This window comes from Monodelphis domestica, chromosome 1 (assembly GCF_027887165.1).
Source record: "Monodelphis domestica isolate mMonDom1 chromosome 1, mMonDom1.pri, whole genome shotgun sequence".
NCBI classification, from domain to species: Eukaryota; Metazoa; Chordata; class Mammalia; order Didelphimorphia; family Didelphidae; genus Monodelphis; species Monodelphis domestica.
The window spans coordinates 364346466-364490644 of record NC_077227.1 but is presented as its reverse complement, the minus strand read 5'-3'; the positions used below and the strand labels follow the sequence as shown (position 1 = coordinate 364490644).

Sequence of the window (144179 nt, the reverse complement as noted above, 5' to 3'; positions counted from 1 at the left end):
AATCCACAGGGCTACCTTTTGATACATTAACAGGTTTTTGTGAAAATGTGTGGCTGGGAAAAAAATCAGTGGTGGTCAAGTCACCACATATAAAGGAAAAGCCTTTCCAATTTAATGAAAAATGGTAAAAAAATTATCTATAAACATAGCCCTTAAGAATTAAAAGTCATTTTTATAATACAATTTTGGTGGGAAATGTTAGTAGGAGCTTAAAAATGATAAATTTGTCAAAAGAAATAAAGACTTCAAAATTGAGAATTATGCAGTTATATTTTTTGTTCAATGAGGGCCACGTGTCACATTTTGCATCCTTCTTTGAGAATTTTGGAAAATCTATTGAGCTTTGCTAGTGTGAGCAAAGATAAAGCATGTGGCATGCCTCACAGGAACTGCTTTTAGTATGCTGTGACTTTAAATGGAATAAACCCTTCAGAAACTGAGGTGTTAAATTCACACATTTTCTCCTGAATATACTTTAGAAGACTTAGGGCCACACAAAAGACCCAATTAGGAAAGTGTCAGAATCTTGATTGCTATTCAGTTGAGAGAAATACCTCGTGGCTACGCATGATTTTTTGTGATCTTAAAAATAAGTGCAATTCTGGTTGTGAGGACTAAATATAGTAATGACTATCCTCCTTAAGTAAATGTATATAATTTAATTCAATATTGATTAAAATACTCACAGGATAACAGAACTTTACAAGTCACAATTGAAATTCAATGTATCTATAAAAATAAGATAGCCAGTATAAAAAAGAATACCTATTTGTTACATATACAAAATTCAAAATAAATTATATATGTATACAACTATGTAGAAACACATATATGTGCATGTATATATAAATATACATTTTCATATATAATGCAATAAATTGAATACTACTGATCATTTTATCTTTATGTTCTCAGTAGCAAATTACTTGCACATAGTAGGTGCTTAATAAATGCATATAGTTAATATGTATATTAATGTATGGGTATGAGTTCATATTATATGTATTTATAATTATATAATTTTATAAATAGTAATCTCATTTCATCCCAGGTGTTCTGTTCATTGAAGACACAGATTATGCTTTCTACTTCTCTGCAATTTTCTACTGACTATTATAATTTAGATCAATTCAATTTAGTTCAACAACCATATATTACAAGACTACTTTGTGACATAAATTTAACCAACAGATGTTATTATTAGTCATTTGCCTATTCCTATGCATCAGCCAGAAAGGTCCTGGACTTAGGAATGTTCATACTCACCTTGGTTATAATATTTTACTTTGGGAGTGGGAGTTTGAATGAAACTCACTTTCCTAATTGTCAGATTGGGAACTTCAATCCTAGAATGCCACCTCTTATTTATCTATTCATTCATTATTTCTGTTCTTTTTTTTTATTCATTCATTTGTTTAATCATTCATTCATTCATCTATCTGTTTCTTTATTTTGTGGTTAAACCCCTTTTCTTAGTCTAACTAACATGGCAAATAAGAATTTTCTGAGTCTAGCCCTGAGCCCCCACATGACACTATCACTTGCTGTTATATTTCACCAGGATTTTGGTGCAATGGGTATAGCATGTGACATAAAATCAAGAGGACCTGAACTCAAACCTGGCCTCAAATTCTAATGATTTTACATTGACCAAGTCATTTAATCTCTCTGTCGCAATTCCCTTATCTGTAAAATGGAAATTATAATAATAATAATAATACCTATCTCCCAGTGTTTTGGTGAGGGTAAAAATGATGTAATGTTTCTATGGTAGAGTATTATATAATTTTTATTATTATCATTATCTTTATAATTGTAATGGAGTCAGGATCTTGAGTGAACATATATACTTAGATACTATGCAAAATTTCAAAATTAAAAATTTTATCCATCTGTTTTATTTTTGCATTTCAGATTACTCTCACCTTGTAAAAAAGAAAAAGTTAATAAATAATCAGGGAACAATTGGGTAGCTCAGTGGATTGAAAGCCAGGCCTAGAGACAGAAAGTCCTAGGTTCAAATCTAGCCTCATATACTTCCTAGCTGTTGACCCTGGACAAGTCACTTAACTGCCATTGCCTAGCCCTTACCACTCTTCTGCCTTGGAATCAAAACATAGTATTGATTTTAAGGCCAAAGATTAGGATTTAAAAAAAAGACATAATACCAAATAATAAAGTTAATGTGAAATGCATGGAGTATTTTATTTCTGTAGCACCTATCCCCTCTTTGTCTTTGAATTAATAAGAATATATTTTATTTTCCTTCTCACCCTTTACCTCATGAGTTGGGGGGAAGAAAAGAAATTCAGATATTTTCTGATATGCATTGCCAAGCAAAACAAATTCATTCAGTTATTATATCAGAAGGATAAAAAAAGATAGATAGAGAGATATATCCATCCATGAGATGTAATATCTACATCTAAATATATCTATAGCTACATATCATTCTACACAATAAACTCACAATTTCTCTGCCATGGATAATATTTCATCATCAGTATCCCAGAATCATAAATGGTTATTTTATCAATCAAAATTTTTACAACTGTCAAAGGGTTTTTTAAATAATGCTTTGTTATTGTGTAAATATTTCTCATTTCTGCTTATTTCAGTCTTCATAAGTTTATAAAAAACTCTAATTTGTTTACTTTTAGAAGAAAAGCTCAAATATCTTTAATCCAAATTTATGTTCTTCAGCAAAGCAGAAATTCAAAATTGCTTCTTGGTGAAGACATATAATATGATTGGTGCTTTTTAATTTAAAATATTTTAAGAAGCAGGGATCTCTGAGAACTTGTCAATTATATCATTGCTTAATATGTATTGGTTATAAACTGAAAGATATATCTGAAAAGCCTGCTTACATTTAACTCTAGACTTTCTATCTGGAAACCTTTAGTTCATTTTTTCTGATAATAGAAAAATCCATCATATTTTTTTCTGTGACTGCTATATCTTGGCTTTCATCTTCATAGGTGGTGATCCATCTGACACACAACTGTGGTCATCATTTGGGGAACAGGCTTTATTCATGATTATAGAAAATAATAGTTGTCTTTACTTAATTAACAATGTACTAGAATACTAAAAGAATATTAGAAAATACTTCAAAGAATATAATACAGAATATAGTATTATAATGAAGATAAAGAATGTGTTTAGAACACTAGAGAAATGCAAAATAAAATATCTTGTAAAATCTGAGGGAAAAATTATCATGTACCAGGTAATCTGTGAATATTTCATGTAGGAGATACCAGTTGAGTTGAGATTTAACAGATAATTAGGAATTTAGCCAGAAATAAAAAGGAAGAAAGGAATTCCAAACATAAACAATAATGTGGATATAATAGAACACAATTCATGTCTGGAGAGGGCAGATAATACTTTAGTTTAACTGAGAAGCAGAGTTTGTGAAGGAAATATAAATTATTTCCAGAGAAATGGAGTGGAATCCTCTGAAAAGGAGTAGCTCATTATACTTTAAGGAAGGAAGACCAGTAAATGTGTAGGTATCCTTAGGTATGAAGTCATTCAGGTAGTATCAATATACAAAGTAAGGAATAATACTGGATGATAACTCCCTGCTGAGTGGTTTGCAACTACTTGTTTACCTGACATGAAAAAGAGAGAAACTAACTCTACAAAGATTGATAGGGATTGGTCATCCAAAGAATGGATCATACCACCTTGACTTTGATGGAATGAACTGTGGCTATCACATAATGGTAATATATAAGTTACTTGTCCTAGAAATAATATGGTTTTATATAAACATCAGAGGGCCTATCCAAATCCCTCAACTGAATCAAATCATCATTATCATTATCATCCTATTATCTATGGCAGAAAAATGAAAATTCTACAAGGAACATTGATAACAAGAAAAGCAAATTGCACTGGCTAACACTATTTCTCTCTAGTATTCCAATTTAATCTTCAAAATTGATTCTATTAAAGATGAAAACTACAAATGGTATTGCTATTAAAAATTGGTGCCTAATGTAGTGTTATATCCTCATAAAATGTTTTGATTGATTGACTCAATAGATCATCAGTCATTATTTAACAGAATACTAACACAAACAAAATCTTAAATATTTAATAATAATCACTGATCCATATGCTTGGGTAAAATCAATATAAAATTCTATAGTGTAAACCTTAAAATTTCCCAGACCCTACTTTGTAAGATTGGATTAAGACCATTCCCCATTTGGGCAGTGAACTCTACTTAAAGCAGGAATGTGAGAATTCTACTTTACCTACTTGGGTCTGCCCTAAGGGAAGATAAAGTTGTAAACTCTTTTCTGAACAATGAAAAGTACTTAAACCCATACTTTTCTTAAGCTAAGTACCTATAAAGGTCAAGCAACTTGTGAATTTACAAGGAACAAAGAACTGGAAAACTTACTCAGCTTTCCTGGTGTGAATTACTCAAAAATCCACACCTTCTTAGGTGTGGACTAAGAATGGGCGGTCCTTTAGAAACATCTACAGTGATTGGTAGATGTAAGGACTTAGGGGAGGTGACAGAGAAGATTTTGTCCTTAAAAATAAGAGCTCAGGGAAGAGCTGGGAAGTCATTCTGAAACATTCAGATGGAGGAGGGAGCTGGTGAAAGCAGCTGAGATGCTACTGGCCTGGTGTCATTAGAAATCCTTACAGATCTTATGGTGAGTGTTAAAAAACTGACTGATTTCTCTCTTAAGGCTCAGGTCTAGGCCATATTGGCTTGAGGCCCTTCATACTTAATCCTTTCTTACTCTCTCTCTCTTTCTTTGATTACTCATTGTATTATTAATTAAAATCTCTATAAAACCCAATTGACTTGGGTATTTGAATAATTGGGAATATTTCCCTGGGGACCACCTTATATTTGATTTTAAAACCCAAGACACTGTAGTGAAACATATTTCTGCAGTCAAATTTACTCACCCTCTCTTATATCTATCACAATTTATATCTTCCACTATTTTAATCACTACAGTTAAAGACCTCAACCATTTGGATAAATATGCTTTAGTACTTAGCATCTAGAAAGGGGAGATTTACATCATTCCTTTAATTGCTTTCCTACTCTTACAAATTTCTGTTAATAATCTAAATATGTAGTAAAGTATTCCTTCATAAAGATAGGGGAAGACAATCGGGAGATCTTTTGAATTCTGTTTTGTAACAAAAAGACATATTTATTGTTACATTATTAGCTGAAATATAGAGAAAATATGTTACTATTTTGCTTATTTGTTTACTTTAAAAATATTTTTTCTAATGCAAAACTCCCTCATAGGCTCACTCTTGCAATGTGTATACTGTTCATATTTTGAAATTTTGCAATATTTCTTAAAAGATGCAACAAAGGGGGTTCAGTGGATTGGGCTGTCTCAGATTCAAATTTGGCCTCAGATACTTCCTAGCTGTGTGATCCTAGGGAAGTCACTTAACTCCTATTGCCTAACCGTGCCTGCTCTTCTGCCTTGGAACCAATAAACAATGTTAATTCTAAGACTGATTGTAAGTGCTTTAAAAATGATGCAACACATAGATATCCTTACCTAATGACCTTCTGATTATTACTTTCCTTGACAATATAGAACAAGAATGTTTATATTAATCAACATATTTCTTACTATTTTAGTAACTATGCAATGCAGAGTCTGAATAGAATTCCTCATAGATGATGTGATTCTCTAGATGCTCCTATTTGTGGATGACATTGCACTGATTGTATAAAACCCTAGAACATTTCAGAGATCCATAAGTACTCAAGACTTCAACCCCCTCTGCACACATAGGAAAAACCAAGTGGATAAAAGATGCCTATAATTTGGATAATATGTCTCATGGGACAGCATTTCGTTTGGTCTATCAGTAGATATGTGTATGTATATATAATTTTGTATGCATTTATCTACATTTATACTTATACCTATACCTAAGTCTACATTTACATCATATATATATATATATATACACACATATGCATATATGAGAATACACATATTTGTGTGCATCATGTACATATGCATATTATACACACATTTATATTTACATATTTTTATATATCAAGCTGTAGTTGAACAATTAAATGACCCCATGTTTGAATAAGAAGAGAGAAGACTAAATAGTCTTTGCCAAATTGACAAGTGGTTTTAATAGCCCCAAAGTTCTCCCAGAAATAAAGAACTGTGAAAGGGAATTTTTTTTAATCATAAATTAATCAAGTACTTGGAGTGCTCCTCCCTTTTAACTTAATCAGTCAGGAACTTGAGAATCCTTTTGATAAAAGTTCACATCCTCAGAGGACAGGAGGTAGATCCCATAGGCACTGCTTGAGGGGGGTGGGGACAGTGCCAGGCAAATTAAGAAACTTTGATTGATTCTTAAGATATGATAGACCAGTTCACAGTGAAAGACAGGAGAAACTAGAGAAACAGGAAGTGACATGGAGAAGATTGTTTGTGAAAAAGTTAGCATTCTGATTCATTCTTCTGCCTTGGTGACTCTAGCTGGGGGAGGACTTTTGCATTAGTGTCTGTGTTGGATTGCGGCTGCCTTGGTGGCTCTTGGCTGAAAGAGGGATTATTCTGCATAGCACTTCTTCTGCCTTGGACTTATGTATTGGAAATTGATTCTGTGCTGATAAGACTCTTGTTGAAGAGAGTACCATTACTCCAGGTTGGAGATCAGGACCTGAGCCTTTGTCAGAGTTGAGATGGATTTCATTAAATTGATAATTATAGGATATTTATCTAGACAATATTTTCTACCTCCTCCCTACATTTCCCTCTTTACTAACTCTACCCTGCTGTAATAAAACTACTAAATCTACTAATATACTCATAGTTTAATTTTTAATTTTTAAACAGTAATCATAAAAATTCTTTTTACCCATTATTATTGTTGTCAAAATAAATTTTTAGCTATTACATTTGGCCAACCTATTTAAATTATTGCAGGACCATCAGTATTCTTTTGCTGATATTTCAAGACTAAGCATATCATTATGTCAGAGTTATCAAAGAACTAAAGGTTAAAAATTTGGGGTCACCCAAATGGCAATTGAGAAGTCCTTGGTCTTTATTAGGCTGAAATACATTAGAGAAAAAATATGTCAACTAAGTGTCACAAAAGGCATCATCAGAGAGAGGTATGACCAAAACAGAAGACTCTTTCATGTAATGAGTCACAGATAATCTAGTAGAAAATTGAGATTTTCAACTGATGTTTTTTCAATGAGGAGAACATTTTTGAGCAGCCTCCAGCTTGTTAGAGTTTATGGAAGAGCATCATCAAGAATTATACAAGACAAGATAACACAAAATAAGATTATATATATACATATATATATATATATATATATATCACACAATCAATTAACCTGCTAAAAAGTACTCAATAACTCAACTAAGGTTGTCTAATAACTATTTTACCAGAGTATAAATATTAGACTGGATTTTCAGGACCATTGAGATGGCAAGATTTTGATCATGGATGGGTAATAGAATCTATGTCTACCATCTGAATGTCTCATTACCAGGTTGCCTACAAGATGATTAATTTTTCAGCCCATGTAGTTCTTGAAAATTTATACTTACATTTTCAATGTCTAGGCCCTGTCTTCTGCTTACAAGGCCTTCTTGAAAGATGAACTGAAAGCATGATGATGTGAAAGATCATCTGGTCCAACTATCTCTCCTCAAAATATTTGGTCAAAAGTTCAGATAAAAAGACAGATATAAGAAAGAATAGTAGCAAGTTTCTATGTGGAAACTTTGAAAAGTCAACTATTTGTAATAATCACTGACAGGCTTACAGTATTCGATGGCAAAGAATCCCTTCACTAGTTTTGATGGCAAAGGATCTGATGACCCACTGGATTACAGAAGAGAATAAACTCTCTTTTAATTCTTTTGGATAGCATATTGTAACAGAATGTTTAGAGTTAAACCTGAAAGTTAGGTCAGAGAAGGACAACCCCTACATTGGGAAAGGAGAGAGATAAAAAGAGAGAAAATAAAGTAATTAATTGAAAGAGAAAAGTAAAAAAAAAATCATTTACCTTGTAAATAAATATATTTTATGCCCAGAAATGAATTTCTAATTTTTGGATTGCCCTCTAACACTCATAGTAATTTTGCACTCCCTTTCTTCTTTCCTATTCCAGGTGTCTGTCTGTCAATCTATCTATCATCTATCTATCTATCTATCTATCTATCTATCTATCTATCTATCTATCTGTCTGTCTGTCTGTCTGTCTCTCTATTTATCTATCTTTCAATAAATGCAAATATCATAGCTATCTTCTGTAACATGAAAAAAGTGGATGATTTCATCAAGTAGTCAGTAGGTAAGCTTTAGATTTCTCTAATGTAAAAAATATCTTATTAACACATATACAGAGTAAATGTTAATTAAATAATCATTTTATTTAATTCTATTGCTTTGGTGCTCTACCCAAGGACCTACAGTGGGACTGCATACAAGGTTGAAAGCTGGCTGGCATTTTTTGTATGTTTTATCACAGAAGCTTTGCTTGCTTATTTAGTCAAATCAGTTTCAGTGTTACTATTTCAAACTCACCATTTCAATAAGTCTTGGCACTTTAGACTTGAAGCCTAAGCATCTTGGCTCTAAATAAGTTCTCTTTGTCTATTGAAAGGAAATTTGATTCCTTAAATTTATTGCCATTAGGAAAAAGGAATTATGTTCCTGAACTGGAGAGTTTATTTATTTTGATGTATTCTCAATTCTGTTCTATGAATGGGTAGCTCAGAAGTCTTGAGGAAATTTCCTTCTCTTGGCATAGTTCAGCAAAAATAAAGTTCTATCCTCTTATAAACCTTATAAAATGGATAAATATTTTTGTCTACTTTGATGTAATAAAGCTACTAACGCTACTAGCAGCCTCATAATTTATTTTTAATTATTACAATTTGGTAGACCAGAAAGATTTGACGAGAACACTCTTCTTTTTCCATTTTCTTCAGTTTTTACTCTCTCTAAACTATCCTTAAGTCAGTTTGTTAGTTGCTAAGTCTAGAGTTCAGAACTCTCACTTCTCTCTAACTTTGTAGAGCAATTTGATATAGACAAAAGGGAAGATTAGTTAATGGCCACAATCATTGCTCTAATACTGTAAAGATATTTAGACACTTCTTGCTTCTACTGATAAACTCCACAACTCTTCTGCTTACTCCTGACCACTGCGGATTTCCCAAGAGTCTTGCTTGGAGAGGTGAGAAATTAATCCCCTTTCCCTTTAACCAACTCAGGTTTGAGTAAAAACTGAGAACAGCTGAGTAGCAGGCCATTGCTTACTGCTGCCTAGTAAGCTGTTTTTTGTTCTTTTGTTGTTGTTTTTGTTTTTGTTTTCTTTTGCAACAATCAGCCAGCCCTCATAGGACTCCACCTGGTGAGTCTCTCCCCTTCCCTTCTCTGGCTCCCTGCCTCCTCATGAGGTTACCCCTTCCCCCCAGCTCCTACAACCTCATGGTCCAGAACTCTGGATTGTTGAGAAAGGGTTAAGTATTGGGGGGGGGGAGATTAACAAGGTTAGATTTTAGCTTTCTTCTTTCCCAAATAGAGCCAGGTTTTAGGAATCAAGCTCTGATTTTCTGACCCCCAAACCAGGTATAACCCAAATCTTCACAGTTTCTAATGCTTTAAAGAAGAGTATCTTGCTCGCGGGAGTCCATTTTTTTTCCTTTTTTTTAATACCCTTGCTGAGCCCATATGTGCCTCCAGCATTAGTTTAAGTGGGAAGTAGAGTATTAGAGAAAGCAGCAGCAAGCTTGCTAGCTGCTCCCTTAACCCTGAGAAGTATTTCAGGTCCTAATAAGGGGAAAATCCCAGTAACAAACCCTGGTCACAGCCTGAGGTCTTCACCCAAGCTTAAATAGGTTACTGAGGATGGTGCTGGAGAAAATGGCCACATTGTGAAAGTGCAGCTTCCTGCCTGCAGCTACAAGTCCTGGAGAGCATTACTGGGTTCACATGGCTGATAGTTTCAGATTGTCTTTTTAGTACCATTTAGTACCATTCCTGGGTGTACAGGTATTAATAGGATACCTTGCAGAATCCCCATTCCTCCCCCCCCCCCGAGGGGGGAGGGGGAACAAACTTACAGATAGCTTGATTAATCTCAAGACTTAGAAGGAAAATCTACCTCCCTACCCCCCTTTACCATCTAAGCCTACCCAGTCTCTGCCTCACCCTGCCCACTCTTGCTCTTGCCCTGGCCACCTTCTTTCTTGCCTTACTCAGCTTTGCTCTGCCCACTGTCCAAACCCACCATTTCCTCCCCCTAGCTCAATGTCTCCCCCTGCCTCTCCAGCCCCTTTCCCTTTTCCTATTGACCCATCCCCTGCCCCCCCTTCTCCCCACCCTTACACTCCCTGATTGCCTCCTCCCTGCTTCTTCCTCCCCTTGCCCTTACCCCTGTCTCCTCTGCCCCTACCACTCCTGCCCCTACCTCCACCCACTCCATTGCAACCCAAACAACAAGCCAAATAGCAGTAATCACAGACAATTCAATTTAAGGTCTATTCCGTCTAATGGTTGTTCCGAATTATAATAACTGAGGGAACTTAGTAAACATTAGACATCATATTCCTTTTTCTCCAGAAGACATTGAGAGCTTCAAAGAAAAAATCCTTCCTTTGAAGATGATCCCATTGGAGTCATAAGTATATTTGAAAGCATTTACCACACTTATAATCCCATGTTGTTTGATGTGGAAAGTTTGCTCTGCTCCTTGCTAACAAAAAGAGAAAGAAATAAGATTCTTTTTCTTTTTAATCAGAACTGGGGAGAGGGGGTGATTCATTGGCCAAATGAAGATTCTGAATTGGACCCTAGATTACTTACTGCTATGTCAGTCAAGGAATGCTTTACAATAAAAGCCATGAAAACTTGCTCTGATAGGCCTGGTACATGAACTAAATTTGAAAATTTAAAGCAGAAAGATGATGAAAACCCCTCTCAGTCTATAGATAGGTTTATTGAACTGGGATGCAGATATGTAGACCTAGATTTTTCTAGGGAAAGAGATGTTAGACAAATCAGGAGACAATTTGTAAAAAAAGAGTTCTAAGGTGGTTAAGAACTAGGCAAAGGTTCAGTGGTGCCTCCCCAAAGCTGAATATTAGGGTTTGTTTTAACAGCTGGTTCCCACTCAATTTTCCCTAAGCGCATTGAAGATATTCAGAAATTGACTGCCCTCTCCACTAAGAAACAGTTGAGGGCAGTTTTAGGAACAACAGGGTTTTATAGGCGGTGGATCCCTTGCTATGGGGAAATCACTAAATCCCTGATAGTGCTGACAAAAAAAAAATCAGTCCCTGAACTACTTAGATTAGAAGCAGAACACCTGTCAGTGCTTTCAGAATTAAAACAGATTCTCTTGTCTGCCCCTGCTTTAGGTATTACAGATTACAAAAAGCCTTTTACCTTGTATGTACATGAACAAAGACAGGGTAGCTTCAGTTGTTTTAACTTAATCTTTAGGGCCTGTTCATTATCCATTTGCTTATTATTGAGCCCAGTTGGATCCAGCAGCTTCAGGATCCCCACCATGTCTTAGAAGCATAGTTGCCACAGCTTTGTTAGTAACTAGATCTCCTGATTTGGTATTGGGGTGCCCAAACTTGCTAGGTATGAGGTAACCTTGTTGGATAATGAAAATATTACCTTGAAACACTTAATCCTTAATCTTGCCAACTTGCTTCCAGTTTCAGGAGATCTATTGCACAATTGTGAACCTTTAGTATCTGTGGCTGAAAAGCCTCAACACAATCTCCTGAATGATCCTTTAGACAACACAGACTTAGTCCTATTAACTGATCACTCTTCTTTCATGAGGGATGGCATATGCTACACTGCAGCTGCTATAGTCACAGAATGTACCACTGTGTGGTCAGCTTCACTGTGTAATAATGGTACTTTCCACTATATTTGATAACACTTTAGAGGAGTTCTAAAGGGAAATAGTTGAGGAGGTAATGGTTGGAAGAGATAGGAACCTAGATTAGATGGCTTCTACTCTCTTCTCACCTCCCCTCAGCAAGGCTGTTGAGAAGTGCCACTTAGGTAAAAGGGAGATTCCCTGATGTGAAATGGTGATGAAGTGTTGCAGGAAAACCTCTCCTATCAAATAGACCTGGGGGTAACCCCAGATTCCCTGGCATGGAGAGGATGTGGAGACAAGCCTCTCTGGTGACCTTACCTGAGTGAGGGAGGGTTTTTATTGCTCCCTGTTAAAGTTGGTTTCAGATACCTTTTCAAAGGTTCTCAAACTAAGTCACTTGATGGAAAATCAGACTGTAAAACAAAGTTTAATGACTTAAATAAGAGGCAGGTAGGGGAGATTGAAAGAGGGTCTTGGTGTGCCTAATTTATTTTCTTACCACAGTCTCTCAGGTAGCTGTAGCTGACCAAAGTATCACCATCCTGAAACCAACTAAAATTTCCCAAACTCTCTATTATGTATTTAGCCTAGGAAATGACAGAACAGGTGCAAGAGGGCTGCAAGGGGGAGCCAGGCTCTCCCTGACAGTGAGTCCATGACTCCCTTGCTTGGAGGGGTTTGATCCTCTTTTGTGATGTTCCTTGAGATATCATATGGGTTCTGTCATTAGACAGAAGAAACTTTGAATGCTGAACAGCTAAGTCTCCTTATGGTTCTCGGTGAGGTCCTCAGCAAGGAAATCACAGCCTGCAAAATTGAGGTCCCAGCTGAAAAGGCCCAGAATTCCATACATATGTCTCCCAGGTTTCTCCTCCTCCCCCAGGATGCCTTGCTTTCCAACCGACGTTGTTGTCACTCAAGGTCTTCTTGCAAAATTTTATCTTTCCCTCTTGCACCATTGCTTACAACTGCCCTCAAATATAAATGCTCAAGGTGCAGAACTGATAGATCTAAAATGTGCCTGTATACTGTATATTTTCCAAGGATAAGAAAGCAACAATTTACACAGACTCTAACTATGCCTTTGGAATATGTCATGTAGTGGGCATGCTATGGCTCCAAAGGGGATTTTTAACATCTGCTGGAAAGTATATCTCAAATGCAGAGATCATTAATAAATTGCTTTCTGCTCTTCAGCTACCCAAAGCTCTAGCTGTAGTTTATTGCTCTGCCCATATATGTGGTACTGACCCTGTCTCTAGAGAGAACCACCAGGCAGATGCTACAGCAAAGCTTGATGCTTTAGAAGGACCTAAATTGATTTTTAACTTTGGCAACTAGTAACAACTCAAGCTTATCCATCTCTTCCAATGAACAGAAAGTGGGAAAATGGAAAGAAAATTTTAAAGCAAAACAACAATGGGGTATGGGTTTATCTGAAGGAAAACCACTACTCCCTAGAAGTTTTTAATCACCAAATATGCTCATCCATTCACAAGAAAGGTCATTTTAGCACTCAGGATATTGTAGACTCTGTTAAAAAGATATGGATAGCCCTTGTATAACTACCATAGCCTCTAAAGTGTGTGCAGCCTTTCCTACTTGCCAGGCATAAAAATCAACATGCTTTTTGTGACAAAGCTTTCAGTGGGCATCTTCTGACTTGCACACCTTTTGAGAATTTACAAATTGATTGTATTACTATGCCCAAGGCAGGAAATTTTAAAGTTTTCTCATCATAGTGGATCAACTGACCAGATGGCTGCAAATTTTTCCTAGCACCCGAGCCACAGTGGCTTTTGTTGCCAAGGTTCTCTTAAGAGAGATCATCCATCACTTTGGCCTGCCAGCACAAATTGATTCAGACAGGAGAACTCATTTTATTGATTCTGTTTTATCTCAAATTTATTCTTGTTTGGGGATCACTCACCAGTTCCGTGCACCATATCACCCTCAGAGCACAGGCCAAGTAAACAGAATGACTAGAGATCTTAAAATATGATTGGAAAATTGTGCGCTGAGACTCACTTGAAATGGCCTGAGATTCTCCCCTTAATTCTATCTTTGAAGCAGGACCAGGGGAGATGTATACATGTCACCATTTGAGATGCTTTTTGGTCTTACCCCCATATAGGCAGAGCTTTTTTTCTCCTGCATACACATCATTCGTAGGGGGAGACACTTCTATTGCTTTTTATATACAGGACTTACAGGTCAAATTGTGAGAACTTCATGAATCTGGAGCTGCAGTATAAGCAGGACCTCTAGACTTCTCATTCCATGACCTACATCCAGGAGACATGGTGTACAAAAGAACTTCCAGAATACTGGAGGAACTCAGCCTGTCTGGGAAGGTCTGTTTCAAGAACTGTTAACCCCTCCAATATCTATCAAAATTGGAGAAAAGGACTCTTGCATTCATTTCTCATATGTAAAATGGATTCCTTGACACTGATTGACTGTATTCTGTCATAGGCAATTGTCTTTATTTGTACCCTCCTCCTATGACTGGACTGGAGATAATACCATTATAAAAATCCATAGACAAGTTGGACAATATTTTGACTAAAACATTGAATTCCAAATTTAAAAAATACATTATTATTATTAATAGAATATTTAAATTTTTTCTTCTTATTTTTCTACTTGAAGAACATGGAATCTGTATTAATGTTTTTTATTTTGAAGGGTAAGTTTACAATATCTATTATCTCTAATATCAATGCATATCCAATAGCTTTAGACTATGGAAACCTGTCATTGATTGTTAAGTATTATGGGACTTTTACTAATAATGGTGTCTGATTTCAGAAGAAGGTATCACAAAAGTACCACTGCACAATGCCAAAAAGCACAAGGTCAAGGAGACCCCCAATCTCAGAGGGATTGATGAGATTCTGTGTCAAGACAGAGGACATTTTGTGATCTTCAAGGAAGCAATTGCTTGACAACTTAAGATGCAGAACTCTCTCATGCCAGATTTCCTATAAGTACCTTAATTTGGCTTTCAGTTTGGTTCCCCTATTACTGAGATTGAAGGTAAAATCAGACCAGGGAGTCATACATTCCTTGTACCTCAGAATCTAGTCCTTTCTCTTTTTTAGTGTGGCAAATTTCTGTAGTCTTGGTTGCCAATGGGTAGTGCAATATTGTTGTATTTGTCCTGTCTACATATAGGACAGAAATTACTTTAAGTGGGCCTTACTGCTGATTCAAGGATCTGTTACAGATTTATTCTTTTATACTCATAATTTTATACACATAAGGTTTTGATATATCTATTTCCCCCAGAATTTAATTTTTTCTCTTTTTTATGTTTTTGGTTTTCTTTTGACAATTGATTCATATACCCCATAACTTAACCATGTATCCCAGGTTGATTCTGGTGTTGATCAAACCCTCCTTAGGGAGAATTGCATAATGATCCTAAAATCTAAGATTTCAAATCTTTTGTAGAAATTTCAGGAAAGGAAACTTACCAACACCCCAAATCAAGAAAGTGGATCATTTGATGAAGGTATCATAAGGATGCCAATGGAAACCACACACTGAATCAAAAGATCCAGAGTGAACTTTGGGAGATAATGAACTGATCTAAAGGAGGTTGAACATACCATTTATTCTGAATGTAAAATCATATGCCAAAGGAGAATGTCCCCTAATTGGCTTTTTGTCAATGCATCTATCAATTGTTTTTTTTTTCCTTTTATTTCCCTCTTATCCCCAATTTATTGTAATTCCCTCTAGTAAAGTGTAATATTATATGCACCTCTAGTAAGAGAATCCTTAGAGGCATAAGCTGGTTATTTGAAATGATTAATTGGGTAGACTAGGCATGTTAATCTTCCCAAACCCTCAATTGGGGAGATTTCAACATGTTCATCTCCCAATGGAATCACAGGGGAGATTGTGAGAAGGGAATTCCCCTCCCTTTGTTTTGATGTAATCAATCAGTGTTTATCATTGAAATATGCAGGGATAGACAGACCCTCAAAGAAAGGAATTTGTAACCAACTGACAGGAAACTGATTCTACAGACACTGCCACCCTGAGCATTGCCAGGCTAATTAAGGAACTATGATTTGTTCCTGAGATGTGATGTGGAAGTGCTAGTGGGTGGAGAAAACTACTCAGAAGCTAAGCTAAGACACTCTCACACACTTCTAACTTGAAATTGGACTCAAAGAAGCTTTTGTCTGTGATGAGCTTCAATCCATCAGAATGGAAATTAGGGTATTTACCTAAGCAACTTTTTACCTCTTTCCTACATTTCCTTCTCTTTACTATCATTACTTTGATATAATAAAGTTACTAAATCTACTAGCAGCCTCATAATTTTATTTTAATTATTATAATGAGTAGGTTGATACAATTATACATATATACATTTTGATTGTGAAAAGCCCAAGGATATGATGATTTACTGTTGCATGTTGAGGGCCTAATCAGTTCCATTGATCTATCACTCTTTTTCTTAGCTAATACCAAATTGTTTTGAAAGTTACCACTGTTTAATATAGTTTGAGATTTTGTTCAACTAAGCCATCTTCATTTTTTTTTATTAATTCCCGTGATGTACTAGGTCATTTGTTCTTTCTGATGATTATTTTAATTTTTTTCTAGTTCAACGACATAACTATAGATAGTTTGGTATGACACTGATTAAGACAATTAATTTAGGAAGAATTGTCATTTTTATTATATTGCTTCAGCCTTCCTATGACCAATAAATGTTTTGCCAGATGTTTAGATCAAAATTTGTTTGAAAAGTATATTGTATTTGTGATCATATAGTTCCTGGGTTTGTCTTAGAAGTAGACTCTCAGATTTTCTACAGTTATTTTAAATGGGATTCCTCTTTTTATCTCTTGCTGTTAGGTTTTATTGGGAGTATAAAGAAATGCTAATTATTTATGTGGGTTTAATTTACATCTTGAAAATTTGCTAAAGTTGTTCATTGTTTCTATTAGATTTTTAGTTGATTCTCAAAGATTATCTAGGTACACCATCACATCATTGGTAAAAATCAATAACTTTTTACCTATTCTATTTACCTATTTAGCTCATTACCTATTCTAATTACTTGAGTTTATATTTCTTTTATTGCTATAGTTACCATGTGTAGTAGAATTTTAAATAGTAGTGATTATAATGAAAATCTTTGTTTTATTTCCATTTTTAATTAGGAAGTCTAGCATATCCTGATTACAGATCATTTTAATAAATGATTTTAGATAGATTTCTTATCCTTTTGAGGAAGTTCATTAACTTTAATGTCCTGTGTTTTTTAGAGGAATGGGTATAATATTTTCTTAAAATATTTTTCTGCATCTATTGAAATAAAAATGTTTTTGTCAGTTTTATTTTTGATATGGCAATTTATACTGATAATTTCCTAGTATCAAACCATCCCTGCATTCCTGGTATAAAATGTACCTGGTTATAATGTGTGATTTTTGCTATAAATATTCTTGCTAGAATTTTGTATAAAAGTTTTATATTCATTAAGAATGTTCTATCATTTTCTTTCTACATTTTTGTTCTTGTTTTATATATCAATATATTTGCTTCATAAAATAAATTTAGTAGTTCCTTCCTCAGCTATTTTTTCTGAGTACTTTATGTAGTATTGGAATTAATTGTTCTTTTAATATTCATTAGACATCAATTTTCAAAGCCTCTGACACAGGAGCTTTTTTATTTAGGAATTTCATTGAGAGCTTGCTCAAATTATTTTTTTCTGAGAGAGGATTGTTTATTCTATTTCCTCCTCTGTTAATCTCAGGGATACATATTTCTTTAAATACTCATGTATTTCATTTTGATTATCAATTTTATTGGCATATAATTGGACAAAATAATTCCAAATAATTATATTGTATTAATTTTCATTTCTTTGGTTGTAATTTTGCCCTTTTCATTTTTAATACTAGTAATATTTTCTTTTTTGCTCAAATTATTCCATAATTTATTTTACCAATATTTTCTAATAAAACCAACTCCTTGCTCATAATGTCAGTGGTTTTATTGTTCTAAATTTTATTAATCCCTCCTTTCAGATTCAACTTATAATTTAGTATTTAATTGTGGAGAATTTAAATTTTTTCTAGTTTTTTTTTTAATTTGCATTTCCAAAAATAAATAAATAAATCTGCATATCCAATTCTTTGTTCAGATTTTTTCTGTTTTGTTTAGGTATTTATATGTGTGTGTGTGTGTGTGTGTGTGTGTGTGTGTGTGCATATTTCCCTCTATGTGAAACCTTGACTTCATCCTAAAAATGTTTGTATTTTATTCCCTTTATATTTTCTCTGAAGAAATTATTGATTATTTCTGATTTGTTTATTGTTTCCTTCAGTCAAATTATCCAATTTGAATTTTCAGTCAGCCATTTTCTTCTTTGCATATTTGTATTCTTTTCTAAGGAAGTTATTTTCTATTTGAGGTATTATATTTCCATTCTTAAGGCACTTTCTTCATTAAGTTTTTGTTTTAAGCTGTAAATATTTTCTATCATTTCTTTTCTATTTTTCTTATGATTCTCTTATTATTTGTTTATTGTTCCTACTTAGGAGCTCTACCAGGAACTCATTTAGAGCTTGACATCTTTTCATATTTTCCTTTGAGGTCTCACATGTTTTTCGCACTGCCATCTCTTCTGTTTTATATTGATTTCTCCTCTTCCCCTGCTGAGACTGGGCCAGTCTGGCTTTATTCTTTCCATTTTCACTTGTGCTGAATCAATTTCAAGTTCCTCTATGTCTTGTTTATTGCTCTCTTCTCATAATTCCATGAGTCCTCCTTGCTCTCTCTCCAGATTGTTCTGGGCTGGAGCACTGCTTCACCTCTTATTCTGTTGGTTCTGATCCTCCATGATTATTTTTCAAGTAATTTTATTCTGTGTTGTTTGGAAGATGTTTGGTGGGATTTGAATGTTTCTTACTCTGATATCTTGGGAACTTGAAATCAACTTCTAGAATCATAGCTATTAAAGAAACTATAGGAAGGAAAATAAATAGCTTTGAAGATGAGATGGACAGTTTTAATGATGTGTTAAAGAGCTGAATGGAGCATATGGAAATTAATGATACCATGATACACTAAGAAAACTGAAAATAGTAAAACCATGACAAAAGAATAAAGAATTAGAAAAATAACATATGAAATACTGACTATCAAAATTTCTAATATGGAAAATATTTTAAAATAGAACAATGTACATGAAAACTTAAATATTTTTAAAACTGTAGAAATTACAAATCTCTGGCAATTACTGAAAATTATGAGCATGTAAAATATATGGACACCTGGTTTCCAGCACTCATGAGAGAAATCAATGAAATTCAGTTAGAACTATAGAGCAAAGTAAAAAAAAAGTTTCATCATTCAAGTCCTGAAAGTAATCCTTAAGTAAAAAAAAAACAAACTACAAAAGTCATACAAATTAATATAATCTTATCAAATAAATAAAATATGACAAGTCCACAAAAATTAATGTACTAAGCAAACACAGAAGAGACCACATAAGATTTTTTTCTGTAACAATATAAATGAGGTAAATACTTTAATTATGACATCCCAAAAGACAAGGAAACAAATAATTTATCCTGTAAATCTGATGATAATCCTTAAGGAAAAAAAATGCATATTAATAGAATAGGGGAAGAAAAGGTAACAAAGGAAAGAAGGAAGAAAGTATATAAAAGAAAGAGGAAGAAAGGAAAATGACAGATCTAATAGTCAAGGTCTGAGATAGTGAAGAGAAGAAAAATTCAAGAGTGAAACCAGTTTATTTTCAATTATAAATTAATTATCTACTAATAAAGATCAAATTTATTGTCTTTCTTTATTTTCTTCCACTGTGTAAAGAGAGGATGAGAGGAAAAAGGAGGAAAATGTATGAATAGAAAATATAGGGGGGAAAATTAACAATCACCAGCATAAATAAGGCAGATAAACTTACTTTAAAATAAAAGATGTTAGCAGAATGGATTGGGAAGCAGAATTCAGCATTATATTCTTCACTTGAAATCTACATCAACCAAAAAGATTCATAAAAGAATTAAAATGAGAGACAGTACAGGATTCATTGGCTGGCATTTTTAAAATCAAGAATTGAAAGCATGATCAGAGAAAAGACAGAAATGAGCATAGATATAGTTTAAAAAATGAGCTGACTTAAAAGCATCATGGATCATGATATAATATCAAGTTATGTAAAACCCCTCACTTTGCTTCAACAAAAAGAATTGCTAAACATATCTTGGTACAGATATGTCATTTTTCCTTATCTTCAATATCTTTGTGATATAGACCTAGTAGTAGTGTTGCTGATTCAAAAGGTATGTTTTGTGGCTCTTTGAGCCTACTTCCATATTACTCTTGAAAATGATTATATCAGTTCACAGTTCTACCAGTGGTATATTAATGTCCCACTGTTCGCCCAGATCCTCCAACATTATCCTCCAACATTTTGGACATGTTACCCAATCTGGTAAATGTGAGGTGATATTGAATAGTTGTTGTAATTTTAATTTCTCTAAACAATAGTGATTTGGAGCATTTTTTAAATGACTATGGATAATTTTAGTTTCTTCCTCTTTTAACTGCTTGTTCATATCCTTTGACCATTTCTTGTTTGTGGCTGTATTCGTATAAGTTCAATTCAGTTCTCTATTGTATTTTAATTTAAAATCTAAGAATTTTTTTTGAGATTGTATTTTTATAAAAATCCAAGAATTTTAAATTTTGTTTAAGATTTTACTGTTATAAAAAATCAAAGATTTTGATTCTGTTTGAGAAAAGATCTTCAAGAAAGAAGCTTGAAACTTTTATATCCAGAGAATGAACTGTTGCAGAAAGATGCCAAAAACCTACACTTCATCAAGAAGATCAAGAATGAACTTTGGATATGATTGATTGGACTGAACTTTTGATAGAACATTTATTGTAATTGTACACATTTAGGTCAAAAGGGACTGCCCCTAATTTGGCTTTCTGTCAATGTGCCTAGCAAAACATTAGTTTTGCTTTCTTTTCTTTTCTATTTCCTCTCTCACTATTCTAATTTCTCTTAGAAAATTGAATATTGTGTATATCTATACTTAGAAGTGCATTTAGAACTACAAAATGATTATGTTAAATGATCAATGGGGAGACTAGTCTCCCAATGATCATCAGGGGGGATTGTAAACCTTAAAATTTCTTAGACTTATGAATGTTGGAAATTTCTGAAGGAAAAGAACTGAATTGGAATGTAGTCTTAGGTAGGGAGGAGAAGGATCCTCCCATGCCAAGGGGTTTCACATTCCAATAGAGTTCTTACTATCAGTAGGAAATTGTTTCCAGTATGAGATTTCCCAATGGGGAAATTTCCAACATTCATAAGTCTAAGAAATTTTAAGGTTTACACTATATATTTGAGAACTGAGGCTTTTGACAGAGATACTTGCAGCAATCCCCCCCAATGTCTTGTTTCTCTTCTAATCTTGGTTATTATATTATTATTGTTAGTGCAAAAACTTTTGAAATTTAATATACTAAAATTATTTATTGTTTTTTAATGTTTTCTATGTCTTGTTTGGTCATATAGTCTTTCCTTATCTGTAAGTCTGACAAGTAAACTTTTCCATGCACTTCTAATTTGTTTATGATGTCACCCCTATTTCTAAATTATGAATCTATTTTGAATTCATTTTGGTGTAAATTGTGAGATGTTGGTCAATGCCTTATCTCTGCCACACAGCTTTCCAGTTTTTCTATCACTTTTTGCCAATCATGAATTTTCCATTATTATTGGATATTTCCAATATCCAATCCAAATTAGTTGGATATTAGGATTTATCAAACCCAACTAAGTTTCTTATGGACAATAAGTGTCATGTGTTGATTACCATTTTTCCCCTCTGAACCACCACACTATTTCTTAGCAAATAACAGGTTGTTTTGTTTTGTTTTGTTTTGTTTTGATGATTACTGCTTCATAGCATAGTTTGATATCTAATACAACCAGGCCCATTTTTCTTTTGTTGTTGGTTTGGGTTTGGGCTGTTTGTTTGTTTTTTCCACCCTTAACCTTATCTATCAAGGTAATTCTTTCTTCCTGTGACAGATAATGAAATTCTCCAAGCTTTCAGAGTGTTCTTCTCTTATACTTGGTGTAATATTGGCTACTGTGAATTTTAAAACTACTCCACCTACTCAGAACATACTTTAGAAGATTTGATTTAGCTATTTCCTGATTTGTAACAATGGAGATACTTGGTCTAACAGAATTAGGTCTTGGGAACTCTACATTGCTCCACCCTACTTAGTTTAACATGGTCAGGAATGTCTGCATCCATACTCAAGGATTAAGTATCTCAGATGATGGCCTTCAACAGGCATGTGCAAAAACAACTGACAGATCCCTGGGCTATCCTAAGTCAAGGTAAGCTATCATTGGTACAGATGAAATGCAGGAATGTGATGTAAAACCATCTATACAGGGCACATAACTTCCTCTCTTCTCCCTCTTTCTCCAGAGAGGTGGCTCTGGCTGGCAGCGTGCTAAGCATTTTGGATTTGGGTGGTGAATTTGCCCTTGAGCTGATTCAGGTTCAGGAATCTTGGCTGAGACCTCTTGGAGTTCAGGCTGATTCCTTCCTCCTTTACTCTCCAAAACCCTACCTTCCTAGAGCCTCTGGTCTTCCTCCTGGCACAAGTCAGGCAGGAGAAATCCTACACCCATTCCTTCTTCCTTCTTCTCAATTTCTTTCCACTATATTAATTAAATCACCATACATTTCCAGCTGACTTGGATATTTGTTTTTATATTTGGGATATCCATGGAGACCAAATAATTAATATAGTTTAGGTCACAATGCTAAAATTATTCTTTACGCTACCCTTGTTTCTGATTGTGGATCTGTCAAAGAGGTGACCTTGTTGGCTTGCTCTGAAGAGATTTGCTGCTGTTTTGATCAGCTATATTAGGAAACTCATTGATACCAGTTCCCTGGATTTCTTATGGGCGAGGCTAGTCTTCATTCCACTGCTTCATTGCCCCTACCAATTTCTCTGGGCTGTGCAGGGTCCCCATCTTGGGCTCTGCCATTCAAACCTCTCTCCCACTATGTGGGAGTAAGCAAATTACTTCACTGTAATTCCAATTACCCCCTCTACTCCCTTGTAGCCCAGGGCTCTGCTGTGACTTGAATGTGAATAGGTCACTTTGGTTTCAGTACCCCTTACCCCATGTGACCTACTAGCCCCAGGGTTCCATGTGAGAGTTAGTAAGTTTGATTTTCAACCTTCTCTACTGATATGGAATGGCTCTTGCTAGGTTGATTTCTATTTTGCAGCTTTGATGCCTTCAGCAGAGTTTTGGACTGCTCCAAGATCTGTCAGTTCTTTCAGATGTGCTGACTGGGCTACTCTCTCCTCTTCCCTCAATGAAATATGTTTTCCAAGTTTTCCTTTGTTTTGAGGCAATTTCTTTTCTTTCTTTTTCTTTTTCTTGAATATATAGAGGGATTAGGGGAGTGGATCATACTTAGTTTACTTTCTTAATTCCCAGCATAGGAACTGTTTTTTATATATAAACAAATTGATTGCTAATTTGTTTTAATAGGAGAGAAAAACAAAATTATCATACTCAAAAATAAAAAAAATAATTCACAATAATGAAACATAATAAGATTATTAGAAAAAATTTTGGTCATTTTATGTCACCAAAATGGATAACAATCTTAAAGAATGAATAATTTAATAAACATTAAAATATCCATATTTACAGATTAAGAAAAACATCATTTATGTAATACAATAATGTAAAATGAAATTAATTTGTAAATTAGATTAAAAATATAAAAATAAGATCATTTGAATATTTAAGTGAATTCCATCAAACATATAAAGAACAATTAACTCATACACTAGGGCATAAGTTCTTTATCAAAAAAAGAAAAGAAGAGAAATGGAAGTCATTTTAACAAACATCTCTGATATGAATTTGGTCTTATTGCCTAAAGTAAAGAACTAATGGAAATCATAGACTATTATTTTCAAAGAATATGGATACAAAAATCAGCAAGAAATATTAGCAAAGAGGCTACAGTAACATATTAAAAATACTGTACAGTTTGATCAAGTAAGATTAATAAAGAATATATTTAGTGCTTACTTCAGCACTTACTCCATGCCAAACACTATGTTAATGGTGGAAATATAAATATAAGTAAAAGAGAGAGAGTCTCTGCTTTCAAGGAGTTTACATTCTAGTGGAGTAAAAATCTCTCTTAAAAAGGAGCTGGCAAGTAGCAGAATTATGAAGATACTTTGATTGGGTGCTGAGTAGGTGTTGAGATGGCCTAGCCCTAGATTATAATGTGATTTTATGGTTTTGAAGAGTGTATGATGACTGCAGTGTTTCCTCAAATGGTAGTTCAGAGAGTAACTGGCTAAGCAGAATGGTAGGCTATTGATGGAGATTTTTCACCTATGAGAAAGTCACTGGAGAAGAGATAGATAGATGAATTACTCTGATTTTATGCCAGTGAGTGCAATATTATGAAAAGTACAAATAAATTTGGCCACATTACAAAAAAACAAAAATTAAATAATTATCCCAATATACAAAATAACAAAATGTATGTTTAAAAATATTAAAGAGCATTGAAATAAATGGATAAAAAATGTCAAAGCATGCTTTTCCTGCTTTATACAAACATGTCTATATCTTCTAGAGGAAAGAAATTTAAATAAATTTAACTTCATAGTTTTAAAAATATAATTTCCATTTCTAAAATTCATTCAAGGATTATCTTTGGTTTGTGTTTTCTGGATATACTGTTATTTTAAGACTTTCTTAAAATCTCATGGTTGACTCTGAAGGAAAAAAAAAGACTCTTTTGAATATTAACCCTTGAATTTTGGGTATTTTTCTCCTTCATAACATCCTTATCCTTATGTACCTCTATTCCCAGTTCTTCAATGAGTACTTCATGAAAATTCTATTTAAACCATGACCATCAATCTCTATCATTCTTTTGCAAGTATAGTGTGCTATCAAACTTTTCCCACACTTAAGGAATAGAGATGCAATTGAAAAGTGAATAACTACATTAGTATCTTCCAAGATAACTACAAGGACATACTCAGGCAACTTAAAAAATGAAAGGTGAATTAGAAATAAAAAGATCTTCTCTCCCTCCCCTTCAAAAGACAAGGTGATTATTTTTGTCCAGAACCAAAGCTTAAAGAAATATTTGCTAAGTTTTATATCCATGATCTCTGTCATTTCTGTACAACTCATCAAATTACTTCAAGTATAAAAGAAAGAATGGATTAAAGCTTTTTCAATCTGTCAAAATAATTTAGGTTTTTTTTTTCTTCAGGAAATGAGTATTTGTAAATAATACATTTGAAAGTATTTTCTTATATTTCAAAATGTATCATCTTAATCTAGAATCAAAGGTCCAAGATTGTTATCTATTTAAATTCATGAGATTACTGTTACACCTAGAATCTTTGTTTCCTCAATAATTGCTAAGTCGTATTATTATATGCTATGAAAGAGTAGATATTTGACATTAATTATGGAATTAAAGAAGAGTACATCATTCTTGAACTAGTAAGCAAAGAAAAATAAGAGAGGAAGGGGATAAATATTTATATAGTGCCTATGATGTACCAAGCACTTTGGATTTTCTATTAATATGGATACTAAACTAAGTAAATCATTTGGCTGCTTTGTATTTCTAACTTCCTTATACATATAAAGGGTTAAGATTATTTCACCTTATCTCACAGGACTGGGTGTTTTTCTTTTGTTTTGTTTTTAAAGATCAAGTGAAACAGTGCATGCTGATGCACTCTAAAAAGTATAAATGACAATACAAGAGGATGTGTTTTTTTTAACATTACTTGGCATTGTTGGTGTCTATAAATACTGTATTCACTCTTTATATTTAAAAATCTAAATTAAAATATTTTACATTAATTGTTAGATTATATAGTAAGAAAATCTGATAGCTTCAAGTAATATTCTAATGTATGTTTTTTTTTTTCATAAGTAGTTTTATGTTTGTAGAGGATAAGTACTGGAATTAAAAATTTAAACCCAAAACTATGCATTAAAGTATTTATATGGGTCATTCCCTTTTTCTCTCCCCAAACTGAGATTATTATTATTGCTGTTATCCTTCTCTTCACTTTAGATTCATTTAAGCGAGGTGTCTCAGTGAATAGAGCATCAAATCTTGATTCAAAATACAGGGTTTAAATATCACCTTAGAAAATAGTTTTATAGAAAAGTTAGTTTCCTCATTACCTACTTCAATTTCTTTCTTCTCTAATTGCTAAAGCTAGCATTTCTACTTCAATATTAAATAATAGTAGTGATAATGGGCATCCTTACTTCACTCCTTGTGTGAAGGAAGTTAATGAAGGGACCTTGATCATGAGGGTAGAATCTAAATGTTGGTGTCCCCTGAGATCAGTAGGAAAGCCAGGAATTAAGATAAAGGATAATGCTGTAGGACAAATGTCCTCTTGAGTAGTCTGAGTGAAGAAGAAGGGCAACAGTTGGGCTACAAAGTATAAGCTTTCAGGATCAGTGGGATGAGAGAAAGTTAGAAAAGCCAAAACTGGAGGTGATTGAGGTCTCATAACTTCCACTCTTGAACAGACTGACTGTCTGCACTTCTGCAGAAAAATCAACTTCTCCTTCCCTTATATTATTATCCTTCTCATCAACTCCTTTCTTATTTCCTTTCTACTTCTCTATAGGGTAAAAAAAGGATACCCCCAATGAATATGACTGATCTTCCCTCTCTCAACCAATTCCAGTGATAGTAAGGTTTGAATATTACCTGTCACCACCCTCATCCTTCCCTCCATCATAATAGTATTCCCCCACCCTTCACCTTTTTATGTTATATAACTTATCCCATTTTACTTCTCTTCTCATTTCTCTTAGTATAATCCTTTTTTTAACCCCTAGGTTTTTTTTTTACATATCATGCTAAACAATTTACCACCATAACCTCTGTCTATGTATATATCTTCTAACTGGATGATGATAACAATTTGTAATAGTTACAGATATCATTTTTCCTTATAGGAATATAAACAATTTGACCTCAATGAAATACTTGCATTTTTTTCCCTTTCTTATTTACCTTGCTATGCATCATTTGAATTTTTTATCTGGGTATCAGCTTTTTTGTTTAAGTCTGGTCTTTATTTTCAGAATGCTTAGAAATCTATTTTATTTCATTACCATACTTTTCCCTGAAAGAATATGGTCAGTTTTGATGGGTAGGTGATTTTCTATTGTAAATCCAGTTCTCTTGCCTTCTGGAATATCATATTCCAAATCTTGTGGTCCTTCAACATGGAAGATGCCAGATCCTTTATAATCCTGCCTAGATCTCCATGGTATTTGAATTTTTTTTTCTTTCTGATTGTTTATAGTATTTTCTCCTTGGTCTGGGAGTTCTTGAATTTGTCTATAACATTCCTGGGAGTTGTCATTTGGAGATTTATTGCAAGAGTTGATCTGTGAATTCCTTCAGTTTCTACTTTACCCTCTTGTTCAAGAATATCAAGGCAATTTTCTTGGGTAATTTCTTGTAACATGACGTGTAGGTTCTTTTTTTTTATCATGACTTTCAGATAGTCAGGTAATTTTTAAATTGTCTCTCCCGGAGCTATTTTTCAGATCAGTTGTTTTTTTCAATTAGATATTTCATATTTTCTTTTATTTTTTCATTCTTTGGATTCTTGTTTTATTGTTTCTTGATGTAAAATAATGTCTTGAAGACATTAACTTCCATTTGCCCAATTCTACTTTTTAAAGAATGAATTACTTTGATGACCTTTTGATCCTCCTTTTTCATTTTGTCCATTCTACTTTTCATGGAACTCTTTTCCTCATTGGATATTTTTGCCATTTTTTTGCCAGTTGACCAATTTTGCCTTTTAATCTGTTATTTTGTTTTTGCATTTGAGCTTTTATTTCTCTTCCCCATTTTTTCAACCAGTCTCATTTGATTTTTTAATTCCTTTTTTAGTTCTTCCAGTGCTTGATATCAATTTCCATTTTTCTTTGAAGTTTTGGATATGTTTGCTTAGAGCTCACAGTCCCCTATTGACTCTGTGCTTTGTTCTTTGTCTACCCAGAAATATTCTATGGTTACGTGTTTCTTATGTTGTTTTCTCCTTTTAAAACCTTTTTTTTTTACCCCCTGTCGACTTGGAATTCTGAAAGGTGCTGATTCTGTCTCCTATGCTGATAGCAGGATTCAGTACTCTGAGTGATTTTACCCTGGATCTAGGTCTTCATCCCAGTATAGTTTTGAAAGGGTCAAACACTATGGACCTCCAGGCCTCACTGAGGGTTGCTTCCAGGACCTGGAAATTCAAGGGATGTGTCTTTTTTTCTTACATATCATCTTAAGTCAATTAGTACCCCCACCTCTACCTATAAATAATTCTTCTAACTACTATGACAGTGAATACAGTTTTGAGAGTTACAAATATTACTTTTCCATATAGGAATATAAACAATTTGACCTTACTGAAGCCCTTAAATTTTTCCCCCTTTTTCTTGTTTACGTTTTCATGTTTCTCTTGAGTTTTTGTATTTGGATATCAAAATTTTCGTTTAGTTCTGGTCTTTTCTTTACAAATACTTGGAAATGTTCTATTTTGTTAAATGCCCATACTTTCCCCTGGAAGTACATAGGAAGTTTTGAGGGGTAGGTGATGCTTGGTTGTAGATCCAATTCTCTTGCCTCTCTGAATATCATATTCCAAGCCTTGCAGTCCTTTAGTATGGAGGCTGCCAGATCCTGTGTAATCCTGATTGGTCATCCTTGATACCTTAATAGTCCCTTTCTGGCTTCTTGCAGTATTTTCTCCTTAACTTGGAAGCTTTTGAATTTGGCAGTTACATCCCTGGGGGTTGTCTTTTGAGAATTTAGTGTAGAGAGCGATCTATAGGATCTTTCAATATCTATGTTGCCCTCTTTTTCATGAACATCAGAGGAATTGTGTTGGATAATTTCTTGTAGTATGATGTCAACGTTTCTGTTGATTTCTGGGTTTTCAGGTAGACCTATGATTCCCAATTTGTCTTTTCTCAATCTGTTTTCCAAATCATTCATAATGGCAAGCCCCCTAAAATAAAAAGAAACTATAACCATTATAAATCTTAAGTAACCCAGGAGTCAAGAAATATCTGAAGACATCTGCAACTTATTCCTGCAAGGGAAAGGGAATTTTACACATGTCATATACATTGTGCATGTTTTGGGACTTTTAAAAGGTGTCAGTCAGTTGACCTAACTTTTTTCTCCCTTTCTAAAAAGTACCATTGTCATTTGGGATGAATACTATGGTGGTATAAGAAACAAAATATATTTTAAAAGTTATTTTTTCAGTTTTTTTGTCCTTCATTTATTTTTTTATATTATCTTTATAAATAATTTTGAACAATTGTTTTCTGAAAATTTATTGTTTACATTTTCTCTCTCTCCTTACAGTACTCAACAGTTGGTGTTTCCATGCAATAAATATTTCCCCATTGTTCATGTCATGACAGAATATAGATATCACACATTATAAAAACTCATGAAGGAAATAAAGAATATGGAATGCTTTGATCTGCAAAAAGACTCCAACACTTCCTTCTTTGGCTGAAGATAGAATTTTTCATCATAAGTGCCTTATGAACCTTGCTTACTTAGGTGATTATATTTTACACCTTCATAAATGATCATTATAATTTTTTTATTACTTTATGTGCTATCTTCCTGTTTCTGCTCTCTTCACATTGTATCAGTTCATATAAGTCTTAACAAATTTTTCTGAATTCACCTTGCTCATAAATTCACCTTGCTCATAATTTCTAATGGTGCAACAGTTTTCCATTACAACCATATACCACAACTTATTTATCCATTCCCCAAATGATGGACATACCTTCAATTTCCAATTCACTGCCAATACAAATAGCTGATAAAATATTTTTGTACATATTATTTTTCCCTTAACTATTATCTCTTTAGGATATATGTTGACATTGCTGAGTTAATGGGTATGCATAATACAATGGCCCTTTGAAAATGATTCTACAGTCATCTCTAGGACAATTTTATCATTTCATAATTCCATCAAGAGTATATGAGTTGCCCAGTTTTCCCACATCCCCTCCAAAACTTATCATTGTCCATTTGTTTATATTAGCTAATCTGATAGGTGTGAGGTAGTATTTCAGAGCTGTTTTAATTTAGGTTTCTCTAATCAATAGAAATTTCTAGCCATTTTAATATGACTATACATAGTTTTAATTTCTTCCTCTGAAAAATATTGGTTCATATCCTTTGACAATTTATCTATTGTGAAAAAGCTTTCCATTCTGAAGAATTTGAGTCAGTTTTCTACATATATATGTGAGAGATTAGGCCTTTGTTAGAGACATTTGCTATGATTTTTCCCCAATTTGTTGTTTCCCTTATAATTGTGGTTGCATAGATTTTGTTCATATAGAAACTTTTAAAATTTAATGTACAAAATAATCCATTTGATTTTTTATAATGTACTTATGATTTATTTGGTCATATATTTTCCCCTGATACATAGATCTGACAGGTAAACTTTTATGTGTTCCCCTAATATATTTACAGAGTCACCCTTTATTTTTATGGTGTGAGATGATGATCTAAGCCTAGTTGCTGCCATACTATTTTCTTGTTTTCCTAGTAGTTTTTCCCAAATGGCAATTTTTTCTCTAAGAAGTTTGGATCAGGGAAGGGAAATTATCAAACACTAAATTGCTACGATCGTTAACTATTATGTGTTGAATTCCTAACCTATTCCATTGATCCACTACTCTATTTCTTAGCCATTAACAGATTTTTTTTTTGATGATTATACTTTATAGTATAATCAGAGATCTTATACAGGTAAAACTTCCTTCTTTCACTTTTTTCCCTTAACTCCCTTAATATTCTTGACCAATTTTCTTGCCAGATGAAATTTGTTAATTTTTCTAGTTGTGTGAAAAGATTTCTGAGTAATTTGATTGGTGTGACATTGAAAAGGTAAGTTAATTTAAATAGAATTGTCATTTTCATTATATTGGTTCAGCCTATCCATTTGTAATTAATTTTTTTTCAGATTGTTTATGTCTGACTCTATTTGTATGAAAAATGTTTTTTGATAGTGTCCATATAGTTTCTGGGTTTTGTGAAGATAGGATTAACTTTCCCTTTGCCTACTTTTAAATTTAATCAACCAAAAACAAGACACCCATATTTAATATTAAGTAGGGGAGGTTCACAAACCACTTACTAAAGTAGTTTACACTTCCAGAAGCTACTGTCTGACCCCCAGGCAATATTAAGCAAATTTAAAGACTATAGTTGGTACCCATAAAGTGGAAGAAGGGACAGGAAGTGATGTAAAAAAGGTCTTTAAAAAGAACCTAAACTTCTTGTGAGGAAGTCTTTTAGTAAAGTCTTTGAGCTCTTGAAGGGGACAGCAAAGTGGAACTATGACTTGGGTGATTGAAAAGCTTACTCCTTTCCCAGTTCCTGGAGAGATTAGTTTCCAGAGAGGCCTACCCATCTTGGAGGATTCCACTTGGGTGGAACCCTTGTTATATTCACCACTGGGCTCTCCAGCTGAGGGTCCTCAGGCTGAGGATCCTCTAATTGAGGAACCATGGAAAAATATTCAAAATAATTAATTCTTGAAATTCTTCTTAATTGGTTATGATCTTGCCTTTTCTATTTTTATACAAGTATTTTTTTCTTTTTTTATAATCAAATTCACCAATGGCTTATCTATTTTATTAATTAAAACAGTTCTTTGTCATATTTATTAGCTCATTGATCTTTCAATTTTATTTATTTCTACTTTGATATTCAGAATATGCAAGTTAGTGTTTAATTGGTTATTTTATTCATTTTTCTTTTCTAGTTTCTTTTTTAGTTGCATGCCTAATTCATTGATCTGTTCTTTCTCTATTTTATTGATATAAACATTTTGAAATATATAACATTTCCCCCAGGTAGAGCTTTGACTGCAATTTAGAAATTTTCGCATTTTGTCTCATTTTCTTTCAATTTAATTAAATTTTTGGTGGTTTCTATGAGTTGTTCTTTGACTCATTCATTTATTACAATATTATTTTTTAGTTTAAAATTAATTTTTAGTCTTTTCTTCACTTTGTTGAATGTATGCTTTTTTACATTATGGTCTGAAAAGTAGACACTTAATATTTCTGCTCTATAAATTTGGTTGTGAGGTGCCCAAGTATAAGTCATTAAAAAAAAAAGCTTTCCATCCATCTTAGAATAAATACTGTGTATCGATTCTGTAATGGTTACTCCTATGATCTATAATGGATAGGTTTAATAGGTGACTTTTATTGCCCTTCAAGTGAGTATAAGAGAGGAGCCATGATAGATTGACTGGCAGACTTATATGACTGTGTGCCCAGAGTTCTCCTTGTCTCACTCCAGAGCTGGGACAACTGAGTATATCTCAGGAAAGATGGGGCTTCCAGGGAATGGGCCAGTGATGATATGTTGAGTGGGAATCTTCCCTATTGAATGGAGGTGACGATACCCCAGGTTGGATGAGCACAAATTACCCCCCTCCCACTGGACAAAAACCTCCCCCTAATTTACCGACACAGCAGGGGGACAGTCCAGCCCAGATTCTTTTCCTACGTTTTGCCCAGTTGCTCACTCTCCCCACTATTTTTAGCCAGGGGACTCTGGGCGAAGTAAAGATAAACTGCTTCTCTCACCCAACTGCTTGAGTCCTTGTTTCTCATTCCTCCTTGCTCCTCCTTTGTTCTTTGTTGCTTGCTGCTGACTCTGATGTTGCTGATACTGCTTCCTCCTGACATTCTCAACCCAGATTGCTCACCATGCCTGGCTCTAGCCACCGGCCCCAGAAATCCACTACTAAAATGGTCTCCACCCCTACCCAAACCTGACCACTGTTGCTGTCCCTGCTGGGTTGATTACTGCCTTAGGGAAGCTAGGAGTCCTTGGTGCTGCTCCTCAGGGAAGATGATTAAAAAAAAAAAAACCCTCAGTGTCTTTTTTTTCCCTTAGGCAATGATTAGCCTCCTAACTCCCTCTGGGGAAACTAGTGTTTTACCTCAAAGGGGAAGAGGAGAAGAGACTCTTTCAAACAGGAAATTGGTTACAAGCATGGCATATTCTATGAAAGAGCAGTGCATTACCTATTTCAAACAACTTTCAGCTTTAGGAAGCTTATTCTGTCTACCACTGATCCTTTCACTTATCTTTTCCCTCAAATAATGATTTATCTTATTTCCTTCTTTCTATATTTTTCCTGATTAATAGACATTCATTCTTTATTTCTCTTTGTCTTTCAATTTTCAATTGAACAATAAAGAATATAAAAGAAAATTATAACAAATATGCATTATCAAACAAAACAAATTCTGATAATGGCCCTATCTAGAAATATGTCTTTTCTGAATTTCAGTTCCATTACCACTCTGGCAAAGATTTGTTAGTGTTAAATTTAAATTTTTGTTGAACTCCAATATATTATTAATTAGGTGGCCACCAGGGATTTAATTTCTAAATCCCAAAATGAATTACTAAAGTAAATGGAATTTTTGGTAGTTTATATACAATATTTACAATAGAAGGAAGAAATTAAGGAATGAGAGAGAGAGCGCAAAAAATACTCTGGCTTCATCTGATATCAGTTAGAAGTTCTAAGCCCCAGCCAGGGGAAGAGAAAAGCAAGTCCACTAAGTCAGCCTTTCTCTCATCGATGGTGACAAACTAAAAAAGAAATCTGGGTGTCAGTCTTACAGTTGCTCTTATCCTTCACTCCAAGCCCGGGTGACTGACTGTCCTATTCAGTCTTCCCCTCCCCCCTCTATTTAAGGACCTTTTTCTCTTCTGTCACCTCCTCTAAATTTTCACGTCTACCAATCACAGCAGATGCTTTTCTCTAGGACTGCCCATTTTTTAGTTCTCACTTTCTTTAGTTAAATTTTCTCCAGGACTGTCCATTCTTTAGTTCTCCCATTCTTTGTTTAGCTTTTATCTTTTTGGGTTACTTACATCCTCTTTTGTTAAGTTCACCTTTTGTAGTTACTTAACACCTTTTTGTAGTTAAAATCTAAAAATAGATTGTAGCTTACAATTTTATCTTCACGATAAAGAAAGAGCTAAGTATCTACATTGTTACAATCAGGGGATAGCTAAATCCAATCTTCACATTGGGTAATATGCTTTATTATTCTCTTATTTTTAAAGATGGAATGGAAAGTCATAGAAACAGAAGGAACTTCAGTCTAAAAGTAGTTTATACTTGAACAGGCAATCTCCCCCTATGGTATTCATGAATGGCCAACTAAAATATGTTTTATAAGGTTCATTGATCAGAAATATTATGCCTCCATAATAAGCCCATTCCATTTTTAAACAAGTTCTCATGAAATATTTGAAAAATTGCAATGATATCCTCCCTAAATTTTTTCTTTACCAGATTAAATAATAACATTTTCTTCAATAAATCCTCATATGGTATATTTTCAGATTCTTCCAATATCCTAACTGCTTTTATTTGTAAACCCCTCAAATTCAAGAATTGTACATGGATTTTCAAACATTCAATAATGTATATTGTGTATGAATAGGAATTGTTTGTTTTTGTTCATTCTTTTTTCAGTCATGTCCAACCCTTTGTGATCCTATTTACAGCTGCCTTGTGATAGAGTGAGAATAGATGGTATGATAGAGTGGTTTGTCATTGATTTCTTCAGTTCATTTTACATATGAAGAGACAAACCAACAGGAGTTAGTGACTTGCCATGAGTGTTATACCAAGTAAGTATTTGAGTTCATATTTGAATTCAAGAAGATGAGTCTTCTTGATCCCAGGCTAGCCACTCTACTGTGCCATCTAGTTCTACCTACAATGAATTCCCTCTACAGTGTCACTAAAAATGATCATCTAGATTTTACTTAAAGAGCCCCTAGTGTAAGGAATCTACTGTGTACTAAAGTGACCCCTTCAAATTTGGGATACTATTAATGCCTAGAATTTTTTTTCTTTATGTCTCTCTCTCTCTCTCTCTCTCTCTCTCTCTCTCTCTCTCTCTTTCTCTCTCTCTCTCTCTTTCTCTCTCTCTCTCTCTCTCTCTCTTTTTTCCTTCTTATTATCACAAACTCAACAATCCTCAATATTAACAATACACAAAAAGAACAAGAAATGGGATTGCATATGATATTGTCATGCCCAATATTTTTTTAAAAATATTCATATGCATATGCATATATAGAGAAAATTTAATGATATAAAATGAATATCTATGTCTTTTACTTTTATTTTTAAAGGTTTTATTGACACTCATTTTTGCATGTTTGTCACAACAAACAAGAACTCTCCCTTCATCCAGTAGAAACATATAACAAAAATAATGTACATATAAAATACATGTGTTTGCATGTATATAAACACACACATATATAATTTTCTAATGCAACATTTCAAATAATATGAGATATTTTCTTGCCTCCTAAATCACTCTGTTGATTTATATCAAGCTTGCTAAACCCTTGGATCAGATCATCACATATCCTAGAAAGCAGAATTTTCCCTGTCTTCACTATATATAATTAATCAGCAGCTTGATATTTATCATCTTCTCAGCCAGATATTAATTTCTCATATCATTCTTTCTCTTAACAATGTCCCTTACTTCAATTGACAAAAAGAGAAGGAAATGAGATGTGTGCAAGTAATTTTTTTAACTTCCTGACAAAGACTTCATTAAAACTAGAGATAAATTTGACAGCTTCCTTCTGATGATACAATCACAATGGTCATCAGATATAATGTCTCCCATTTTGTATCTTTCTCCAGAAGATTTTATATCTTTCTCAAGTGTGCCTCCTGACTGGTCAGATTAAGTAAAAATATTGCCACTTGAGATTGCTCAGCAGCAAGATATCAACAAAAACATATATTTTTAAAATTCTCTATGGCCAAGTGGTAGATTTCCTTATCATCGGTGATTTTTACTATTCATAAAACAAAACCAAACAACTAAGCTTTTTCCCATCCATTTTCTTCTCTTTTGCTTTGCTTTATTGTATCAGACATAATATGTCTAATTCATGTCTTTATTTTGGACAAATTTTAAGATCAAATCATATATATATCTATATATATGATTAATGCTTTTGTTTTTCATTTACACTCACTCCTTAAACAAATGAGTCTGTACTTTTAACTATGCATTTTTACAAGTATTTAAAAAGTCTCTCACTATCCTCCCTCATGAATATTTTTAAATGAAAAACAATGTCCTCATGAGAAATATTCATAGCCACATTGACAAGGTTCAAATTTTTATTACTCATTCTAAATTTTAAGTCTATTCCCTTCCTAGTTGGAATTAAATATCAAATTTCCTGAACTCTTCATTTATCATTGCATTACATGATTAGAGTTCTTAAATATTTCAAAATTGTTTCTTCTCTAAGACTATTGTCATCATGTGTACTAGTTCTACTCTGATAATTGTCTTTCCAAATTCCTCAAAAACTGTAGATAACATCATTTCTTATGCATAATAAAGGAAAAGAAGAAAGAAAATAAATATCTTCTTCTTCCTCCTCCTCCTCCTCCTTATCCTAATGTCCCCTAGACTAATAATATTTAATGAAATAGATAGATGTACTTCTAGTTCAGTGCCTCCTCTCTCTGAGGAGATAAGAGACATGTCAAGTATTTTGTCCCTATCTCTTGCTTCTTTTTTTGATAGGAACCATACTACTTTAGAGAAAGGGGAGGGGAAGATTCTGGACATATAGCTATTCTTTTAATCATACTGAGACAGCCTTGTTACATGTGAAGTTTTTTTTTTTCTATTTCAATTTCTTAGTTGTCTACATATGAATCATTTTTCCTTAATTTTTATTTTATATATAGCATAATATGGATAACAATAATATGATACATTGTTTGTTATTAATATGTAGTTATAAAATAAATTGCTTATCTAAGAGAAAAAAGTTCTCATATTAGTTATGGTTAAAAATGTCTTATTCTTTTTTTTTCCTCTTCTTCCTTTCCCAATGCCATTCCCTAAGCAGACAGGTAATGTAATATAGGTTAAACATAAATTATCATATAATACATATTTCCCTGTTCATCATATTATAAAACAAAACATATTGCTTACACTAGAAAAAAATTCATGAAAATAAAGTGAAGAATGATATATTTTAATCTGTATTCAGATTCTATCTGTCCCATCAATGGAAGTTTATATCCTTTATACATCATGAGTCCTTAGGAGTTGTCCTGTATCATTGTCATGTTAATAATATTTAAAAAGTTACAGTTGATCATCATACTTTATTTTTGTTACATTCTTCTGATTCTGCAAATTTCACTTTGTATTACTTTATAGAAGTCTTTCCAGATTTCATTGTGATCATTTTGCATATAATTTTATTGCACAATAGTATTCTATTTGTGAAGATTAAATTTAACTCTCCCCTGATTGTGAAAATGAAAATACTTAACTCTCCCCTGACTGTGATCCTCCCTCTTTTTTGTATTTTTATCACCAAAAGTGTAAACACTCTACTTAAAAGTTCATATGGAGATCTTCCCATTTTTAGATCTAATCATCAAAAGTGTAAACATTCCACTTAATAATGAAATGGGGTGTCTGTGAACCATGTGTGTGATAGTGGGTGATGAATCAGAATTGACTGACTGCCTCCTTGGCAGTCCTAAAGCAGGACTTCCACTGTGACTGGTAGATGTAGAATTAAGGGAAGGCACAGGAAGTGACACAAGAGAAAGTGTCTTTTAAAAAGGGAGTTACAACTTCTTGAATGCAGTTCTGCTGGCAGTTCTTCATTCTTTGGAAGTGGAGACTGGAGGCAATTCTTCATTCTTTGAAGTGGAGGTTGGATCCAAGACCCTGTTCCTGGTGAGACTGTTCTAAAATCTCTTCCTTTGAATTAACACATGGTGGGTGAAAAGCTAATTCTTCACTGCTCGATTTTCTGAAAAAAAGTAACATCAGGAGAGAGACTTACCCTATCCTCTCTCTGATTTTCTTATTTCATTCTTTCTACGTCTTGTAAATAAATAGCTTTGGAATAAATTAAATTCCTGATGACCACACTATTAAATAATTCAATCCAACCCTTTTAAAATTAATTCCTTTTACCCCTTACATTTTAATTGTCTGGCCACAAAGGTTGTGACCCTCAATCTTTCCTCTTTTCTTAACTTTTTCTTTACTTTTGTGACTATCCATAAGATAGCTTTTAATAGCTTATTTTGAGTCTATACAAATCAGCTGCTGAGGTAAGTTCAATTTTCCCCCCTTTTCCCCTTAAAAATAAGTAGAGCACAGCTGTTTTTTTTATTGGTTGGACCCTGAGGCCTCACCTGGAAAAACTGTTCCCAACCCCACCCCATCCCGCTCTCACAAACAGATTAGCAGACCCTCTATGTTTTAGCTACATTGCCTTGTATCTTAATTAGCTATGAGAGCAAATACCTGGGGAAATTTGTCCTCCAACTGCACCAACAGAAAATCTACTTTATTTTTTCTAAACCCCACCATCTCTAAAGTTAAAATTAAGTGAGAAGTAAAACCTGGAGACATCAGTCAGGAAGAGTAGTGTTAAAGTAACAAAAACAACAACAACAAAAAAACTGGTCCTCTTTAACCTAAGAGGCTTTTACTGCCCCAGTTGGATAAAAAATAATTTATAAAAGCCTTTTTGACACATAGACAATTCAAGAAAACAGTCTGGAAACTGGTCCCTGGAAGAATGTGATAGAAACAAATGGCTCTGGTGTTTTCACACTGAGGGGTGTATAATTGAAAATCTGTTACCCTAAAAATGAACTACATTTCCTTGGAGCTCACTGACTTCCTGTTGTTATGTTCTTCCTGTAGACAGGGGATGTTAGGCAGGGACATGGAGAGTCCTGCCTCTTTCCTTCCTGTTCCAAGTTTGATGGTGGTAAGGTTGGCATTTGAACTGGATGATCAGCCATGGGCACATGGTCTTTATTTTGTATCCTCTTTATTCCTTGATTTCTAATGATCATTAATAAGTCCCTTAAAATATAATATTTTCATTATTTGATATTAATTTAAAATTTTATATTTTTGGCAACCACTAGTTGGAGAAGAACCTCTCAATTTTTTAAGATAGACTAGATAATTTTTTTAAGCCACATTTCTCCTGCCAAGGCTTTTTGCCTACTCCACACAACTACCCACCCTCACAAACTCTGAGAGAACTCCAAACTCTCTTTGGAGATACTGCCTTTTTCTTTCCCCACTTTTTGCCTGGTTGCTCTCCCTACCCACTAGGCTATTTTTAGCTGGGAGATTCTTAGAGAAGGAGAGATAAGTCACTTCTCTTGCCCATCTGCTTGAGCCCATGTTCCTCACTGTTGCCTTGGCCATTGCTGATAATGTTTCCTCCTGAACTCTGGCTCTAGAGCTAGCCCTGGGTCACAGACTGCTGGTAACTGCTGTTGTATCTTTGGAACTCACAAACTTTGAGCCACTCTCCTGGCAACTGGGAAAAACTGGGGTGTATTTTCCTTAGGAAACAATTAGTCTCCTAACTCCCTTACCACATGGCTGGGAAAACTAGCATTTTACTTTGGGGGAAGGAAAGAGGAAGTTACTTTTCCAAACAGGAAATAAATTATAAGCATGGTGTATTCTATGAAAGAGCAGTACCTTACCTATTTCAAACAGTTTCTACCATTCTGAGTGTCCTGATCCTTTCATTTGTCTTGCCTGAGATTCGGGGAAGAAATTAATCTCCCTACAACCTTTTGCCTTTTGGAGCTACCCAGTCTCTAAGATTCATCCAGTTTGAGATTCCTCAACCCAATTTTTTCCCTCGCTATGGGAAACCCCACAGTTCTGACAAAAAGAATCTAAATGGATAGAGAAAGGAACTTTAAAGAGATTGGAGGTGAAAATTATAAGCCTCTTCAGACTCCATTGTTTTATTAAAGTCTCTATATTTTATTGAATTTTGTTGATTGTTTTAAGATTAAATTTTGTTGTTTTTAGTTCATTTATTAGTGTATTCAATACTATTCTGTTATGCTGAATCAGTTTAATCTACTGTGTTGTAACTATAATATATATATATATGTATATATATATATATATTCTGTTACCTTTCCCATATAACTACACTGAATAAAATATTATAAAGCCCATAAACAGCTTTTTCTTCCATTTTGCATTTGTTAAGTGTCACATAGATGATGAATGAACTCAACCAGGCTAACAACTTTTAGAGAATTTAATGAGCTAAGATTTTAAGTGGTAATTCTAAGGGGTCTTCAGAAATAATTTTAATTAACTAGTGGTTTCTGAATGGATGATTTTTTTTTACATTTATATTATAAAGAATGTTGTAGTAAAGGTAGAGAAACAAAGAAATGTTCCTACCAAGGTAATTCTATGAAACAGGAAGCCAAAAAGATCTCCTGTAAAACTCTTCAGTTTAATTTACTTCCACCAGAAAAATCTAGATTTCTTAGTGATGTTCTAGACCCAAATACGTTTTACTTTGTTTAAAAATATATTTGCCAAAGTTGAAATATTTGCTATGTCTGTAAAATTGTGACAAATATCCATCAGTTCATAGTTTTTTGTTTGTTTGTTTGTTTGTTTTGTCATTCAGCAACTTATATGAAACATGATAGTGGTTTTGTTTGCTATTGTAATTAACTGGGCTATTGTGAATTTTTGGTACATTGGTACTTCTTTGAATGTGCATTATCTACTGTATTACTGTTTCATTCTGAAAATCATTTGTACTCACATAGTGGTTAAGTTAAAAAGGAAATGGATCTCACTTTTTTGTCAGAAACCTTTGTATTCTACCACTCTTTGTCTGACACAATGTGTCATTGATTGTAAGACATGCATTTTTATTTAAAACTCTTTTTTATTATTGTTTTCCCTTGCATGTGCAAAATAGTACCTGTTTTATTTTTCCCTCCTTTTTGTATTTGAAGAACGTGTCAACAGTATTGAGAAGATTTTTCTTTATTTTTTAAAATTTTGTAGTAATATAAGTTCAAAATACATTTGTTCTAATATTAATGCATACCCCAAAAGCATTAGACTATAAAAATGATGCCATTGATTGTTTAAAAAACTTATGGAACGTTGCTTAATGATTTTGTCTGATTCTAGGAGAAAGGAATATCAAAAGAACCATTTCACAGTGCTAAAGAAGCACAAAGCTAAACTGCATAGTGCCAAATTGAGAACAAGATCAAAGAGACCAACAAATCCCCATGGGATTGATGTAATTTTTAGCCAAAACAAGAGAACTTGAACTTGTTTGGTGTTTGAGGTTGGAGCTGTTTTGACATATGTCAAAGGCATGTCTTTCTTGTCCCACATTCTATCAAGTATCTCAAAATTGGCTCCTACCTGGCTCCTATAATCTAGTCCCTATTCTCTCTTTCAAATTTTCTGTAGTCCTGACTGCTGATTGGGTAAATGCATAATTGCTTAAATCACTTTAATTGGGTCTTGATTCAAAAACCTGTTATAGGTTTATTTTCCTTTACTGAAAATTATTTTCCTTTTATATTTGAATTTTTTAAATGTTTTTGATTTCTCTTGTCAGTTAATTGATATATCTCATAACTCATCCATGCACCCCTAAGTGATCCCTATGTTTTTAAACACCCTTTTCAGGGGGTAAATATTATTATTCTAAAATACAAAGTTTAAATTGTTTTTGAGAGTAGTTTTAGGCTAAGAAACATGCTGCCTCTCCAAATCCAGAAAGTGAACTGTTTGGAGAAGGTACTGTTGAGATGCTTGCACAGACCACATGCTATTGCAGAAGATCCAGAGTAAGCTTTGGGATGTGCTAATTTGAACTGTGTGGGGTTGGATGCATTTGTTTTGTATGTATACTCTCATGCTGAAGGGGAATGCCCCCTAAATGGCTTTTTGTCAATGTGCCTAGCTAATATTGGTTTTGTTATCTTTTCCTTTTATCCCCAAATTACTGTAATTTCAAAGTTGGTTATGCTTACAAGATCCATTGGAGAGACTAATCTTCCAATGATCTTGGGGTATGGGGGGATGTATAATTGAAAAACTGTTACCCTAAAAAAAGAACTACATTTCCCAGAAGCCCACTGACTTCCTTCATTATGTACTTCCTGTAGACAGGGGATATTAGGCTAGATCATCAAGAGTCCCACTTCTTTACTTCCTGTCCTGAAATTGGTGATGATAAGGCTGGCATTTGAACTGGCTGATCAGAAATGGGCACCTGGTTTTTTTTTGTCTTTTTTTTGTAACCTCTTTATTCCTTGATTTCTAATGATCATTAATAAATCCCTTAAACTATGATATTTTCATTATGTGAGATTAATTTTACATTTTACCAGGGGAAATCAGATGCTTCCTGTTGCCCCTCCAATACTTAGCCTACAAGAAAAGGAGTTAATCCTCTCCTAATCTCCAACCAAGGAGTTAATCAAATCAAGGTGTGACATCCTTAAAGGGACTACGCCCTTACCTTTAATTTTCACACCCTGACTTTAACCCCTAGCCAGTAGAGCCATCTACTGACTAAAACCAGAATTATAAGCAATTTAACAAATTATATATATATATATATATATATATATATATATATATATATATATATATATATATATAATAAAATAATGAATGCTACTATACATGAAAGTTTTCTAACTTTTGCACAATTAGGAATATTAAAGATTTCAGAGTGCCCCCTATTCCTTATGTTCTTAGGTAATTTTATTATTCTATTCCTAAATATTGTGACAAGAAATGCTATGATATGAAAAATTAAAGCTGAAATTTAGTCAGACACACTAATCCAATTGGACAATTTCAAATACTTCTAACGTGGTCAAATGGCAGATACTGACCCCATCTAAGACAGGTATGATTTTTACAAGCCTATTACTGAACCTTTAAGTGAGGAAAATACTTCCCCCCCAAAAAAAAAAAGAAATGGAAGACCCCTCTCCTATATCTCAGCTGCACAACTAACTCTCTCATGCTGTGGACTGACCTTAATTCCCCTGACCTTTCTCCTGAAATCTCATCTTCTCCTGTTCCTTCTCCCACCCTACAACCAATTCCAAACCCGAGGAAATCTTATCCTTTACAAAACTGTTCCTCCCCAAGATGACTCACCATTACCTAATTCAAATAAAAACATTTTCCCCTTAAGGGAAGTACCTGAAATACGATGCAATGGAGTTGTGGTGACCCTAAGACACCATATACCTTTTACTCCACAAGACATGGAGTATCATGGAGAATCAACTAACTGCTTCCTGGACAATCCTAAAGCAGGACTTCAACTATGACAGGTAGATGTAGAATTAGGGGAAGGCACAGGAAGCGACACAAGAGAAAGTGTCTTTAAAAAAGGGAGTTACAACTTCTTGAATGCAGTTCTGCTGGCAGTTCTTCATTCTTTGGAAGTGGATACTGGAGACAATTCTTCATTCTTTGGAATGGAGGCTAGACCTGAGACCCTGTTCCTGGTGAGGCTTTTCTAAAATATCTTCCTTTGAACTGACACCTGGTGAATGAAAAGCTGACTCTTCACTGCTGAATTTTCTGAAAAAAAAATAACCACAGGAGAGACTTACCTTATCCTCTTTCTGATTTTCTTATTTCATTCTTTTACATGTTGTAAATAAATTGTAAATAAATCTCTTTTGAATAAATTAAATTCCTGGAGACCACCCTCTTAAATAATCCAGTCCAACCCTTTTAAAATTAACCCCTTTTCCCCCTTACATATTTGAATTTTTATATTATAATTCTGCCATTTGGTAATGTTTCTTTCTGTCTTAGTTCCATGGAAGCACTTATATTTCTACTTTTACATCTTTTTCTAACAATTCTGGTTAATCTCCTTATATTATGTAATATTTATGTACATACACATGCCCCATACATATGTAATACATTGTTATGTATTCCTTTCCTCGTTGTCTTCCCAATTAGATTATGAAAGTCTTAAGGACAGAAACATTTTTTGCCTATTTTTACATGCTAAGGGCAGAGCACAAAATAGGAACATAATAAAATTTTATTTATAAAAATGTACAGAAGAGAAATAATTAATGTACATGATGAATAGATGATAACTAAAAGAAATGAAACATTAAAATTTGGGGAATGGAAAAGATATCCTATAAATGATGATATTTTAGTTGAAATGTTACTTTCCCTTATTTACTTCTATCATTTCTTATTAACCCAGTCATCCTACTCCTAAGAAAAATCATTCCTTGTAACATTTGAACAAACACAAATACACAAATTCATTAACCATATAGGAAAATCAGTTTCATATTGATTCCTTAGTTGATTACTCATCTGGAAATAAGTATGAGGAATGTTTCATAACAGGTCTTTCAAAGTTTTGATGAGATCTTCCTTTGTCTAATGCTTTGACATTCTTCAAACTTGATTTTCATTCAATTTTTATTATTGTTTTGGTATAAAGTATTATTTAAATTCATTAACTCTCCATTAGTACATGTAAATTCTTCCATGTTTCTCTGAATCATTCATGTTCATAATTTTGTATAAGGTAATATCACTTGGTTCCATTTTTATATGAAAATATATTCATCTGTTTCTAAATTGATGGGCTAATGCTCTAACACTTTGATAAAAAATATTTTAATTAAAGGTATTCTTAACATATCTGTGTTCATTTCCTCTAGATTTTTTGTAAGTTTGTTTGTTTTTTACCTTTTGTTAAATAACTAATTGTAATATCACTGCATAAAGGATATGTACACTTTAATGACTTTGGTAGGTATAATTGTTCCCCATGTAGATGAAAAAAATTCACAACTGAACTATTAATACATTAGTTTACCTGTCCTACAAAAAACTATCATCCAAAAACTCTTTTCTCTTTCATCTGTTATGTATCTAAAATGTATGAATTGAAATTTCACAGTTGTTTTACTTTTAATTATCACTTTTATTAAAGAATCTGAGCATTTTCATATAATTTCTGATAATTTACATTTCTTTATCTCATAATTTTGTTTATATCTTGAGGTTCTTATATCACATATTTATATTTGATGGCTATACAATTTCTATAAGAAGCATAATGTGATTTTTTCATACTGATTTCCTTCTTTTCAAGATATATTTATTTTGCTTGGTCACAGGCATTTTTTCTTTAATAATTTAGATAAAATTGCACATATTAAGATAATTTTCAGTGGCTTTTGGTATAATGCATAATTTTAGGAATATGATTCTATAACATATTCTTAATATTTTATCCATTATTTTATCATAATATTTATTGGTTAATAGTTTTATTTCACTACTTTATGTATCTTATCTTAGGTATGAGGGCAGCTAGATGTATAGAGTGCTGGATCTAAAGTGAAGAAGACCTAAGATCAAATCTTGAATCAGACACTTACTAACTATTGACCTTGGGCAGTCAGTTATCCTATTTGTCTCAGTCCACTGGAGAAGAAATGGGCAAATTCTTTTTTGTACCCTTGCCAAGAAAATTCCCAAAAGTGTTATGAAGCATTAGACATAATGGAACAGCAACAATCTTAGGAAATTCTTGGTTCTCTTTGTCTATTCTGAGTTTGCACTTGTGAAAAGTGAATCTTTTGTTCTCTTTACCTAGTTGGAGTTAACACTTTGGAATAATAATAAATTAAGTATCCTTACTTAGTACCTTACTAGACTTAAGACAGGATTCACTCTCTTTTGTCTACTTTTGAATTAGTCAACAAAAGTGACTACACTCATACTTAATCCTAAAGTAAGGGAAGTTCACAAACTCTTACTCCTAGAAGGAAAATTAACACCCTTAGAGATGTTAGAGATGCCATCAAGATGCTTGGAAGAGCTCCACATTTTTTTTTTCTAATTCAAATAGCCAGAAACATTTGAATTCTTTTAAGAGTTCACACACTCAGAAATGTGTGAATCCATAGGTGTGAATCCTAGGAGGAGGGTTGCTACCTTCAGAGGATGAGAGGTGAGACAACTTTGGAAAATGTGATTAGCCCCTGTGAAGAGGAGTGGGGATAGGAAACCACCATAAAAGCCACAGAATCCTTCAGCTAGCAGTCTGATAAAGTGAAATCTTATGGAGAGTGTCTCCTGGAGAGAGTCATAGAGAGAAACTCATTGGAGACTGCAGCATGCATCCTGACTTCAACTTAGACTCTGACTCCTGGGCTACTTAGTTGGGTGAGTGAGTGAAAAGGCTGACTCCCTTCTTAGTTTCCTAAGAGACTAGCTTCCATCTTGGGGGAGACTATGTGATTACTCACTAGCAGCCCTCCTAGGTGAGGACTAGTATAGGTATATTTTTTTCTAAACTCTTTCACATTTGTCTACTTTATTGTTTTCCCTCTATTTTGGTAAATAAACTATCAAACCATTAAATTTAACCTTTACAGGTATCAGGGCCGTATTTCTTTTTAAGAAAGAAGTTAGTATGAACTTTTCTAGCTTATTCCCATTAGAACTAAAACTTGCTATTGGTTTTAGGTAATTCTTTATATCATTATAAAACTAAGCTCAAAGTACTTTATTTTGTCAGACCTTTATTTTATATTTGTTGATATAACAATATGATTTGTGTTACTTTTGTTATTAATATATAATATAATAAATAGTAATATAATAAATTGTTATAGTTTTCCTTATATTAAACCTTCCCTGCATTTTTAATATAAATTCCATTTAGTCTTATTATACTCCAATCTTAGTGCTATGTTGTTGTATGTAGTTCTCCTAGCTAGTATTTTATTTAGGATTTTTATATTCATGTTTGTTAATGAAGTCAGTCAATAAATTTTTGTTTTTATTCTTCCACTTTAGGTATCAGCAATTTATTTGTTTCATCAAAATAATTTGATAAAAGTCCTACTTTATTTATCATTTCATGTAATTTACTCAACATTAGAATTAGTTGTTCTTTAAGTCTTTGGTAAAATACACTTGTAAATCTGTCTGGCCCTCATGCTGTTTTAGGAAATTTAGTTATGGCGTGTTCAATATATTTTTTAAAATAAATTTATTGAAATAGTTTATTTCCTTCTCTGATAATCTAATTTTAATATATTTATAGTTATTAAATTTGTTGGCATATAATTTAGAAAAATAACTTCCAATTATTGCTTTAATTTCATATTCCTTGGTTCAAAGTAATTTCAATATTTTTAATGTTCCCCTTTTATTTTATAACTCCTCTTTTTTCAATTTTTATTTTCATAGTTTGCTTGCTTTCTTTGTTATCAAATTAGCTAATACAGTGTATTTTTAATTATACAACTGATCTAATTCTGTTAATTTGAAACTTTCTTTTCAGGTTTTTGTCCTTTTATGTCTTTTTGTGTTTATTTTGTTTTTAATTTATTTTTCCTTTTTCTAGTTTATTGCTAGTTTTTTAACCTGATAGTTCAAATTTTTGGTCTTTTATTTCTCTTCTTTTTAGTGAAGATTTTTAGAAACAAAAATTACCCCCTAAAAAAAACTTTTACTATGTCCCTCCCATTCTGGTATATTGTCTCATTGTTATAGTTTTCTTTGCTGAAATTATCTATAGTTTCTTTGAATTGTGTTTGAATTTTTCCCCATTCTTCAAGATAATATTTTAAAATTGAATCATTTTTATCATATTTACATTATTGATGATAATTTTCTCAAGTTTAATTCTAGTACATATTTAATATTCTCCTTTTATAAATTTTATATATAATTAATGCTCAAGAACACAGTGTTTTTGCAGTTTTTTTTTGATGTTATACAAATCTGAGTAATACACATACATATACAATTTACCATTCTCATCCAGGAATTTCCATTATTCTAATTTACCTGTTTTTAAATTAACTTTTCTTTATCTACTTTGGTAAATGTGGGTTAATATTTTTTATTCACTTGACAGAAGAAACAAAAGTAATTGGCAAATGTCAAGACCAAAATCTAAGTCTTTGGTTACTATGGAAGACTGAGGTTCCATAAGCTTAAAACTGAAATTATTTAACATCTGAATTTAGTATGGTTCAAGTAATGGAAGATCATAGAAGAATGTCAGAGCTAAAGAGAGCCATCTATTCTGCACACATACCCCTCATTTTCTTATTAGGAAGCCAAGTCTTGGAGAATAAAATGCCTAAGATCATAGAGGTAATAAAAATTGGAGCTAAAGGTTGATTTTGATCCAGGTCTTCTGAATCTAAATTCAATCTATTTTTAGTACATTGCAAGTAGAGAGTGCCTCCTAATAACTGGTGGAATAATTTATTCACTAATAATGTGACTCAAATTATTTTTCATTACCAACTATAAGTGGCATTTATATATAACCTTATACTCTAGGACTTACTTCTTCCAATGCCCCATTCTCCTAAGCTAAATAACGATCTAGATCAATATGTAAACGACTTGTGCCTGGATATGCTTTTTTTTGGGGGGGAGTGGCAGAGAGTCTTGTTGAAATGGTATCTTTTATATCCCCAAATGATTTCTCATTATTAAGTAGGTGCTTGATAAATGCATGTTAATTTGAATTCTCTTGCCTTAAAGGTCATTCTGCTTTATCATTTTACTAGAAGTGTAACAAATTAAGAGTAGTTTTATTTTAACATTTTTTGAAACAAAAAGAAGATAAAAAGAGACCTTTATAAGCAAAATATAAACCTTTAATAATTTCATTCTTATCACTATCACCTCAATAATTGTAGGACATAGTGCGGAGCATATTTTCTTAAGGATAATTTAGTAGTATACAGCTGCATTCTTCTTTTGAATGATGTTTAAGTTATGTACATATACATACATATTTTATATTGCATGAATAATTCATATATATATATATACAAATGCCAGACTTTATTGAGGTAAAAGAGCACAACAAAGTTAAAAACTAATGATTGGTCTGAATGCCGACTTCACAATTCAAGAGAAAGCCATTCTTAGCCAAAATAAAGGTCACCTCCGTGCTGATCTTACATATCGATAAATACTTAGAAATTATTTATCATTTTGTTCTTTTAAAGGAATTACCCAAACTAACACATTTAAGGGAAAATTTGGAGCTGTTAATATTTCCATACTTTTTATTTTGTTATTAACAGTGAAAATTTGTCATTAATGATAAACAAAATGTTGCTTTAAATGTCTTTTTTCTGCACTTCAGTATCATTCCAATCCTCTATTTCTACTGGAAAGGTTAATTTTTCTTCATTCTTCACATTTTGCTAGCAATATTAATTAATATATAATTATTCTATGCTACCCAAATTATATTTTTTATTTAATATGATTTTTAAAATTTTAGTTCCTATGCTCTATTCAATATAAATTATATATACACTAAATGTAGATACCAGCTGTGGAAGTTATTTTGTCTGACAGTCATTCAATGCTACTCACTTCCATAGTGTCTTTAGAAAGGTAAACAATCCAGTATACCAAGTTGAATCCTGCAAATGCTACAGGAAAGAGGATTCTGGAATACTGATCTATTTTACTAGTACCACCAATGGCTGCTGGTGGTGGCAGTGGTGGTGGTATAGCAGACATCAGTTGTGAGTTAGGTGCTCTGGCAAGAACATTTTTGACTTCTTGTGACTGAAGTTTTGGCAGGGTCAGTGAGTTCACTCGTTTCTTCAGATTAAAATTGGACTCAGGATGCTGTGGAAAGAATACTCAGTGGCTAGTGAAATACTTATCAACATTGGTGAAAATCTAATTATTCACTAGACATTATGTAATGCATTCTGTTTATTTTGAAGGCATGGGGTTATGCTAAGATCTTTCCTATAACAATCAAAACAGACAATTGAAGCAAGTTATCCAAGACAAATATTTCTTCTATTCTTCTCTAGAAAAATAACTGACTGCTTACTATTCAGTTTTTATCATGTCAAGTTGTGATGATTTAAATCTGAGGATTGCTCTCCTGATTGGTAAGTCCTTGACTGGGACTGTCATGTTCTGAGGAGCCTCCAACATGATATTTGCTTCTTTCCTACTTCAATACAATTTCTGGAATGTTTCATCTCCCCATCAGCTGTTGTGAACCACTAACCCCCACTTGCTTATGTACCTGATATTCTTTATATGTTGTCTTCCCCTACTATAATATAAACTCAAAGAGAGACCACTTTTTTCCTAATTTTTCTATCCATTGTACTTAGCACATAGTAAGTTATTAATAAATTATCATTTATTATAACTGAATCATTCAATCAACCCACAAATATTTATTGAGAGAATCTTACATGAAAAGTCTAGGCCCAGTGAACTGGTAACTATAAATAAGTTGGTGTCTGATTCCAAAAAACACTAGGAACTTTGAGATTTTGATATTTTTGTCACTTATACCTATATGTATCTAGTTAGGGTTTAAGAGATACAATGCTGAATTGACTGTATGAAAAGTTAGATTTAGGGCAACTTCCTAAATGTAGATTTTTAGTTTTCTTTTATAGTAAAATAAAGTATACCCCTCTACTTCCATGTTCTGATGGCAGACAGAGAACCTCAGAACTCCAAACACTATTTATCCATGAAAATGACTCTCATCTCTTGTATGATTTAAGGATAACTTGAGAAACCTTTTAATTTGTTCTCATTTTCTCAAACAAAACTTGTCAGAAGAATGAAGGTGTACTAGTATAGTGATTCTTTAAGCTAAATATTTAATAAATATCTTCCTCCTAAAGTCCTCCTAAACTCATGGTCTGATAAGGTTCTCTCAACAGCCTCTTTTGTGTCCATGATAACATCCTGGAATCATATCCTTGAAGAGGACACATTTATATAATCTATAAAATTACATATTTAGGGCTGGAAGGAATATAAAAAGCCAACTAGTCTAATTCTTTTATTTTACAGAGTTGGAAATTAAGTTCCAGAAAAGTCTAGTGATCTGTTTAAGATTACAAAGAAATTAAATGGCAAAGCCATGATTGTAACTGATATTGATTGATTCTGAATTAAGTATACTTTCCATTGTACCATGTTTCCTCATTGTCAAACCATTAGAAGAATCTGAGAAATAACTGGGATCACAGAGTAAGAGTATTCTTTAAATAAGAATAGAATATAGAGAAATGAAGATATAGAAGAAAGACTGAATTTGAGGAATTAGAGAATATTCTGCTTATTTTCAGGTCATCTTTTAACTGCATCTTAACACAAAATATACCCACTTTCAATAAAAAAGGGGGGGGGGGAACAGCCACAAAGGAAAATGCCTTTAAGTGGATTTTTCAATCTATTTGGTTAAGAAAATAATATTTTCTGTCTCTTTCTCAAGTGTCATAGCCTTCCACTTTCAACCCATTTCTTAATACTATTGAATTAATGGTAACATGTTTAGCTTAATACGCTATTGTGGACCCCTTCCTGACCAGTAGTGGGAGTTTTAATTTGTGTGTATGTTTCATAGAGAGAGAAATACAGGCAGCTCATTTGGGGAAGGGTATCATCGGTCAAAAATTGGGTCTAGGAGGAGAAAGAGGTTAAAAATAGGAAATTATCCACCAATATTTCTGAGTAAGAGAATAAAGTTTGGCCATTCTCCTTCTGATGTTAATAGCCATGAGATAATGACTATTATCTTTTCTCTAAAATGTACTTATGTCCAAACTGGTGTTTATTTGATTCTCTTACTGTATAATTATTAAATTCACCCTTTTTTCCTTTTCTTCTAACTATAAGAGCTAAAATTGCTGAGCAAAAATTGGGTCTTTATTCAATTCAAAGCAAGTTCAGGACTATACTATGTTTCTCCTCTGTTTGGAATCTTTGCCACTGAAGCACATGTCCTCACACTAATAACAAGCATACTACTATACTACCATATAATATACATTTCAGTGAATTATCTAATTTTATCTTCACTGTATTTTAAGTGCTTATAGAAGATCATTGTCTCAACTAAATATATACTAGTACTCTCACAAGGTCTCCACATCATTTATTTCCCTTGATAAATGTAACTCAAGATGAATGGGAATCATTTACATAGAGCTTTGAGATAAAAATTCCAATAGAACAAAATCTTTGCCTCACCCATTTCCTGCATTGTATAGACTGAATTCTATACACTGGCATTCAAGGTCTTCTACAATTTAGGTTATCCTTATCAATTTCTTACCTATTTCTTCCTAAATATATGTACTCATGTTCCCAGAAAATGATAAGCATAATCCATCTCTATATATTTTAGTGAAATGACTTAAATATCCTTAAATGTTGACAAGAAAGACTTATTAAAAAAAAAAAACCTACCCAAATATTTCCTTTTCTCTTTTAGGATGGACAAAGGAAATCTGTTCATCACTTGACCCTAAATAGTATTTTCTGCCTAAATCAATCAATGCCAGAACAAGAATTTTAGAAAACTTCTTTGCTAACATTGTCATTTCATAGATGAAGAAACCAAGCCCTTGAGAAGTTAAATGAATTGCCTTAGTTGAACCTTGCTCTCCTCATGACCAGTCTAGGTTACTCCCCAAGATGCCCAATTCCATATTTGCTTTGTGAGGAATTTGAATGCTGAAGGCTTTTTTTCACAATATGAGTGGCATGGACTAACAATCTGATTCTTTGTGGTTTGGACATTTTCCCACCCATGCTGTGAAAATCTCTGTGGTGTGCTTGTAATTTAGTGCCCATTTCTCAGCACGCTACTTGAGGCTGAGTTTACCTTTCAGCAGGTCTCTCTCACAACACATGTTATACATTATCCTCACTCTCATAAAAAAGACTTATTTACACACTGGCAGCAGAATTGGCACTTTGTTGACTGTGGGGTGTATTTCTCATGTGGCTAGGCCCCATGTCACTCTGGCCTGAAACTCAGCTGCCACTGGATAAGTCGGGCACCTCCCTGAGTGTTGGTTGGTCTATAATAGCAGAAGGTCCTGTAGATTTGGTGACATTTGGACTATAGGTAACAACAGCTATTACAGTTTTTCTCTCTGGACTTTCTTCCTCCTGATGTTTGTCACTTAATTTACTAAAGAGGCTTGGCTGCAATTATGAAAATAGGCTTCCTTGTGAAAGTCGAGATTCTCTTTTCAGGGAAATAACATTTCTCTCTGTAGGTGAGCCTCTGTTCTAAGCATTCTAGTTCACTTTCTTATAACCATTTCCTACACTGCTGACTCTTTTTAAGTTATTCTATCTTTTTCTGCTGTAGTTGGCGAGTCAAATCTTCAGACTTTCCTGGGTGAACTGACTCACACCATTAAGTCTAGACCTTGAAGAAACCAGCTCACATCCTAAAGTTTTTCTTGTAGATCTCCTATATAATTAAAAATATATGGGCACCTTATCTCAATAAGTGAAGGAAAGACTGAAAGTGTCTTGAGGTCAATTACAATTTCATTCTGCTTTTGTATTTCCAGCAGTTAGCAAAATGCTGGAATTTATAAAGAATTTAAGAAATGATTGATTGACTTAAGACCCACATGTTTTGTAGCTAGAGAAACCTTCAAGAAATAAAAACTATGAGAAATGGGTTCAAGTTGCAAAGAGGCAAAATTGGGCTTGATATAAGTATAAGATATTGTCCCTTTGATGTTGGACATTTTGGTTTCTGATAGGGGAAGACGAGACTATTTCTTGAGATAAAATTGATAAAAATCAGATGAGAAGAAACACGGCCTTTTAGATACAATATTGAGAAACAGATTTTCCTTGAGAGTTGATAGAGAAATGTCACTCAGTTAATGTACTGAAAGTAATCACAGAAGAGTAATGACATCAGTTTTGATTGCTACAGGATGTGGTGGCTTATCACCTAATTTTCATGTAACTATTTTTAGATTTTTAAAGGTTTGAAGTGAAAACTGCACATGAAATAACTGTTTTGGTATCATGGTGAGATGATATAAGAACTCCAGCCTTCATACCTAACATTAAGGTAGAATTGCTGAGTTTTCACATCATCAGTGGTAGATGGTGAGTGTTGATTAAGATCCATTCAAGTGTAGCATTAGAAGTTAGAGAAGAAATTATAGGGAAAAAAAAAACATAAAGAGCAAAAAAGAAAAAAAAACAGATAGTTAATACAAACTTAGTCATTTGAGAAAGGTTCTATGAGTCATAGTTTCTGTAGCTCCTGGAAGCTCATTAGAAGAGATCTGAATCCTGCTTTTATAGGAAAAACTATCTGGTCTTAGAGCTATCTAGAAGCTGAGAAAAGGAGAGACTCTCAGGGGTTGCCTCTGTTGTCTTTAGTGTCTTCCCTTCTTTGATAAAGTGAAATAGAATGGAAACAATAGGCTTTAAATTTGTTTTGCTGTTGGAAGGGGCTTGGATTTCCTGAAAGACACGTGGAAAAAGCCGAATCCCCTACTATATACAGATCTGAGGAGTGTGGATGTTGCCTGGCTTGAGAAAATGCTTTGTCACTGAAAAAGCATAACTTTTTTTAGCACACAACCAAGGGTGATTATGTGGCAAAAGGATCTGTCATTTCTTAAATGTCTAAGTCTATGAAAAACAAACAAACAGCTTTGCCCATTGAATGCTTTGACAGTCATATAAAAAAGCATAAAGAAGAAAAGATTTTAGCTAGCATGTAATTAATATTGAGCACTAATCTCTAAAAAGACCAAAATCTTCAAGCTTGCTTTGCAGCAGTATGAATTAACCTAAGTTCAAGAATTTTCCTAGCCATGCATACCTGTCAAGTTTTGGCAAGTGTGTGCATAGTCTCTCCCACTACACTTCACATAGGTAAAATGTCATTTTTTTTATAATTCCTGTTCTTGTCTTCTAATAACTAAATATCATGATTTTTTCCTGCTTCTGCCTTCTATTGATTTTTTTCAAGATTATTCCTTTTTTTCCTCATATGTAAATAAATGTTTTATATTTAAAAGTCAGTGATGTAAGAGTGACTGAGCAAATGGGAAGCACACTGCTGGAGGTTAAGGAGATGCAGTAATAAGAAGGATCAGTAGAACTTAATACACACAGACACACACACACAAACACACACACACACATGTTATCACTAGTACCCTGAAAGAAAGTTTTAATTGTAGTCTTGTAGTTATGACCAGACCTAAAGGTATTAGGATTTATTCAGGTAAGTAAGCCAACATATCTGGAGGTGTTTTGTTAGGTATCATAATGGTGAGCTACCCTTCTAAATGGGTAGGTTTGGCAGTATACAGGTAAAAAAAGGGGAGAAAATTCCTTAAAATTAAAACTCTTTAATAAAAATAGACAGACCTTGAATATAATAGGATTCTTTCCATGTAAATATCCATTAAAGGGCTCCTAAAATATATTGTAAAGGCAATTCTTTTTGAAGTATTTGTGGGAATATATAGTCACTGGGGTCCAATGCTTCTACAATAATTTGGTCAAAACCCTACTTCTGGATAAAGAAACCACTGTTATCATTTAATAGCTAATATGAGATTTTAATAAATTTGACCAAGCTTACATTGTTTTCTGCATAGAGAGCCCAGAGTTCCATGACAGATAAGAATACCAAACTACAGTGAGATTTATTTGACCTAATACTACTACTGCAATAACTGGGGTAGAATGACAGAAATGCTAACAAGTGCTTCTGAGAATAACAAAATGTTAGACTAAGCATAGTTATAAGTTTAACTACTGTCTCTTTCCATATAGAACATCTGTATAAAAGCCAATAAGTTGATACAAAATTGAAGAAACTCTGCTATTCCCATTTGTACATTGTTTTTCTTTATATTAAGTCATTCAGTTATATCCAACTTTTCATGATACCATTGACAATAGCATGCTAATATTGCTCATGAGTTTTCTTGGTAAAGTTATTGGAGTGGTTTGCCATTTCCTTCTCAAGTGGATTAAGGCAAACAGAGGTGAAGTGACTTATCCTGGATCATACAACTAAGGCAAAATTTTAAATCAGATCTTCCTAACTCTAGGCTTAGAATTCTGTCCCATGTGTTACCTAGTTATTACTACATGTGTGAAAATAACAGAAATAAAGAAGGCATATACTGTGGGCTCAAATTTTTCATTTGATCATACATGTAAAACCCAGTGGAATTGCTCATAGGCTATAGGAGTGGGAGGGAGGAGGAGAGGGAAGAAAGAACATGAATCATGTAACTGGAAAAATATTTTAAATAAAATAAAGTTAAAAAATAAAAAATTATAATTTTTATTTGAGAGTTGAGAAAATAAATTGTTTCAAGTGAGTTCACAATATTTTAAGAGCTACAAGAAACATTAGTGCCTGGGAAATATGACTGTCTATCTTCCAGTGTCCCTGATGAACATAAATAGACAAAGATGATATCTATGATTTATATGCCTTATTAACATTAAAAATCATTCTAGATTCAATAAGCTTGAATTTAAAAATTCTAAGATATTATCTGTGTAATCTTGGATGATTCTTTGCCTTTCATTTACTTCATCTCTAAAATAATAGGACCAAGACTATGAAATCTATAAAGTCCTTTTCAAAGCTAGACCTTTGATAGTATTCTCTCACATAAAGAAGTAGAAAATTGAGTAAAATTCTCCAAATTAAGTTGAATATATTTCTAGCACATGGCTAATCTATCTGAGATGGAGTCCTTCAATAAGGAGCATTTGGAAACCTGCTTCTATGATACTAAGGAACTGCTTTAGGCTAGGTGCATAGATGAACATTCAGTACTTTGGGTTCATGGAGCATTCAAAAATGTATTTCAGATTTGACTATTTCTTCTTTCCAATTCTTCACATAATTGTCTTCAGTTTGCTCTGGTGGTGAAATAATATCAAAAGATAATGGAATCTTGGAGTTAGGATCCACTAAATATGGTGTTACAAAAGTTAGGTCAATATTGATGTCCCAAGGAATAAGAAATAATATTTAAGAAGTATCTTGGAGACTCCAGAAAAAAATTTTATTGGACAGCTTTGCTGAATCTGAACATGGTATTGGTTTGACCAGTTTTATATAGAATTTGAGACAAAGTATGAAGGTATAGAGGAGAATATGATTTAAAGGTAATGGGGAGGTGGTAAATACTTATTGCTGTTTGTTTTTATTATATTTTTGATTTTTAAAAAAATTTCCTTTGCAAAAATGAATTGATTTTAAAAGTCATTAAAGGGAAATAAATTGATCTAGTTACTGATTTCCTAATGAATGGGAAAAGAACAATCAGGGTCTTGAATGATTGGCATTAAACAGACAAGATCTCTCTACCTTTAACTTCTCAGATAAGCAACCCAGATCCTGGAAAAGTGGGGTCAGAGTATACACATTAAAAAAGTAAGCATAATAATTTATACTCTATGATTTCCTTTCAGAGGAAACAAGTGCTTTTTTTTCTTTTTAAGCATCATAAATTTAGTTAACTGTTAAAAAGAGCCCAAGAATTATATACTACTCAGAAGTCTTATGCCTGCATGTTTTAGAATCAAATCTGAGTATTTCCAAGGCAGAAGAACAGCAATGGCTTGGAAATTGCAGCTGAGTGACTTGCCCAGGGTCATACAACTAGAAAGTGTTTGAATTCAGATTGGAACCCAGGACCTCACATTTCCCCTGAACCATTTAGGTGTTCCCTATTTTATTTTTTGAATGCTCTCTTAAGGAGGGTAATCTAGAAAACACTGGAAGTTATAAGTATCAAAAGACAAATAAATCACAAAAATTTGATTTGACTTAATAGACAGGAAAATATGGTTATTATTATGGAAGGTACATGATCATCTATTTTTTCAGATAATCAACTCATTTGAACAAAGATTAAAAGAAATATATTAAAAAGAGACATAGTCCATGATAACAGCATCTATAACCAATCTTTTTAGCTAAGCTACCAGCTTTGAAAAGTAGAAATACATTGATTCTGATTAATACCAATTTTAGCCAAGTTTAAGCAATGAAGAACATTCACTATAATAAAGAAGCAGAAGAAACTAGAAAGTACTTCAGTTATCAAACACTCTATCTCCTTACCAAATGGAGAAACAAGAGTATTAGACCTTACCAACTAATGTACAAAAGATTCCTGAGGGAATCCAGATGATGAAGAAGGTACACAGACCCATCTGATTTCTTCCAAATTACTCTCCAAAAAGCTGTAATATATTACCTCAAAATGAATTCTGGAGCAGCATAACTCACAAAAAAAAGGTGAAGTATTTTTTCAACTCAAAAGAACTTAGAAAGTCAGCAGGAGAGTTGTAGTACACTAGGGTTAAGAAGGTACTAAGCACAGCAAAATGGTAAGGGAATTAATACAACTGCACAGAAAGAGATTAGAGGGATCCCTTTGCTAGTTCCAGGTCCAAGATACTTGATGCATTTCCCAAATGCAAGGTGTATCCCTGCAGCACAGCAGGGTGAGAAGGAAAAGCAGAATATACCAGCACTTGAAGCCAGAAGCTAGTGGGAAACCTTGCTCTGAGTTCCAAGAGCTTAAAGAGTGCCTGAGGTTACTCAAAGATCAAAGCACAGGCCTGGAGAGTATTAAAAACATATCTCCTTATATCATATAACTTTGGATGAAAGTAGATAGATCCCTCATGCCAGCTCTACAGGCAGTTGCACAAAGAAGCCACAGTTCCAGAGCCCAACTTTTAACAGTATTTTTAAAACTAAACTAAAATAAAAAACAACAAATTTAGCAAACAACAAAAAAGGAAAATAAAAAGTTGTTTTGATGATAGGATAGGCTCAAACTCAGAAGACAACAAAGTCAGTAGTGATGAATCAAAATCCTCCAAGAAAAATATGAATTAATCTCAAGTCCAGAAAGAATTAATGGAGGAATTCAAAGAGCATTTTAAAAATCAAATAAGAGAGGTAAAAGAGAAATTAGGGAAAAAAGAGAATAATACAGGAAAATGATGAAAAAATAGCCAACTGCTTGGTAAAGGAGGCATGAAAAAAGAATGATGAAATTAATACTTTGAAAAACAGAATAGGCCAATTGGCAAAAGTGGCATAAACATCCAAAGAGAAGAACTCTTTTAAAAATCAGAATTGGCCAAATGGCAAAAGATATACAAAAATGTACTAAAGAGAAAAACTTCTTTGAAAGACAGAACAGGTCTTTTGGAAAAGGAGCTACAAAAATTCAATGCAGAAAGGAAATCTTTACAAAATAAAATTGACCAAAGGGGAAAGAAAATACAAAAACTCACTCAAAAGAAATCATGCCTTCAAAATTATAATCATGCAAGTAGAAGCTCATGACTGCAGAAGTCTTCGAGAAATAATCAAAGTCAAAAGAATGAAAAAATAGAAGAACATGTGAAATAACTTATGGAAAAATTAGCTTACCTGAGAAGTAAATATAGGAGATATCTTCTAAGAATTATTGGACTACCAGAAAGTCATGATCAAAAAAAGAGATTAGACATCATCTTTCAAGAAATTATCAAGGGAAATTAATGTGATATTGTAGAAGTACAAAAATAGAAACTGAAAGAATTCATCCACCAACTCCTGAAAGAGATCCCAAAAGGATAACTCATAGAAATAAATATTTAACCAAATTCCAAAACTCCTAGGTGAAAGAAAAAAATACTGAAAGGAGTAATAAATTAACAATTCAAATATCATGGAGTTCTAGTTAGGACAACACAAGATTTAGCAGCTTCTACATGAAGGTATTGAAAGATCTAGAATATAATATTTCAGAGTGTAAAGGAAGTAGAATTTCAATATAGAATAACTTAGCCATCAAAACTGAGCATAATCCTTCATGGAAAAATATGGGCATTCAATGAAATGGAGGACTTTTAAACTTTAATAATGAAAAGACAAGTGCTGAACAGAAAATTTGACTCTCAAATATAAGACTCAAGAGAATCATAAAAAGGTAAACAGGAAGAAGAAATCAAAAGATATTCAATAAGGTTAAACTATGTACATCCCTACATTGAAAGATGATTTTTGTGACACCAAAATAGCCTTGTCATTATTAGGGCAGTAAGCAATAGACATAGTCTGAGAATGAAAGTGTGAATTGAATATTATGCAATGATATAAAAAATAAAATTAAGGCATGAGAAAGAGAAATTAATTTGGGAGGACAGGGAAAGGAAAAATAGCATGGGATAAATTATTGTATGAAAAACAAGGTATGAAAGAGCATTCACAGTTGAAGGAAAAATGGGGGGGTGAAGGGAGGAGAGCATGTGAACCTTACACTCATCAGAATTGACTCAATGAAGGAAGAATATATACAATAAATTAGGTATAGAAGGCTATCTTACTCTACAGTAAAGTAGGAGGGGATGGGGATAAGAGAATGAGGATGTGGCTGATAGAAAAGAGAGCGAATTTGGGGAAATTGTCAGAAGCTAAACAGGAGCAAATAGGATGGAAAGTTATATATAGTAAGCCCAATAGTGAAAAAATACTAGTTTCTATAATAAAAACTTCATTTCTCAAACAGAGAAATAGATATATATGGTCAGAGGATATGAACAGGCAGTTCCCAGACAAAATAATTAAATCTCTCTATAGTCTTGCAAAAGTATTCTGTCACTATATTATATAGAGAAATACAAATAACAACAAATTAAAACAAAAATTGGAGGGGATGTGGAAATCTGGGACATGAATTGTGAAAAGATTCATTCAGGAGAGCAATTTGGACTTTTGTCCAAATGACTACAAAAGAGCACATACCCTTTGACCTAGTAACACCATCATTAGTTTTATATTCCAAGAGATTAAAAAATTAATATAGGGAGAGGAACTTTTATGCACCAAAATATTTAAGGCAACTCTTTTTAGGAAGGCAATGATTTGGAAAGCAATGGGATACCCATCAACTGGGTTATGGCTAATAAGTTATAGTATTTGATTATAATGAAATTCTATTGTGCTATAAGAAATGACAAGTTCAGAATAACCTGTAAAGATATGAACTGAAACAGAGTGAAGTAAGCAAAACAAGGGGAACATTGCCCAGTGACATAAACATTTTACAATGAATAACTGTGAATAACAGCTATTCTCAGCAATACAATGATCCAAAACTATCCGAAAGCACTCATGATTAAAAAAAAATGCAATCTACTTCTGAGAGAAAAAAAAAAAACTGAGCCTGAATCTAGACCAAAGCAAACTTTTTTCACACTCAACTTTATTTGCTTTCTGTGTTTTCTTCCACAAAAGGATTAATATGAAAAAAAAAATGTTTTATACGATTGCCCCATGTAAAATCTCTATATGAGATTGCTTATGATTTTCAAGAGGGGAAGGATTTAGAGAATTTGAGACTCAATATTCTTGAAAAAAAGGTTGGAAACTGTTTTTAAATGTGATTGGAGGAAAATAAAATGAAAAATCAATCCAAAAATTCCAGAAGATAATTTAAAAAATTAAAATATTACCTCACAAAATAGAAAAAAAAAACAATGGAGGCAAAAAAACCCCAATTATTTAAAATACTTCATTTAAGGTCCAACTAAATCAAATCATTCTAAGAGTAATAGAAATGAAAGGCAACTAATGAGCATAAAATGTAAATTTAAAAAACAGTTCTTTGAAAGTTTCTTTTGGAATTACATTCTCATTAATAATATCATTAAGAGCTTTGCATTTGGCTTTTTAACCACCTTATTTACCATATGAGAGAGTGACATGACTTTCAAATATATCAACTCCAGTCGATGGAAAAGAAGCTCCTTGAGGAAAGAGGTTGTATGTTTTTCTTTGTATGCCCATTATTGAGTATCTAGTATGAAGTTAATAAATATTTGTTGAAATAGGAGAGAAACCTGAATTTGACCAAATATACACAGATAAACTTCTGTTATAAAAATACAAAATTTTATAGTCACCTAAAGCTAGATTTTCAAGATATCTTAAAGAATTATTATAAAAATCACAAATGTTATTGTTACCAAATAAAGGTCACTGAGATAGCAGTATCTATTTACATGAACCAGGACAGACTGGAAGTGCTTAGGTCAAAGGGCAAAATAGGGAAACCAAGTCTCTCTATATTGTAGTTTAGAAGTTTCCCTTTTATAGGTAGGTCCTCAATAATATGGACTACACTTTCATTTTCAACAGCCAAGATAAGAAAGAAAACAGAAAACTGGGTTGTTGTTGCTTTAGGGAGGGGTTATTTTTTGTTTTTTTACAGTAAGCATCTCTAACAAAGACAACATTTCTCAAGTATAGAAAGAATTGAGTTAAATGTATAAGAATATAAATCTATCAAGAAGTTGCATACTGGGAGCTAAGATGAAGGAGTAATGAAGCCTCTGCTCTCCTGACCCCTCTACACTTGCAGGAAAAGGAAATTAATTGACTCAAGCCAAAGGAAACTAGGAGGAATACATCTCAATAGTATGAGAAGAGAAAGTGGCCCAGGTAATACAGAATTTTTGGGAACTAACAAAAAGTGGACTAGTCAAATGTGCTGCTACATGTTGCCAGAGGCAACAAAGTTTGAGCATGAAAGAGCCTAGTCTGAGGTACTCGTCAAGGGTAAGGAAGGCAGAAAGGGCACAGAACCAAAACACTTCCACAAGGCCTAAGAAAATGAAACAGCAGAATTGGGGACCAGCTCATCCTGTGAATCTTGAAATTTCTCAGACTTGTGAATGTTAAAAATTTCCACATTGGGGAATTCTCAATTGGAACAATTCCCTACTGGGAACATTCCACATTTTGAATGTGAGAATTCTACTTGGATCAGAAATGGGAGGACCCCTACTCCACCCTTACTTAAAGACTGCTTTAGGGGAAAAAACTCCTTGCTAAACAATGAGGGTACTTGGGCCCATACTTATAGAGAGGCAAAAAGTTCTTTAAGCCATGCCTACTTTTAGAAGTAATACAAAGGGGTGCTAAGTACCTATTAAAGGTCAGGCAACTTGTAAACTTGCCAGGAGCAAAGAGGTGAAAACTTATTCAGAAGTTTTTTTCTGGTTCAAACTTACTAAAGGGATTAGTCGACCCAGCAGTGTTTTTAGATTGGGTTGTCCTTTGGAAAACGTCTATTATGATTGGTAGATGGAAGAACTTAGGGGAGTTGACATAGGAGAAAACCCCCTATATAAGAAAAAGCAGAATCTCTTAAGAGGATTGCTTGAGAAAATCCTTTTGGAGAGAAGATCTCTTGAGAGAGGCTCTGGAGAAGAGAAGCTCTTGGAGGACAATCGCTAAGGAGGTCTCACTGGAGCTCCTCTGAGGGGACTCTGTCCCTCTGGAGGCTCTGGAGAGAAGCCCTTTGAAACAGTCTCTGGCTGGATCTCTCTTTGAGGAGGACTCTGGCTGGAACTCTCTCTGGTGAAGTCAGCTGAGGTGGAGCTGGCCTGGTGTCACTAGAATCCTTGCTTAGACAGACCTTGTGTTGAGTGATAAAAGACTGACTGATTCTCTCTCTCTTAAGATTCAGGTCTAGGCCATGTTGGCTTAAGGCCCTTCATACTTATACTTTTTTTTCTCTCTCTCTCTTTTTCTTTGATTACTCATTGTATTATTAATTAAATTCACTATAAAAACCAGTTGATTTGGGCATATTTATGATTGGGAATATATTCCCTGGCGACCAACTTATATTTGATTTAAAAAGCCAAGACACTGTAGTGAAACATATTTTCTGTGGTCAAATTTACTCACCCAGTCTTATATCTAATTCAATTTATATCTTTCACTATTTTAACTCTTACAGCTTATGACCCCAACTCTTTTAACTGCCACAGTTTATGGCAGACAACTATTTTAAATATAAGAGTTTAAAACATCAATGATTTTAATTATTACAGTTTATGGCAATCAACTATTTTAAATGTTACAATCCTACACCATTTACCATGGGTAATAAATGTGGAGAGGGCATGAAACCAATGTACTTCCATGTGACCTGAGGGAAAGAACAGGGGCAGAACAGGGGCCTGACACAGTCTAACCCACTAAATAAGCATAATGAAGGCAGAAAGTGCTCAAAACCAATGCATTCCCACATATCCTGTTGCAGGGAAGTGGTAATGTACCTGAGATAATGAAGCAAGAAAATGGAAGACCAGCTCAGCCTAAACAACATGATAGCAAAAGTGGAGTGGTCAGTGAAACCAACACACCCTCTTGTGGTGTATGACATAAATGTTGGAGAGTGTCTGAGGCAAGGAAGCAGCAGTGTGAAGACCAGAGCAGACCATGAGACAACAGGGGAACTGTCAGTATAGGGAGTGGAATCTAGCTGGACAAAATATCTATAAGCCTCCACATATAAGCCAGCAGGGTCACCCCCTCAATAAACACATTGTATAAAATAAAGCAAGCCAGGCCTACCCTAAACAATAGAGAAAAGTTCTCTGAAATCTTGAAATAGTGCTCCCTCTATCACAGGAGAAGAGAAGAACTTTAATAGCTAGACATCACAATGGGGAAAAAAATAACTAGGAAAAGTGAGTTAAAGACAAAGAAAAATCTTGACCTCAAGAAGTTATTTTAGTGACAGAGAAGACCAAAATTCAAAATCAGAAGTGGATAAGTATACCAAAAAGGAAGTATGGGAAGCCTCAAAAGAGAGTCCAGCCCCAAAAGAAACCCTGGAAGAAATTGAAAAGAAGTTAAAAAATTAAATAATAAGAGCATTGACAGAAAACCTCAACAGCTGATGGGTGGTGGTGGTGAATTAGTGAAGAAATTAACTCTAGAGGTGGAGTTAAGATGGCAGCCTAGAAGGAGAATTTCAGACCTCTGAATACCCTTCCTTACTGATCACAAGCTGAATGATCCCAGGGGACTGAAAATCAAACCTAACAACAAGACAGAGCCAAGGACCCTCCTGCTGGACTCAATTCAAAAGGTACACCCCTCCCCCCAAAGCCAGAAACTGAGAACACTCAGGTTAAAGGGGAAGGCAGAAGGAAGGTCCCAGGACCCCTCCCTTTGCCCACCCAGAGCACTGAGACTTCAGTGGCATGGGGAACCTCAGGGTGGGAAAAGGTGCTCGTCTGGAGGGTATACCTTGCAGGAAGGGCTGTGCCAAGCTCAGAGCATCGAATATAGATGGAGCGGAAGGAGCTAGAGAGGGAGCATAGAGCTGTCAGCCTGGCCAGAGCTGTGGAGATCCCCCATTTTTGCTCTAGTCTTCTAGGAGGTTTTGGCTTCAGAGCACATCCAGACCAACCCAGCTGAACTTAATCCCATCAAAAGTTTTCAGAACTCAGAGAAGCCCAGGATCCACACCCATCCCTCATTGACTGTTGGACTTTAATCCAATCAAAAGCCCCCAGAGGACAGGGTAGCTCAGCCTTCAACAGCAGCAGGAAACTGTGGATGGGCAAAGGTGCTGATCTGGAAGGTGTACCTTGTGGGCAGGACTGTGCCAAGCTCAGAGCATCAAATACAGATGGCAGGGAAGGAGCTAGAGAGGGAGCATAAACCTGGCAGCCTGGCCAGAGCTGTGGAGATCCTCCATATTTGCTCCAGCCTTCCAAGAGGTGTTGGCCTCAGAGCACACCCAGACCAACTCAGCTGAACTTAACCACATCAAAAGTCTCCAGAACAAAGGGAAGCCCAGGCTCCACACTCCTCCCTCATTGACTGCTGGACTTTAATCCAATCAAAAGCCTCCAGAGTACAGGGAAGCTCAAACCCCCAACAACCCTCCCCCAGAGACTTCACCTAGAGATCTTCTATTAAAGCTCCAAGAGGGGAGACTGACAGAAGCCCCAAAAACCAAAAAAAATGAGAGGAGCAAGAGAACAGACAAATACTGTGAGAAAAGAAGGGGGTGAATATGAATCAACAATAGAAAATGAAAGAATTAGAATAGACAGCTTCTATACAGTGAATGGAATAAAGGGGAAGGAATCAGCAAAAGATAAATAAGAAATCCCAGCAAATTGGATACAGGCTGTGGAAGAACTCAAAATGCAATTCAAAACACAATTAAGAGAGGCTGAAGACAATTGGGAAAAGAATCTAACTAATATAAGTCATCTGGAAACAGAAAATAGTGTCTTGAAAGCCAAAATCAACCAGCTTGAAAATAAGGCAAAGGAGATGAAACATGAGGCAAAGAAGATGAAAGATGACCTCCATAGAAAATCAGACCAGAAAGAGAAGGATGACCAAAAAGTCAGGGATGAAATCCAGTCTTTAAGAATCATCATACAACAACTAGAATTAAGTGACCTCACAAGGCAGCAGGACACACACACACACACACACACACACACACACACAAAAGAATGAAAAAATGAGGAAAATATGAAGCATCTCATTCACAACACAGAGGATTTAGAAAATCTTTCAAGGAGAGACTATTTAAGAATCATTGGTCTACCAAAAGACCATGACAAAAGAAAAAGCCTGGACACAATACTACAGGAAATTATTCAAGAAAACTGCCCCAATATTCTAGAACAAGAGGGAAAAGTGGAGATTGAAAGAATCCACAGACCACCTCCTGTACTTAATCCCCAAATGACAAGACCCAGGAATGTTATAGTCAAATTCAAGAACTATCAGACCAAAGAAAAGATATTACAAGCTGCCAAGGAGAAGTTATTCAGATACCATGGAACCACAATGAGTATAATAGAGGATCTGGCTGCATCCACACTGAAGGACTGAAAGGCATGGAATATGATATTCTGGAAAGCAAGGGAAATAGGTTTACATCCAAGAATCAACTACCCAGCAAGACTGATAATATTCTTATAGAGGAAATATGGCCATTCAACAAAATAGAATAATTCCAAATATTTGCAAAGAAAATTCTAGAACTGAACAGATAATTTGCTGTCCAAGCATAAAACTCAAGAGAATCATCAAAAGGTAATTAAAAAAGAGGGGAAAAAGAAAAACAAAACAAAACAAAAGTTTAAGATACTCAATAAGTTAAAATGATATGTATTCCTATAAGAAAACAGGTCATTTGTAACTCTTAAAAACTTTTTCTATCACCTGGGCAGCTAGAAGAATTACACTTAGAGGGAACAGTGACAAACTGTATAGGATGAAAGGAAAAGGCAGAAATGGGTATATAGATATATGCAGGCATAAATATATGTATATATGTATATATATATATACATGTGTACGAATATACATATATATATATATACAACTAGAGCTAAAAAAGAGATTAATACTAAAAATGGGAAAAGAAACAAAAGGGGGTAAATTTGTATGTCACAAAGAAGCTCAAGGTGGGAGAGGGGAGAACATCAATGCACTGTAAGGGTAAAGAGTCTGGAGATAGGAACTACTCAACTCTTCGGTGCTTTGAAATTGACCCAAAGAGGGAAGAACAATCCAATCCATTGTGGTAGAGAATAGATTTGTGCCTTATAGGGGAGAAGAAGGGTAATAAACAGACTTGTGGGGAAGGAAGCAGTACAAGGGAGTGAGAGAGTGGGGGGGTAAGTAATTTTAGAAAGATTACAAGGAAAATAAGGAGGGTAATAAGAAGGGAGGGGTAGAAAGAGAAGTAAAATAAGGGTTGGATCTAGGGGAATTGATTGAAAACAAACATTGGTATAGAATGAAATAGTGAAAGAAGAAAAGGCAGGACCAGGAGTAGAAATCAAAATGCTGGGAAATACACAGGTAGTAATCATAACTCTGAATGTGAATGGAATGAACTCCCCAATAAAATGCAAGCAGATGGCACAGTGGATTAGAATCCAAAACCCTACCATATGCTATTTACAAGAAATACACATGCAGAAGGTAGATACTCATAGGGTGAAAGTAAGAGGATGGAGCCAAATCTATTCGGCATCCACTGATAAAAAGAAGGCAGGAGTCACAATCATGATATCAGACAAAGCCAAAGTAAAAATAAATCTAGTTAAAAGAAATATGGAAGGTAATTAAATCCTGATAAAAGGCAGTATAGACAACGAGGAAATATCCATAATTAACGTGTATGCACCAAATGGTATAGCATCCAAATTTCTATAGGAGAAACTAGTGGAGCTCAAGGATGAAATAGATAGAAAAACTAAACTAGTGGGTGAACATTCCTCTATCAGAACCAGATAAATGAAACAAAAAATAAATCAGAAGGAGATAAGAGAAGTAAATGAAATCTTGGAAAAATTAGAGTTAGTAGACATGTGGAGAAAAATAAATAGGGACAAAAAGGAATATACCTTTTTTTCAGCAGCATATGGTACAGTCACAAAAGTTGACCATGTATTAAGGCATAAAAACAAGGCAAACAAGTGAAAAAGAGAAGAAGTAATAAATGCAAACTTCTCAGATCACAATGAAATGAAAATAATAATTAGTAAGGGTACATGAAAAGTTAAATAAAAAATTAATTGGAAATTAAACAATATGATTCTCCAAAACTGGTTAGTTAAAGAACAAATCATAGAAACAATTAATACTGTCATTGAAGAAAATGACAATGATGAGACATCCTTTCAAAACTTATGGGATGCAGCCAAAGCAGTACTCAGGGGGAAATTAATATCCTTGAGTTCATATATTAACAAATTAATAAGGGCAGAGGTCAATAAATTGGGCATGCAAATTAAAAACCTAAAAAGCTAACAAATTAAAAATCCTCAGATGAAGAATAAATTAGAGATCCAAAAAAAGGAGATATTAATAAAATTGAAAGTCGAAGAACTATTGATTTATTAATTAAGCCTAAAAGCTGGTACTTTGAAAAAACAAATAAAATAGACAAAGTACAAATCAGTCTAATTAAAAAAAAGGAAAAAAAAATAACAAATTGACAGTATCCAAGATGAAAAGGGAGACCTCACCTCAAAGGAAGAGGAAATTAAGGCAATAATTAAAAACTACTTTGATCAATTATATGGCAACAAATATGGCAATATAGGTGATATGGATGAATACTTACAAAAATATAAATCACCTAGACCAAGAGAGGAAGAAATAGATTATCTAAACAACCCCATATCAGAAATAAAAATTGAAAAAGCCATCAAAGAACTACCTAAGAAAAAATCCCCAGGACCAGATGGATTCACAAATGAATTCTATCAAACATTCAAAGAACAACTAATCCCAATACTATACAAACTATTTGAAAGAATAATAAAAGAAGAGTTCTACCATATTCATTTCATGACACAAACATAGTACTGATCCTAAAGCCAGGAAGGTAAAAAACAGAGAAAGAAAACTATATACCAATCTGCTTATATAGATGCAAAATTCTTAAGTAGTATACTAGCAAAAAGACTCCAGCAAGTGATCATGAGGGTTATTCACTATGACCAGGTAGGATTCATATCAGGAATGCAAGGATGGTTCAATATTAGGAAAACCATCCATATAATTGACCATATTAACAAGGAAACTGACAAAAATCATATTATTATCTCAATAGATGCAGAAAAAGCCTTTGATAAAATACAACACCCATTCCTATTGAAAACACTAGAAAGTATAGGAATATAAGGACCTTTCCTAAAAACAATAAACAGTATATATCTGAAAACACTAGAAAGTATAGGAATATAAGGGCCTTTCCTAAAAACAATAAACAGTATATATCTAAAACCATTAGAAAACATCATCTGCAATGGGGATAAACTAGAAGCCTTCCCAATAAGATCAGTAGTGAAACAAGGATGCCCATTATCACCTCTATTATTTAACATTGTACTAGAAACAATAGCAGTAGCAATTAGAGAAGAAAAAGAAATTGAAGGTATTAAAATTGGCAGTGAGGAGACCAAGCTAGCACTCTTTGGGGATGATATGATGGTATACTTAAAGAATCCTATAGAATCAGCTAAAAAGCTAGTTGAAATAATCAACAACTTTAGCAAAGTTGCAGGATATAAAATAAACCAGCATAAGTCATCAGCAGTCCAATTTATATCTCCAATCCATTTCATCATCAAGAATTAGAAAGAGAAATTCCATTTAAAATCAAATCACCTTAGAAAAAATAAAATGCTTAGGAATCTATCTGCCGAGACAAACACAGGAACTATATGAACACAACTACAAAACACTCTCCACAAAATTAAAACTAGATCTAAACAATTGGAAAAACATTGATTGCTCATGGGTGGGACAAGCTAACATAATAAAAATGACACTCCTACCCAAATTAATTTACTTATTTAGTGCCATACCCATTGAACTACTAAAAAAACTTTTTTACTAAATTAGGAAAACAAACATAAGAAAGTTCATTTGGAAGAACAAAAGATCAAGAATATCCAGGGAAATTATGAAAAATAATACAAAAGAAGGAGGACTTGCATTCCCAGATCTCAAACTCTACTATAAAAAAGTAGTTATCAAAACAATTTGATACTCGCTAAGAGACAGAAAAGAGCATCAGTGGAATAGACTTCAGATAAATGACCTTAGCAAGAAAGTCTATAATAAACCCAAAGATCCCAGTTTTGGGGACCAAAACCCACTTTTTGATAAAAACTCCTGGGAATTTGGAAGACAGTATTGGAGAGTTTAGGTTTGGATCAACATCTCACACACTACACCAAGATAACCTCAGAATGAGTGAATGACCTGAATATAAAGAAGGAAATTATAAGCAAATTAGGCAAACACAGAATAGTATACTTGTCAGATCTTTGGAAAAGGAAAGACTTTAAAACCAAGTAAGAGCTAGAAAAAACCACAAAATGTAAAATCAATAATTTTGATTACATCAAATTAAAAAGTTTTTGTACTAACAAAATTAATGCATCCAAAATTAGAAGGGAAGCCACAAATAGGGAAACAATTTTCATAACAAAAACCTCTGAAAAAGTCTAATTACTCAAATTAATAAAGAGCTAAACCAGTTGCACAAAAAATCAGGCCATTCTCCAATTGAAAAATTGGCAAGTGACATGAATAGGCAATTTTCATTTAACAAAATCAAAACTATTAAGAAGCACATGAAAAAAAAATTCTAAATCTCCTATAATCAGAGAAATGCAAATCAAAACAACTCTGAGGTATCACCTCACACCTAGCAGATTGGCTTACATGACAGCCATGGAAAGTAATGAGTGCTGGAAGGGATGTGGCAAAGTTGGGACATTAATATATTGCTGGTGGAGTTGTGAATTGATCCAACCATTTGGAAGGGCAATTTGGAACTATGCCCAAAGGGTGCTAAATAAATTTGATCCAGCCATAGCACTGCTGGATTTGTACCCCAAAGAGATAATAAGGAAAAAGACATATACAAAAATATTCATTGCTGTGCTCTTTGTGGTGGCAAAATTTTGGAAAATGAGGGGATGCCCTTCAATTGGGGAATGACTGAACAAATTGTAGCATATGTTGGTGATGGAATACTATTGTGCTCAAAGGAATTATAAAGTGGAGGAATTCCATGGGAACTGGAAAAACCTCCAGGAATTGATGCAGAGTAAGAGGAGCAGAACCAGGAAAACATTGTACAATGAGACTAATATACTGTGATACAATCGATCATAATGGACTTCTCCATTAGTGGCAATGCAATGACCCTGAACAACTTGGAGGAACTTATGATAAAAACCACTATACTCATCCAGAGGAAACACTGTGGGAGTAAAAACACTGAAGAAAAACAAATGCTTGAATACATGGGTCAAAGGGATAAGGTTGGGGATGTAGACTCTAAATTAACATCCTAGTGTAAACAACAACACAGAAATAGGTCCTGATCAAGGACACAAGAAATACCCAATGAAATTGTGCATTGGCTGAGGGAAGAGTCAGTGGGGGGGAGGGAGGGAAATAATGTGGTTATTGTAACCAAGGACTAATGTTCTAAATTGACTAAATAAACTTATTCAAATAAAAAAAAAAAGAATACTCAAATAAAAAAAGAAATTAACTCTCTAAAGACAGAATAGCCAAAAGAAAATGAATGCACAAAAATGCACTAAAGAAAACAGCTTCCTAAAGACTGGTATTGACCAAATGGAAAGGGAAAGAAAACAATAACAACTTAAGGAAGAAAATACCTGCCTAAAATTAGAATTGGGCAAATAGAAGTTGGTGAATTCACAAAACATCAGGAAACAATAAGACAAAATCAAAAGAATGGGAGAATAAAAAATATGAAATCTTTCATTGTTTTCTAGCAATTGATAGGGAAAATATATACAAGAGAGTTATTCAAAGAAACATTGAAATACTTAAAATCCGTATTCAACAAAAGACTCTGCATATGACATTACAGGAAATAATTGGGGGAAATCCTTGAACAAGAGGTAAAAATGGAAATTGAAAGTATTTATCCATAACTTTCTGAAAGAGGTGAAACAAAATATCCCAGGATATTCCGTAATTCTAGAACTCCCATAGCAAGGAAAGAGTATGATAAGCAGCCAAAAGGAAACAACTCTCATATCATGTAGCTACAGTCAAGATCACAAAGGACAAAACAGATTCTCTAATAAAGGACTGGAAGACAATAATCAAATATGATATTGTGAAAGGGAATGAATCTAGAACTCCCTGTAAGAATCATATACTGAGTAAAACTAAGCATAATATTCCAGAGGCAGGGTAGAAATTCAATTTGATGAAGTAGAGGACATCCAGAACATGCTGCCCAAAAAAAACTGAACTAAGGGAAAACTCAATAAATAAATTTGACATTCAAGAGAACTAAAGGTACTTAACTTTATCACTACTAGGGTAATGAGAAGAAGTTTACATAGAAGGAAAGGAGCTGTATAGGATGGCCTGATATAAAAAGAATTGCAGGATGTGGAAAAGGTGCACAAATGGAGAAAAAAAAAGGAAAGATAGAAGAGAGCAAATTTATCTCCTGAGAAATCAAAGAAGAGTCAATTCAGTTGAGAAGGTGGGGGATGGGCATGGAGGACAATCCTTGAATCTTACTCTCATTGGAATTAGTTGAAAGTGGGAATAATATCTGCACTCAATCAGCTATAAAAACCTACCTTAACCTATTGGGAAGTAGTAGTTCAGCAGGAATCAGAGAAGGGGATATGAACAAAAAGGAGGGTGTAAGTGTTAGTGGTCAGAAACAAAATATTTGTGAACTGGGAAAGGATAAAAGAAGACAGAAAGAAGGAAAAACTGGCAGAACCAAGATGCAGAAACACATCATTTTCAATTGTCACAATGAATGCGAATACTATGGATTTAAGCATAATACAAAAAAATTAGCAGAGTGGATTAAAAAATAGAATCTCATGATATGCTGTCTATTAGAAACATATTTAAAGCAGGGAGACAAACACAAAGTAAAAGGAACTGTTAGAGAATCTTTATGCTTCACCTAAAGTTAACAAAAAAAATGTATGGGTAGAAATCATAATTTCAATGCAAAACAGAAAAATTAATCTAACCAAAAGAGATTAGGAAGGAAATTATTGGCAAAAGCACCATAGAAAATAAAATTATATTTATATTATATGCATGAAATGGTAAAGCATCTAAATTCCTAAAGGGAAACTTACACATGTAACAGAAAGTAATAGATAGCAAAACATGTCTAGTAAGGAAACTCAACCTCCCATCTCAGAAGCAGATAAGTGTAATAAAAAAAAAATAAAACCCAGGACAGAAGCTAAGTTAAATAGAACTTATTTTTTTTAAATGATAGAACCTTGGAGAAAACTAAATCTAAATAGAAAGGAACATATAATTTTTTTCTTGGCAATACATGACATTTTCATAAAATTGACCATATAATAGAGCATAAAACCTCATGATCAAATGCAAAAGAGGAGAAATAGTAAATTTGTTTTTCAGATCATAATGCAATAATAATCATACCTAACAAAAGCAGCAGAAATAAAGACTAAAAACTAGTTGGAAACTAAATAATTATATTCTAAAGAACGAATAGGGAAAATTACAATTCATGGCAACAATCAACAATTTCAGTAAAGAAAATTACAATAAGAAGATAGCACACCAAAAAATATGGCATATATAGCCAAAGCTGTACTTTGGGGAAAATTAGGATTTCTAAATTTTGCATTAATAAAATAGAGGAAGAGCAAATCAATGAATTGAGTATGAAACTAAAAAAAAACTAGAAAAAGAAATTAACATTAATTAAAAACAAAATTGGGAGTCTTGAAAATTGAAAGAGATTAATAAAATAAAATTATTGAATTAATAAATAAGGAACTGGTTTTATGAAAAAATACTTAGGTAAATCATTTCCTAACTTAATTGAAAAAATAAAGAATACCAAATTGCCAATATAAAAATTAAAAAGGCAAAATCACAAAAATAAAGAAGAAATTAATTATTGGAAGTTATTTTGACCAACTATATGCCAGTAATTATGGCAATCTAATCAAAATAAAGAAAAAAATCAGAATATAAAATACCCAGGTTTGAAAAAGTGGAAATGGGATACTTAAATGAACTCTAGCACAGAAAAAGCAATTGCATAAAACACCAAAGAATTCCCTAGGAAAAATCACAAGGCTAGATGGATTCCATTAAACATTCAAAGAGCCATTACCTTGAATACTACATAAACTATTTTAGAATATAGAGGAAGAGAGAATCCTTCCAAATTACTTTTATGACACAAAAATGGTACTGATACCTGGGTGAGGAAGAGCTAAAACATAGAAAGAAAATTGTAAGCAAATCTTTGTAAGGAACATTGATGAAAAAAATGTTAAATAAAACACTAGCAAGGATATTACAGCATTATATCACAAGGATTATACATCCAGACCAGGTGGCTTTATGATAGGAATTCATGGGTAATTCTATGTTAGGAAAATTATCAGCATAATTGACCATATAAGTAAAAAACCCAACAGAAACTATGTGAACATCCTAGTAGATGCAAGAAAATATTTCAACAAAATACAATACCTATACCTTATGAAAACATTGGAATAATTGTAACTTCATTAAAGTGATGAATGGCAGCTTTCCAAAACTTCAGTAGGCATTATCTGTAATGGGTATAAACTAGAATTCTTCTCAAAAGAACAGGAGTGAAGGAAAGATACTCTTAATCACCACTATTCATTAACATTGCATGAGCAATAGTAACTATAGCAATAAAGGGAGAAAAAGAAATTGAAAGAATTAGTATAGGCAATGAGGAAACACAATTACCACTCTTTTTAGACGGCATGATGGTATACACAGAGAAACCATGAAAATCAACTAAAAAATTAATTGAATCAAATATCAACTGCAGAAAAGCTATTGGATACAATATAAACCAAATAACCCATTAGCATTATTATTTACCACTAACGAAGCCCAATAGCAACAGAAAGAAAAGTAAATTCCTTTTAAAATATTTGTAGATAATATAAAATACCTAGAGGTATACTTGTCAAAACAAATTCAGCAACTATATGAACATAATTAAAAATGCTTTTCACACTGATAAAGTTAGATCTAAACAATTGGAAAAACACCAGTTGTTTTTGGATAGACTGAACCAATATAATAAAAATGAAAATCTTACCTAAATTAATTTACATATTTAGTGTCATACCAAACAAGTGAACCAAAGTTTTAGGTAAATAATCTGGTAACTAACAGATGAGAGTTAATTATCATCTCTATCTAGTGTCTAATGAACCCAAAGATCCAAGCTACTGAGGAATGAATTCATTATTTCACAAAAACTGCCAGAAAACTGGAAAACAGTATGGCAGAAACTAGGAATAGATTCATATTTCATATCATACAGCAAGTTATTTCAAAATGGATACTTGATCTAGAGACAAAGGGTGACATCATGAACAAATTAGGGGAACATGGAAAAGTTTACCTGTCACACTTATGGATAAGAGAAGAATTTATGCCCAAACAAGAAATATAGAAGGTCATTATGAAAAATGAAATTGACAATTTGATGACATTAATTTAAACGTTTCTAAACAAAGAAAATCTAAACAAGCAATATTAGAAGGGAAATAATAAATTAGGAAGAAATTGTAAGGCAAGTTTCTCTTACAAAGGCCTAATCCCTTGAATATAAATAGAAAAATGTCTTAAATTTATCTAAATACAATAACAAATTGTGCTATATGGTTGTAATAAAATACTTTTGTGCCATCAGAAATGATGAACAGGATGAATTGAGAAAAATCTATAAACAATTATATGAACTGATGTAAAGTGAAGTGTATAGAATCAGAACACTGTATATAGTCACAGTAATATAGTACAATGATCAGCTATAAAGGACTAAATTATTATCAGCAAAGCAAGTTTCCAAGATATTCTCAGGGATCCCATGACTAAAAGTGCTATGGACAGCCAAAGAAGAAACTGTTGGGGTCTAATTACAGATCAGAGTATGCCATGTTCCATTATTTCTTTCATGAATTTTTTAAATTATTGTATATGAGATATGTATCTTCTGTAATGGTAGGAGCAATACTGAAACATTTATTGCATTAAAACACTGGTATAACTTCTATGAGACTATTTACCACCATGGGTATTAATAAGAGCAAAAGAAAATCTGGAAAATAATTGTTAAAAATTGTTTCTATAAGTACTTGAAAAAATATGAGCCATTCAGCAATTGATAAATGGTCAAAGGATATGATCAGACATTTTTTTTCGGATTTAAAAACCAAAATATCTATAGTCATAGAAAAAATTCTTCAGATCTTATTGCTTAGAGAAAAGCAATTTAAAGTAACTGAGATACTACCTCATATAGAACAGATTGATTAGTTCTGATGGCATAGGAAAAAGACAAATATTGGAAGGAATATGAGAAATTTGGGACACTCATGTACTGATGGTAGAGTTATGAAGTTAATCAAACATTATGGAGATTAATTTGGAATTATACTCAAAGGTCCATAAAACTGTGCATATCCTTTGACCTCCATTCCTCCCTTCCTTCCTCCCTCCCTTCCTTCCTTCCTTCCTTCCTTCTTTCCTTCCTTCCTTCCTTCCTTCCTTCCTTCCTTCCTTCTCTCCTTCCTTCCTTCTCTCCTTCCTTCCTTCCTTCCTTCCTTCCTTCCTTCCTTCCTTCCTTCCTTCCTTCCTTCCTTCCTTCCTTCCTTCCTTCCTTCCTTCCTTCCTTCCTTCCTTCCTTCCTTCTCATTCCTCTTGCTAGTTATTTGACCTTTAGTTAATAAAGGAAGATCTGTGTACATGAACCTCCAAAGAGAAAAAAAAATATCCAGTAAGTAGCTTTCTAAAATGGAAAGAGAATCCAATTTGTAAACCATTCTTCTGTGTTTAAAATTAGGACCTACCTTCTAAAGTACAAAGGAAGACACTTCAGTCAGTGTTAAAATGGACTCCCATCAGAGTGCAGATGAAGGCCCAGCTTGAGACTGTCACTGTTTAGAGGAGAATGAATACCCATGGTTTTGAGTTTGCAGAGGGCACACCTGCCACTGAGTGCCAATTTGCCATTTATATTTTATACAATATTTATTTTTGATTAATGCCATATTTAAAAAGTCATTCTGCATAAAACTGACCATTATGTCTAACTAATTCCTTAGAGGAAGAAAAGGGTCATTTGATGGATGTTTAAAGGGTCTTTTTTAAGTTGTGTTATTTTTAGAGAAAAAAAATTACTCAGAAATATGTTGCAATCCCTTAGGTTTAAGAGTTTAAGAGAAAAAGACACCACAGATCCAACCCTCTAACAGGGCCATCTTTATAATTTGCTTGACAAGACTTTTTGCATTGTCTCTTCAAAAATAAAAGATCTCAGTTCAAGACATTCTGGGTTCACATTTTACCTCTACTACATGTATGACCTTAATCAAATCACATTTATTATCTAGGACTTACATTTCTTACCTTTAAAATGAGGAGAATAGATTATATATGCATACATATGTCTATATACATATACACTACATATACATGTACATTATATACCTTCATGCATACATACACACAACACTGTAAAACACTATTGACCCCCATTCACAAATGAAAAAACTGAGACCAAGAGTTAGAGGGTTTAAGGTTGTACAGATTATTTATGTCAGACAGAACTAAGAGTTAAAGCCATATTATCAGCCAGTAAATCATGTGCTCTCTATTAATGTACCAGGAAATAGAATCCTTTTTTCCAACTAGTGTGAAACGTAAATCAAATATATTTTTAAGGAAATGCAGTTCTGTTAATTTCAAGTACTGTATTAATTGCATTTGATTAATTGCAGTTGATGCTCAATAAATGTTAATGATTATGATACAGGTTATAAATAGACATGGACAAGTAAAATAAGAAAATTTAATGACTAAGTTAACAATTCATCAAAAGTCCATGTCATGTATTTATTAAGTATCATGAGTATCATTTTCAATATCTCCCAATTGACGCAGTAATTTTAAGACTTCACTATCTATTATTAGGTAGCATACACTCATAGGAGTGGCTGTTTTTAATACCTCATTAATAAAGCAATGTGCAGTGATAGGACTATTTAACTGGTATTTACATGGCCTGGGGGTTTATATCTGACACCTTCTCCTTCCTATTTAGATGAACTTAGACAAATGCACTATGCTCTCTAAGTCTTGGTGTTCTTATCTGTACAATAGAAATAATAATATTTGCACATGTAACCTCACTGGTTTGTTGTGGATGAGAAGATGAGAATGCAGTCAAGAGTGAATTGCCATTTATTGCAAATCAAAGTCTTTGCTGATTTGAAGGACTATTGAAGTGAGATAGTTCATATACTGTCCGATACATTTGATTTATTATATATTTTATTGAACTGTTTTCATTCTCTTTTTTTTCTCTCTTTTGTTACAAGAGATGGCTTCCTAGAATGGGCTGAATGTGATGTTAAAAAAAGATATCAAGAAAAATTTCAAAAATGAAAATGCTTAATTCAAGTTATTATATCACTGAAGACATATCAAATACTTTTAACCATCTCTATTATCTCTAAAAGTGTGATGTATTTGCAATTATTTAATAAAACACTGCCAAAGAGTGCATTCAATATGTTTAGATTGTTAAGCAAAAGTTAATTTCTTGTTATTCTTTGTTTTTAAATGAAAGGATCTTTAAAGAAAACAATGAACACAATTGATTTGATGAAAGAGCAATTCCATGGGTTCAAAGTGATTCTTAGGCATACCAATACTTATTTAATGACCAGTTGATCTGGACAAGAATAATCTGGACCAATTCTTTTCCCTTTCCCTTTTAATACATCATATGAAATTTCTAGGTTAACCTTATATCACTTCCCTGATAATGGTACTTTCCTACTCAAAGACACTCAGTAGGTCTCCTAAAATATTTATTCTGTCATTCAAAGCATGACATTATAGCTATGGATTTTCCCCAATTGACCTCTTCAGCTTAGTCTCTTAGTACCTCTAGTTTATTTGCCTCACTCTCCAAATAAATTAGATTGCTCATAATTTCTGCAGCAACCCATTGACCTTACTACCTTTATTGTCTTTGTTCATAATAATTCATTTTCTCTCATCCATCCATAGTTTTCTTTATTCAGTTCTTACTCATATTTTAAGTCTGCCAAAGTCATTTCTGTACTTGGGCCCTTGATTTCAATCAGTTTCTCTTCCAGGAGTTTGTTTTCATTAATTCTTCTCCACTCCCTCTCTTATCTTCAGTTTCTCTTTATCTATTGGCTCTTTCCTAATTGCTTGTTAATAGCTGGAAATTCCCATTAAAGAAATACTTGATATTCCCATTTTTTCAAGATATCCTGTATCTTCCATTCAAATCCCTAGAGAGTAGAGAGAATCTATGTTCATTTGCCTCAATGCCATTGTCTTCCATTCAATCTCAATCCATCTTAATTTGACTTAAATCCCCACAACTCAACTGAAATAACTCTCCCTAAAGTCACCAACAATTTGCCTACTACAGTGACTTTTACTTGAATTTAGTCCTTGATCTTTCCATAGCATTTGCCACTGTTCACCTCTACCTATCCCTAGGATATTAGATCATCTCTGAATTTTTTTTAATCGAGCTATCATCCATTCTTAAATTCTTTTGTTTCAAGATCATCCATATTCCAAACCCTAAGAATGTGTGTAACTCCTGAATTCATCCTAGGTCATTTTAACTTCTCTCTGTATGTTCTCCCAAATGAGGAAATTGTAATTTCTATACTGATATCTCCCAAATCTACATATTTAGCAGGAAATACTCTTCTGAGCTCCACTCTTAGATTACCAACTACTTGCTGGGCCATCTCAGACTGGATGTCTCATAGGCATTCCAGATTCAACAGTTTAATGGTGAAACTCATTATCTTCCTTCTATAATTGTCCCTTTTCCCAATTCTCCTAAATGTGGAAGATGTCAACTTCCAGCTAACTCAGTTCATAAATTTGGTGTCATCCTCAACTTTTCACTACACAAAATCTTCCATAATCAATGGATTAATTGTAGTCTTGCCACTTCTTCTGCTGGAAATGTCATGTCTGTCTCCTTTCTACTCACATGGCCACCACTTTCAGTTCAGTCCCTCATCTCTTATCTTGAATATTAGATGAAACTTCTAAATGTTTTCTCTGCCTCAGGTATCTCTTCTCTCTAGTTCACCCTACATTTTGCTATGAAAATTATCTTCCTAAAGTACAGTAGTTCATACTATGTCACCTTCTTATTTAATAAATTCTAGTGGCTTGATGTTACCTCCAGGAACAAACAGAAAATCCCATTTGACTTTGAAAACCTTCACAGCTTGATTACTTACAGTATTTCTATTCTTTTTAAAATTTATTTTTTTCTTTCCTCTTTGTAGCATGTGACCCAGCAACAGAGGCCTTCTTTCTGTTCCTCACAGCAAATACCCTATCTCTTGAATTCAAGAATTTTCCCTTCAAGTCTCCCATGTCTGGAATAATTTCTCTCTTAAGTTATCTCCTGTTTTCCTTGGTTCCCTTTAAGTCTACAGTAAAATCTTACCTTCTTCAAGAAGCCATTTCTGGTCCTTAACTAATACTAGTGCTTTTCCTCCATATCTCATTATTTTTATAGTTTTTAGCCTGTTATCTCCTTATTCAACAGTTAACTCCTTGAGCTTAAGAACTAGTATTTAATTTTTCTTTCTTAATGACCTTAGCACTAAGCATAGCTCCTGGTCCATAATTATTAAGTCAAATTAAGTCTAATATTAGATTTGACCATTAATATTAGTAGATGATTATTTTCTTATTAACTATATTTGACACAAAAAAGTATTCCTAAAGTATAAACATGATTTCATTCAAGAAGTTTCATTGTCTCCCAATTCACTTGTTCTTGACACAGACAAAACTCTGTGACATTTTACCCCTTGACAACTTGGTTCCAACACATCTCTCCATACTCATTTCCCATTATTCCCATATACATTGTACACTACAGTAAAATTGGTCTGTAAGCAAGCTATTCTGAAATATTCTGTCTCTTGCTTCCATCCCTTTTGCCAAACTATCCCCTCATACCTACAATACCTTTCCTCTTGATTCTCTTTTGGCTCAATTTACATTTTCCCTCTCACACAAGCCTGTTTTTGTATTATCATGAATTTTGCATTTCTTTATTTGTATGGAATTTGTTTTCTTCAAATGGATTTTAACTGGCAGGAATTTTTTTTCTTTCTTTTCTTGCAGGTGTAAAAGGGAGTCTTTTTGTCCCCAGTATTTGGCACCATTCTTCACATTACTTACTGAATGAAATTGAATTCAATTCAAAAACCTTTATTAAGCACCTACAATATATTAGTCATTGTGTTAAATGCTGGGGATACAAAAAAGAAGCAAAAGACTGTCCTTGTCTTCAAGGAGTTTTTAATCTAATTTAATTAAATGAAAGAAGAGAAAGGCTCCTAGCTTGATAGATCATAGATTTTTGAGTTTAATAGAGGCTTTGAAGTTATTGAGTTTAGTTCTTTCATTACATCGATGAAAGTCATAAAGCACAAAAAATTGAATGATTTGTAAAAATTTACACATGCACTGAATGCCTGAGTTGAGATTCAATTCTTAAATCTGAATCAGTGTGCCAAAGAAAACAAGAAAACATGATTATGACCTGGAACAAAGCCACAGAGAATCCTGGAAAATTGAGGATGAAAAAAGAAAGTCCTCTTTGTCCAAATACTTTTAAAACAGAAAGATATTTAACATAACCTAGAATGTTCTTCTTTAAGACATTCTTTCTGTTATGAACTTTAAAGTGCATATGATACTTTAATGACAATTTTCAAGCACAAGTCATTGATAAAAATAACATTCTCTGAACTAACCCCATTTTAAGCATTGCAAAGTCATGCTCTCATATTTAGAATTGATAAGGACGTGAGATATCCAAGTGCTTAATGCCAGCTAAATTTCATAATATCAATTCATTGTTTCAACAGAAAACCTGCTCAAGTTTTGTTGTTTGGAGGACACTAGTTATTTTTTTTAATGTCATGATATTTGGGGATGTGGAGAATGACTTTGAGTTCATAATATATACCTTGTGCTATTTAAAAGATAAACAGTGATTTTTTTCTCATTTTGAAAATTTTTTCCCATTATGAAAATTCTCATTTTCATAAAAAAATTATAAGGGTTTTCAATGAATAAATAAAAGATAAATGTACTATAAAAAATCTAAGTTCATTTCTTATCACTCTAAATGTAGCTGTATTCCTTACAATTTGATTTAACCTTTTAGAAATGAAACTTTTTTCTCCATTAAAAAAAATTCTTGAAATGGAATAGGACTCTGAAATGCTTTCATTCTTTTTCCCAACGGAAAAGGTTATTCATTTAAAACCAACCAACCAACCAACAAACAAACAAAACAGAATCATAGAATGCCAGAACATGAAATGACCTTTAGAAATCATTTAGTCCAATCATCTCATTATATATATATATATATATATATATATATAATATGTCACTGATGCCAGAAAAAGGAAAGTGAAATTACTTTCATATGCCTTGAAAGTAATTTTCATTAACTTAATTAATAATAATAATAATAATAACTCCCAACAAAGCTCAACCATGATGGGGAGTCAGTGTATGTGTGTAAATGAAAAATTAGGAGAAAATGAAATGTATGACAGGAACTTTAGTTGCTATGAACCTTTATACTGGAGGTAAATACCATTGAGGAAATTTAAAACATGGTATCTTGAGCTCCAGCAATGCCACTAGTTGAGGTAGCCCCCTGATCAATGTGATACAACTGCACCTAAAGTATGAGTTAAAAAATAGATATAGTGGCACTATTTGGCAGGCTGTTGATACACAAAGTTGTAAACATGATCAGCTTGATTCTAAGGAGAATGGAGTAATTCTGAGAAGTTATGTTTTACATAGTCACAAGGATTAATATTAACCACAAGAAGAAGCAAATGACAATACTGCAAATGCTTCAGTTAAAATGATTTTGATTACCAATGGATTCAAAAGATGAATACTCATGAAAGGAGATGAAGACATGAATATTTTATTTTTTCTACAAACCATGTGATACTGTATAACTGTGTAATCAATACTACATATTAACAAAATTAGAAAAAGAAATCTTATTGATTATTAGATTTTTTGCCACTACAGTCTTCAGCACCAGTTTGCACAATTACATATTATGTTCATATTGTGGACCTGAGTTAATCATAAAAAAACAACTTTAAGGGGCAGCTAGGTGTCTTGGTGGATAGAATTCCAGGCCTGGATATAAGAGGTCTTGGCTTATAATTTGGCCTTAAACAGTTTCTAGCTGTGTGATCCTAGTCAGTGTCGTAGCTCTTTCCAGTCTTCTGCCTTTGTACCAATACTTAATATTGATTCTAAGAGAGAAAGTAAGGATTTAAAATTTCTTTTTAAAAAATAACAATTCTATCTAATCAAGAAAAAATAGGAGATAAAATTGAGGAGTTACTAAAATCTAAAGAGTGAAAAGAACTTAAGATGAAGAACATAAGATCTTTGAAAACATGGCAGAATGAACTACAACTGAGGACGACCAGAGTTCAAATCTAAACTCAAGACTATGTAATTTTAGTCAAATCACTTAATTGCTGAAAAAAGTGGAAGAATTAAATAAGAACAATTTTGGTTGGTTCAAATCCTACAAAGTATCATGAATCTCTCACAGGGATTTTTACCAGCTTCTTCTCATATATAAGACTCATTGCTTCTCTCTTAGCAGAGGGCACAATGCAATTGCAATCAAGTAAGCTTACAGCCGTAAACTCTCCAAACATAGGCCAATTATATTCTCATGTACTTTATAAAAATACTTCCAAAATGTATCACAAAATCTGTACTTATGAGAAAAATGTATTAACTAAAATGAGCAAAAAAGCTATATGCAAATATCTCAAGGGTATAAACACAACTTATAGCCTCAAAAATTATTCAATAAGTTGCTTCAGAGTTCTGCATTATTGTCTTAATTGACTACTGCCAACATTTTGAAACACATGCATGGCTTGTTCATGTACTGCAGATAAATAAAATAAATCCATGTATAAGGGGAACACAAGAGTATTTTATATTCACTTCTAAAATGACTATTTATTATAATGTGCTAGAATATTTTTGTGCTATAAAAATGACAAGCAGGATACTTTAAAAAATCCTGGAAAGACTTACATGAACTAATGCAAAGTGAAATGAGCAGAACCAGGAGCACTGTACACAGTAATAATATTGTACAATTATCAACTGAAAATAATTTAACTATTCCTAGCAATATAATGGTCTTAGACAATTGCAAATAATTCATGATGAAAAATACTATACACCTTAAAATAAAGAACTGAGGGAATGTAATGGCAGATTGAATGATGTTTTAAAATTTTATTTTCCTTGTTCTTTTTAAAATTTTTTATCTGTATTTTCTTACACATAACTAATATGAAAAATAGAATTTACATGACTTCACAGGTATAATCTCAAATAAATAGCTTGCCTTCCCAATGACAGTGTAAATAAGGAAAGAATTTAGAACTCAATGTTTTTTCAAAGTTAAAAATTTACATATAATTAGAAAAATAAACTGGCAAGAAATTTTAAAAAAATGGGACCCTACCCAAATGACTATTTAAATCAAAACTAACACAAACTTGTCAAAAGCTATTGATATTAAAATGTGGCTCTTTTCAGGGAAACTTTAAGCCCATTATAGTTTTGTCAGTCTTAAATTCATTAAACTTTATCCTAAATAATACTGAATATCACTTCCAAGTGAAAAAGTATACTAAACCACATCTCATTAATCACTTTCTGTACAGAGATTATATTAAGGGACATGACTTCCCTCCTACAAAAAACAAACAAACTACATTTAGTGACTCCTTAATTTAGAAGGAATCTTTTTTCTGAGGGATATCACAATGTCATATGGACTCAATAAGTATAAAACTCTAATGTTAAACCAAAGAATAATAAAAACAAAGGGATTTGATATTGAATTCAGCAATCAATTGAACCAGTATGATACTTCAAAATAATCTGATCCCCTCCAGGCAAGACGAAGTGAATATAAAGCTATCAAAGAGAAAGCTGTGTGTCAACTAGTTGTCTCAGTGGTTACAATGACGGGACTGAAAATTCATCTTCCTAAATTCAAATATTGCCCCAGACTTACTAGTTAGGTGACCCTAGATACTTAGGTTAACTCATTTGCCTCTATTCCTCATGTGTAATATAAACTTGGGAAGTAAATGACAAACTATTCCAGTATCTTTGCCAAAAAATCTCTAGTAGTATCATAAGTTGAACAAAACTGAATCAACTGAAGCAGCAACAACATAATGTATTAAGTGACTTATTGCTATCCTATAATCAAGTAAAAAAGGAAAAATATATGTATAAACATATTTGCATACACATATTTGTAAGAAATTAATGCCTATTCAATGTGAGATTACATGTTTAATATTGAAATGATAAAAATGATCATTAGACATCCGGAAAGGTTCCTAACAAAACCCTGCACAATATTAAGAAAACGTAGTATCTAAATACCTAACACAGCTGCAGAAAAGTTTAGACTTATTGCTAAAAGGGAGAAAGATCAATAGACATTCTCAAAGTACAAGTTTTATATGTCAAAAACTTGAAAGAATAATTTTGGAACAACCAGATGTCATTTCACAGGAGTACTCAGGTCTGACAAAAGTTACATACTATAAAATAAGCCAAACATAATCTAAATCTGTTTACTTCTATGTGGAACCTATTAAATGGTTTCTAGAGTGAAATCAAAACTTTCTCCAACAGCAAAATTCATATAAATGCAGCCTATAATAAGGCAAAAAAAAAAACCCTTAAACAAATGGCCAAGTAATATTGTTTAGTTTATGTAACTAGAGAGACTTATTAAGACAGTTTTTGACCAGGTTATAGGAGTTTAACCATAGAAATCAATGGAAATGTTCTAACTAACCCAACATATCTGTCTTTCATGAACTAACTGATGACAAATAATACCATAGATGCATGCCTCAAAATAGCCTACTTAACTCAATCAATAAACTGTACTGTAATTAGAACATTATGAACATAACTGTTGCCTACTCTTACCTGATATTATTCCACATTAATTTAAGAATGTTATTTTAATAATTATCACTATATCATATATTCATAAACAAATCTAATGGAAACAAAAAAAGCTTTAATTTATAAAGATTGAGAATAAGAAATCAAAATATATGGAAATAGAAAGAGGAAAATATCTTTCCCATCATAATAGACTCTTTCAGAGATGAAAAATGCTATTTATAGTTGAATAAAGTCACTAGGACATAAACTCACGTAAGATTACAAAAGAAATCAATTATATTGGAAAACAATCAGTGCAGTTTCTGTTTAGATCTTAAGCTTATATCCTAATGATGTTCAATAATACATAGCAATTATTTTCTTTACCAGTGAAAGAATCTACAGAGCATTAAATATAAGATAAAACTTATAGTAGAGTGATTTACCTTATGGTCATTGATACCTGACAACCATTAAAAAGGTGAAAAGATAAAAATTGATAACAATAACTGAAAGATTATTTTATAGTTTGTAAAACATTTTACATACTTCATCTCTTTTGATATTATTATTATTACAACAGATAAATTATTACATTCATTTCATAGAGGAAGAAACTGAAACTCAGTATAGTTGGGACTTTTTAATAGTCAAAGATAAAGTAAACCTCAGAAATGAGATTCAAAGTTTCCTGTCTTTAACTCCAATATTCTATTGATTGGTTGTCATATTCTATCATGTTTAGTGGCTCAAGTAAAGTATGAGAGCTCTTGACTTTTTAATTCTTACTTAGTGATTTGCTATAATAATCACTTGTATTTTTACAAAATAATTAGTTTTTTTGAGGGGGAGGACAATAGAGAATTAAACATTGTTTCTGGACTTCCAGTCAAGATGGTGGCTTAGAGAAAGCTAAAGTTCAGATCTCCAGAAACCCTTCCCTACCGAACTCAAACTATATGCTCCTAGGGCACCAAAATTCAAAATGATCAACAGCATAAATCCTGGGAATCCTCCTACTGGACCTGGATCAAAAGTTATGCCCCCCCCCCCCAAAAGCAAGAACCCGAGATCACTCGGACCTAAGGGGTAGGAAGAAGGAAGGTCGCAGGACCAATCCCCCCAACCCAGAGCGCCGAGTCCAAGGCAGCAGAGGGAACCTCAGAGCCTCAGGGCCAGCTATTCTGAAGGCCGCTTCCTGAAAACAACTTGACTCAGATGAGGGGGCACCCAGACAGCACGGAAACAGAGAGAGACGGGGGGAGCTTGAAACCCCCTGGCTGGATCCTTCCATTCGAGTTTCACAGAAGGTCCCTGCCTGAGGGCATACTCAGTTCAACCCAGGGAAAGCTAATCCTATCAGGAGCCCTCAGAGCTCCTGGAAGCCATGGCCCCTCCCCCTAAGAATGCTGGCTCTCCTGGCCGGCTAAGGCTCAGAAACAAACACCCTGCAGAAAATGTCAAGCCAGGCTCAGAGAGTGGAAGTAAGGCAACAAAGAAGCATCTGGAGGGAACTGAGGAGGGCAGTAACAAGGAAACACCAGCAACTCTTGGCTTCCCTGGGAAGACAGAACAACAACTGCATAGAATGGACAATCTGCCTAGGGCTAAAACCTCTGAACACCAGACAGAGATAAGAAAAGCTAATCCTCCCCACTCAGATAGATATGGCAACTCTACAGAAGCACAAAAGCCCCAAAATTCCAAGAAAAACAAGAAGGGGGAGACTTTGAACACATTTTATGGAGCAAAAGTACAAAATACAGAGGAGATAGAAGAGGAAACACAAGCAAATGAGCCGAAACCTTTCAAAGGAAATGGAAACTCTCCACGAACCCATTAAGAATTTGAATCAGAAATGATTAAAAAGATGGAAGCCCTCTCGGAGGAAAAGTGGGAAATAATGCCAAAGAAATCCATGTATCTACAAAACCGGTTTAACCAAAGTGAAATGGAAAACCAGGCTTTAAAAGTCAGAATCAGGCAAGTCGAAGACAATGAGCAAGAATTAATAAAGCAAAGCCAAAAGACCAAGAAATCAGAAGAGAACATAAAGTATCTCACTGACAAGATGACAGACTTGGAAAATTGAGGAAGAAGAGATAATTTAAGCATAACTGGACTTCCAGAAAAGATGGAAATAAACAGCAAACTAGACATTGTAATACAAGATATAATCAAAGAAAATTGCCCAGAGATCCTAGAACAAGGGGGCAATACAGCAACTGACAGAGTTCACAGAACACCCTCTACACTAAATCCCCAAAAGACAACTCCCAGGAATGTAATTGCCAAATTCCAAAGCTTTCAAACAAAAGAAAAAATCCTACAAGAAGCCAGAAAAAGACAATTTAGATATAAAGGAATGCCAATCAGGGTCACACAAGATCTTGCAAGTTCCACTCTGAATGATCGTAAGGCATGGAACATGATTTTCAGAAAGGCAAGAGAGCTGGGCCTTCAACAAAGAATCAGCTATCCAGCAAAACTGACTATATACTTCCAAGGGAAAGTATGAGCATTCAATAAAATAGAAGATTTCCAAGTTTTTGCAAAGAAAAGACCAGAGCTCTGTGGAAAGTTCAATATCTAAAAACAAAGAGTATGGAATATCTGAAATAGTAAATATGAAGGAAAGGGAAAAGGAGAAAGATGTTATCTTTTTCTTTTACTCAAACTCTCTTCTACAAGGACTACATTTATATCAATCTATGTATACTAACATGTGGGGAAAATGTAATGTGTAATTGGGGGAAAAGAAAGACCAAATCGAATAATCTTTCTCACACAAAGATTCACATGGGAATAGGAGGGGAAGAAAACTCCTATAAGAAGGAGAAGAAGAGAGTTTTTACTTAAACCTTACTCTCAGGGAAATCAACTCTGAGAGGGAAGAACATCCAGATCCATTGGGATCGTGAATTCTATCTTACCCAACAAGGGAAGGGAGAAGGGAAAACCAAGGAGGGAGGGGGGAGGGAATACAAAAAAGGGAAGGAAGAAGGGGGGAACAAAAAGGGAGGGACTAGAAAGGGAAACATATCAAGGGAGGGGACAAGGGGGACTGATTTAAAGTAAATCACTGGACTAAAAGGTAGAGCTGAAGAAGAAAGGATAGAATTAGGGAAGGATATCAAAATGCCAGAGAATTCACAAGTCACAGTCATAACTTTGAACGTGAATGGGATGAACTCACCCATAAAAAGTAGATGAATCACAGAATGGGTTAGAATCCAAAATCCTACCATATGTTGTCTTCAAGAAACACACATGAGGCGGGTAGACAACAACAAGGTCAGAATTAAAGGATGGAGTAAGACCTTCTGGGCCTCAACTACCAGAAAGAATGCAGGAGTGGTAATCATGATATCTGATAAAGCCAAAGAAAAAATAGACCTGATCAAAAGGGATAGGGAAGGTAATTATATTTTGTTAAATGGGACTTTAGATAATGAGGAAATATCACTAATCAACATTTATGCACCAAATAATATAGCACCCAAATTTCTAATGGAGAAACGAGGAGAATTGAAGGAAGAAATAGACAGTAAAACCATATTAGTGGGAGACTTAAAGCAACCATTATCAAATTTAGATAAATCAAATAAAAAATATATGAGAAAGAGGTAAAAGAAGTGAATGAAATCTTAGAAAAATTAGAATTAATAGAAATATGGAGAAAAATAAATAGGGATAAAAAGGAATACACCTTCTTCTCAGCACCACATGGCACATTCACAAAGATTGACCATATATTAGGTCACAGAAACATGGCACACAAATGCAGAAAAGCAGAAATAAAAAATGCACCCGTTTCAGATCACAAGGCAATAAAAATAATGATCAGTAATGGTACATGGAAAAACAAATCAAAAACTAATTGGAAATTAAACAATATGATACTCCAAAATCGTTTAGCTGGAAAAGAAATCATAGAAACAATTAATAATTTCATCAAGGGAGGCAGCTGGGTAGCTCAGTGGATTGAGAGCCAGGCCTAGAGACTGGAGGTCCTAGGTTCAAATCTGGCCTCAGCCACTTCCTAGCTGTGTGACCCTGGGCAAGTCACTTGACCCCCATTGCCTAGCCCTTACCACTCTTCTGCCTTGGAGCCAATACACAGTATTGACTCCAAGACGGAAGGTAAGGGTTTAAAAAAAATAATAATAATTTCATCGAGGAAAATGACAATGGTGAGACATCCTTTCAAACCTTTTGGGATGCAGTCAAAGTGGTAATCAAAGGTAAATTCATATCCCTGAGTGCATATATTAACAAACTACGGAGAGCAGAGATCTATCAATTGGAAATGCAAATCAAAAAACTCGAAAGCGATCAAATTAAAAAACCCCAGCAGAAAATCAAACTAGAATTCCTAAAAATTAAGGGAGAAATTAATAAAATCGAAGGTGATAGAACTATTGATTTAATAAATAAGACAAGAAGCTTGTACTTTGAAAAAACAAACAAAATAGACAAAGTACTGGTCAATCTAAATTAAAAAAAGGAAGGAAGAAAAGCAAATTAACAACATCAAAGATTAAAAGGGGGACATCACCTCCGATGAAGACGAAATTAAGGCAATCATTAAAAATTACTTTGCAAATTATATGGCAATGAATACACCAATTTAGGTGATATGGATGAATAAATACAAAAATATAAACTGCCTAGACTAACAGAAGAAGAAATAGAATTCTTAAATAATCCCATATCAGAAAAAGAAATCCAATAAGCCATCAAAGAACTTCCTAAGAAAAAATCCCCAGGGCCTGATGGATTCACCAGTGAATTCTATCAAACATGCAGAGAACAATTAACCCCAATACTATACAAACTATTTGACATGAGGAATAGAATGGTTGTTCCTAAAAATAATAAACAGCATATATATAAAACCATCAGCTAATATCACCTGCAATGGGGATAAACGAGATGCATTCCCAATAAGATTAGGAGTGAAACAAGGATGCCCATTATCACCTCTACTATTTGACACTGTACTAAGAACACTAGCAGTAGCAATTAGAGAAGAAAAAGAAATTGAAGGCATCAAAATAGGCAAGGAGGAGACCCAGTTATCACTCTTTGAAGATGACATGATGGTTTACTGGTCTACTTAAAGAATCCTAGAGATTCAACCAAAAAGCTAATTGAAATAATCAACAACTTTAGCAAAGTTACAGAATACAAAATAAACCCACATAAGTCATCAGCATTTCTATATATCTCCAACACAGCTAAGCAGCAAAAACTAGAAAGAGAAATCCCATTCAAAATCATCTTAGACAAAATAAAATACCTAGGAATCTATCTCCTGAGACAAACAGAGGAACTATATGAACACAACTACAAAACACTCGCCACACAACTAAAACTAGACTTAAGCAATTGGGAAAACATTAACTGCTCATGGATAAGACGAGCCAATATAATAAAAATGACCATCATACCCAAACTTATTTATCTATTTAGTGCCATACCCATTGAACTCCCAAAAATTTTCTTTAATGATTTAGAAAAAATCATAACAAAGTTCATTTGGAATAAAAAAAGATCAAGGATATCCACGGAAATAATGAAAAAAAAAACACACAAATGATGGGGGCCTTGCATTCCCAGACCTTAAACTATATTACAAAGCAGCAGTCATCAAAACATTTTGGTACTGGCTAAGAGACAGAAAGTAAGATCAGTGGAATAGACTGGGGGCAAGCGACCTCAGCAAGACAGTATACGATAAACCCAAAGATCCCAGCTTTGGGGACAAAAATACAGTATTCGATAAAAACTTCTGGGAAAATTGAATGCTGGAGGGGATGTGACAAAGTTGGGACATTAATGCATTGCTGGTGGAGTTGTGAATTGATCCAACCATTCTGGAAGGCAATTTGGAACTATGCCCAAAGGGCGACAAAAGGATGTCTACCCTTTGATCCAGCCATAGCACTGCTGGGTTTGTACCCCAAAAAGATATTGGACAAAAAGACTTGTACAAAAATATTCATAGCTGAGCTCTTTGTGGTGGCTAAAAACTGGAAAACGAGGGGATGCCCATTAATTGGGGAATGGCTGAACAAACTGTGGTATATGTTGGTGATGGAATACTATTGTGCTAAAAGGAATAATAAAGTGGAGGAATTCCATGGAGACTGGAATGACCTCCAGGAAGTGATGCAGAGCGAGAGGAGCCGAACCAGGAGAACATTGTACCCAGAGACTAAAACACTGTGGTATAATTGAACGAAATAGACTTCTCCATTAGTGGCAGTGTAATGTCCCTGAATCTAGGAGTAAAAACACTATTCATAAGCAGAGGATAAACTATGGGAGTAGAAACACCGAGCAAAAGCAACTGCCTGACTACAGCGGTTGAGGGGACATGACAGAGGAGAGACTCTAAACGAGCACTCTAATGCAAATATCAACAACATGGCAATGGGTTCAAATCAAGAACACATGTGATACCTAGTGGAATTACGCATTGGCTATGGGGGGTCAGGAGAAGGAAAAGAAAATGATCTTTGTCTTTAATGAATAATGCTTGGAAATGATCAAATAAAATATTATAAAATTTAAAAAAATTAAAAAAAAACATTGTTTCTATGCCTGAAATTATTAGTTATTTAAAGAGCTAATATAGTCCAGATGATTACAACTACATAATTTTTTTCCTATCTGTAATAGCTTTAAACTGCACTAAGACTTTCAAGTACATGGTCATTAACAACTATTAAGCATCTGAGATACAATCTGAATCCAAGTCTTCCCAACAAAAGGACTGCAGTTCTAATATGTTACTCCATGATGCCTCATTTATTTATTCTTAATTTTTATCTCTTTATAGAACAGTCAAAACATTGTCAATGAGGAGACCAAGCTCTCACTTTTTGCAGATGATATGATGGTATACTTAAAGAATCCTAGAGAATCAACCAAAAAGCTAGTTGAAATAATCAACAACTTTCGCAAAGTTGCAGGATACAAAATAAGCCCACATAAGTCATCAGCATTTCTATATATCTTCAACACATCTCAGCAGCAAGAATTTGAAAGGGAAATTCCATTTAAAATCATCCTAGAAAATATAAAATACTTAGGAATCTATCTGCTGAGACAAACACAGGAACTATAAGAATAGAACTACAAAACATTCTTCACATAATTAAAGCTAGATCTAAATAATTAGAAAAACTTTGATTGCTTATGGGTGGGTCGAGCTAACATAATAAAAATGACAATCCTATTAAAATTAATTTACTTATTTAGTACCATACCAATTGAACTACCAAAAAACTTCTTTATGGAATTAGAAAAAACCATAACAAAGTTCATTTGGAAGAACAAAAGATAAAGGATATTCAGGGAAATCATGAAAAAAAATTACAAAGGAAGGAGGACTTGCAGTCTAAGATCTCAAACTATACTATAAAGCAGTAGTTATCAAAACAATTTGGTACTGGCTAAGAGACAGAAAAGAGGATCAGTGGAATAGACTTGGAGTAAGTGACCTCAGCAAAATAGTCTATCATAAACCCAAAGATCCCAGTTTTGGGTACCAAAACCCAGTATTTGATAAAAACTGCTGGAAAATTGAAAGAGAGTATGGGAGAGATTAGGTTCAGATCAACATCTCACACCCTACACCAAGATAAACTCAGAATGGGTGAATGACCTGAATATGAAGAAGGAAACTATAAGCAAATTAAGTGAACTCAGAATAGTATATCTGTCAGATCTTTGGGAAAGGAAAGATTTTAAAACCAAGCCAGAGATAGAAAAAATCATGAAATATAAAATCAATAATTTTGATTACATCAAATTAAAAAGTTTTTGTATATACAGAACTAATGCATCCAAAATTAGAAGGGAAGAAACAAAATGGGAAACAATCTTCATTAGAAAAACCTCTGACAAAGGTCTAATTACTCAAATTTATAAAGAACTAAACCAGTTGTACAAAAAATCAGGCTATTCTCAAATTGAAAAATTGGCAAGGGACATGAATAGGCAATTTTCACTTAAAGAAATCAAAACTTAATAAGCACATGAAAAATGTGCACTAAATCACTTATAATCAGAGAAATGCAAATCAAAACCACTCTGATGTATCACCACCCATCTAGCAGATTGGCTAACATGACAGCAAAGTAAAGTAATGAGTGCTGGAGGGGATGTGGCAAATTTGGGACATTAATGCATTGCTGGTGGAGTTGTGAATTGGTCCACCCATTCTGGAGAACAATTTGGAACTATGCCCAAAGGGCGATAAAAGATTGCCCTTTCATCCAGCCATAGCACTGCTGGATTTGTACCCCAAAGAGATAATAAGGAAAACAACAAAAAGACATATACAAAAATATTCATAGCTGTGCTCTTTGTGGTGGCAAAAAATGGGAAAATGAGGGGATCCCTTTCAATTGGGGAATGGCTGAACAAATTGTGGTATATGTTGTTGATGGAATACTATTGTGCTTAAAGGAATAATAAAGTGGAGGAATTCCATGGGGACTGGAACAACCTCCAGGAACTGATGCAGAGTGAAAGGAGCAGAAGCAAGAAAACATTGTACACAGAGACTGATAACCTAATCGAATGTAATGGACTTCTCCATTAGTGGCAATGCAATGACCCTGAACAATTCGGAGGAACCTATGGGAAAAACCACTATCCACATCCAGAGGAAACACTGTGGGAGTAAAAACACCAAAGAAAAAGAACTGTTTGAATACATGGGTTGAAGGCATATTGTTGGGGATATAGACTTTAAATGAACATTCTAGTATAAACAACAACTTTATTTACTTCCATCAAAACCATCAGAGGTCAGGGAAGCTCAAGTTCCAACACCCCTCCCCAACAGACTGCACTGAGAGATTTACTGACAAAGCTCCAAGGGTGAAGGCAGAAAGAAAAGCCTCCAAAAACACACACACACAAAAATTAGAGGAGCAAGAGCGCAGGCAACTTCAGGGAGTAAAGATGGGGTAAATATGAGCAAACAACCGAAAAAGTAAAAAAGAAATTACAATCAATAATTTCAACAGTAAACAGAACAGAGAAGGTTAAGGGAACACCAAGCAAAAAAAAAGAAACCCCAGCAAATTGGATACAGGCTCTGGAAGAACTCAAAATACAATTCAAACATAATTAATAGAGTCTGAAGGTAACTGGGAAAAGAAGTTAAAAAGTAAGATAAGTCATCTGAAAACAGAGACACTTAAACTAAAATAAGAATATAATATCTTGAAAGCCAAATTAACCAACTTGAAAATGAGGCAAAGAAGATGAAATATGAGGCAAAGAAAATAAAAGATGAAACAAAGAAGATGAAAGATGACCTCCAAAGAAGATCAGACTAGGAGGAAAAGGATGACCAAAATGCCAGGGATGAAATCCAGAATACAACAATTAGAAACAAGCAACTTCACAAGGAAGCAGCACAAGGCAACAAAATCAAAAGAATGAAAAAATTGAGGAAAATATGTAGCACCTCATTCACAGAACAGAAGATTTAGAAAATTGTTCCAAGAGTGACAACTTAAGACTCATTGGTCTACCAGAAGACCATGAAAAAAGAAAAAGCCTGGACATCATATTACAGGAAATTATCCAAGAAAACTGCCCCAATATACTAAAACAAGAAGGAAAAGTGGAGACTGAAACAATCAAGAGATCACTTCCTGTATTTAATCCCAAACTGACAACACCCAAGAATGTTATAGCCAAATTCAAGAACTATCATAGCAAGGAAAAAATATTACAAGCTGCTAAGAAGGAGTCATTCAGATACCATGGAACCACAGTGAGTATAACATAGGATCTGGCTACATTTAAACTGAAGGTTCAAAAGTAATGGAATATGTTTAACCAGAAAGCAAGAGAGCTAGGTCTACAACCAAGAATCAAAAGGGGAAAGAATGGCCATTTAACAAAATAGGAGAATTCCAAGCATTTGTAAAGAAAAAGCCAGACCTGAACAGAAAATTTGATGGCCACGCACAGAACTCAAGAGAATCATGAAAAGGTAATTAAGAAAGAAGGAAAAAAAGAAAAACAAAACCAATAAATAAAAATAAAAAATAACTTTTTAAAGAGTCCCAATAAGTTAAAATGATATTTGAGTTCATATATTAGCAAATTACAAAGAACTATTGATTTAATAAGACTAGAAGCTGGTACTTTGAGAAATAAATAAAATAGACAAAGTACTGGTCAAACTAATTTAAAAAAGGAAAGAAGAAAACCAAACTGACAGTATCCAAGATGAAAAGGGAGACCTCACATCTAATAAAGGGGAAATTAATGTGATCATTAAAAATTATTTTGCCCAATTATATGGCAATCTAGGGATATGGATGAATATTTACAAAAAAATATAAATTGCCTAGACTAACAGAGGAAGAAATAAAATACCTAAACAACCCCAAATCAGAAAAAGAAATTGAACAAGCCATCAAAGAACTACCTAAGAATAAATCCCAGGTCCAGATGGATTCACAAATGAATTCTATCAAACATTAGAAGAGCAAATACTCCCAACATTATACAAACTATTTGACAGAATAAGCAAAAATAGTTCTACCAAATTCTTTTTATGACACAAATATGGTACTGATTCCAAACCCAGGCAGGTCAAAAACAGAAAGAAAACAATAGACCAATCTCCTAAATGAATATAGAGTCAAAAATCTTAAATAGGATACCAGCAAAAAGACTCCAGAAAGTGACCACGAGAGTTGTTCACTATGACCAGGTAGGATTCATACCAGGAAGGCAAGGATGGTTCAATATTAGGAAAACCATCCACATAATTGACCATATTAACAAGGAAAGAGACAAAAATCACATGATTATCTCAATAGATGCAGAAAAAGCCTTTGACAAAATAAAACACTCATTTCTGTTGTAAACAATAGAAAGCATAGGAATAGAAGGGCCTTTCCTAAAAATAATAAACAGTATATAACTAAAACCATTAGCAAACATCATTTGCAATGGGTATAAACTAGAAGCCTTCCCAATAAGATCAGTAATGAAAAAGGATGCCCATTATCACCTCTATTATTTAACATTGTACTAGAAACACTAGCAGTAGCAATTAGAGAGGAAAAAGAAATTGAAGGTATTAAAATAGTCAATGAGGAGACCAAACTATCCCTCTTTGCAGATGATATGATGATCTACTTAAAAAATCCTAGAGAACCAACCAAAAAGCTAGTCAAAATAATCAACACCTTTATCAAAGTTGCAGAATATAAAATGAACTCATATAAGTCATCAGCATTTCTAAATGTCTCCAACACACCTCAGCAGCAATAATGAGAAAGAGAAATTCCATTTAAAATCACCGTAGACAATATCTGCCGAGACAAACACAGGAACTACATGAACAACACTACAAAACAGTATCTACACAATTAAAACTAGATCTTAACAATTGGAAAAAACATTGATTGATCATGAGTAGGACAAGTTAATGAAATAAAAATGACAATCCAACCCAAATTAATTTACTTATTTAGTGTTATACCCATTGAACGACCAATTTTTTTTTTACTGAATTAGAAAACAAGCATAACAAAGTTAATTAGGTGAACACAGACTATTATACATGTCAGATCTTTGGGAATGGAAAGATTTTAAACCCAAGCAAGAGCTAGAAAATAAACACAAAATGTAAAATCAATAATTTTGACTACATCAAATTGAAAAGTTTTTGTACAAACAAAATCAATGCAACCAAAATTAGAAGGGAAGTAACATATTGGGAAACAATCGTCATAACAAAAACCTCTAACAAAGGTCTAATTACTCAAATTTACAAAGAGCTAAATCAATTTTACAAAAAAAAAACACAAAAAAAACAAGCCATTCTCCAATTGAAAAATTGGCAAGGGACATAAATAGAAAATTTTCAGGTAAAGAAATCAAAACTATTAATAAGCACCTGAAAAAAGTGTTCTAAATCTCTTCTATTCAGAGAGATGCAAATCAAAACGCCTGTGAGATATAACCTCACAGCAAGTAGATTGGCTAACATGACAGCAATGGAAAGTAATGAATATTGGAGGGGATGTGGCAAAGTCAGGACATTAATGCATTTCTGGTGGAGTTGTGAATTGATCCAACCATTCTGGAGGACAATTTGGAACTATGCCCAAAGGGCACTAAAATACTTTCTGCCCTTTGATCCAGTCATAGCACTGCTGGGTTTATACCCCAAAGAGATAGTAAGGAAAAATACATGTACAATAATATTCATAGCTGAGCTATTTGTTGTGGCAACAAATTGGAAAATGAGGGGATGCCCTTCAATTGGGGAATGGCTGAACAAATTGTGGTATGTGTGGTGATGGAATAGTATTGTGCTCAAGGGAATAATAAAGTGGAAGAATTCCATGGAAACTGGAACAACCTTCAGGAATTGATCCACAGCAAAAGGAGCAGAACCAGGAGAACATTGTACACAGAGTCCAGTACACTGTCATACAATCGAACGTAATGGACTTCTGCATTAATGGCAATGCAGTGATCCTAAACAACCTGGAGGGATCTATGGGAAAGAACACTATCCACATTCAGAGGAAAAACTGTGGGAGTATTAACATCAAAGAAAAACAACTGTTTGAATACATGGGTCAAGGGGATATGTTTGGGGATATAGACTCTAAATGAACATTCTAATGCAATCACCAACAACGTGGAAACAGGTTTTGATCAAGGACACATGTAATATGCAAGGGAATTGCATGTCAGCTATGGGAAGGAAGAGGTCAGGGGAGGACGGGAAATAATATGACTCTTGTAACAAAGGAATAATCTTCTTAAATCGACTAAATACATTAATTCATATTTTAAAAATGAGCAAACAAACAAAAAAGTATTAAAATTATTTTCAAAATCAAATAAGGATGATAGGGGAAAATTAGAAAAAAGAAATGAAAGTAAAGGAAGAAATTTATGGACAGACAACTGTTTTGGGAAAGAGAAAAACAAAAGTACTAAAAAATACTTAATTTTTTTTTATCAAAACTAAAAGAAATACAAAAACTCATTGAAGAAACTAATTGTTTAAAAATTAGAATTTGTCCAGGAGAAGTTAATAATTGAATCAGACACTGAGGGACAATGAAAAAAGGTCAAAAGGCTGAGAAAAAAAAAGTGTGAAATATCTTATAGGTAAAACAAATGAACTGGAAAATAGATCAAGGAGATAGACTTTAAAATTTATTGGACTGCCAAATAGCCTCAATCAAAGACCTTAGAAATATTTCATATTTCAAGAAATTATTAGTGAAAACTTGCCTTGAAACCCTAGATCCAGAAGTAAATTAGAAATTGAAAGAATTTACTCATCACAATCTAGAATAGATCCTAAAATGAACATCCCAGAAATAACTATAACCAAATTTCAGCATTCCTGGGCCAAAAAGCTAATACTTTAAATAGTGAAAAAGAAACAATTTGAATAGCATCACGCAAGATTTAGCAGCTATCCTCTTAAAGCGAAAGATGACTTAGAATATGATATTTTGCCTATAAAGGCAAAAATCTAGGATTATAATCAAGAAAAACCTGCCCAGCTAAACCAAATATAATCCTTCAATGGAAAATGTCTATTATTCAAATATGGAATTTTTAAGCATTTCTGATGAAAAGACCAGAGTTGAAAAGAAAATATGACTTTCTGACTCAAGAAAAGCATAACAAGGTAATCATGGAAGAAAAATAATAATACATTCAATAATGCTAAACTATTTACTTTATGGGGTAGAGATGATATATGTACATATGCATATTTCTAAGAACTCTATTATTATCAAGTCAGATAGAAGGATTCTATGAGAGTGTGGAAGTTAGTTGATTATGTTGGGATAATGTTAAGAAAAAATGGATGTGTAAGAAAGTAATGTCCTGGGAGAAAGAGCAAGGCAGAGGAAAAATGGAGAAATATAAGAGGCACAGAAAGAAGAGTTTGTAAAATGTAAAGAGGAGTGTCAGAGGGTGGACTCAAGTCTAAATCAGCTCCAAAAAATAACACACACACACACACACACACACACACACACATACACACACAGCAAAACAGACTTAAGAGGAGAAATAGGATAAAAAGAAAAAAAAGAGGAAGAAATGAAAGAAAATAGAACAGAGAGAACTATACAACTAAGCATTCTATAACTATGAATTTGAATGAAATGTACTGATGCATAAAATAAAGCAGATAGAAGAATGGATGGACAACCAAAATCTAACAATATGTTGTTTACAAGAAATACATTTTAAATGGAGAGACTCATACTGAGTTAAAGAAAGGGGGCACAGCAGAAACTATCATACATCACCTAAAGTTTAAAGAAAGGCAGGGAAAAAGAATTGCTCAACCCCCAAATAAGGATATAAACAGATGAAGATTTTTCAGGTGAAGAACTGAAACTATCTTTGGTCATAAAAGTTCTCCAAATCACTATTAATTAGATAAATTCAAATTAAAACAACTGAGGTGCACCTCACAGAAATCTGACAGGTTGATATGACAAAAGGAAAATGATCATTGTTGGAGGAAATGCAGAAAAATTGGGACACAAATCTGATTTTACTGGGGCTGGGAATTATATAAGTATTCTGAAGAATAATAGCCAAAGGGCCATAAAATTGTGCCTATTCTTTGACTCAGCCATATAACCACTAGATCTATATCCCAAAGAGATCAAAGAAAAGAGAAAATGAGATACTTGAACAAAAATATTTATAGCAAATATTTTTTGTGATGTCAAAGAACTGGAGACTGAAGAGATATCCTTGAATTGAACAGTTTGCCATATATGATTGCAAGGGGATACTATTTTGCCATAAGAAATGATGGCCCAGCTAATAACAAAATAAAATCCCTGCAGATATATAGATATAGATATAGATATAGATATAGATATAGATATAGATATAGATATAGATCATGAAAAGTGAAGTGAGCAAAACCAGGAGGACTTTGTACACAGTAACAATAATCAATAATGCACAATGATCAGTTGGGAATGGCAACTCTTATCAGCAATGCAGGGATCCATTAAAATCCCGAGGGACTCATAGCAAAAAAGCTATCCACTGCCATACAGGAAACTGATAGAGTCTGAATGCATATTGAAGTATACCATTCTTCATTTTATTATCTCCATAAATTTTTCTGTGGTATATGTGATATATATCTCTTTTTATATTATAATAAACTTGGTAATATACACTGTAGGATAACACATGGATGACCATTACCATGTTGTTTGCTGTTATGGGGATGGAGCAAAGGATGGAATAGAGGGAGAGAACATGGATAGCAAATATCAGGAAATGATTATTGAATATTGTATTGACATGAAGACTAGAAAAAACTTTTAAAAGGCAAGGATACTAGTTATGATATCACACAAAGCAAAAGCCTAAATGAATCTAATTAAAAAAAATAAGCTAGGAAAGTACATTTTCCTAAAAAGAAATTACAATGAAGTAATATCAATATAATACATATATGCACCAAATTGCATAGCATTCACTTCTTAAAGGAAATATCAAATGAATTAGAGGAGGAAATGGTAAAACTATACTATGGGTGGGAAACATAACTTTCCCCTCTCAAAACTATAAAATGAATAAGTAAGAAATCAGGGAGATGAATAAAATCTGAGAAAAATTAAATATGACTTCTAGAGAAAACTGATTGGGAATAGGTAATAATATACCTTTTTGTCAGCAGTATATGGCATCTTCATAAAATCTGGTTATGCATTAGAATATAAAAACTTCACAAACAAATGTAGAAAGCAGGAATATTAAATGAGCCCCTTTCAGATCAAAGTTAAATAAAAATTATATTTAATAAAGGATGATTTGGAAACTAAATAATCTAGTCCTGAACAATGAGAGAACAAGTCATAGAAACATAGAAACAGTAAATAATTCATTAAGAAGAGTGACAACAATTATAAATCATTCCAAAATTTGTGGGATACTGACAAAGCACTACTTAGGGATCATTAGAGGGAGTCATTTTCTCTAAACCTTTATATCAGCAAAATAGAGAAAGAGCAGATTAATGTACTGAGCATGCAACTAAAAAAATGGAAAGAACAAATTAAAAATCTTAAATAAGACATTAAAACAGAAATCTTTAAAAATCAAAGGTTATATTAAGATAATTTAAAGTTTAAAAAATGCTGATTTAAATAAAAATAGGAGATAGTTTTATGAAACAGCAATAAAATAAATCATTGGTTAATTTGATTTTAATGAAGAATTCCAATTTACCAGTACAAAATTAAAAACTGAAATTTAAATCCAAAGATTTTTAAATGATTTTTAAAAAATTTACAGGTAATTGAGATATATTTGAAATAATCCTAAAAAAAATATTTCAATGTTCATCTGGATATTCCAGAAAGCTGAATGTAAAAAATCAAGATATTTTTATGAGTATGAACCAAATGTCTGTACTTTGACTACAATTTTTCTATATTTACATGTAATCTAATTCTTATATTTTGCTCAATTTAACTTTCTGATATATATATATATATATATATATATATATATATATATATATATATATATATATATATATATATATATATACCCTCATTACAGGTCAATCCATGTTGGCTTCCTTCAGACTCTAAAGATTCAATCTGTTGAACATCACTTGTTTCCTTTAATCCTTTGTAGTTGTGTGTGGCCCTGTTTAAAAGAAACATCTAGGGGGAAGCTCGGTAGCTCAGTTGATTGAGAACTAGGCCTAGAGGTAGGAGGTCCTAGGTTCAATTCTGGCCTCAGACACTTTTCAACTGTGTGACCCTGGGCAAGTCACTTGACCCTCATTGCCTAGCCCTTACCACTCTATTGGTTCCAAGACAGAAGGTAAAAGTTGAAAAACAAATAAGTAAATAAATAAATAAATGAAACATTTAAAGCCTAAGAACATCCTTACAGGCCCCTCAGGGAACCTAAAATCTTCCAGAAAAATCACAAGGGTAAAATAATTTTAAGAAAAGTAAAATGTAGACTTGTTGCAAGGTTTTTCCTCTCTAAAACTAAAGAAGTTTGACTACAATGAAATTAAAAGATCAAGATTTGGTCTTTTGCTTCCCTTTAACTCTCCTTCAAAAAAACTCAAAAACTAAAATGCATTACTCTGACTATCTCTTGCTGTAGAATGCATAATATTAGAAAAATAAACCATTACCAAAACAATTTCATCCTCCACTGGCACAGTTGGGACTGAAGGTAAAGCTGTCCTGGACACCTTCTGCATTGTTCTCTGGTTCTGAAGGTTGGTAAAGTAGTTAACAGCTGCAAACTCAATAAGGGCAGAGAAGACAAAGGCAAAACACACAGCTATGAACCAATCCATGGCAGTTGCGTAAGACACCTTTGGCAAAGAGTGCCGAGCACTTATACTTAAAGTGGTCATGGTTAAAACAGTGGTAATTCCTAAAAAGGAAAATAAAGAAATGTAAGGTTTTAGAACTGGAGATTTAATAATAAGATAAGATGAGGTAATGTTAATGAAAAGAATGAAGGAAGTTCTACAATGAATGTTATTAGCAATTATAATGATGTTCTAAAATGCTATGATAATTATTGATTAAATTGAAATTAATTTTAGAAATTTAAGGACAATTATGTCTTCCTTTAAGTCAGTTATTGCTGAAATTTCCTGTGCTTCCTAATCAATTTTTAGGAAGAGTACCAGTCTTCATTTCAAAGAAGAGTAATGACATCACTGGTGATGTCCTTATTTGTTGGTCAATTGGATTTTAATGAGGCAGAGTTGCATGAAGACATCAGCCTCATTCTTTCCTTTAGTGTCAAGACAAAAATCAGGATGAGTAGTGGTGGCCTGTGATATATTGGATGCCTCTGTCTCTTCAATGTCTAACTAGGCTCTAAGGGCTCCACTGTACTTGTTTCAGCCACATTCAATGGCCTGTCATTGAGCCAGAGAAAGACTATTCATATGCTCAGAATAGGAAATCTCTGAACTCACCTGTAAGTAAACCTAACTTGGTTTATCTGATTTGCAGATATGGTTTTACCAGGCTGTGACCACTGCACATGCTATACCTTCTTAGAGCAACAGGTGAGAGAATTGGGTGAAAGGTAGATGCCAAGGGTGGATGAAAAGCCATGAAATGGCTCAGCAAGCCCTTGCATCAGATGTGTTAATCCTTCTCAAACTTCCTATACACCCCCAAAATCTCCCATATATAAAAGTACATAAATGTGAAACTAACCCATTCCATTGAATGAGATATTCCAAATTATTAATTTTATTGATTTAAAGTAGCCTTGAAAATAAGCATTTGATTTTCATTCATGATGACAAAGTCTCTATTCTAACATAGTTTAAAATATATTAATCACTTTTCTTTAAAAAACTCTGAGTGGTATGTGCTATTATTATTCCCATTTTACAAAAAAAGGAAATTGAGGGAAAGATTAAGTGACTTGCCCTGGGTCACAAAGCTACAGTCTGAGAACAGATTTGAACTAAGATATCCCTGATTTCAATTCTAAAGTTCTATTTACTACCCCACCTAGGTGAAGTATACCTAATAGAGAAAATAAAAACCACAACAACAAAATAATATTTATATAGTGCTTTACAGTTTGCAAAGTGTTTTACATATATTTGATCCTTAAAACAATCAAGTGGAGCATTATCATCCCTATTTTATAGAAAGGGAAACCAAAGGCAAGAAAAGATAATTGACTTGGCTGTGGTCATGTAGGTACAAAGTGTCTGCAGCAGAATTTAAACACTGGTATTCCGGATTCCAAGTGTAGTCCCCTTATCGTTTATAGTCAATAAGTAAACAAGATAAATATAAAAGAAGGAATGAAACAAAGAAAAAAAGAAAGAAACAAAGAAAGAAACAAAGAAACAAAGAAAGAAGCAAAGAAAGAGGAAATGGGAAGATTAAAATTAACTGGCCCCTGATTAAAACAATGAAAATATTTAACTCTCCCCTGATCGTGAAGATTAAATTGTAACCCCTGCCTATTTTTAGAATATAGTACTTAAACTGAGTAGGAGATCTACCCATTTTAGACTTAATCCCCAAAAGGGTAAACCCCCTATTTAAAGTTAAGTATGGAGATCTGCCAATTTTAGATTTAATCACCAAAAGTGCAAACACCCCATTCACACTAGAGTGGGGGAGGTCTGTGACCCATGTGTGCGATAGTGGGTGACGAATCAGAATCGACTAATTGCCCTCTGGGCAATTCTAGAGCAGAGTGTCAACTGTGATTGGTAGATGTAGAATTAGGGGAAGGCAAAGGAAGTGATGCAAGGGAAAATGTCTTTAAAAGGAGCTGTTATTTCCTGTGATAAGTGAATTCTTTATGCTTTCAAGTTGAAGCTGTTGAAGAGGGGCAGAAGAATGTGTTGACTGGACTGATGTGTGGTGAGTGAAAGGCTGACTCTTAACTACTGGATTTTTCTGAAAAAAAAAATTATCCTCTTGAGAGACCTGCTCTTGAGAGATACTTCCCGGGTCCTTGGCTTTGCTGAGGCTGGTTGAAACTAATTCTCCCTGCCCAGAGGGGCCAGGAGTAAATTAAATAGAGCTCAAGCTAGATATCTTTCCTTATCCTCTATCTGATTTCTTGCTTCATTCTTTCTATGTTTTGTAAATAAATTGTAAATAAAATATCTTTGGAATTAATTAACCACACCTTTAAATAATCACATCTAACACTTTAAAATTAGCCCCCTTTCCCCCTTACAGAATGAATGAAGCAAGCAAGCAAGGAAGGAAGGAAGGAAGGAAGGAAGGATGGAAGGAAGGAAAGAAGGAAGAAAGGAAAAACAAAGAAAATATCAGTCCTTAATTAGGTCATATATCAACATTATACTATATATCCATTTTAAAAATTGCCAATTTGGAAACCAATAACAATGTTAATGAATGACCTTGGGATAATTTATATTATTTTCTGTTGTAGAATGTTAATTATTTCTACCATTGTTTAAAGACTTTTTGGTGGAAATTTATACAAAATGAAGATAAAGTCCACTTTATTTTCTGAGTAACTCAGGTGAATCTAATTGGTATAGTTGAGCATTTTTTTCATTGAATTTAACAAGGACTCATCATAAACACATTAAATACTTGGGCAGAGAGGGAATGAGAAAAATTAATATATGTCACTGAGCCCTTACTTCAAGGAGTTTGCAAGGTATTAGTGCTATAATGAGATTAATAATAGCATCTGCTACCTTATTCCATTTTTTAAAAATCATTACCTTCCATGTTAGGATCAATACTGTATATTGAGTGTTAAAGGCTAGGCAATGGGGGTTAAGTGACTTGTCCCGGATCATACAGCTAGGAAATGTATGGGATCATATTTGAATCTGGTTTTCTCATCTCTAAAATTAAGGGCTGATACTTTATCCATTATAGTTTATCAAGTTTTTAATCTGTGCCAGGATATTATTTCTTTTTTACTCTAGGATGTTAAAACAAAAGTGACCTTGGGAAAAGTATTTGCCCATAATTCTCCATTTTACAGATGAAAAAACTGAGTTCCAGAGAGAATAAGTAACATACTCAAGGTTACCCAAGTTAGGAGTGAAATCCCCAGGATTCAAACGTAGCTCTTTAAACACAGGCCAGTGTTCTTGTATCAAACCAAATTGACATTTAAATATAATTATATTTAAATGATTATATTTGCTTCTCTCAACAAAATGCTTCTCAGTCATGACTTTTTTTAGTGGTCCTTTTTACCAGTTTTATTATTGAATTAGATTAGGCTAAAATCATTCTGGTATCAATGTTTGTAGCCTTGTACCTAGTGTTATTTAGCTTTCTGCTTCAGGTCTCCATCATTCAATTTGTTTCTATGTTGTGATTTTTAATGAGAAAAATATAATTCATCTATGGGCCAGTCAAACAGCATAATAACTATGTATTGTGTTAAATTGAACTGATCCAAATTTGTGTAATTTGGACTAATTTCTAAATCAAGCAAGCCTGATTTCACTCTGTTTTGCTTAAGGCAAAAATAAACTTTAGAATTTAAAAGGACCTTTGAAGAGTCTTCAAGTAAGCAAAGAAAAAGAATCCCAAAGATGTCTGTGACTTGTCTAAAAGTACACAGGTCATAAATGAAAAAGGAAAGATTCATTCCTAAGTGATCTAATGCCAGTGATATCTCTACTGCTTGAGGTTTTCATTATGTTGGTTTGAGAAGCTTGGTGTTGACAGTTGATCACTTTACTTTAAAAAGTTGACATGACAAATTTTATTATTTTAGCCAACTATTTAAAAAAATGGAAATATGGAAAAACTTGGCAGTGTCAAAACCTTAAAGGTCATTATATTCTAAGAAACATATTAAGACAAGTGCTGTTGTGGAAAGGACACATGTTAGTGAATAGGAATGTGAATTCAAATTATTCCACCAATAAGCAAGTCTTAATTTTCTTCTGGATCTCTGTTCTCTCATCTGTAAAATGATTAGACTAGATCATTTTAAAATTATCTTATATAGTTCTAAATATTGTGATCATAAATTACATTTTTTGTAATTCCTTTGTGTTCTTAACAGTAATAAAAAACAAGAACTATGCTAATATCAATTTTCAGTTTTAAAAATATAGCTACTTTCATTGACTCATTGATCAACATGTCAACTCTGTAAAGTAAGAAAGACAAGGACTATGATAAGCATTTAAAGTATAACAAAACTGATGCCATAAAGTAGATAAAATAAATTCCTCAGGGTCAAATATCTAACTAATCAACAATGAACCAATTTTTCAATAATTTTTTTCTGAGTGAGGCTGAAAGGACTAAGAGGAAAGTTCTATAATTTTATGCAAGCAGAGTAATAATCGCTTGCATGCAGTAATAGAAATAGTAAGTCCTACTCATGCCATACAAACCTTTTTCAACACTGATATCTTATATTAACTTTAGAAATACTGTAAATAAAATTCTACACTTCTAGAAATAAGAATATTGCCAATGGATAAGAATATTTGCTATTTAAATTCTATGATGATATATAGTATGGGGCAAAAAATATACCTTAAGCGAACCAACATATATACATGTATACACACATATATATCTCAAAATGTACTTCTTGTATATAGAGATATTGAAAGTCAGTAAATGGAATATGTCTGCCTGAATGCTGACAAATATATCATCACATGAGAAACAGTAGGGGATGTGGGTTAGACTTCTTCAGACACTTAATTTAGTTGTGTAACTATGGCAAATTCCCTTTGCTCTGAGTCTCAGTTTCCTACTTTGAAAAATGAGAGGATAATTATACTTACTACTAAACCACACAGTGTTTTAAGGAAAGCATTTTACAAACCCTAAAACATTTTTGCAAATGTGACTTGCTATTATTGCTATTTTATTAGGTATTATTATTATTATCATTGCTGTTGCTGCTACTGTTCTTACACATTCTTGCTACATTACATGTTCTTACTACATTAAATCATTTTACACTATCATATCTTTCTTCTGGAGGTAACATAGTATTGAAAAAACATTGAATTCAGAATTAGAATTAGGTTCATGTATCATTTCTGCAATTAATTAGTTGATTGATCTAAAACAATTCACTTCACCAACCAAATGATTAATTTCCTCATCAAAAAAAGCAGTGTAGCAAATTGAATAGTCGGAAAGTTTGGAGTCAGGAAGACCTAGGTTCAGATTCTACCTCTGATTCTTACAAGTTATGGGTAAATTGTTTAATCTTTTTGTGACTTAGTTTCCCAACCTATAAAAATGAGTATAATAATGTCTGTAGTGGCTATCTCACAAGCTTATTTAGAAACTCAAATTAAATAATTTATGTGAAGCACTTAGAAAAGTTTTTAGTACACTCAGACTAATTATAGCCTTTCCTGATTATTCCAGGTGCTAGTGCCTTTTCTCTAATCACATACTATGTATTTTTGGTAAAAATATGATATATAGAGTTGCATATACACATGCATATTGTATCCCCTGTTAGAATAGTAGCTCCTCTAGTGCAGAAACTTTCATTTTAGCCTTTGTATTCCCTGTGCCTAGCATAATGTATAAAACATCATAAGTATTTAATATAAATATCAATTTATTTTTTTTATTTTAATTTCATTCTCTTTCCTTTGTTGATTATATCTGTTAGCCTATCTTGTTTGTACCTAGTTAATTTCATGTTATCTAATACATTCAAATATGATTTCCTTGAAAGTAAAAACTTTTTTTTGCATTTTTTGTATCCTCAGTCATAGAATAGTGCTTGACACATAGAAGGTGCTGAATAAATGCTTATTAATTGACTGATTTTACAGGCTTACATTGATGATTAAAATGACATGTCAGATGTCTGTGAAAGAAACTCATGAAAGGCAGAGTGCTATGGAAATTTAGCTATTATTAAATCTGAGCATTACATTTGTATTTATATGCATTTATATGTTTTGGGTATTTATAAGTGAAATTTATTATGACAGTTTTGGATATTTTATTTATGGTAACCTCATTTTGCTCTTATAGATTCAACCAATGGATATAACCTACATACTGTGTACCTACAGAGCTGGAGTTGCAGATTGGGGGGGGGGATGGTGGGAAGGAGAGGTAAGTATCAAAGAACTATATTTCCCATATTTTGATATGTTATTTGGAACTTTTTTAATCTGAGGGACTTCTAAATTTCATATTCAGATCTATCTCCTTTTATTGCATTTATTCAAATCCAATTTTATATGAAAGCTAGGACCCAGGAAGAACTCCTGTCACCATTCCTTCAGAAATAGTCCTTTAGTTAGTCAAGAACTCAATTTGGATGAGTTTCATGCTGGATGGGCTTCTTTCAATAATAGGAACCAGTTTTTCATTAGTAGATTTAAAAAAGCAAGTTTCATGAGTAATTCAATTAAAATATACAAAAGCTGTGAGATGGTGATGGATAAATAGTATGAGGGCAGAGAATAAGTCATACCAAAAACAGTTCTAGCAGGCACAGATTCCTTATTAATCCAGAAAGACACCTGAGAGAGAATGACTGTCATAATGCAAGGAGTATATATCTGTATCATGAAATATCCCATCTTTCTTTGCAAGTGGAAATAAACTGTCATGATTACGTATTCACCTGCAATGAGACATGTATATCAGGGTTATTGTTGTTGACACCATTCAAGGGAAGGAAGCTTCAAGTAAATCAAACAGGATTTTAAATTAGTATATCCCAGGAAGGAAAAAGGAAAAACGAAAAGAACAGGAAAAAACTCAATAGACACCTAGTTATTTGATAGAGCAAAGAAGCAAATACATTTATACTTTGAATATTTGTCAGGTAGTGACAACAACAGCATCCTTCAAGGGCATTCCAGACTGTTTACATATATACATGTAGTAGAAAAGTTTAGCAAACTTTTATGGAATTTTCTGGAAGGCAAGTTCAGCTAGGGAATAATAAGCTATTTAATAATTTTAACAAAGTAAACTACTATAAAAGTGTGAGCAGGTTACCAAGTGAGGGTTGCCACCAGATGGTTGATTGACTGCACCAGATGGTCCAGATCCTTACCTGTGTTGGACTTTATTATTTCACTAGACACAGTCTGCCCAATCAAATCATATTGTAGGAGGCTTGAAGACTCTTGAGGAACTTCTACAGAATAAAGAGGACCCTTTTTCCATGTATAAATGATCTCACTTTTGGGGTAAGCATCTGAATTTTAAGAACAAATTAAACATAACAATGAATCTTATTACTTTTCTCCTGTCAACATAGGCAATTTTTATTTTACTTTGAGTAAGGAAGGATATGCAGTTATAACAAACTGAGATGGTGAAGCTAAAAAAATGTTTCTTAGAACCGGCATCAGAATATACATATGGAAGATATAACAAATTAACTGTGTTCTCTAAGAAATACTGAGAATTACAAGTAATTGGAAGTTGTATGTGTATTTTATAGTGATGTCATTTTCTAGTTGTTGAATAATTTATTTACATACATGAGATTTTTGAGACTTACAACTCCCAAACTTCAAAGGACAAGCATGGCCATCCATAGGAAAATTAACCAGCCTCATAGGACAGTCAGCATTGATGGTTAGTCTAAAACAAACGAACAAAAAAGATGATGTGATATTGTTAACTAAAATGCCAGGGAAGCTGAGAAAATATAGCTTTTTTTAAGCTTACCTCATTGTATAGAGAATAGTTCCATTCTGCATGATACGGAAGAGTTTGTTTGGGGTTGTCATATTATGAGCTATCGACTTTTTCCCATTCCTAAAAAAAGTATCAGGTGTCCAGATTTTGCTAACCATCAAATTATTCAAACTTAAAATCTTAGAAGGCCCTCTGAACTTCAGCCTCTCATCAGTCCAAGTTTGACGAAAGAAAACATCCATTGTATATTCCTGTAATAAGATAAAACAGTCACAGACCTGCCTCCTGATTTGTTAAACACATTTTATTCACTGCTTTAATTATCAAATCTTATTTCCTTTAAGAGATAATTAGAGGATAGCCACTCTTTAGGGAAATAACATTTTCAAAGTGTGTTGTTCTTATTGTTTTAATATTCTTCCTGTTTCTTGGTATATTTGTTATATTATTAATCCAGCTCACATGCAGTGACACATTAGCTAAAATGAAAGGCATTCTCTTGAATAAACAACCTCTCTCTCTCCCTACCCATGCAAATGCCTAATCCCATCCATATCCACATCCATATCTATATATATATCCATATCCACTTCCATCAACATATTTATCTTCATCACCATCACTTTAATGGATAACATAACTTTAAATTTCTAAATTTCTATTCTGTTCTAGGTTTAGAATATTCTGGTTGATCTAATCTTAATATATCTTGTATCTTCTCCTGGTATTTTACCCTCTATTAAACAGGTAAAAGACTATGGTCCCACATTCAGTGATACCTCCATAACAGCTAAACTGCTTGCCAACTGCCTTGCTATATCCAGTTCTAAGTTAGGTTATGCAACTCTTAAAATGCATTATTAACTCCAATGTTCTAGAGTCTAGGCAAGAGATGGTATCACAAATCCTAAGCTAAAATAATTTCTAACAAATATGTAGCTCTTATGAAAATTTGTCTTCAAAGCATTTTATGCCAAATGCTTTAAAAATAGATGAGTGTAATATATCAGAGCATTTTTACTGATAGATAATATTTCTCTTTTTCCTAGGACTTTGGGAAATAAACTTTTGTAACATCTGAGTTAGGGGACAATGCTGGCTCCTGATTTCCCATCTCCCGTTTTATCTGTGGCTTTTATTGCTGGAAGCTGTTTGTTTTGAATTAGAGGATATGTAGGACAGACAGGTTCTGAATCTATGCAGTCAAGCTCTAGGTCATAGTACTGAGATTCAAGAGAACTGATGTGCTCTTGGGAATGGGGTGGGGTGGTCAATCAAGTGAAGCATTTGAGGTCTCCCCTTTGACTGCCCCTTCCTCACTCCTTAGTAAATTGGGTCTTCAATAATAGGACTATAGAAATGCACAGCATTTGACAACATTAGCCATATTCCACAAATATATGTTGGGTTTTCATATTATCAAAAAATAGGTTCTGGAGGCAATCCCAAAGTAGATAGTTCTCAAATCTCAGATACTTCTCCTTCCCTGTCTCCAAATGTTGAGGCTAAAGAAGGAAAGTAAAGTAAGATAGCATTGGCACTTTTACTATAAAAGCTGGCAATAGCGGGGCAATTTGAGAATAACTCTGGGTGGTGATTGATGTTTCAAAGAATGGGTTAAAATGCTACTTGAAGACATCCAAAGACCACCACAAAGTACTTAATTCCGTGAGACTACTTTAGAATTTTAGTGCCATTTATTATAAATATATCCTTCCATTACTACTAATATATCCATAAAGTGGATGGTTGATTACATCATGCCTTATTACATGGTTCCCTATGCCATTTAGTAAAATACTTTGTGTTGAACTTCAAAAGGTATCTATATCACAAATATTAAATACTTCCTCAATCTCATTATTATGCCCTCAAATCCTTACTATCCTTCACTGGATCTGGTATTTATTACCTTTTCACCAAGAAATAATAATTTTAACTATCTATGTTTGTTTACTTCCTTCAATAGATGAGATCCTGAACCAAGGAAAAAGGACTGAAGTTCTTATAAAGTTCTTATATATACATGTAAATAAATTTTTCAGGCTCAGCCCCATAGTGAAATTGTCTAGGAGATTAAACTCAATAACTTACTCTAAAAACGACTTCCCCCACCTCAATATTATGGGAATTAATTCATTCTAATTCAATTTAACATATATCTATTAAGCAACTACTAAATGGTAGTCATTGGGCATAAATAAATGAATTCCATAGAATGGACCTAAGGCCACAGCAAAGTGGAAATATTGTGTATTACATGATTGTTGGCATTCACTCCTACTCTCTGAAGAACATATACTCTAGCAGGAGATATCCTTGAATACATAAAGCTCCAATTACACTTACCATCTCCACATCTGAAACAGGACCAAAGCTTGTCACATAAATATCTGTTTTCACTTCAGTGACAGCACCTAAAAGAAGAGAGAAGAGGGAATTTTTTTTTCCTTATACCCCACACATTGGAAGAGGGTAAAAAAATGTCCTTAGGGGTACAAAAGAAATTCAGTTACCTCCTACACTCAGTATGGCCATCATCCCCTCTGTCATTTACATCCTAGTAATCCTTACTTTCATTCAATTGTGAAAATTCACTCATGCTAGCCCAGGTTAAAAATTTTCAGATGAGCCTTACTCATAGATTAGTCCAATGCATCTGCCTAGGCTATGTAATATGGGGATCAATAAAGTGAAACTTGAAAAGAATTTAGTAAATGCTCTCTTGAAATTAGTCTGGATAATAGAAGGGCATGAAAGGAAGAAAGAAGAGGTTATGTGAGAACAAAGAATAACCAAAGGTAATCCCCTCTTACCTCCAAAACCTGGTCGAAGTCTGTTGTCATAGCCATCTAATAGGTTATCCAATATCCTGCTGATATTCTTTGAGTAGTTTTCTTCATACATCGGATCACTCAGAACATCATCCAGACTGCAGATAAAGGGAATATGCTACATAGCCTGATTGCCCAACTCCCACCCCATCTCTATTTCATTTGATTTGGAATCCAGGACATAGTTTTCTTTTCTCCTCTGTTTCCTTAATGTAAGGAAAGAAAGGAATTGGGGTAGGGGAATCTCTTACCATACAATAATGTACAGCCACTTCAGAAGTGATAGCATCCTGTAGCACATTGTACTTCCCCCTTCTCAGTCCCCTTCCTCCAAATCTACTGCTCAGAAAACCTCACATACCCCTTTTCTTAGTATCTTCAATTTAGTAATTCAGTGGATAAAGAAACTACAAAGGAAGAGTTTGAAGAGAATATACAAAGAGGTAAAACTCTCCTTCCTTTTTCCTTGGCTCTTTTTGGGAAGTTTGTGTGCAGTCTTAGACTTCCTCACCACCACTCAGGCTTTTCTGACTGGATTAGTTGAAGAATGAAGGTTTGAAGGGACAGTGCATGGTGAGAGAGCAGTGACAATAATAGAATAAGGCATTAGGGGAGATTAAAAGGAAGAAATCCACTGCTAGTTTTGGCAAGGAATTAGCAGGGCCCCATTAGGGAATCTGGAAAAGCAGAGGCATCTTGCTGATTGAGATTATGTTCAAAATGGACTCAATATTTATTTTTATGGTTCACAGAGAGCTCCCTACTCAGATTTTACTATCTTAAAATATACATTTTTTAAAAAATAAATGATCCTCATGATAGCTCTCCATTTTGATTATTTGGGAAGATTAATTAGTGATATATCCACTACATATATTTTAAAATTACTTTAATTGCATATCTATGAGCATTTAAAAACATAGAAAAAGGACTCCTGAATTTTCTTAATGTGTTTTGGTTTTGAGGGGCTGTTTTATTGTTTGCTTTATAATGGTAGGAAATCCTTACAAACCAGTCTCTGCACCTCTATTTTATCTTAGTTTATTTTAATTTTCATTTTAACTTCTGTCCCACTCAATCTCCTTCCAACCCATTGAGAAGGCAAGAAGTATATTACTCTTTACATATATGAAGAGATGCAAAACCTTTCCATATATACTTTCATTTTAGATATGAATCTTTTCAAATTGAGGTTTAATGTGTTCTAGCACAGTATTTGAAAGAATGGCCGATTTGGTTAGACTTCTGTAAGAGACTTAGATAACCAAGAATAATCACAAGCAAAAGGTCAAAATAACTGAGTTATTAAATGAAGCACTAAGCATTCTATTTCTTTACCAATCATGATGGTGCAGTAGGCTACATCAAGAACAGCTTAGTTTACAAGTTAATTTGTTAAATATTATGGAGTAGAAAGATAAAACTATTGTGAATAATATTGCTTCACAAGAGAACAGAAAGCAATCAAGGAGAACTGAAGTTTCATATAAAAATGACTTAAATCCTCATAAGAGGATGAAATTCAATGCAGGATAGCAAAGAAAATGTAAAAAGAAATGTCTTCCACCATTTAAATGACAACTTACAGTTCATATTCCTCAATTCCAAATAGATTAATTTTATTTATTTATTTAAAAATTAATAATTTATTTATTAATCCAAAAAGGATTAATAAATCCTTTGGACCTGAGAATAAAAAATGAGAATTCCAGGGAATTTTAGAGAATTCCAGAAATAACAAGTTATTCTTTTTTTCATGATACTTTATTTGCTTAAGTAACAATAAATACTCATTAAAATGGCAATTTTTTCTGTTTTAAAATTGCATAGTAATTTTTATGTAAAAAACTAATACTTTATTTTCACCCTGAACCAATAGATTGTGATGGTGATTTAAAACATATCTAGCAATGAGATGTCTGATTTCCTTTACTTTTCTTAAAATACATCCAATATTATTAGTACTATTTAATCATTATTATGGATATATAAAATGCTTAATAAATAAAGGATCAGTAAGTTTAGTAGCACTTACAATGAACTGTACAAAAGTCAAACCTTGGCAAAAAATCATAAACATTATTACTTACTTCTGTAAAAGAGAATTCTTAATCCCTTTCTTCTAATTTAACTGGGGATATGGAGGTCCTTTTACCATAGAAGTGTGTAAAGATATACCAGCCCACAGTGAAAGGAAGTAGAAGACAGAGACATAGGAAGTGAGGTAAAGAGGAGTTTTAAAAGGCCATCTCCATGACTGAAATGGGCTATTTGACCTTTTTGGGGTCTGGAGATGGTTGGTAGTTAGTCATTGGGGGCTGGTTACTGGTGCTGTGAGTCGGTTGTTAGTTGGGAGATAGATAGGTATATATGTTGATTCTCCCTAGTGAGCTGAGCTGAAGGGTGATCAACTGGACTTTCTCTAACAGCAGTTATAGGCAGTTATACATAGTTATAGAGTAGCAAGTTAGGTATTAGGCAATTTCTTTCTCTATCCCTTTACTATATTCATCTTACTATATTATTTTACTATCTCTATTTTAATAAAATTAAATTGCTAATTGTTAAAAGCTGCTAGTAGTTTTCTTTTCTCTGGCTTAGAGGGATAATATTAATTTACAACTCTACTATATCTCATTAAAACTCAAGTTATTAAAAGCTGTTCTCTTATTTTGTCAAAATTACTAATTTAACCCTTATACTATGTAACTTGACATTTATATTTCCTAACATGATTAGAAGCAATAGAGAGAATCACAAATAAAATTATAGTTTGAGAACTCATTTTGTTTCCAAAACTTGTAATATCTTGGAACACCACTCAGATGATTTGCATAAAGTGTATTAAATATTTAAACATATTAATATTTATTTTATTTGCAAGAATGGTTCACTGACATGGCCCTGAACATACACTTATAATATGGCAAGAGTTTAAAGTAAGACTGACTGATTAGAAGATTGCTTTGACTGCTTCCATGTGCTTTCCTTCTGTGTAGATAGAATCTACTCCCCAAGCTCATTCTCCACAAGCTCATCCTCCCCTGCATTCCATTTTTCATGGGTACATTGTATGACGCAGGGGGACAGTAGGAAAAATATGTGGTGCAGGGCCAAGGAGCACTGTCTGGGAGATGGCACTTCAGTGGAACATGGTAGAGAGCAGGAGTTCTGGTGCCTCCTGTGTGGTCAAGGGCTTTTGTGGGCTTTGGGAGCTTGGTGGGCTTCAGATTTTGCCTTCCTGATTCTGCTTAAGGTATTTTAGCTAGGTGATATTTTCTGATTAAAACTTAATTGTTAGGAGCTACTAACAGACTCATGACGTGAGAGTTGACTTTATAGAAAGCGACCATAATCTTTTTTTTAATATTATATTTAACATTTTACTTTCATTATTATAGTTCCTAGTTCCCAGAAATGTCTACTTAACTTTTAACTCATAGGATTAACAATTCATAACCTTAGTTTCAGCTTGAGCAATGAATTCCTTCAAACCTGTACTGTCTCCAAGTTTATTGGTAAACTTTTATTCTCATTGGAGGATCTAAATCCTGAATTTTAAACTGATTTTTCCCAGGACTCAGGTTTCAGAAAAAATATTAATTTCCCCCCCAAAAAATGGCAGGAAAAATTAATCACATGGAAATTGCACTTGTTTTCATCAGAAATCAATGTGTTGTTGTTGTTTTTTTACCATTTTTCATTCTACCACCATATTCATTGTTCTATCTAAAAAGAAGCACAGATGCTTATCAATATGAAGCCAGGAAGAACTGTTGGAACAAACCAAGTATAGATTGAAAAAATCTGTGTTCCAAATGACACTATGACACCAGTCTACTAGAAACTTATTTGAAGAAGAAAAGATTATAGAAGTGAAAAAGATCACTAGGGATTTATGTGTGTAAGAAAAAGAAAATAGTGCTTGATGTTATAACAAAAATACTCACCCTTGCAATTACCTATTTCATAATCTGTATTTTATATGCATAACAATAATAAAAAACCTTACATTTATTAAAATGTTAATACTCTGAGGTTAATAAATGTTTTTTTTTTGTTTATGAAAGTATGAGTAAAAAATAGACAATCTTTTCCATGATCAGACTATTTTCACACTGTCTCAAAGTCAGAGACTGAGGCAAAATGAGAAAATAAGGTCCTACTATATCTATTATTTGCCCATTTCCAGAAAAGAATTGACTTCACAGAATACAATACATCTCTGAAGATCCTGCTAAGTAAGGTATTCTACCATACACATATGTAGAAAGCATACAAAACTCAATGCCAAATAGTAATAAATATAATTTTGTATAATGCTCTTTTGAGTATCAATAGAGTGAGGCATAAAAGAGGAAAATATAGGCTCACCAAAGGTGTTTGTCATTTTAATGTAATATATCTTATACAAATGAAGAATTAAGAATCCTTTCCAATCAAGATTAAAATATCACCTCAAAATGATTACAGGAGTGAAAGGACCAACAAGGAAACAGAGTGAAACAACTTTCAAAAAACAAAAAACCCAAAAGATAGGTAGAGAGTATCTTGGGTATTGGGGGGTGGGGAGGAAGAGATCAGAACCAGCAAGAGGCTGTAGCAAGGAGTAAAGAGCAAGCCAAGAGCAAGCTCCAACTCCACATCTACTGTCATGGATTTCAAATATAAGCTCAAACCAATGTTCAGATCCTCAGATCCTGTATAGGCAAATAGTCATAAAAACGAACCCATATCCTTTGAAACTTCAAACTGTGGAGAAGTTTGGAGTCCCAGCCCAGGGAAATCTGGAATGAAAAGCATTGATCCATGTGGGCCAAGAATGAAGACAGGAATCCCAGTCTGGGTTTGGGATGAAGACATAATCCACAGTTTAGAGTGAAGACACAGTTCACAGCCCTCCCCCACCACCACAGCCCCCCACACACATCTTTTTGCGCAAAAACTAAGGACAGAGTTCTAGGACAGAGAAAGCAAGGGTGTGCCTGATTGGATCAAGACCAAAACTTGAGCCTAAGCCTGGGGTAAGAATTTTATCAGTCTCTGAACTGATCAAATTCAGAGTGAGATCAATAGCTTACACCCAAGTCTGAAGAAAGTCTTTAAGCTATCAGCATCTCAAGCATCAATTGAATCAATAGGGAGAGGGGGATCTTAGAGCTCTCAGCCCTCAGACGATCTGGTAAACTACTAACAATCCAGAAAGTAAGCCAAAAATAATATCAAGGAAGGAATAAAGTTTAAGAAGGTGCCCCAACTTCCTAGAAAACAGAGCCTACCTATAATTAGATAGGAAAAAGAGCAAAAAACAAAAAGAGTACCTATCTCTAAAGAATTTGTTTTATGTAGACAAAGAACAGGGTACAGACATAGAAGGGAATAGTAAAAGCAAACAAAACATATGCAAAGTTGAAAAGAAAAATATGGATTTGACACAGATTCTGGAAGACCTCTAAAAGACCTCAAAAACCAATTAAGAGAGACAGGAGAGAAGTGGGGAAGAGAAAGGAAAGTGATGGAAGAAGAAATGGGATAATTGAAAAAGGAGTACCAAAAACTGACAGAAGAAAATCAGGTTTTAAAAAATCAGAATTGACCATCAAGAAACTAATGATCTCATGAGAAATAAAGAAACAATGAAGCAGAATCAAAGGAATGAAAAAGAGAAGGAAAGTATGAAATATCTCATTGAAAAAAAAAATATTGACCTAGAAAATAGACCTAGGAGAGACAATTTGAGAATTACTGAACTACCTGAAAACCACAATCAAGAAAAAGCCTTGGACATCATAGTCCCCCTTTCCCTCCTACTTTCCTACAGGGTAAAGTAAGTAAATATAACTAGCTGAGAATGGTTGTTATTCCTTCTTTGATATAATTCCCATGAGAACAAAGTTCAAGTGTTGTCTTCCACCACCACCATTTATTCTATTGTCTCTTATCTGTCTCTACCTGTGATATAACTTACCCTCTCTGTCTCCTTTTCTTTTCTCTTCATGTGTTCTTTTTTTTCTGTACCTTAATTCTTTCTAATTCTCCTAATACTGATGAAGTTCTTAATTATATAAAGTACTTTAGGTATCTTGAAGCATTTAAATACTTAATGTGTCTCATGATCATGGATGTCTTAAGTATTTTAATTATCACCTTCCAAGGTATGAATATAATTAATTCAACCTTATTGAAACCCTTTAGTTTTCACGTTTCTCTTTACTATTTTATGATTTCCCTGGTTAGTGAATTTTCTTTTCAGCTTTGTTTTTTGCTCAGTCAGAAATGTCTGGTAATCATCTATTTCATTAAAAATCATCTTTTTTCCAGTGGAGGATTATGCTTACTTTCACTAGGCATGTGATTCTTGGTTGTAAGCTTAGATACTTTTGTTTTGGAATACCATATTCTATGCTTTCCAGTCCTTTATTATAGAAGCTATTAGGTGTTTGTAATGCTGATTGTGGATCTCTGTTATTTAAACTGTTGTCTTGTGATGGTTTGTATGGCTTTTTTCTTAGCCTGGGATTTTTGGAGTTTTGCTATAATACTCTTAGGATATTTTATTTCAGAGTATCTTTAAGAAGGTAACTGGTGGTTTCTTTCAACTTCTATTTTCCCTTATTGTTCAAGTATATCAAGGCAGTATTCTCTGTTGAAGTTTTGTAATACAGTTTCTAGCCTCTTTTTTTCTGATCCTGGCTTTCAGATATTCCAGTGATACTTACAATGCCTCTCCTAGATCTATTTTCTAGGTCAGTTGTTTTTCCAGCAAGGTATTTTAGATTTTTCCCCCTATTTTTTCATTCCTTTGATTTGCTTTATTGTTTCCTGATTCCTCATGGAGTTATTATCTTCCATTTTTTTCTATTCTAATTTTTAGGGAGTAATTATTTCTCTTGAGCTTTTGTATTTTTTTCTTCCATATGGACCACTTTGACTTAGGAAGTCATTTCTGCATAGTATTTTGGACTCTATTTCCATTTAACCCAATCTAGTCTTTAAGAATGTTTTCTTCATTTGTTTTTGTTTAATTGTTTACATTTGTAAAACCTCACCTGGCTGTTGTTGTGAGGGTCAGGCAGATCATTTCTAATGTATTTTGAACAAACTTCAAATACCCTAGAAATGCTGTTATAAATCATCATAAAATTAAAAAGCAAGACACAGTGACCCATCCAGCATCCACTTCTGACACTTCAGCTGGAACAGGCATATTAATTCATGGTCTCCAAATTGTTATGGATAAAAATTAATCTTTGAGATTTTATACTAAATGTATAAGTAATTATTATTAAAGAGAAATAATGACAGAAAATACGGTTTCCAGCCTTTTTAAATTAAAATAAGATCAGGTTCCAAATTCCAGTTCAGCATGCTCCCCACCACACCACCAGCTGACAGGGACAGATACATAAATAAGAGTTCCTATGATGGCTAAGAGAGGGCTTATTCCACAAGCTTAAAGGAATGGCCACGAGAAAGAGAAAAGCATGAGATTCCTGCACTGGTTTTTCTAGTTCCTGATCTTTCAATTGGCCCAAGTATTCAACTTAGGCCCCATAAATCATATTACTATGACCTCTCCTAGTCAGAAGCCTTGAATACCACACTGGCAAAACATAGACACATGATTCTTCAACTCTTGTGGCCACCCACTGTGATGAGTCTTCTTGGATTGGAATGGGATAAGTTTCCACAGACATATGATTCACACAATTTTCATTTGGCTCATTCTAATTTCCAAGTGATTGATTCTTTCTATCATTTCCTTGTGGTTTGATTTTTGGAGTCAAAATGGCCACTTAGACACAGCAAAAGTCCAGACCACTCTGAAAATCTTTCCACCTCACTCTAAAACGAAGTGCTTCAAGGGGACAGAAAACCAAATTTAATAACAGGACGGAGCTGGGGGACTCTACTGCTGGATTCAATTTAAAAGGCATGCTGAAAAAAAAGCCTGAATTCTTGAACTCTCAGATTCAAGGGAAAGGAAAAAGGAAGGTTCCTCCCCCACTTACTGTGCTGAGTCTCCAGTGATCCCTGGAATCTCTGTGCAGGCAAGGGCTCCAGTCCAGAGGGAGTGCCTTGCTGGCACAGCTGTGCCAGGCTCAGGGCATTGAACACAAGTGGCAGGGAATCAGCTGGAAGGAAATCTCAGAGAGGGCAGCCTGGTCTCAGCCAAAACATTCCATCTTATCCCCCTCCTTTTCCCTGTGGTTGGATTTTAAAAGTTCATTTCAAATTCTTCCAAGTGATCTTTTCAGGATTAACATCCCTTCTAACTTTCCTTTTGAGGACTTCACATGTTTCCTTTTAGCTATTGTTCTCCTGTGTATTTATATTTTGATTTTCCCCATAAGTGAAGTACTTTTCTAAATTGTTTTTTCTTTGTGTCTTTCATTTCTCTAGTTATTTTTTTCTCACTTGTTATGTTGTCTATTTATTAAAGTTATGTTCTGCTCCTGGGGTAGAGGAGGTGATGGTCCAAGCTTGTTGTGTAGGCTGTTATGGTGCGTGAAGTAGGCCTAGTTGTGTCTTGATCTACCTCTATGCACTTTAAGGGCATTTCCTAGCTGGCTTCTTGTGAGTTGGCTTTCAGATCTCTTTTCTATATGGATTCCACTCCTACTTCTATTGGTTTTCCAGGTGTCCCTATGCTGGGCAGTTTTCTGCTCTGCCTGTTTGTTGCTTCAGGGCATGTAGGCAGCTCTCCTTCTGTCCTTTTATTACTTCATACCACATGGAAGTGGGTAGGGTGGGCATTGGATTGCTCCCATTCTATGCTATTTCATTAGCTTTGGCAGTACATTAGGTTGCTCCCCCTCTCTGACATTTCATTGCCTTGAGCCATTTAGTGGCCTGCTGCCTGGTACCCCTTGATTCTTTTATTGCTTAAGGTCAAATGCAAACACATAGGGCTGATGTTTAACTGCTTCCCTACTCTGCTCTTTTTGCTGCTTCAGACTGTTTGACAGTGTATAATGGAATTTTTCCTGCTCTTGTTCTTTCATTACCTTAAACCACTCAGAAGTTGCAGGTTTGGCATTTGACTTGTGTTGGTCTCCTTTTTGTCTGACATTTTATTAACTCACATCATTTGACAGTGCATTGGACTACTCCCCAACTATGCAGTTTTGTTGCCTCATCATCATTGGTAGTGCATGATTTTATCCCAAAACCTCTATAATTAAAATTAAATTATGAGACTGCCAGTAGCTTTAGTAACTTCATTACATCAAAATAGTGATAATAAAGAGAGGGAAATGTAGGAAAGAGGTAAGGAGTTGTCTAGCCTACCACCCTATGTGCCATCCTGAGGGAATAAAGCTCACTACCAACAGGCGTTCTCCCTTAGGTTCCAATCGCCAGCCAGAAGAACTCAAGAGTATATTAGTGGAATATTGTTCTTGCCTTTATGATAAGATTTTTTCTGCCCACTAGCTCTCCCACATCACATCTCAGGAACCAATCATATTCATTAATTTGCCTAGCACTGTCCAGGAGGGGCAGTGCCTGTGGAATCAGTTTCCTATCTTGTTGGTTTCAACTTACTTTCTCTGAGGGCCTGTCTATCCCTGCACATCTTAATGGTAAGTACTGATTGACTACATCAAAGGTCACTGATTGATTAAATCAAAACAAAAGGAGAGAAGATTGTGGCTTAGAGGCAGCAACAGTTCAAACCTCCTCAAACTCTTCCTCACCAAATCAAAAACAAAATGCTTTGAGGGGACTGAAAACCAAATTTAACAGTAGGACAGAGCTAGGGAACCCTCTCCTGGACCCAACTTAACAGATATGCCCCCCAAAATCCTGAATTCTAGAATCATAGAAACAATTAATAATTTCCTTGAAGAAAAAGGACAATGATGAGAAATCCTTTCAAAATCTATTGGATGCAGCCAAAGCAGTACTCATGGGAAAACATATAACCTTGACTTCATATATTAAAAAATTAGGGAGGGCAGTGGTCAATGAATTGGGTATAAGTTAAAAAAATACAAATAGAACAAATTAAATATCCTTAGATGAAAACTAAATTATAGAGTCTAAAAATCAAAGGAAAAATTAATAAAATTAAAATTAAAACTATTGAATTAATAAATAAGACTAGAAGCTGGTATTTTGAAATATAAAATAAACAAAATTCTGGTCAATCTTATAAAAAGAAAAGAAAAGAAGAAAACCAAATTAACAGTATTCAAGATGAAAAGTGAGACCTTACCTGTAATTAAAAGGAAATTAAGGCAATCATTAAAAACTATTATGCCCAATTACATGGCAATAAATATGACAATCTAGGTGATATGGATGAATATTTACAAAACATATAAATTGCCTATATTAGCATAAGAGACAAATGTCTAATTACTCAGATTTATAAAGAACTAAATCAACTGTACCAAAAAAAATCAAGCTATTCCCCAATTGATAAATGGGCAACGGACATAAATGGGCTATTTTCAGTCAAAGAAATAAAAACTATTAATAAGCACATGAAAAAGTGTTGTAAATCTCTTATAATCAGAGAAATGCAAATCAAAAGAACTCTAAGGTATCACCTCACACCTTGCAGATTGACTAACATGATAGCAAAGGAAAGTAAAGAATTCTGGAGGGGTTGTGGCAAAGTTGGGAAATGAATGCAGTGTTGGTGGAGTTGTGAATTGATCCTGGAAAAGAGACACCCAGGCATTCTGGGGGGCAATTTGGAACTATTCCCAAAGGGCACTAAAAGACTGTCTGCCCTTAGATCCAGTCATAGCACTTCTGGGTTTGCACCCCAAAGAGATAATAGGCAAAAATACTTGTACAAGAATATTCATAACTGCACTCTTTGTGGTAACAAAAAGTTGGAAAATGAGGGGATGCCTTCCAATTGGGGAATGGCTGAACATATTGTGGTATATGTTGATAATGGAATACTACTTTGCTCAAAGGAATAATGAACTGGAGGAATTCCATGTTGTGAAGATTTGATTTAGCTATCTCCTGATTGTAACAATGAGGTACATATCTCTTCCTTTATTGGGAAGTTTAAATTGTAATTCCCTGCCTATTTTTAGATCTTAATCTTCAAAGTGTTAACTCAGTATTTAAGTAGATCTTCCCATTTTAACTACAAAAGGGTGTTAACTAACCAAAAATGGTGTTAACTAATTAAAAAAGGCTATCAACTAACCAAAAAAGGTGTTAACTAACCAGAAAAGGTCTTAACTAACTACAAAAGGTGTGAACACCCATTTCATACATTGAGTGGGAAATCCTGAAGAGGACAATCTGCTGTGATTGGTAGATGTAAAATTTAGGGAATGTGACACAAGACAAAAAGTTTTTAAATAGAGGAAACAGAGGCACACAGGGATCAATCAATAGATGAATCAAGAATTCAGTCACTCGGACTTGGATGGATAGAAGTCACTTGGGCTTAGACTCACTTGGGCTTGTAATCAAGAATAGTCACTTGGAGGAGAGACTGGAAAAAGAATCAATCACTTGGAGTTGGACTGGAAGACAGACATTTGAGGAGATACTGGAAGAGAGATACTCAGACTTGGAGGGAAGACAGTTGGCTGTGGAACTGGACCCCTGGAGGATCTTGTGCCAGAGACCTGAGACTGCTTTCCTTTTAGACAGTCACCTTGGTGAGTGAAAGGCTGACTTAGTTTCCTTGCCTTTCTGGAGGTGTGAACCTCTGAGTAAGGCCCATCATTTTGAGACTCCTTTCCCCTGTCTGAGGCCTGAGGATTTCTACCTGACTCAGAGGAAGCCAGAGGCTTTCTCTCTCTCTCTCTCTCTCTCTCTCTCTCTCTCTCTCTCTCTCTCTCTCTCTCTCTCTCTCTCTCTCCCTTCCTTTTCTCTCTTCCTTAATATCTTCCCTCTGTTGTAAATAAACTACCATAAATTACATTTTACCTCAGTGATTCATTTTGGGATTTAGAAATTAAATCCCTGGTGACCACTAATTTAAATAATCCAGTCCAATCACAATAAAATTTAATAATGTGAACTGGAATGACCGGAACTGATGCAGAGTGAAAGGAGCAGACCCAAGAGAACATTATATACAGAGACGGATACACTATGGTACAATCAAATTTAATGGACTGCTCCATTAGTAAGAATGCAGTGATCCAGAACAATTAGGATGGATTTATGAGAATGAATCCTATCCACATTCAGAGAAAAACTGTGGGAGTAGAAACTCAGAAGGATAAGAACTGCTTCATCACATGGGTCAATGGGGATATGATTTGGGATGTAGACTCTAAATGATCACCCTAGTGCAAGCATCAACAACATGGAAATAGGTTTTGATCAAGGACGCATGTAAAACCCAGTGGAATTATGTTTTGACTATGGGAAGGGGTAAGGGGAGGGAAGGGAAAGAATATGATTCTTGTAACAAAGCATAAATGTTTTAAATTGACTAAATAAAATTTTCAAAAAATAAAGAAAGAAAAAGAAAGAACAAAGAAAATAGTGCAAATAAAGGAGGAATATAGCAGGTCCCTGAATGATTAATGAAAACAAATGGAGAGTAATTCCCTTCTCACAATTCCCCCTGTGTTTCTATTGGGAGATGGGCATAATGAAATCTCCCCAATTGAGGTTTTGGGGAGATTAACATGCCCAGTTTTACAAATGAATCATTTCTAATAACCAGCTTCCACTTCTAAAGATTCTCTTTATAGTGTTTTATAGAATAGTGCACTTTATCTAATGAGAATCACAATAAATTGGGGATAATAATGAAATAAAAGAAAACAGAAAACAGAAAAAAATGATTGATAGATGCATTGACAAAATGCCAATTGGGGACATTTCTCCTTTAACATAAGAGTTTACATAAAGAATAAATATATTCAACCCCCTTCAGTTCAGTTCATTATATCTCAAATTTCAATCTAGATCTTTTGATGCAGTATGTGGTTTCCACAGGCTTCCTCATAGCACCTTCTCCAAAAGATCCCCTTTCTTGATTTGGAGTGTTGGCAAATTTCCTTTCCTGAAATTTCTCCAAAAGACTTCAAATATTGGATTTTAGGATAATTATACAACCCCCACCCCCGAGGAGGGTGTTGCCCAACACCAAAATCACACCAGGATACATGTCTAAGTTATGGGATATAGGAATCAATTGTCAAAAGAAAAAAAAAGACACACACACAAAAAATCTCCTACAGAAGAGAAAAAAATTATATTCTGGAAAATGTATATATATATATATCAATAAAAATCATATATGTGTAAAGTTATGAGTAAACAAAAATAAACCCATAATAGGTCCTTGAATCTCCAGCAATGCCCAAATAAACTGATTTATGTTCTACAAGCCTGCAGGACAATTACAGCAATATAGCAATTATCCAACAGCAGGCAGAACTACAGAAAATTGCCATCCTTTAAAAGAGAAGGGACTAGATTTTGAGGTAAAGGGGAAATATGACTCCCTGGTCTGATTTTACCTTCAATCTCAGGGATAGGGGAGCCCAAACGAAAGCAAAACTAAGATACCTGTAGCAATTCTGTAACAATTCTAGAAGGAGGGAAGTCCTGCATCTAAACTTTTCAAACATCTGTTTCCTCGAACCTCAAAACAAATCCTCTGTCTTGGTGCAGATTCTCATTAATCCCAAAGCAATTATTAGTCTCCTCAACCTTGTGCTTCTAGCACTGTGCAATACCTCTTTTGTGAGCCCTTCTTCTGAAATCAGACACAATTATTAGTTAAATTACCATAATACTTAATGATCATTGGCAGCTTTCCATAGTCTAGAGATTTTCAATATGCATAGGTATTAGGGCTAATAGATATTTTAGTATACTTTTTAAATTTATTTTTTATTTATTATAAAATAATATTTTACTTGATCATTTCCAAGCATTATTCATTAAAGACAAAGATCATTTTCTTTTCTTTCCCCCAAACCCCATAGCTGATTCATGATTCCACTGGGTATCACACGTGTTCATGATTCGAACCCATTGTCATATTGTTATTATTTGCATTAGAGTGTTCATTTAGAGTCTCTCTTCTGTCATATCCCCTCAACCTCTATAGTTGGGCAGGTGCTTTTGCTCGGTGTTTCTACTCCCACAGTTTGTTCTCTGCTTATGAATAGTGTTTTTTCTCCTAGATACCTGCAGATTGTTCAGGGACATTACGCCGCTACTAATGGAGAAGTCCATTACGTTCGATTATAACACAGTGTATTAGTCTCTGTGTACAATGTTCTCCTGGTTCGGCTCCTCTCGCTCTGCATCACTTCCTGGAGGTCATTCCAGTCTCCATGGAATTCCTCCACTTTATTATTCCTTTTTTCACAATAGTATTCCATCACCAACATATACCACAGTTTGTTCAGCCATTCCCCAACTGATGGGCATCCCCTTGTTTTCCAAATTTTGGCCACCACAAAGAGCACAGCTATGAATATTTTTATACAAGTCTTTTTGTCCATTATCTCTTTGGGGTACAAACCCAGCAGTGCTATGGCTGGATCAAAGGGTAGACATTCTTTTATCATCCTTTGGGCATAGTTCAAAATTGCCCTCCAGAATGGTTGGATCAGTTCACAACTCCACCAGCAATGAATTAGTGTCCCAACTTTGCCACATCCCCTCCAGCATTCATTACTTTCCATAGCTGTCATGTTAGCCAATCTGCTAGGTGTGAGGTGATACCTCAGAGTTGTTTTGATTTGCATCTCTCTGATTATAAGAGATTTAGAACACTTTTTATGTGCTTATTAATAGTTTTGATTTCTTTATCTGAAAACAGCCTATCCATGTCCCTTGCCCATTTATCAATTGGAGAATGGCTTGGATTTTTGTACAATAGATTTAGCTCTTTATAAATTTGAGTAATTAAATCTTTGTCAGAGGTTTTTATGAAGATTTTTTCCCAATTTGTTGTTTCCCTTCTGATTTTAGTTACATTGGTTTTGTTTGTACAAAAGCTTTTTAATTTGATGTAGTCAAAATTATTTATTTTACATTTTGTGACTCTTTCTATGTCTTGCTTGGTTTTAAAGTCTTTCCCCTCCCAATGGTCTGACATGTATACTATTCTGTGTTTATGCAATTTACTTATGGTTTCCTTCTTTAGGTTCAAGTAATTCACCTATTTTGAATTTATCTTGGTGTACGGTGTGAGGTGTTGATCAATTCCTAATCTCTCCCACACTGTCTTCCAATTTTCCCAGCAGTTTTTATCAAATAGTGCATTTTTGTCCCAAAAGCTGGGATCTTTGGGTTTATCATATACTGTCTTGCTGAGGTCTCTTGCCCCCAGTCTATTCCACTGATCTTCCTTTCTGTCTCTTACCATGTACCAAATTGATTTGATGACTGCTGCTTTGTAATATAGTTTAAGGTCTGGGACTGCAAGGCCCCCATCATTTGTGTTTTTTTTCCATTATTTCCCTGGATATCCTTGATCTTTTTTTTATTCCAAATGAACTTTGTTATGGTTTTTTCTAAATCAGTAAAGAAATATTTTGGGAGTTCCATGGGTATGACACTAAATAGATAAATAATTTTGGGTAAGATGGTCATTTTTATTATATTGGCTCATCCTATCCATGAGCAGTTAATGTTTTTCCAATTGCTCAAATCTACTTTTTGTTGTGTGGAGAGTGTTTTGTAGTTGTGTTCATATAGTTCCTCTGTCTCGGGAGATAGATTCCTAAGTATTTTATTTTATCTAAGTTGATTTTGAATGGGATTTCTCTTTCTAGTTTTTGCTGCTGAGCTGTATTGGAGATATATAGAAATGCTGATGACTTATGTGGGTTTATTTTGTATTCTGTAACTTTGCTAAAGTTGTTGATTATTTCAATTAGCTTTTTGGTTGAATCTCTAGGATTCTTTAAGTAGACCATCATGTCATCTGCAAAGAGTGATAACTTGGTCTCCTCCTTGCCTATTTTGATGCCTTCAATTTCTTTTTCTTCTCTAATTGCTACTGCTAGTGTTTCTAGTACAATGTCAAATAGTAGAGGTGATAATGGGTATCCTTGTTTCATTCCTAATCTTATTGGGAATGCATCTCGTTTATCCCCATTGCAGGTGATATTAGCTGATGGTTTTATATATATGCTGTTTATTATTTTTAGGAACAACCCTTCTATTCCTTTGCTTTCTAGTGTTTTTAATAGGAATGGGTGTTGTATTTTATCAAAGGCTTTTTCTGCATTTATTGAGATAATCATGTGATTTTTCTTGGTTTGTTTGTTGATGTGGTCAATTATGTGGATGGTTCTCCTAATATTGAACCAGCCCTGTGTCCCTGGTATAAATCCTACTTGATCATGGTGGATGACCCTTCTGATGACTTGCTGGAGTCTTTTTGATAGTATCCTATTTAAGATTTTTGCATCTATATTCATTAGGGAGATTGGTCTATAGTTTTCTTTCTCTGTTTTTGAACTGCATGGTTTTGGAATCAGTACCATGTTTGTGTCATGAAAGGAGTTTGGTAGAACTCCCTCTTTGCTTATTATGTCAAATAGTTTGTATAGTATTGGGAATAACTCTTCTCTGAATGTTTGATAGAATTCACTGGTGAATCCATCAGGCCCTGGGGATTTTTTCTTAGGAAGTTCTTTGATGGCCTGTTGGATTTCATTTTCTGATATGGGATTATTTAAGAATTCTATTTCTTCTTTTGTTAGTCTAGGCAGTTTGTATTTTTGTATATATTCATCCATATCACCTAAATTGGTGTATTTTTGCCATATAATTGGGCAAATTAATTTTTAATGATTGCCTTGATTTCCTCTTCATTGGAGGTGATGTCCCCCTTTTTGTGATTGATGCTGTTAATTTGCTTTTCTTCTTTCCTTTTTTTTAATTAGATTGACCAGTACTTTGACTATTTTGTTTGTATTTTTCAAAGTACCAGCTTCTTGTCTTATTTATTAAATCAATAGTTCTATCACTTTCAATTTTATTAATTTCTCCCTTAATTTTTAGTATTTTTAGTTTGGTTTTCTGCTAGGGGGATTTAATTTGATCGCTTTTGAGTTTTTTTATTTGAATTTCCAATTGATTGGTCTCTGCTCTCCCTAGTTTGTTAATATATGCACTCTGGGGTATGAATTTACCTTTGTTTACCTCTTTGCTTGTATCCCAAAAGGTCTGAAAGGATGTCTCTCCATTGTCATTTTCCTTGGTGAAATTATTAATTGTTTATATGATTTCTTCTCTAACTAAATGATTTTGGAGTATCATATTGTTTAATTTCCAATTAGTTTTTGATTTGTTTTTCCATGTACCATTACTGATCATTATTTTTATTGCTTTATGATCTGAAAAGGCTGCATTTATTATTTCTGCTTTACTGCATTTGTGTGCCATGTTTCTGTGACCTAATGTATGGCCAATCTTTGTGAATGTGCCATGTGGTGCTGAAAAGAAGGTGTATTCCTTTTTATCCCTATTTCTTTTTCTTTATATGTCTATTAATTCTATTTTTTCTAAGATTTTATTCACTTTTTTACCTCTTTCTTATATATTTTATGATTTGTTTTATCTAAATTTGATAATGGTTGTTTTAAGTCTCCCATTAATATGGTTTTACTGTCTATTTCTTCCTTCAATTCTTCTAGTTTCTCCATTAAAAATTTGGGTGCTATATTATTTGGTGCATACATATTGATTAGTAATATTTCCTCATTAGCTAAAGTCTCTTTTAACAAAATATAATTACCTTCCCTATCCCTTTTGATCAGGTCTATTTTTGCTTTGGCTTTATCAGATATCATTATTGCAACTCCTGCCTTCTTTCTGTCAGTTGAGGCCCAGAAAGTCTTACTCCATCCTTTAATTCTGAGCTTGTGGGTGTCTACCCTCCTCATGTGTGTTTCATGGAGACAACATATGGTAGGGTTTTGGATTCTAATCCAATCTGATATTCTTCTACCTTTTATGGGTGAGTTCATCCCATTCACATTCAAAGTTATGACTGTCACTGGTGGACTCCCTGGCATTTTGATATCCTTCCCTAATTCTAACCTTTCTTCTTCATCTCTACTTTTTAGTCCAGTGATTTACTTTATATAATTCCCCCTTGTGCCCTCCTTTTATATGTTTCCCTTTCTAGTTCCTCCCTTTTTGTTCCCTCCCCCTTCCGCTCTTCTTCCCTCCCTTTTTTGTGTTCCCTTCCTCCTCCCCCCTTGGTTTTCCCTTCTCCCTTCCCTTGTTGGGTAAGATAGAATTCACAATCCCAATGGATGTGGATGTTCTTCTCTCTCAGAGGTGATTTCCCTGAGAGTAAGATTTAAGTAAAAACTCACTTCCTCTCCTTCTTATAGGAGTTTTCTTCCCCTCCCTTTCCCTTGTTAATCTTTGTTTGAGAAAGATTATTCTATTTGGTCTTTCTTTTCCCCCTATTTACACATTACCTTTTCCACACATGTTAGTATACATAGATTGATATAAATGTAGTCCTTATAGAAGAGAGTTTAGGTAAAAGAAAAAGATAACATTTTTCTCCTTTTCCCTCTCCTTCATATTTACCTTTTCAGGTATTCCATGCTCTTTTTTTTTCGATATCGAACTTTCCACAGAGCTCTGGTCTTTTCTTTGCAAAAACTTGGAAATCTTCTATTTTGTTGAATGCCCATACTTTCCCTTGGAAGTATATAGTCAGTTTTGCTGGATAGGTGATTCTTGGTTGAAGACCCAGCTCTCTTGCCTTTCTGAAAATCATGTTCCATGCCTTACGATCATTCAGAGTAGAACTTGCAAGGTCTTGGGTGACCCTGATTGGCATTCCTTTATATCTAAATTGTCTTTTTCTGGCTTCTTGTAGGATTTTTTCTTTTGTTTGAAAGCTTTGGAATTTGGCAAATACATTCCTGGGTGTTGTCTTTTGGCAATTTAGTGTAGAGGGTGTTTTGTGAGCTCTGTCAGTGGATGTATTGCCCCCATGTTCTAGAATCTCTGGGCAATTTTCTTTGATTATATATGGTATTACAATGTCAAGTTTGCTGTTTATTTATGGCTTTTCTGGAAGTCCAATTATTCTTAAATTATCTCTTCTTCCTCTATTTTCCAAGTCTGTCACCTTGTCAGTGAGATATTTTATGTTCTCTTCCAAATTCTTGATCTTTTGGCTTTGCTTTATTGATTCTTGCTCTTTTAACTGCTCGTTGTCCTCGAGTTGCCTAATTCTGACCTTTAAAGCCTGGTTTTCCTTTTCAGTTTGGTCAAACTGGTTTTGTAGATGAGTGAATTTCATTTGCATTATTTCCCACTTTTCCTCCCAGAGGGCTTCCATCTTTTTGATCATTTCTGATTCGAATTCTTCATGGGTTTGTGGAGAGTTTCCATTTCCTTTGGAAGGTTTTGGAGCATTTGCTTGTGTTTCCTGTTCTATCTCCTCTGTATTTTGTATTTTTGCTCCATAAAATGTGGCCAATATCGCCCCCTTCTTCTTGTTTTTCTTGGAATTTTGGGGCTTTTGTGCTTCTGTGGAGTTTCCCATCTCTATCTGAGTTTGGAGGACTAGGTTTTCTTATCTCTGTCTGGTGTTCAGAGGTTATAGCCCTAGGCAGATTGTCTGTTCTCTGCAGTTGTTTTTCTGTCTTCCTGGGGAAGCCAGGAATTGTTGGTGTTTCCATGTTACTGCCCTCCTCAGTTCCCTCCTGATGCTTCTTCATTGCCTTACTTCCACACTCTGAGCCTGGCTCGACCCTTTTCTTGGGGTGTTTGTTTCTTTGCCTTAGCTAGCCAGGAGAGCTAGCACTCTGAGAGGGGAGGGGCCGTGGCTTCCAGGAGCTCCCAGGGCTCCTGATTAGATTAACTTTCTCTGGGTTGAACTGAGTATGCTTTGATGCAGGGACCTTGAGACTCAGATGGAAGGATCCAGCCAGGGGGTTGTAGGTTCCCCCTTCTCTTTCTTTTTCCCTGCTGTCTGGGTGCGCCTGCGACTGGGTCAGGTTGTTTTTAGGATGTGGCCTTCAGAATAGCCGGCTCCCGAGGCCCTTTTGCCTTCCCTGAGGGTTACTGTTGTTTCAGAGGACCCTGCTCTCTGAGGGGGGAGGGGCCGTGGCTTCCTGGAGCTCTGGGGGCCGGTGATAGGATTAACTTCAGACTGAGTATGCCCTGAGGCAGGGACCTTAGGTGAGACTCAGATGGAAGGATCTGGTCAGGGGGTTACAGGCTCCCCTGTCTCTCCCTTTTTCCCTGCTGTCTGGGTGTCCCCTCGACTGGGTCAGGTTGTTTTCAGGAAGCGGCCTTCAGCATAGCCAGCTTTGAGACTCTGAGGTTCCCTCTGCTGCCTTGGACTCAGTGCTCTGGGTTGGGGGGGATGGGTCCTGTGACCTTCCTTCTGCCTACCCCTTTGTCCAAGTGATCTCGTGTTCTGGCTTTTGGGGGAGCCTTACCTTTTGATCCAGGTCCAGGTCCAGGAGGAGGATTCCCGGGGTCTATGCTGTTGTTTGTTTTGAATTTCAGTGCCTTAGGAGCATATAGTTTTAGTTTGGTAGGGAAGGGTTTCCGGAGATCTGAACTTTAGCTTTCTCTAAGCCACCATCTTGACCAGAAGTTGCTAATAGATATTTTTAAACTAATCCTTCAAAATAAAATGAAACACATTAACACTGTTTCCATGAACTTAACGTACAAAAAATAAGAAAAAAGAAAATAAATGAAATATTCTCTTGCAAATAAAAAGGAAAACAATAATGCAAATAAGCAAATCCAGGAATTCACTGTGTCAGCCAAAATAGTGTCTGACTTGTTCATGGACTTTAATAATGGTATTATTTCTAGTCTAGTCATAGGATTAGCATACAAATGAAGACAATTACATGTTACAGGATATAGTCAATCAGTATCCATAGAAGGTACCAATTTTGCATGTGAGTATTGAATCCAAGAAACTTTTTCTCTAAATTTAATACCTGTTGGAGTGGTTAAGAGAAAATTGCATACACCTTCTATTTAAAATTGCATTACAGATACTTCCTCACTATGTGGAGGGGAAAAATGAAACAGTTAACATAAATAAATCAATGGGAACTGAAAAGACTTAAAATTCACCTCCAACTTCTTTGAAGTCCCTTTCCCTCAGAGTACCATGATTCATCTAGATACTTTTGGTCACACCTCTGGAATTCTCCATACTGAAGTGGGTTCCTGCACTGAATACAATGAGGGTAAACTCCATATTAAATGCTTTGGTATGAGTTATGATTTTTCTCATTCAAATTATTATTTCTATATGAGTTGCTATTATTGTTATTATTCCTTAAGCTACTATTTCTACTTTCCTGATTCTTCTTCCTACAGTTCCTAATTATATGATCTGCCTTCCCACAAAAATAACATGTTGTTGGTTGCTTTCATGGATTCCTATAAAGGGGCTAAGGCTACTGCCTGTTTGTGAAAAGGAATTCTTTAATTTCTTTAATTTAATAGTGGATCTAGAGGTCCTCTTACCATAGAAATGTGTAGGGACTAAACAGCCCACAGTGACAGGAAATAGGAATAGGAGAGCCACCTGCTGAGCCAGCATCAGTGACAGGCTGTCAGTGGCTGAATGTTAGGAGAGTCAGTTTCTGACAGTTGCAGTTGAAGACAGGGCTGGCAGTTGCAGGGAAGTTGGCTGCTAGGCCATGAGTTGGTCATTGTGTCTTGGTTGCTGATAGTGTGGGTTAGTTTGTTAGTTGATGGAATATAAAGGTGGGCCTGGGCTTATTGAGAGGGCTTTTGACTTTAGCTTTTAAAATGTTTTTTGTCTCTGGGATCTCTGGAGAGCAGGAGGTCTGTCTCATAGGCAAGGATCCATTGTTAGTTGGGTATTGACAGTTGGACTCCTATAGAAAACTTATTGAAGGGGTGAATGAGTGGTATTTATCCATTATTTTAGGGAGTTAGGTAATTAGTGAATAATTTATAGATAGAGTAAATAATATTAGGCTATTGTGCCAGGCAGAAGAAACTGTCCTCAAAAGACAGTTGGAGGTAATATTAGGAATTTTAGGTATATTTATAGGGTATCAGTTTAGCAATTTCTCTTTTCTCTTTTCTATATTTCTATTGGAATTTTGTGGGGTGGTTGTTATAGGTAAATATAGGCAGTTTTAGGTAGTAATTATAGGTAGTTATAAGATAACTAGTATAGATAGATATTAGGAAATTTTCTTTCTCTACCTCTTTCCTATATTTCTCTCTTTTACTATATCCATTTTACTATATTCTTTTACTATCTCTATTTTAATTAAACTAAATTGTTAATTGTCAAAAACTGCTAGAATTTTTTTTCTTTTTCTCTGAATTAAAGGGATAATATTAATCTACAACTCTACTATATTATCATTAAAACTTCAATTATTAAAAGCTGATTTTTATTTTGTCAAAACCCCTATTTTAACTCTTACAAATTAATATATCTATTCTCTTCATTAAGTCAGTGTTCTCTTCATCTTTATTTTTCACATCCATCAAAAATGTAAACTACCAGTGTATTCAATTCCTTGAGATCTATATAAGCCCAGTTTGGTTAATTAGTCCTAAAAGTTCTTAACTACCTTACAACTATTTTTTTAATGAATTGTCTCCTGATTTGTCTAACATCTCTTTCCCTAGAAAGATCTAGGTCTACATATCAGTCTCCCAGCTCAATAAGCCTATCCATAAACTGAGAGGAGTTTTCATCATCTTTCTGCTTTAGATTTTCAAATTTTGTTCATATACCAGACCAAATAGAGCAAGCTTTCATTGCTTTTAGTAATGAATTCCTAGCCTGACATAGTTGTAAGTAATCTTCCTCTGAATTAGGGTACCATTTCAGATCTTCATTTGGCCAATGAATCACTCCCTCACCCTTGGCCTGGTTAACAAGAGAAAGAATCTTATCTTTCTCCTTCCATTAGCAAGGTTGTAGAGCAAACATTCCACATTAAGCCATGTGGGATCATAAATTCAGTAAATGCGTGCAAACTTATTTAAAACTACAATGGGATCATCTTCAAAGGAAGGTTTTTTTCCCCCTTTGAAACTCTCAATGTCTTGTGGAGAGAAAGGTATATGATTTTTAATATTTACTAAGTTCTCTTGTTTATTATAAATGGGAATAACCATTAGAGGGAATAGGATTTAAATTTAATTGTCCATTATTACTGCTCTTTGGCTTGTTGTTTGAAGTGCAGTAGAGTGGAGGAGGGGGAAGAGTAGTAGGGACAGAGGAAAGAGGGGAAGGGGCAGGGGAGATATGGGTTGGAGAGGGGAGAGAGGGCTGGGACAGGGGAAGAAGAGGCAGGGAGGAGACAATCCATATGGGGGTTGGGCCAGTAGTCAAAGGGGAAGGGGCAGGAGAGACAGGGGGAGCAAAGGGTGGATTTAGATAGTAAGAAGAGAAAAGCTGAGTAAGGCAAGAGAGAAAGTGGCCAGGACAAAAGCAAGGGTAGGAAGGGTGAGACAGAGACAGTAGGTTTAGATGGTAAAGAGGGGTAGTGTATGGAGATAGATTTTCCTTTTGAGTCTTGAGATTAATCAAGCTATCTTTCTTGTTTTTTGGAGGGGAGGAATGGTTAAACTACAAGGTATCCTATTAGTACAAGTACACCCAGGAAGTGTACCAAACAAGGACATTCTGAAACTGTGAGCTGTGTATAGTCAATGATGCCCTCCAAGACCTGTAGCTGTTTGAGATAGGCAGGAAGCTGCACTTTTACAATGTGGACCATACTCTCCATCACCATCTTCTGGCTTCAGTCTGTGACCAGGGTCCCTTGCTATTTATAAGGGTCACTTGATTTTCCCTTATTAGACCCTGGAGTTCCTCTCAGGGTTAAGGGAGCAGCTTTATAGATCTTGCTGCTGTTTTCCCTAATGCCCCACCTTCCACTTAAGCTAATGCTGAAGGCAAGTGGATCTCAGAAAGGGCCTTTAAAAAAAAGAAAATAACAGACTCCCAAGAGCAAGACCCTGTCTTTTAAATGGCTAGAAACTGTGGGGATTTAGATTATATCTGGTTTTGGGGTCAGAAAATCAGAGTTTGATTCCCAAAACCTGGCTCTATATGGAGAAAAAAAAGAAAGCTAAAAGCTAAGCTTCTTAATTTTCCCCAATACTTAACTCTATCTCACCTGTCTGGAGTTCTGGGCCATGAGGTTGTAGCTAGGGGGAAGAGTAGTCTCATCAGGAGACAGGGAGTGGGGGCGAGATGAAAGAGTCTCACCAAGTGGATCCCTGTGAGTGCTGGCTGTTTATTGATTAAAAAATATATCAGCTTAGCAGGCAGCAGCAAGCAATAGCCTATTACTGAGCTGTTCTCAAACCTGAGTTGGTTAAAGGGAAAAGGGAATTAATTTCTCAACATTCTGTGCAGGACACTTGGGAACTTAGCAGTGGTTGGGAGGCAGCAGCCGCATTTTGTAACTTATCAGTAGAAATATCAGACTAATAGCTGTAGCCATGAGGCTTATATGCCCTTTTGTTTATTTCAAACTGCTCTACAAACTTAGAGAGAAGTGAGAGTTCAGAATTCCAGACTTAGCTACTAACAAACAGATTTAAGGATAGTTTAGAGAGAGTAAGAAGTGGAGAAAATTAGAGTATTCATCAAACCTTCATGGTCTGCCAAATTGGAATAATTAAAATTAAATTATGAGGCTGCTAGTAGCAGGAGGAAAACCTAAGTATAATTAATAATGCCAAAGATGATGACATGATTTTTTTCTTTAGAAATTAAGAATTTCTTAGAAATAGCTACTCTCAATTCAATAATTCATTTTAATTGTTAAATAGAAATTTATGTATCATCGGCAATTTGCAAGACATTACTGTGTGGTGAAGACACAAAGAAAAAAATCCCTGCATTTAAGAAGATGGCATTCTTTGAGAAAGGTGAAAATTAAAATTGGGAAACTCAAGAAAAGGCTTTGTATGTGATTGGATGGCTATTTGAAGAAAATAAGATTTATATGAGGTTGAACTAAGAAGGGAGTGAATTATAGATAATGGGGAAGAAAATATACAAAGGCATGGAAACAAGTTTCCCAGAGAAATAACACATCTTTCCTAACATCTAAACAAGTTCAATAATAAATAAAAAAATAATTAAATTAAAGAATATAATGGCAGGTGATCTGATAGTATAATTCAATAGTAAGTTGGCAATTCTCCTAGAAGAATTAACAAATTTTTTTTTCAAGTAACTTATTTTGAAAGTAAAGGATAGGGGCATTTATCTTTGGGTCACAACTTGAGGCAGTGCCCCTCATTTCTCTGTAATCCCTTGGAGCATTTGTCTTAGGTCTTTGACCTGAGACAGTGCCCTTCCCCCTTAGATCTCATTCTCTCTCTTTCTCTCTTACTCTCTCTCTCTCTCTCTCTCTCTCTCTCTCTCTCTCTCTATCTATCTCTTATATTTTAAAAGATTGATAGCCACAGTTATATTTTTGTTAATAAGTGGTAAACAAGGTGAACCTTGAAATTTGCAAGGGTTCCTCAATTCCCACCCCACATAGATGGTACTGTGACTTGGATAGAGATCTGAGAGTGCCTTAATTTATCTATCTGAACAAATTATTTGTTCACATGGGCAAATTAAGTCTCTCATGCTTCTGAAAGAACCTTAGTATTGGGAGAGCAGCAAGAAGGCTGATGCAGAACAGAAAACAGTGATTCATTACATCTAAGAAGAACAGTCTGAGAATCATTTCATAATAATAAATTGGGACCCAAGTGGGTGAGTCACTCCCCTCCCCCAAATCTGAGTCTGCATTTGTGTGATGAGACCTGTATGCCTGAATTGGCTTATAGGAGAATTGAGTCTTCACTACCATATTTTTATTTCCCAAGGGAAGTGGCTGGGGAAAAGATCCCCAAGTGTGTGTGTATGTGTGACTTAAGAGGGGAGGTGAGAGTTTTAACTAGAATAAGGAACAGCAAAAGAGCTGAGGGGAAAGATCCCCCTGATCCAGGAGCCAGAATGTGACTTAGCCAGGGAGGTTAAGCAGCTTGAGATCTGTTTATCCAGTTTCCTTTGTTTACAGAAGGGTAGGAGAAGCTGAGATAGGCTTGTCAAGGGTCAGGAGCCATTGCTTTAAACAAAGTCACAAGCCCAGTTTTAAAGGAACTAGGGAAATAGTCAGCAAGATTCCTCAGGGGTCTGAAGGTGATTGAGTAGAGAGACTGGCTTAAGAAGTAACCCAGTCTGAATTACCAGAGTGAGTAAATCAGGGAAATTAGTTGTGTAGTCTTGGCATTCTAACTTTTGCTGATAATTGAAGATTAGAGTTTAAAACCCTAGAGAGGAACCATGGGATTGATACAATCTCAGTCTGTAACAAAGGAGGAAAAATAGCAGGCCATGCAGAAAAGGAAAGAACAAGAGCACATCTCTTGGGACAACCTGATTGGATCAAAATTGAAAGCTTGGAATGACTCTCCTCATTTTTAGCATTTGATCAAAAGGTTTTTATTCACTACTATTGTACTAGATGGGCTGGATAAGAAGTGTAAAATCAGAACTGGACATGCTGGCTAAGATGGGAGTCAGAGGAGGAATCAGTTTGTGAGAGTCCCGTATGGAGGAAGAGAAAGCTTATGCTTCCCTCTGGATTCCAGATCTAGAAGCCTCAATGTTAAGGAAAAGGACAGAAGACAATAAAGCAGGAGCTTTGTCTAAAGAAAAGACAGAGATAGTGGTAAAAAGGGAGGGAAAGAAAGGGAAAGATTCTGGACCATGAGGGGAAGTGAAGAAGACTATCCTGCCATGGCTGCCTTGTCTGGCCCCTTATCCACCAACTGCTGTTTCCCAGACCACCATCTGTCCCTGTTCCTGCTCAGGTCTTGCTCCTATTCTTATTCTTCCAGCCCCATGCCAACCTCCGCCCCCTGCCTAACACACACACACCAACTCCTACTGCAGTTCCTTCACCTCCTACAGCTCCTTTAGTACTTAGGCTAGAAGTAGCTGAGTTCCCTCCTGAAGAGATTAATTTACTCTCAGGTGGAGTGAAGCAATGTTCACTTAGGGAAAATCCACTAGGGCAGGGAATTGGTTATGATAATGATTCCCCTCAGTGACTCTGAAGTGAAGAATTTTATGGAAAGGTCTCTAGAAACAGAAAGGGGCCAGATCAGCCACCACACAAACAAGGATCTTAGAAACTGGAAAGTAAGAGTAGCAAAACCATGGAGCCAGAATCCTAATGAAGCCTATGAGATCTGTGGAAAGGAAACAAGACTGACAGTCTTGTGGGGTGGGGAAAGAGGCAACTGGGAGTGGCAGTTGAGTCTTGTGACTAGCACTTCCTTCCTTCTGCTCTTGACTTCCTTCCTGGTGTTGGAGGAGAGAGGAGCTCATTCAGCCCAGTCTGGAGTGGAGTGCCTCTACTCTGTTCAGCCTGAAGACACAGGCTTCTGAAGGTTAGAATTGTTCTTGTTTGCTTTCTGTCTACTGCTAAGATTCTAAATTAGACAAAGCAAGGACTGATACAGAGTAGATGGGAGTGGGAGAAACCCGCCACCAGTCTATGAGGACTGGCCACAGCTCTATAGCTGAGGAAAAACTCCAATACCAACTGGTTATTAAACTTTAAATTATTTGAATTCACAGTCAGATAAGTGGACTATCTTTTCTGTGCATAGAGGGAGTTGAACATCAGTTCAGTCATTCAAGACAAACAGTCCTTATTGGACCCTTGCTGCTTCCTCTTGGCAGGGGGCATCTCTCCCCTTTGCCTCACAGAGCAATATTCCCTTTCTCCACTCAAATCCTCCATCCCCTACTACAGACCTCCCTTTATCCCCTAGTTTTTCATATCCTCCCCATCTCTTTTCCCAATAAATATTACAGATCAATCAAAAGGAGGAAGAGAACCATTGACTTTATAAATGGATTAAAGGATGCATTTAGAAAACCACCTCATAGGTGTTTGTAAGGAAGAAAGGATGGGAAAATCAATGAGGAAGGCCTCTCCAGGCCATCATTATCCCACCTATTTGCTATTACTATGGAGCAGGTTACTTAGAAAAAGATTGTCTCAAAGAGTGAGGGAAAAGGCTCCCTCCCCCCCCCAACCCACCATAAAGATTGTGGATCAAAGGAGTCAGAGACTGTTTTTTCATGACTCCTACCTGGAGCCCTTTATAACATTGTTGGCCAGGAATAATAATGAACCCACTCACCAGGAAAACACAAGGAATCTTAGAAAGCAAGAAATGAGAGCAATAATGTCCCATAGCCAGAAGCCAAATCAAGTCTATGAGATCAATCAAAGGGAGGTAGAGATTTCCTTTGAATTTGCAGATAGGTTAAGGGAGGTATTTAACAAGTGTCCTATTGTCAACATGGAATCTAGAAACCCCAAACTTGTAACCTAATAAGATCCGATTAACCCAAGGGTTTAGAACTAGTTTGTAAGTTGGAGACCCCAAAGTTTGTACTTGTTCCCTGTTCCTGAGAGAATCCATCCTGCAGGGAATCTCAGACTAGTTGTTTCAGACTGAATAATGGACCCCAAGGTAAAAGATAATCCCTGTCAATGTGGTGCCATGTACAAGCCAAGTGACTCTTCTTGTCTCTAGAAGCCTCTCCCACAGTATCTTATCCTATTTATGAGGATCAAACTCAGGATCTTCATCTTATGAAACTAATATGCTGTCTACTTCTCTAAAGGGTCACTTGGCTTGGGCTTGGCCTCACCTGACAGGGATTGCCTTTTACCTTGGGGTCCATTATTCAGTCTGAGACTGCAAGCCTGAAATTCCCTTCAGGGTGGATTTGTTGTGGGGTACTAAAGTTGAACCTCTGGGGTTTGGCAAGGATACTTTTGGCAAGAATGCAAGACTCTGAAACTTAGCTTAAAAATAAAAAGAGAAACTTATTAATTTAGAAAGTAATGTTGAGAATGGCCATGACAATAGTAAGGTGGAACAGCAAGATGGGGAGCCATTCCTTCGGAGGACAGCATGGATGGAAATACTATCCCCCAGATGACAACAATTCTGGAGATTTTATACTCTAGAACAGTGTACATGTGATGCTATGTCAGGGTGACTCTAGAGTGGTAAACACTCAGGAATTCAGTGGGGCATTTGGTCATCTGACTGGGTCTGCCTGGAGACATAGGGTGTGACCCTCATAGTTTAGGGGACAGGTGGATGTCTGAGATACAGTCCAATGGTATCGAAGTGTAGCCTGGAGGTGCATCTCTCTGTCCATCTTAAATCTAAAGAACAATCCAAGGAGGATAATCCTCTCAGAGTCTTATAGGAGTTATCAGGTGTTTTGGGTTAAGAGTCACAAGGATATAAGGGAGCAAAGGAATTTACTTGATAATAGTTTGCCTGAGTTTCTGGGGGTACAGTACCCATGCCAGATTCTCACAGGAACAGGGACCAAGTACAAGCTTTGGGGACTCCAACTTACAAGCTAGTTATAAAACTTGGAGTTCATAAGACCTTATTAAGCTACAAGTTTGATGTTTCTAGATTCTATGTTGACACTGGTACACATCTGATTGAGCTTTGTGTATCAGGTCTTTTAAAATATCTGTTTTGTAAAGAAGCATAGCGATGTATCTATAGGAAGCTCCAAAAGATAGGTGATTGGATGATGAAACCCACTGAAGAATTCTTACAAGTGGCTCAGATGATTTACCTCAAAGGAGAGACAGATGGAAGACTTTATACAATGAGCAGGCTAGATTGAGGCAGAAATTAAGAAGAAAGAGAAGGCCCTAAAATAGAGAAAGAAAAT

General features: G+C 34.2%; 1 protein-coding gene across 1 annotated transcript; it reads right to left on the bottom strand.

Annotated features, from left to right (window-relative positions):
* Positions 1-48699: 48699 nt before the first annotated feature.
* On the bottom strand, positions 48700-115174 carry GABRA6 (gamma-aminobutyric acid type A receptor subunit alpha6). The gene is made up of 9 exons (XM_001379952.4): positions 114709-115174; positions 114440-114555; positions 113973-114040; positions 111654-111874; positions 111484-111566; positions 111031-111174; positions 110440-110592; positions 103652-103899; positions 48700-49715 (listed from the first exon to the last, which is right to left on the bottom strand). Exons 1-9 carry the CDS (start codon positions 114756-114758, stop codon positions 49437-49439), a joined length of 1362 nt encoding a protein of 453 aa, XP_001379989.3. The 5' UTR covers positions 114759-115174; the 3' UTR covers positions 48700-49436.
* Positions 115175-144179: the final 29005 nt, after the last annotated feature.

Excerpts from the sequence above, each read along its gene's own strand:
- GABRA6 (XM_001379952.4), bottom strand. The coding sequence starts at position 114,758 with ATGTGCTACAGGATGCTATCACTTCTGAAGTGGCTGTACATTATTGTA. Across the intron at positions 111,175-111,483 it reads TCCTTTGAAGTTTGGGAGTT|ATGCTTACCCCAAAAGTGAG; the intron begins GTAAGTCTCAAA and ends CTTAAAATTCAG. Across the intron at positions 110,593-111,030 it reads AATAATAAAGTCCAACACAG|GTGAATACGTAATCATGACA; the intron begins GTAAGGATCTGG and ends GTCTCATTGCAG.